The sequence below is a fragment of the Dendrobates tinctorius genome, unplaced genomic scaffold, assembly GCF_039654945.1.
Source record: "Dendrobates tinctorius isolate UK_male_01 unplaced genomic scaffold, ASM3965494v1 ptg000152l, whole genome shotgun sequence".
In the NCBI taxonomy this organism is placed as follows: Eukaryota; Metazoa; Chordata; class Amphibia; order Anura; family Dendrobatidae; genus Dendrobates; species Dendrobates tinctorius.
The window spans coordinates 4546682-4650694 of NW_027361819.1; the positions used below are offsets into that span (position 1 = coordinate 4546682).

At 54.1% G+C, this 104013-nt stretch overlaps 4 protein-coding genes across 6 annotated transcripts; 2 read left to right on the forward strand and 2 right to left on the reverse strand.

Moving 5' to 3' along the window:
• The first annotated feature begins 24565 nt into the window (after window positions 1-24565).
• Window positions 24566-31922, forward strand: CTF1 (cardiotrophin 1). The gene is made up of 3 exons (XM_073547451.1): window positions 24566-24712; window positions 29124-29242; window positions 30533-31922. Exons 1-3 carry the CDS (start codon window positions 24697-24699, stop codon window positions 30959-30961), a joined length of 564 nt encoding a protein of 187 aa, XP_073403552.1. The 5' UTR covers window positions 24566-24696; the 3' UTR covers window positions 30962-31922.
• A 15758-nt stretch (window positions 31923-47680) lies between these two features.
• On the reverse strand, window positions 47681-61896 carry ZNF646 (zinc finger protein 646). The gene is made up of 2 exons (XM_073547452.1): window positions 61682-61896; window positions 47681-54308 (listed from the first exon to the last, which is right to left on the reverse strand). The coding sequence occupies exon 2, from the start codon at window positions 54144-54146 to the stop codon at window positions 48255-48257; it is 5892 nt and encodes a 1963-aa protein (XP_073403553.1). The 5' UTR covers window positions 54147-54308; window positions 61682-61896; the 3' UTR covers window positions 47681-48254.
• A 124-nt stretch (window positions 61897-62020) lies between these two features.
• Window positions 62021-69666, forward strand: ZNF668 (zinc finger protein 668). 3 transcript variants are annotated; one of them, XM_073547455.1, is made up of 2 exons: window positions 62021-62167; window positions 67633-69666. In XM_073547455.1, the coding sequence occupies exon 2, from the start codon at window positions 67645-67647 to the stop codon at window positions 69313-69315; it is 1671 nt and encodes a 556-aa protein (XP_073403556.1). In that variant the 5' UTR covers window positions 62021-62167; window positions 67633-67644; the 3' UTR covers window positions 69316-69666. The 3 variants fall into 3 exon arrangements, with proteins under 3 accessions (XP_073403556.1, XP_073403557.1, XP_073403555.1); XM_073547456.1 differs by having other exon boundaries at window positions 62044-62162; XM_073547454.1 differs by lacking the exon at window positions 62021-62167 and adding an exon at window positions 62174-62416.
• Window positions 69667-73798: 4132 nt separating this feature from the next.
• Window positions 73799-91834, reverse strand: STX4 (syntaxin 4). Its single transcript, XM_073547457.1, has 10 exons — window positions 91566-91834; window positions 82312-82410; window positions 82119-82218; window positions 80633-80707; window positions 76813-76880; window positions 76616-76724; window positions 76428-76501; window positions 74953-75090; window positions 74735-74845; window positions 73799-74659 (listed from the first exon to the last, which is right to left on the reverse strand). The coding sequence occupies exons 1-10, from the start codon at window positions 91593-91595 to the stop codon at window positions 74579-74581; spliced, it is 885 nt and encodes a 294-aa protein (XP_073403558.1). The 5' UTR covers window positions 91596-91834; the 3' UTR covers window positions 73799-74578.
• Between the last annotated feature and the right edge of the window lie 12179 nt (window positions 91835-104013).

Below are 104013 nucleotides of genomic sequence, written 5' to 3' on the forward strand. Positions count from 1 at the left end.
TAAAGACCTACAGACCCATCACTCCTGCCACCAGAGACCTACAGACCCATCACTCCTGCCACCAGAGACCTAGAGACCCATCACCCCTGCCACCAGAGACCTAGAAATCCACAACTCATGCCACTAAAGACCTACAGACCCATCACTCCTGCCACCAGAGACCTACAGACCCATCACTCCTGCCACCAGAGACCTAAAGACCCATCACTCCTGCCGCCAGAGACCTAGAGACCCACAACTCCTGACAACCAACACCTAGAGACCCATTATCCCTGCCATCAAAGACCTAGAGACCATCACGCCTGCCACCAGAGACCTACACACCCATCACTCCTGCCACCAGAGACCTAGAGACCCATCACCCCTGCCACCAGAGACCTAGAAATCCACAACTCCTGCCACTAGAGACCTAGAGACCCATCACTCCTGTCACCAAAGACCTAAAGACCCATCACTCCTGCCGCCAGAGACCTAGAGACCCATAACTCCTGCCACCACAAACCTAAAGACCCACAACTCCTGCTGCCAGAGACCTAGAGACCCATCACTTCTGCCATCAGAGACCAATCACTACTTCCACCAAAGACCAGACCTACCACTCTCAGTGTCATAAGACGATCTCCCATCACTACAACTAGAGACTCCTTACGACTGACACCAGAGATTCATCGCTCCTGCTGCCATGTTTTTCTAATCCTGGACAATCCCTTTAAGAAAAAGACCCTACTAGCTGTAAGTGATTATCTCCATAAACTATCACTCCGCATCCTTCTCCACACTCTATATGTCGGTGGTTTCCTAGAACCTGGGACCACACGTCAGCCGTCATCTCCATCTGGAGACCTTCCCAGTTCCGGGAATGACTTTTTCCCTCAATCCTCCATATTTCTCAGTATTACTGACGAGCGGCCTCGGCTTTAAAGGGATTAACTGGAAACCGGATCTAAGTGAGACGTTTTCTGTCTGACCACAAGCAGACGCCGCCGACCGATAAGGGGCGCTGACTTCCTGCCACGTCGTGGTCTAGGAAACATGGCGGCTCCACCAGGACGTCACCGAGCAATGAGGTTATCAGAGGAATTCATCACTATCCACTTTCCAGCTCTGAGAGTGACCGCGGACGTCCCACCGACGGGGCAAAATTCCTAGAAAGGAGGCACGAGAACTGGCGCAAAATCTCGCTCCCGCCCCGATTCTTTCATTGTTGTCCGGGCAAGAAAATCTCACCGAAACTACAGAAGAATTGTCACGGTTTTGTGCTGCGGCTTTCGACTGCGCAGGAAAAATATGTAAAAAAAGTGTTCACCTGTTAAAAAACCATCAGAATAGTGCACGAAAAATCTCTCCCGAGGAGCAGGTTCACGAGACGCCATCACGCCACTTTGTTTTTCACAGTTTTCCTGACTTCACAGTAAAATTCTGCGCTGTTTTACCACAATTTTTGAAGTGTGACAAAATGATGCAAATTTGGCAAATCGTCAAAAAACACAAAGATGCCGAAGTGTCTCCTAATAATAATAATAATAATAATAATCTTTATTTATATAGCGCCAACATATTCCGCAGCGCTTTACAGTTGAACAGTTTCAAACACAACAGTCATAAGTAACAACGTTAACAATACAATAATTAAAGCGAAATAAGACGACCCTGCTCGTGGAGCTTACAATCTACAATGAGGTGGGGGGGATACAAAGCACAGGTTTGTATTTACAATGATGTATTTACAATGACGGTCCAGCCATCTTCAGGGGGTGGGGGTTAGATGGAGATAGTGAATGGGCTACACACACACAAACATGACTTTGATTACTGAATGTGATAGGCCGCTCTGAACAAATGTGTTTTGAGCGAGCGCCTAAAACTATGCAAATTGTGGATGGTCCTAATATTTTGGGGTAGAGCATTCCAGAGGATTGGCGCAGCACGGGAGAAGTCTTGGAGTCGGGAGTGGGAGGTACGGATTAGGGCAGAGGTTAGTCGAAAGTCATTTGCAGAGCGCAGCGGTCGGTTAGGCCGATAGACAGAAATGAGGGAGGAGATGTAAGGGGGTGCCGCACTGTGGAGAGCTTTGTGGGTGAGAACAAGTACTTTGAATTGTACCCTGTAATGAATTGGCAGCCAGTGTAACGACTGGCGAAGAGCGGACGCGTCTGAGAAACGATTAGCCAGATGGACAACCCTGGCTGCTGCATTAAGGATAGACTGGAGAGGGGAGAGTCGAGTGAGAGGGAGGCCAATTAATAGAGCATTACAGTAGTCTAGGCGGGAGTGGATCAGGGCGACAGTGAGAGTTTTTGTTGTTTCCATGGTGAGAAAAGGGCGGATTCTAGAGATGTTCTTTAGGTGTAAGCGGCATGAGCGGGCAAGAGATTGTATATGGGAGGTGAAGGAGAGATCGGAGTCGAACATAACACCCAGACAGCGCACCTGCTGTCGGGGTGTTATTATGGTGCCACCCACAGAGAGGGAAATGTCAGATTTAGGGAGGTTAGTAGATGGCGGGAGCAGAAGAAGTTCAGTTTTGGAGAGGTTGAGTTTCAGATAGAGAGCAGACATGATGTTGGAGACTGCAGACAGACAGTCAGTCTCCTAATGCGATTTCTGCGGCGTTTTTTTTTTAAAATGACGGCAAAAACCTAATGGGAGGAAATGACTAAGAATTCTGCATCACTTTCCGTTGCGTTCACACGTTACGACTGCAGTGCAGAATTAAGTAAAAAAAAGAGGGGAACGGTGGGGTGCAAAGCGCGGAGATCACCATACAAAGCACGGGGATCACCGTACAAAGCACGGGGATAACCATACAAAGCGCAGGGATCACCATACAAAGCGCAGGGATCACCATACAAAGCGTGGGTATCACCATACAAAGCGCGGGGATCACCATACAAAGTGCGGGGATCACCATACAATGCACGGGGATCACCATACAATGCACGGGGATCACCATACAATGCACAGGGATCACCATACAAAGCGCGGGGATCACCATACAAAGCGTGGTTATCACCATACAAAGCGTGGGGATCACCATACAATGCACGGGGATCACCATACAATGCACGGGGATCACCATACAATGCACAGGGATCACCATACAAAGCGCGGGGATCACCATACAAAGCGTGGTTATCACCATACAAAGCGTGGGGATCACCATACAAAGCGTGGGGATCACCATACAAAGTGCGGGGATCACCATACAAAGCGCAGGTATCACCATACAAAGCGCGGGATCACTATACAAAGCGCGGGGATCACCATACAAAGCGCGGGGATCATCATACAAAGCGCGGGGATCACCATACAAAGTGCGGGGATCACCATACAAAGCATGGGGATCACCATAGAAAGCGCGGGAATCACCATACAAAGCGCGGGTATCACCATACAAAGCGCGGGGATCACCATCCAAAGCGCGGGGATCACCATACAAAGCGCGGGGATCATCATACAAAGCGCGGGGATCACCATACAAAGTGCGGGGATCACCATACAAAGCGCGGGGATCACCATACAAAGTGCGGGGATCACCATACAAAGCGTGGTTATCACCATACAAAGAGCGGGGATCACCATACAAAGCGCGGGGATCATCATACAAAGCGCGGGGATCACCATACAAAGTGCGGGGATCACCATACAAAGCGCGGGGATCACCATACAAAGCGCGGGGATCACCATACAAAGTGCGGGGATCACCATACAAAGCGCGGGGATCACCATACAAAGCGCGGGGATCACCATACAAAGCCCGCACTGCAAAACACAATAGAGATAACTTTATTAATTTATGAAATATCAAAGGAACGCTAACAAACAAATCAATAAGTTGTAAAACAGATGATCCCACTGGAGCAACGTTTCCATACGCCACCGAAGTGGCCAGATAGAGTCGGCCCCAAATGATGCCGGTGTAACGATGCACCCCCCAGGATCAGAGGGAACCAAGCAGACAAGTAGCAGCGGCCACAGGTGGGTGATACATCAATATACCGCGTGGACAAAGGCCAAATACAACCCACACAGGAAGGTTCCTGTAAAAGCAATGAACGTTATGCTGCAAGTGAGCAAAGCGGAGGAGGCAACGGCGCAGGATGTGCCCAACGTGTGTCGCCAGATAAATCGGCTTCTTCAGGGGCAGTAACTGCAGTGTGGTGCACAGTGACATAAACACCTTGCAAATAGCGAGGTGGCCGGAGAACAGCTGTGGGAATGGTTCACTTTATTCAGCCCCAGTGATATAACCCAGCTACAATCTCCAAGACTGCTGGGACAATGACTGCGCATGCGCAAATGTGCACATGTGTGAGGAGGTGGCAGGTCCCCTCAGTTGCGCCCTCTCTTCCTCCCGTGTGACCTCCGTGCAGCTTATGAAAATACGTTATGTATGCCATGTACTCCGACTGTATTATGCTGTGTACCACCATATGTCTGCGTTGTTTATATCTTGTGCATTACTGTAATGACATGAGTACTGTTTCTGTATTATGATATGTACTAGAGTTAGGGAAAGGAACTAGTTAAAATGTGGGCTGGGCCAGCAGCAGAGAAAGAAGAGGAAGCTGCTGCTCCCAGTGGGTGTTCAGAAGCCAGGCGCGCTAGCACTGGGCAAAAGGGCTTTGCCAGACTCCCGGATGGGAGAGATCTGCTGCCCTGGACCAAAAGAAGGACTCAAGGATTTAAAAGGACTGAAAGATGACGACATGGGCTCCAGGACTCCGGAAGGGCCCCTGCTGAAAGGGTTTTAAGCTCCCAGATCCCAACGAGTGGACTTCTGTGAACTTCGGATATTGCGGCTGTTGTGGGTACGGCCGTAGCAAGTGTCAGGGAGAGATCAGGAAGCCATTGTTGAAATTGTCTTTTTTTGGTCTATCTTTCATCATCGTTCATTAAAGGGAATCTGTCACTCATTTTTTTAAATATCACATAATGATATCATTCAATTGTGTGTTACCTAAGTATTCTAGTTGTACTTTTGATCCCCCCTGTCCCCGCACCTTTGATGCATAAATACCTTTTTTATCACTCTTCCGATGTATGGAAATTGCTGTGGTCCGGTCCGATGGGCGTGGCTTATTCTCCCCACACCTTGGCTTGCTGGATGCAATTTCATCTGTAAATATCACAGATGCCGTTGTTTATTCGCGCCTGCGCATTGATAAGGCCGCTTGCGCAGTATGCTTTGCCCAACTGTGGGCAAAGCATATAATCACTACTGCGCATGCGCCGGTATTTTTCCCTGCTGCTCAGGCTTTCCTCAGGTATCCGGCGTCCAGGAAGATATGAAGACTTCCGGGTAATAGACGCAGGGAAAATTACTGGCGCATGCGCAGTGGTGATTATATGCTTTGCCCACAGTTGGGCAGAGCATACTGCGCAAGCTTGAGCAGCCTTATCAATGCGCAGGCGCGAATACACAACAGCATCTGTGGTACTCACAGATGAAATTGCGTCCAGCAAGCCAAGGTGGGGGGGTAGAATAAGCCACGCCCATCGGTCCGGACTGCGGCGATTTCCATACATCGGAAGAGTGATAAAAAAGGTATGCATCAAAGATGAGGGGACAGGGGGGGGGTCAAAAGTACAACTAGAATACTTAGGTAACACACAATTGAATGATATCTTTATATGATATCTCAAAAAATGGGTGACAGATTCCCTTTAAAAGTTATTTTCCCTGTTGGAAAATAGCTGCATTCTTGAACTCTCATTGCCTGGACTACGGTGACCAGAGGAAGAGAAGGTAATCCGTGGCAGAAAAGCTGTGTCAGTCCTGTATTGCATGTGCAAGGGGCCGGGGGGTCTTCAGACTGTGTTTTGTGGGTCGTTCTTGTTGCACATGCGCAGAGAATGTAATGAACCCTCCAGAGAGAGGAGGCATAGAAACATGGCCGCTGAAACAAAGTGTGCGCGCATGCGCAACAGGTGTGTTGAAAATAGAGGAGGCATACGAATATGGCTGCTGGAACCAAGTGTGCGCATGCGCAACAGGCATATTGAAGTCTCCAGTGAGGATGTCATAAGACCAGGAGTGGCGGTGCCAGAGCGGGAGTGATGCGTTAGCGCTCCATAGTGACAGTAACTATGAACGCAAAGTAAAGAGGGGCTGGTAAAAAAGGGGGTAGTGATAAGATATCAGCGCCATCCCAGTGTTCAGAAAATCAAAGCACAAAGCGCCCCATTACTAACCGTCATAAATACAATATCAAGGGGGGTGAGAAGGAATAGAAACTCCACGGAGTGGAGGCAGCTACGTGTCAGTGCTATATACAGATCGTATAGGGAACAAAGCCCATATATACCGAACAGGGGAACGGGAGACAAAGCGGCATCAACGTCACTACAAGACACGGATTCATCAGAGGGACAAAGAGTACGAGGACTCGGGTGTATGGACTGGAGGAAGAGCACGGGTCCGGCAGAGAGAAACCAGCTCATCTGTCTGTGTGTGATAGAGAAAAAGCAGAAAACAACAGAAAATATGGAGAAGGAGAAACGTCGGAGCCACAGGAGAAACGGCGAAGCAACGGGAGAAACGACAGAGCCACAGGCGAAACGGCGGAGCCCCAGGAGAGACGGCGGAGCCCCAGGAGAAACGGCGGAGCCCCAGGAGAAACGGCAGAGCCACAGGAGAAACGGCGGAGCCCCAGGAGAAACGGCGGAGCCACAGGAGAAACGGTGGAGCCACAGGAGAAACGGCAGAGGCACAGGCGAAACCGCAGAGCCACAGTAGAAACGGCGGAGCCCTGGGAGAAAGGGAGGAGCCACAGGAGAAACGGCGGAGCCCCGGGAGAAACGGCGGAGCCACAGGAGAAACGGCGGAGCCACAGGAGAAATGGCGAAGCCCTGGGAGAAACAGCAGAGCCACAGGAGAAATGGCGGAGCCACAGGAGAATCGGCGGAGCTGCAGGAGAAACGGCGGAGCCACAGGTGAAACAGCGGAGCCCCAGGAGAAACGGCGGAGCTACAGGAGAAACGGCGGAGCCACAGGAGAAACGGCAGAGCCCCAGGAGAAACAGCGGAGTCACAGGAGAAATGGCGGAGGCACAGGAGAAACGGCGGAGGCACAGGAGAAGCGGGGGAGCCACGGACGAAGCGGCGGAGCCACTGGAGAAACGATGGAGCCACAGGAGTAACGGCGGAGCCACAGGAGAAACGGCGGAGCCACAGGAGAAACGGCGGAGCCACAGGAGAGACGGCGGAGCCACAGGAGTAATGGCGGAGCCACAGGAAAAATGGCAGAGCCCCAGGAGAAACGGCGGAGCCACAGGAGAAATGGCGGAGCCACAGGAGAAACGGCGGAGTCACAGGAGAAACGACAGAGCCACAGGAGAAACGACGGAGCCCCAGGAGAAATGGCAGAGCCCCAGGAGAAACGGCGGAGCCACAGGAGAAACGGCGGAGCCACAGGAGAAACGGCGGAGCCACAGGAGAAACAGCGGAGCAACAGGAGAAACGACGGAGCCACAGGAGAAACGGCGGAGCCACAGTAGAAACGGCAGAGCCACAGGAGAAACAACGGAGCCACACGAGAAACGGCGGAGCCTCAGGAGAAATGGCGGAGGCACAGGAGAAAAGGCGGAGGCACAGGAGAAGCGGGGGAGCCACGGACGAAACGGCGGAGCCACAGGAGAAACGATGGAGCCACAGGAGTAACGGCGGAGCCACAGGAGAAATGGCAGAGCCACAGGAGAAACGGTGGAGAAATGGCGGAGCCACAGGAGAAACGGCGGAGCCACAGGAGAAATGGCAGAGCCACAGGAGAAACGTCGGAGCCACAGGAGAAACGACGGAGCCACATGAGTAACGGCGGAGCCACAGGAGAAACGATGGAGCCACAGGAGAAACGGCGGAGCCACAGGAGTAACGGCGGAGCCACAGGAGAAATGGCGGAGCCTCAGGAGAAACGGCGGAGCCACAGGAGTAATGGCGGAGCCACAGGAAAAATGGCAGAGCCCCAGGAGAAACGGCGGAGCCCCAGGAGAAATGGCGGAGCCACAGGAGAAACGGCGGAGCCACAGGAGAAACGGCGGAGCCACAGGAGAAACGACGGAGCCCCAGGAGAAATGGCAGAGCCCCAGAAGAAACGGCGGAGCCACAGGAGAAATGGCGGAGCCACAGGAGAAACGACGGAGCCACATGAGTAACGGCGGAGCCACAGGAGAAACGATGGAGCCACAGGAGAAACGGCGGAGCCACAGGAGAAACGGCGGAGCCACAGGAGTAACGGCGGAGCCACAGGAGAAATGGCGGAGCAACAGGAGAGACGGCGGAGCCACAGGAGAGACGGCGGAGCCACAGGAGTAATGGCGGAGCCACAGGAGTAATGGCGGAGCCACAGGAAAAATGGCAGAGCCCCAGGAGAAACGGCGGAGCCACAGGAGTAACGGCGGAGCCACAGGAGAAATGGCGGAGTCACAGGAGAAACAGCGGAGCAACAGGAGAAATGACGGAGCCACAGTAGAAACGGCGGAGCCACAGTAGAAACGGCAGAGCCACAGGAGAAACAACGGAGCCACACGAGAAATGGCGGAGCCACAGGAGAAATGGCGGAGGCACAGGAGAATCGGCGGAGGCACAGGAGAAGCGGGGGAGCCACGGACGAAACGGCGGAGCCACAGGAGAAACGATGGAGCCACAGGAGTAACGGCGGAGCCACAGGAGAAATGGCGGAGCCACAGGAGAAACGGTGGAGAAATGGCGGAGCCACAGGAGAAACGGCGGAGCCACAGGAGAAATGGCAGAGCCACAGGAGAAACGTCGGAGCCACAGGAGAAACGACGGAGCCACATGAGTAACGGCGAAGCCACAGGAGAAACGATGGAGCCACAGGAGAAACGGCGGAGCCACAGGAGAAACGGCGGAGCCACAGGAGTAACGGCGGAGCCACAGGAGAAATGGCGGAGCCTCAGGAGAAACGGCGGAGCCACAGGAGAGACGGCAGAGCCACAGGAGAAACAACGGAGCCACACGAGAAACGGCGGAGCCACAGGAGAAATGGCGGAGGCACAGGAGAATCGGCGGAGGCACAGGAGAAGCGGGGGAGCCACGGACGAAACGGCGGAGCCACAGGAGAAAAGATGGAGCCACAGGAGTAACGGCGGAGCCACAGGAGAAATGGCGGAGCCACAGGAGAAACGGTGGAGAAATGGCGGAGCCACAGGAGAAACGGCGGAGCCACAGGAGAAATGGCAGAGCCACAGGAGAAACGTCGGAGCCACAGGAGAAACGACGGAGCCACATGAGTAACGGCGGAGCCACAGGAGAAACGATGGAGCCACAGGAGAAACGGCGGAGCCACAGGAGAAATGGCGGAGCCTCAGGAGAAACGGCGGAGCCACAGGAGAGACGGCGGAGCCACAGGAGTAATGGCGGAGCCACAGGAAAAATGGCAGAGCCCCAGGAGAAACGGCGGAGCCACAGGAGAAATGGCGGAGCCACAGGAGAAACGACGGAGCCACAGGAGAAACGACGGAGCCCCAGGAGAAATGGCAGAGCCCCAGGAGAAACGGCGGAGCCACAGGATAAACAGCGGAGCCACAGGAGACACGGCGGAGCCACAGTAGAAACGGCAGAGCCACAGGAGAAACAACTGAGCCACATGAGAAACGGCGGAGCCACAGGAGAAACGGTGGAGCCACAGGAGAAACGGCGGAGCCACAGGAGTAACGGCGGAGCCACAGGAGTAACGGCGGAGCCACAGGAGAAACGGCAGAGTCACAGGAGTAACGGCGGAGCCACAGGAGTAACGGTGGAGCCACAGGAGTAACGGCGGAGCCACAGGAGAAACGGCAGAGTCACAGGAGTAACGGCAGAGCCACAGGAGAAACGGCGGAGCCACAGGAGAAAAGGAGGAGCCACAGGAGAAAAGGCGGAGCCACAGGAGTAATGGTTGAGCCACAGGAGTAATGGCGGAACCACAGGAGAAACGACGGAGCCACAGGAGAAACGACGGAGCCCCAGGAGAAATGGCAGAGCCCCAGGAGAAACGGCGGAGCCACAGGAGAAATGGCGGAGCCACAGGAGAAACGGCGGAGCCACAGGAGAAACGACAGAGCCACAGGAGAAACGCCGGAGCTACAGGAGAAACAGCGGAGCTACAGGAGAATCGGCAGAGCCACAGGAGAAACGGCGGAGCCACAGGAGAAATGGTGGAGCCACAGGAGTAACGGCGGAGCCACAGGAGAAACGGCGGAGCCACAGGTGTAACGGCAGAGCCACAGGAGTAACGGCAGAGCCACAGGAGTAACGGCGGAGCCACAGGAGAAACGGCGGAGCCACAGGAGTAACGGCAGAGCCACAGGAGTAACGGCGGAGCCACAGGAGAAACGGCGGAGCCACAGGAGAGACGGCGGAGCCACAGGAGAAACGGCGGAGCCACAGGAGAAACGGCGGAGCCACGGGAGAAACGGCGGAGCCCCGGGAGAAACGGCGGAGCCACGGGAGAAACGGCGGAGCCACAGGAGAAACGGCGGAGCTACAGGAGAAACAGCGGAGCCACAGGTGAAACGGCGGAGCCACAGGAGAAATGGCGGAGCCACAGGAGAAACGGCGGAGCCACAGGAGAAACGGCCAGACATGCATTACAAAAGCTGCAGGTGGCCAGAGCCTGCCGATGTTTACTGTGGGAATTACAAAGGTGGGGGGAGGGCGGACAAAAGGAGAATATCGTGTCCCCTCTGCCCAGAGGCGCAGCTACAGGCAGATACATTAGGGACATGCATCTCACATAGAACCTATTATACATACATAAAACTGCACAACATATTCTGGGTGCTGAGTGGTTCTGTAACACGTAACACGGCTTCCCTTTTCAGCGACGCGATCGGCATACACAGTCTGATCCTCAACGGATCGGTTTGTGGATGACCGAAGTTTATGGGGTTGGTACAAGTTCCGTTTGTCGACTTTGTCCATCGGCGTTACCATTTTGTTTGCCGGGTCTGTTGTGGATGGTGAAGTCCAGAGATTGTAGGGCTAAATTCCACCGCAGCAATCTGGCGTTGTCTCCGGAGACCCGATTAAGCCAGATTAGGGGATTATGGTCCGTTAGGAGGGAAAACTGTCGTCCATACAAATATGGTTGCAACTTCTTGAGTGCCCATACTACCGCCAGGCACTCCTTCTCCATGGCCGCATAGCTTACTTCACGGGGCAGGAGTTTCCGACTCAGGTAAGCCACCGGGTGTTCTTGGCCGTCTGGCCTGACTTGGCTCAGTACTGCCCCCAATCCAAACATAGAAGCGTCTGTGTGAACAAGGAAACGATTAGTTGGATCGGGTGCGGCCAATACAGGGTTATTGGTGAGGGCGTCCTTTAGTTGGCGGAAGGCTTCCTCACACTCTGAGGTCCAGGTTACCTGGCGGGGTTGGTTCTTACGGGTCAAATCAGTGAGGGGCTTGGCTACACTGCTGTAATTGGGAACGAATTTCCTGTAATACCCCGCTGTCCCTAGAAACGCCATGACCTGGGTTTTAGTGCGTGGAATGGGCCATTTGGCTATGGCCTCAATCTTGGCTGGTTATGGTCGCTGTTTCCCACTTCCCACCCAATGCCCTAAATACTGAACCTCTGCTTTGCCCACGTGACACTTGTTTGGGTTCAGGGTGATTCCGGCCTGGTGGATCCTGTCCAATACTGTTTCTAGGTGATTTAGATGCTCTTCCCATGTCGCACTGTAGATGGCGATGTCGTCCAGGTAGGCACAAGCATAGTCCTGGAGACCATCCAGAAGCCGGTCAGCCAGCCTTTGGAAGGTCGCCGGGGCATTCTTCATCCCGAATGGCATAACTCGAAACTGGAATAAGCCGAACGGGGTGACAAATGCCGACTTGGGAATAGCGTCAGGACTAAGGGGAATCTGCCAGTAGCCTTTGCATAGATCGATGGTCGTCAAACACTTTGCCCCCGCCAGCCGGTCTAACAACTCATCCACACGCGGCATGGGATATGCATCCGTCACTGTTTTCTCATTGAGCTTACGATAGTCTACACAAAACCGTGTAGTCCCATCCTTCTTGGGCACTAACACTACGGGGGATGCCCAGGGACTATCTGACTCTTCAATGACCCCTAAACGCAGCATCTCTTGTATCTCTTGTCGCATCCCCTCTCGTACAGACTCAGGGACGCGGAAGGGGTTTTGTCGCAAGGGGGTCTGATCCTGGGTCTCAACCTTGTGTTGTGCCAGGCCCGGTCTCTCTGAAAACATCCTCTGTCGCTGCCTCAACAACGCCTCCGCCTGCTGTTTCTCCCGGGGGCCTCGGTCTTCACCCAAGTGTACCTGGTCCCATGTTTTAGACTGAGTCCTTTACCCTAAGACATCCGGCAAGGGAAGTCCGGCTAAATCCTCTGCTTCAGGTGCTCAGATGGCCACTACCTCTTCAGGGCGCTCCCGGTAGGGCTTCAGCATATTCACGTGGAACATGCGGATAACCCTGGGGTCGTCACAATCGGCGACATTATAGGTTGTGTCGGCTATTTTCCCCACTACCTGGTAGGGCCCCTGCCATGCAGCTTGGAACTTATTCTGCTTAGTGGGCTCTAACACCAGGACCTGCTGTCCTATTTCCAAAGTGCGCTCTCTGGCCCTCTGATCGTACCATACGCGCTGGCGCCGCTGGGTCGCCTGTATGTTCTCTCGTGCAGCCTGAGTCAGCTCCTGTAGGCGGTCCCGGAATTCCAGCACATAGGGTACAATAGGTACCCCTTCTATGAGGCCCTCCCCTTCCCAGTGTTCCAGCACTAAGTCTAGGGGTCCCCTTATCCGTCTCCCGTATACCAGCTCGAACGGGGAGAACCCCGTGGATTGTTGGGGCACCTCCCGATAGGCAAACAGGAGGTGTGGCAAGAATTTCTTCCAGTCCCTGTAGGTCCTGGTAAAAGTCCCAATGAGCTGTTTTAATGTCCCGTTAAAGCGTTCACACAACCCATTGGTTTGCGGGTGGTACGGGGCGCTTCTAATGGACTTTACGCCGCACAGCTTCCACAGTTGGTTGGTCACCTCTGCGGTAAACTGGGTACCCTGGTCCGAGATAATCTCCCGGGGAAATCCAACCCGTGAGAAAACCTGGAGCAGGGCGGCCGCCACTGTCTCTGCCAGTATGTTAGGTAACGCAACCGCCTCTGGATACCGTGTGGCATAATCTACCACTGTCAATATATACTTTTTCCCTGACGGACTGGGTTTGGCTAACGGCCCTATCTGATCGACCGCTACTCGGCTAAATGGTTCCTCCACAATGGGGAGGGGGCGTAATTTGGCCTTGCATCGATCCCACCTCTTGCCAATGTGCTGACAACTGTCACAGGTCTGGCAGTACTGACGAACATCATAGGTTACCCCCGGCCAAAAGAAGTTTTGTGTCAGATGATGCCTGGTGCGACTGACGCCGAAGTGCCCGGCCAAGGGTATGTCATGAGAGATGCGCAGTAGCTCCTGCCTATACTTCTTGGGAACTACCAGCTGTTGTTTTATAGTGGGGCTCGTCCCTGTGTGGTGCTGCTCTGTGATCCGGTAGAGGAGTCCCTGCTTCCATACAAACTGTTCCCCTTCCAGTACTCCTCTCCCCTCCTGTGCCTTCCCACGATATCCCTCTAATGAAGGATCCTCAAGTAACTCCCTCTTAAATTCATCTGGGGTGGCCCAAGAAATGTGTCTGGCTATGAGAATACGTGTAGGGCTGGGATGTCTTACCTGGGCCTCCTCTGAGTGTGATTCCGCCTCCGCAGCTCGAGCTTGTCTCCGGGTGGTCACAGGATAGGTCTCAGCCAGAGGGGCCACCGACAATGCAGACAACATGGGCCCCAAGTCATTTCACAGCAAGACGTCTGCAGGCAAATCCTCCATCAAGCCGACCTCAACAAGGCCATCCCCGACTCCCCAGTTCAGGTGAATCCTGGCAGTGGGCAGTCAATGTATAGCTCCCCCTGCTACACGGACTGCCACTGTCCGGTCCGTCTTCTCTTGGTCCCGGACGAGATGAGGATTCAAAAGGGTCAAAGTTGCCCCGGAATCTCTTAGTCCCTGCATACGTTTCCCTTTAACCCACACGACCTGTCGATGCTGTTGTCGATTATCTGCCCGGGCTGCCTGCATGGGGTCTACTTCATGCAGCACTTTCTCTATCTCTTCCACCCCTTGGTTAGTCGTAGCCCCCAATGCCGGGTCAGCTTCGCCTTGGTAGCAGTGTACAGCAGCCCGGCTGAAGGTAGCTGTTCCCGCCTTTGGCCACTGGGTATGCTGAGTCCGGTTGGGACATTGTCTTTGCAGGTGGCCCAGCTGACGGCAGGTGTGGCATCGCGCCCCAGGGGGACTGTGGTAGGCCGGGTTTCTAGCTGGTCTCCCTACAATCTTCGGTGGTTTGGGGCCCTCCAGGTCCATGGGCAGGCCCCTAGTAACCATCTTTGATCCGGACAACTGAGGCCTCCTGACATCATAATGTTCATCGGCCAGACGAGCTGCTTCCTCAAGAGTCGTTGGCCGCCTGTCCCGAAGCCATTCCTGTGTCTCGGGGTTTAGTCCATTAAAGAATCGTTCTGACAGGAAGAGCTGGAGGACGTCCTCCTTAGTGGTTGCTTGGCTCCCTTGTACCCACTGTAGCAGTGACCGCCGTAATTTGCAGGCCCATTCAGCGTGGGTATCGGTTACGCGTTTTATAAGTCTGCGGAAATTTTGGCGGTAGACCTCTGGTGTCAGCGCATACCGGGCCAAGATCACTTCTTTGATCCGCTCATAGTCCATACAGTCCTCACCAGGTACTGTGCGATAGGCGTCCGCTGCCCGGCCTGTCAGCTTGCTGGCCAGAATCAGGACTCGTTCCTCCGGCTTCACTTGATGAAGGGCACACTGCCGCTCAAAGTCCTGCAGAAAGCCATCAATACCAAAAATTGTGGAAACCACAATAGAAAAATGCGACCATAGATCCATAGTAATAAAATTTCATCTCCTTATTAAATTATGAACAAGACAGGACAAAAAATGGGGAACTGTGCAAAGGACAATCAAAAAAGTGCAATAGTATAAATGCTCATACAAGCAGGACCTACCCCAGTCAGCCTGAACCATCATATACCGAGATAAATGCATATATTTCCTGTATTAAAACTCCATATAAGGAGCATTATATATCTTACATAAAGAGGGAAACAATGCCCATAATCTATCATACAGGATAAATCTATACATTATCCCCAAAGGAGGTAACTAAAGGGGTTAACAAGATAAATAATGCTACCCTCGGGCCATATAAAACACATCTTACATATATAGAAAGATGGAAGATGGTGTAGCAAACAATACCAGTGCTACACCGGCAGGCAAATCACCCGCCCTAAAAAGTAAAGACCCAAAACTGTTACCTTAATGAGGCTCCAGGATGACCGGGAGGACCGCTCGTTTCCCCGACGCGCGTTTCGGAGCAATAAGCTCCTTCCTCAGGGGGCATAAATATCGGCCCCAAATGCATCTTATTTAAATGCGCCTGCTGGAAATGCCGCAGCACGCGCCGTCCATCCCTCCCCCCTGCGGACACACCCCCCACCGGTGACGAGGCCGGAAACACGTGGGCCCACGTGATCCGGCACCCGACGTCGGCAGGATACGTCACACAAGGGGAGGAGAATGCGCGCATGCGCAGTATAATTGAAGCTCCGGCGGCCATATTGCAAAAGGGCCGATAGATGGATTTAAACCACAACAATACTTCAATGCAAAACCATATGAACAAAGAAAAAACGAACAAAGAAAAACAATATAACGTTATAAAATTATTATATATAAGGTCATACAACATACTGAGATCCAATCCTCGGTTATTTTTGGCAACCATTAATATGAACCATGAATATTAGAGAAAGAGGAGGACGGAGGGGGGAGGAAGAAAAAGGAGAAAGGAGGGAGGAGGGGAAAAGGGGGGAAATGGGACAAGGGAAAAGGGGGGAGAAAAAGGAGGGGCATGAGACAGTATACCAAACTATAAAAAAGTTATACCTGTCTAAATATTCCTTATTATTAAATATACTGTTACATCCAAAACAGGATTATCTATATTATATAGTATATCCCATATAACCCCACAAATACTTAAGAACCACAGTATTAAAGCCAAATGATCTCATATATATAATAATCATATTCCCAGATTCAATACCCAGACAAAAAAGCCCAACACTAACCCCCAATTGGCACAAAATGTCCCATATAGATGTATTACACTGCAAAATATCAAAATATAATATCTGCATACAAGTATGGGTAAAGCGGAACAGCAAAAGGCCATATAAAAAGTCCATTTTAATAGTTCCCAATCAAATGTCTCAATAGATGTGCCAAAATTCACATCACTACGATCATGAAAAAAGCTGTATACCACGACGTCCATGGTAAAGAAATCTGGATCTTCTCTATATGGTTCCATCAAAATTACCGGGCAGCCAAAATTCTGTTCTTCTTCACCGAGAAAAATATTTAGAGATATCCCCAGACCATCACCTTCAAACGACCTTAATAATAAATCAATAAAAACTGATGTTAAAACCAAATAAAATAAAAACAACAACTACTGCACCATTGTATGACCCCTCCCAGTCCCAAAACGAAGAACTGTCATCACAGGAAAGGGGCATAGGATAAACTTTCATTTAATCCCCTAGGATGCACCGTATTAAGCGTCCAGATCCAACGCGATTCTTTTTGAGCTAGTCGTTGGGAAATATCCCCCCCTCGAATACCCATATCCACTATATCTATGCCCTTAAATTTGAGGCCACTACTATCACAATTATGATACAGTTTAAAATGTTTTGGTAACGTTTTTAGTAGTTGCACCTCTTCCTCATTAGCTGCGGCCTGTATGCCCAGCACATGCTCCCTAACCCTAACTTTCAGCTGCCTAGTGGTAAGCCCTATATAGATCAGGGAGCATGGGCATGTGGCATAATAAACGACATTCCGGGACAAACAATTGATTTTTTTCTTAATTTTAAATTGTTTCTGTCCTGAGGAATCCGTAAATGTATCATCTGTAGTCATGTTGACACATGCCACACAATGTCCACACGCCGCACTACCGCCTTTCTTATCACGAATAAAATTGTCCAGAAAAGTTCTGGGAGGGTCTCCGACATAGTGGCTACGTACAAGATGATCACGTAGGTTCCTTGCTCTCCTAAAAGTGATTTGTGGTTTCTCCGGAATAATCTTACCCAAAATGGGATCAGTTTGCAGGATATTCCAAAATTTGTTTAAAATACCCCGCACCTGACCAGACCGGGCATTAAAATTCGTGATAAACCTAACTGTATCAGGTTTCATAGACTCATCCTTCTTTTTGTACAAGAGGGCATCCCTATTGTTATGTTTGGCTCGTATGTAGGCCCTTTTTATTGACCGATTGCTATATCCCCTTTCTGCAAAACGGCCCCTCATGTCCTTAGCCTGAATTTCAAATTCTTCCTCTGTAGAACATAAACGTCTAAGACGCAAGAATTGACCTATCGGTACAGCGCGTACCATGTGTCTCGGATGTGAGGAGGATGCGTGTAGGAGCATATTTGTGGCCGTAGGTTTCCTGAAGATCGTAGTTTTTATAATTCCTTCCTGACCCTTACTAATTTGGACATCCAAAAATTCAATCCTTTCCCTGTCATAATTGGCAGTAAGATGGACATTCAGACAATTGTCATTTAGTTCCAAAATGAATCCATCCAATTGATTCATATCCCCCTGCCAGAACAATAAAATGTCGTCTATGTAGCGCGTCCAAAGCGTCCAGGTGCGGGGTATTTTAAACAAATTTTGGAATATCCTGCAAACTGATCCCATTTTGGGTAAGATTATTCCGGAGAAACCACAAATCACTTTTAGGAGAGCAAGGAACCTACGTGATCATCTTGTACGTAGCCACTATGTCGGAGACCCTCCCAGAACTTTTCTGGACAATTTTATTTGTGATAAGAAAGGCGGTAGTGCGGCGTGTGGACATTGTGTGGCATGTGTCAACATGACTACAGATGATACATTTACGGATTCCTCAGGACAGAAACAATTTAAAATTAAGAAAAAAATCAATTGTTTGTCCCGGAATGTCGTTTATTATGCCACATGCCCATGCTCCCTGATCTACATAGGGCTTACCACTAGGCAGCTGAAAGTTAGGGTTAGGGAGCATGTGCTGGGCATACAGGCCGCAGCTAATGAGGAAGAGGGGCAACTACTAAAAACGTTACCAAAACATTTTAAACTGTATCATAATTGTGATAGTAGTGGCCTCACATTTAAGGGCATAGATATAGTGGATATGGGTATTCGAGGGGGGGATATTTCCCAACGACTAGCTCAAAAAGAATCGCGTTGGATCTGGACGCTTAATACGGTGCATCCTAGGGGATTAAATGAAAGTTTATCCTATGCCCCTTTCCTGTGATGACAGTTCTTCGTTTTGGGACTGGGAGGGGTCATACAATGGTGCAGTAGTTGTTGTTTTTATTTTATTTGGTTTTAACATCAGTTTTTATTGATTTATTATTAGGGTCGTTTGAAGGTGATGGTCTGGGGATATCTCTAAATATTTTTCTCGGTGAAGAAGAACAGAATCTTGGCTGCCCGGTAATTTTGATGGAACCATATAGAGAAGATCCAGATTTCTTTACCATGGACGTCGTGGAATACAGCTTTTTTCATGATCGTAGTGATGTGAATTTTGGCACATCTATTGAGACATTTGATTGGGAACTATTAAAATGGACTTTTTATATGGCCTTTTGCTGTTCCGCTTTACCCATACTTGTATGCAGATATTATATTTTGATATTTTGCAGTGTAATACATCTATATGGGACATTTTGTGCCAATTGGGGGTTAGTGTTGGGCTTTTTTGTCTGGGTATTGAATCTGGGAATATGATTATTATATATATGAGATCATTTGGCTTTAATACTGTGGTTCTTAAGTATTTGTGGGGTTATATGGGATATACTATATAATATAGATAATCCTGTTTTGGATGTAACAGTATATTTAATAATAAGGAATATTTAGACAGGTATAACTTTTTTATAGTTTGGTATACTGTCTCATGCCCCTCCTTTTTCTCCCCCCTTTTCCCTTGTCCCATTCCCCCCCATTCCCCCCTTTTCCCTTGTCCCATTCCCCCCTTTTCCCCTCCTCCCTCCTTTTTCCTTTTTCTTCCTCCCCCCTCTGTCCTCCTCTTTCTCTAATATTCATGGTTCATATTAATGGTTGCCAAAAATAACCGAGGATTGGATCTCAGTATGTTGTATGACCTTATATATAATAATTTTATAACGTTATATTGTTTTTCTTTGTTCGTTTTTTCTTTGTTCATATGGTTTTGCATTGAAGTATTGTTGTGGTTTAAATCCATCAATCGGCCCTTTTGCAATATGGCCGCCGGAGCTTCAATTATACTGCGCATGCGCGCATTCTCCTCCCCTTGTGTGACGTATCCTGCCGACGTCGGGTGCCGGATCACGTGGGCCCACGTGTTTCCGGCCTCGTCACCGGTGGGGGGTGTGTCCGCAGGGGGGAGGGATGGACGGCGCGTGCTGCGGCATTTCCGGCAGGCGCATTTAAATAAGATGCATTTGGGGCCGATATTTATGCCCCCTGAGGAAGGAGCTTATTGCTCCGAAACGCGCGTCGGGGAAACGAGCGGTCCTCCCGGTCATCCTGGAGCCTCATTAAGGTAACAGTTTTGGGTCTTTACTTTTTAGGGCGGGTGATTTGCCTGCCGGTGTAGCACTGGTATTGTTTGCTACACCATCTTCCGTCTTTCTATATATGTAAGATGTGTTTTATATGGCCCGAGGGTAGCATTATTTATCTTGTTAACCCCTTTAGTTACCTCCTTTGGGGATAATGTATAGATTTATCCTGTATGATAGATTATGGGCATTGTTTCCCTCTTTATGTAAGATATATAATGCTCCTTATATGGAGTTTTAATACAGGAAATATATGCATTTATCTCGGTATATGATGGTTCAGGCTGACTGGGGTAGGTCCTGCTTGTATGAGCATTTATACTATTGCACTTTTTTGATTGTCCTTTGCACAGTTCCCCATTTTTTGTCCTGTCTTGTTCATAATTTAATAAAGAGATGAAATTTTATTACTATGGATCTATGGTCGCATTTTTCTATTGTGGTTTCCACAATTTTTGGTGTACATATCAGCGATTGATTCTAGTTTGTCCAAACAGAGTGACACCTATAAGGAGTGATATACAGTGGGGAAAAAAAGTATTTAGTCAGTCAGCAATAGTGCAAGTTCCACCACTTAAAAAGATGAGAGGCGTCTGTAATTTACATCATAGGTAGACCTCAACTATGGGAGACAAACTGAGAAAAAAAAATCCAGAAAATCACATTGTCTGTTTTTTTTTCATTTTATTTGCATATTATGGTGGAAAATAAGTATTTGGTCAGAAACAAAATTTCATCTCAATACTTTGTGATATATCCTTTGTTGGCAATGACAGAGGTCAAACGTTTTCTGTAAGTCTTCACAAGGTTGCCACACACTGTTGTTGGTCTGTTGGCCCATTCCTCCATGCAGATCTCCTCTAGAGCAGTGATGTTTTTGGCTTTTCGCTTGGCAACACGGACTTTCAACTCCCTCCAAAGGTTTTCTATAGGGTTGAGATCTGGAGACTGGCTAGGCCACTCCAGGACCTTGAAATGCTTCTTACGAAGCCACTCCTTCGTTGCCCTGGCGGTGTGCTTTGGATCATTGTCATGTTGAAAGACCCAGCCACGTTTCATCATCAATGCCCTTGCTGATGGAAGGAGGTTTGCACTCAAAATCTCACGATACATGACCCCATTCATTCTTTCATGTACCCGGATCAGTCGTCCTGGCCCCTTTGCAGAGAAACAGCCCCAAAGCATGATGTTTCCACCACCATGCTTTACAGTAGGTATGGTGTTTGATGGATGCAACTCAGTATTCTTTTTCCTCCAAACACGACAAGTTGTGTTTCTACCAAACAGTTCCAGTTTGGTTTCATCAGACCATAGGACATTCTCCCAAAACTCCTCTGGATCATCCAAATGCTCTCTAGCAAACTTCAGACGGGCCCGGACATGTACAGGCTTAAGCAGTGGGACACGTCTGGCACTGCAGGATCTGAGTCCATGGTGGCGTAGTGTGTTACTTATGGTAGGCCTTGTTACATTGGTCCCAGCTCTCTGCAGTTCATTCACTAGGTCCCCCCGCGTGGTTCTGGGATTTTTGCTCACCATTCTTGTGATCATTCTGACCCCACGTGGTGGGATTTTGCGTGGAACACCAGATCGAGGGAGATTATCAGTGGTCTTGTATGTCTTCCATTTTCTAATTATTGCTCCCACAGTTGATTTCTTCACTCCAAGCTGGTTGGCTATTGCAGATTCAGTCTTCCCAGCCTGGTGCAGGGCTACAATTTTGTTTCTGGTGTCCTTTGACAGCTCTTTGGTCTTCACCATAGTGGAGTTTGGAGTCAGACTGTTTGAGGGTGTGCACAGGTGTCTTTTTATACTGATAACAAGTTTAAACAGGTGCCATTACTACAGGTAATGAGTGGAGGAAAGAGGAGACTCTTAAAGAAGAAGTTACAGGTCTGTGAGAGCCAGAAATCTTGATTGCTTGTTTCTGACCAAATACTTATTTTCCACCATAATATGCAAATAAAATGAAAAAAAAACAGACAATGTGATTTTCTGGATTTTTTTTTCTCAGTTTGTCTCCCATAGTTGAGGTCTACCTATGATGTAAATTACAGACGCCTCTCATCTTTTTAAGTGGTGGAACTTGCACTATTGCTGACTGACTAAATACTTTTTTTCCCCACTGTATAATATATTTAGGATGCGGCTCTGTACCGTTGCTATTATAGAAAGCCATCAATGTCTTCCTCTGCCTCCCCCAACTGTCGGAAGGCATTGTACTGGATCTTTTTGTGGCTTACTGTTGAAGGTACCTGGGCAGAGGTCAGAGCTCCCCCTGCTCGCTGACTCTCCTCTCTGCCATCTCCATCTTGGCTAGCTCTATCCTGGTCCGCTCGGCCATCTTTTCCTTCAGATCAGTACGCACATCAGCCATCACCTCTCGTATGAACTCTACCACAGGGTTTGGGCCACAGAACGCCAGTCTGTTCTTTACCTCTGTTACGGTTGTGCTATGGAGAGGTAAGGAGACTAGTACAACCCGGAGTGGACCCTCTGGGTCACGGCTCCAGAGCCCCTGCGGGCGAGCTGGCCAGGTGGAACCACCCCCTATACAGGGAGTGTTAGGGGCAGGCCCGCAAGGGATGAAACCGTGACAGCTGGAGCCAAAGGGACGGACTGGGTAGGCACCAGGGGGGCAGAGGCAGAGAATCCGAGATGCAACAACAGAGAGAGGTAACAGAGACTGCGGAACTAAGAGACAGGGAGTCCCCGGGCCAGGCGGAGACTGGAGGCTGCAAGAGAGGGAGTTATATGATAACATATAAGACACGGAGCTCAGGAAGAACAAACCAAGACTCTAATAAGCAAGAGACACACAGAGAGCCTACCCAAGATGGGAGCAGGGAGAGATACAAGAGCCGGAAAGACAGGGACACAGGGAGAGCAATGGGGGAGGACACAGAGGCTGCTAGCGGTAGAACCGGCAGAGAATACACAGGGCGCATGCGCGCAGGACCGACGTCTAGGAGGCCGGATGTCGGGAGCGCGGGCGCGCCGTGGAGTGGGAGCACGGCGGGAGGTGCGCCTGGGGCTGCGCAAGTAAGTGACGGCGCCGGTAGGGGGCGTGACAACCTCCCTCTGGAATTCGGTCTCCTCCACGTTCACATTGGGGGGCGCTGCACTGTCGTGTTCCATGATGGCTGCTATCAAATCCGCTTTTGTTTTGTTGCTGGCGATCAACCCTCGGGCTTCCACCAGATCTTTTAATGTAGTCCTCTTTAACTTCTGGTAGTTGTTTTCTATTCATTCCTTTCCTCCCGTAGAAGGGGTATCAAATCCCGCTGTCTGCCAACAGTGTAACGGGGTCTACCAAGCTGGGGTACCTCTTTCAGTACCACCCCGTGTTTTCGGAGGTCTGCTCTGCTTTAGCTGGAGTCTGAATGAAGGACGCTGGCTGGAATTCCTTGGTTACATGGGCGCATACAAAAGATCACTGCTTCTACATTTATTTCCAGTCTGACAACACTTTACTCATAGGACACAGAATATATCACACAGATACAGAGGGCCGGCCAATAGAAAGCAGCAGGTCAAACATGCATTACAAAAGCCGCAGGTGGCCGGAGCCTGCGTATGTTTACTGTGGGAATTACAAAGGTGGGGGGAGGGCGGACAAAAGGAGAATATCGTGTCCCCTCTGGCCAGGGGCACAGCCTGTGAACTGATGCATTAGGGACATGCATCTCACATAGAACCTATTATACATACATATAACTGCACAACATATTCTGGGTGCTGAGTGGTTCTGTAACATGTAACACCCAGGAGAAACGGCGGAGCCATAGAGTTCACAGAACCGAGTGAGCGGAGCCAGAATTATACTGGGGGTTTAAGATTGAAAATTGTGCAAAAAACCTAAGAAGCTGCACCTGCCTCTTGTATCTGGCGCCTGAATGACGTCCTGAGAGCAGCGTTCACACTGAGGGAATCTCACAGTTTTCTCTGGAGGATTTGGGAGAATTTTTGCCCCAAAATATCAACGTAAAAGCAGGGAACGTTCAGACTAAATATTCTGAGGAGTTTTTGGAGCAGAAATGAAGCGTCAATTGGAGGAAACCTCCGAGGACTTGTGCCGCCGCCGCCGCGGCCTCTTTATCAACGGGATTCCGCCTGGAATGTGATAAAAAGCTGCAAAACCGGAGGAGAAGCGCGGCCAGGTCAGAGGTCGCCGTTCACACGCTCAGGCTTCTCTTCTTTTCGCTGTTTCCGGCTTCAGAAACTGGAGGATTTCGGAGTTTTTGGAGCAGAAACCGATCGGAAACCTTCAAAACTCCTCAAAACTTCAAGTTCCGGTCCGAAAACTCGGCCCAAGTTGTCAGCGCGGCCGCGGAGTCACCGAGGAACATTCCCAGCTCCGGACCCTCCGTGCAGACCGCCGGGCGGATCGCGGTCTCCGGCTTCAGCTTCTATTTCCGCCTCCACTATAGGAAAACTGATGAGAAAAAGGAGACGCAGGCGAGATCCAGGGAGCGGATCCAGGGAGCGGATCCAGGGAGCGGATCCCAGAGGAATCTGCTCCGAAAGACGCCCGACCAATCAGAAAACACTGCTGGGAAGAGAAAAAACGCCCACACTCTCCGCCAGGGTCCTGTGCACACGGGAGACGCTCCGCATCCGACTCACAAGCTTTAGGAAGCTTTTTTTGGAGCAGAAACTTTCCAAATCTCAAAAACTTCTGTTCAGTTTCTGCTCTGAAAACTCAGCGAGAAAACCCTGCAGAACATCGGACATTTACTGAAAAAGTTGTCACTTCTGATAGTTTTGCGCTCATGTCCCCCATAATCAGTTCTCGCCCCCCAGCATCAGTGCCGTGCGGTGGGGGAGGGGCGGGCTGTGACGTCATCCCGGGGAGAACTTCCAGAGAAACTTGTGAGTGGGCGGAGCCTGGAGCCGGGATAAAGCCGGGAGATCGTCTGCAGCGGGGACACTCGGGAGCGACCGCTGCGGGAGTCTGCGGCCGGGATGGAGGTGATCACAGGTAGGACTACAACTCCCAGCAACCCGCACCGCTGCCGGCCACAGTGCGGGACACGTCCCCTGTCACCCCTCACTGAGGAAGGACTACAACTCCCAGCATGTCCGACTGTGGCCTCTATATACTGAGAGCAACAGCAGAGTGTATCTAAGCCTGTGGTATCACACAGGAGAGGATTAGATACACGGCTCAGCAGTCAGTATCACACAGGATAGGATTAGATACACGGCTCAGCAGTCAGTATCACACAGGAGAGGATTAGATACATGGCTCAGCAGTCAGTATCACACAGGATAGGATTAGATACACGGCTCAGCAGTCAGTATCACACAGGATAGGATTAGATACACGGCTCAGCAGTCAGTATCACACAGGAGAGGATTAGATACACGGCTCAGCAGTCAGTATCACACAGGAGAGGATTAGATACACGGCTCAGCAGTCAGTATCACACAGGAGAGGATTAGATACACGGCTCAGCAGTCAGTATCACACAGGAGAGGATTAGATACACGGCTCAGCAGTCAGTATCACACAGGAGAGGATTAGATACACGGCTCAGCAGTCAGTATCACACAGGAGAGGATTAGATACACGGCTCAGCAGTCAGTATCACACAGGAGAGGATTAGATACACGGCTCAGCAGTCAGTATCACACAGGAGAGGATTAGATACACGGCTCAGCAGTCAGTATCACACAGGAGAGGATTAGATACACGGCTCAGCAGTCAGTATCACACAGGAGAGGATTAGATACACGGCTCAGCAGTCAGTATCACACAGGAGAGGATTAGATACACGGCTCAGCAGACAGTATCACACAGGAGAGGATTAGATACACGGCTCAGCAGACAGTATCACACAGGAGAGGATTAGATACACGGCTCAGCAGTCAGTATCACACAGGAGAGGATTAGATACACGGCTCAGCAGTCAGTATCACACAGGAGAGGATTAGATACACGGCTCAGCAGTCAGTATCACACAGGAGAGGATTAGATACACGGCTCAGCAGTCAGTATCACACAGGAGAGGATTAAATACACGGCTCAGCAGTCAGTATCACACAGGAGAGGATTAGATACAGTATCACACAGGAGAGGATTAGATACACGGCTAAGCAGACAGTATCACACAGGAGAGGATTAGATACACGGCTCAGCAGTCAGTATCCCACAGGATAGGATTAGATACACGGCTCAGCAGTCAGTATCACACAGGAGAGGATTAGATACACGGCTCAGCAGTCAGTATCACACAGGAGAGGATTAGATACACGGCTCAGCAGTCAGTATCACACAGGAGAGGATTAGATACACGGCTCAGCAGTCAGTATCACACAGGAGAGGATTAGATACACGGCTCAGCAGTCAGTATCACACAGGAGAGGATTAGATACACGGCTCAGCAGTCAGTATCACACAGGAGAGGATTAGATACACGGCTCAGCAGTCAGTATCCCACAGGATAGGATTAGATACACGGCTCAGCAGTCAGTATCCCACAGGATAGGATTAGATACACGGCTCAGCAGTCAGTATCACACAGGAGAGGATTAGATACACGGCTCAGCAGTCAGTATCACACAGGAGAGGATTAGATACACGGCTCAGCAGTCAGTATCACACAGGAGAGGATTAGATACACGGCTCAGCAGTCAGTATCACACAGGATAGGATTAGATACACGGCTCAGCAGACAGTATCACACAGGAGAAGATTAGATACACGGCTCAGCAGACAGTATCACACAGGAGAGGATTAGATACACGGCTCAGCAGACAGTATCACACAGGAGAGGATTAGATACACGGCTCAGCAGTCAGTATCACACAGGAGAGGATTAGATACACGGCTCAGCAGTCAGTATCACACAGGAGAGGATTAGATACACGGCTCAGCAGTCAGTATCACACAGGAGAGGATTAGATACAAGGCTCAGCAGTCAGTATCACACAGGAGAGGATTAGATACACGGTTCAGCAGTCAGTATCACACAGGAGAGGATTAGATACACGGTTCAGCAGTCAGTATCACACAGGATAGGATTAGATACACGGCTCAGCTGTCAGTATCACACAGGAGAGGATTAGATACACGGCTCAGCAGACAGTATCACACAGGAGAGGATTAGATACACGGCACAGTAGTCAGTATCACACAGGAGAGGATTAGATACACGGCTCAGCAGTCAGTATCACACAGGAGAGGATTAGATACACGGCTCAGCAGTCAGTATCACACAGGAGAGGATTAGATACACGGCTCAGCAGTCAGTATCACACAGGAGAGGATTAGATACACGGCTCAGCAGTCAGTATCACACAGGATAGGATTAGATACACGGTTCAGCAGTCAGTATCACACAGGATAGGATTAGATACACGACTCAGCAGTCAGTATCACACAGGATAGGATTAGATACACGACTCAGCAGTCAGTATCACACAGGATAGGATTAGATACATGGCTCAGTAGTCAGTATCACACAGGATAGGATTAGATACACGGCTCAGCAGTCAGTATCACACAGGAGAGGATTAGATACACGGCTCAGCAGTCAGTATCACACAGGAGAGGATTAGATACACGGCTCAGCAGTCAGTATCACACAGGAGAGGATTAGATACACGGCTCTTAGATACACGGCTCATCAGTCGGTATCACACAGGATGGGATTAGATACACGGCTCAGCAGTCGGTATCACACAGGAGAGGATTAGATACACGGCTCAGCAGTCATTATCACACAGGATAGGATTAGATACACGGCTCAGCAGTCAGTATCACACAGGAGAGGATTAGATACACGGCTCAACAGTCAGTATCACACAGGAGAGGATTAGATACACGGCTCAGCAGTCGGTATCACACAGGACAGGATTAGATACACGGCTCTTGGGGTGGCATCTGTGGTTTGTGGGTGATACTTAATCCCAGGAATCCGGTAATAATGTGGCCATTGTTCTCCTGTCAGCGCCTTCAGATTTATGTCTTTCTTCCTTCATTCTCTGAGTCTCCGCTGTACAGGGAATTATTTTTTGGCTTCTTAAATTGCCCCTTCCCTCCCTCCTTCTGTAAGTTGTCAGGCCCCTTCCCTCCCTCCTTCTGTAAGTTGTCAGGCCCCTTCCCTCCCTCCTTCTGTAAGTTGTCAGGCCCCTTCCCTCCCTCCTTCTGTAAGTTGTCAGGCCCCTCCCCTCCCTCCTTCTGTAAGTTGTCAGGCCCCTTCCCTCCCTCCTTCTGTAAGTTGTCAGGCCCCTCCCCTTCCTCCTTCTGTAAGTTGTCAGGCCCCTCCCCTTCCTCCTTCTGTAAGTTGTCAGGCCCCTTCCCTTCCTCCTTCTGTAAGTTGTCAGGCCCCTTCCCTTCCTCCTTCTGTAAGTTGTCAGGCCCCTTCCCTTCCTCCTTCTGTAAGTTGTCAGGCCCCTTCCCTTCCTCCTTCTGTAAGTTGTCAGGCCCCTTCCCTCCCTCCTTCTGTAAGTTGTCAGGCCCCTTCCCTCCCTCCTTCTGTAAGTTGTCAGGCCCTTTCCCTCCCTCCCTCCTTCTGTAAGTTGTCAGGCCCTTTCCCTCCCTCCCTCCTTCTGTAAGTTGTCAGGCCCTTTCCCTCCCTCCCTCCTTCTGTAAGTTGTCAGGCCCTTTCCCTCCCTCCCTCCTTCTGTAAGTTGTCAGGCCCTTTCCCTCCCTCCCTCCTTCTGTAAGTTGTCAGGCCCTTTCCCTCCCTCCCTCCTTCTGTAAGTTGTCAGGCCCTTTCCCTCCCTCCCTCCTTCTGTAAGTTGTCAGGCCCTTTTCCTCCCTCCCTCCTTCTGTAAGTTGTCAGGCCCTTTCCCTCCCTCCCTCCTTCTGTAAGTTGTCAGGCCCTTTCCCTCCCTCCCTCCTTCTGTAAGTTGTCAGGCCCTTTCCCTCCCTCCCTCCTTCTGTAAGTTGTCAGACCCCTTCCCTCCCTCCCTCCTTCTGTAAGTTGTCAGACCCCTTCCCTCCCTCCCTCCTTCTGTAAGTTGTCAGGCCCCTTCCCTCCCTCCCGCCTTCTGTAAGTTGTCAGGCCCCCCCTCCCTCCTTCTGTAAGTTGTCAGGTCCCTTCCCCCCTCCCTCCTTCTGTAAGTTGTCAGGTCCCTTCCCCCCTCCCTCCTTCTGTAAGTTGTCAGGCCCCCCCTCCCTCCTTCTGTAAGTTGTCAGGCCCCCCCTCCCTCCTTCTGTAAGTTGTCAGGTCCCTTCCCCCCTCCCTCCTTCTGTAAGTTGTCAGGTCCCTTCCCCCCTCCCTCCTTCTGTAAGTTGTCAGGTCCCTTCCCCCCTCCCTCCTTCTGTAAGTTGTCAGGCCACCCCCCTCCCTCCTTCTGTAAGTTGTCAGGCCCCTTCCCTCCCTCCTTCTGTAAGTTGTCAGGTCCCCTCCCGGTCACTAATCTTCTCTCGTTGTTGGTAGAACACCTGGCGGGAATCCTGAGCCGCTCACAGGAGCAGGATGGGAAGGAGGCGAAACGGCAGGCGCTCCTGCTGGTCACCATGGCGAAGTCTCAGGCCGACACCCTGGTGGAGACGTATGTAAGTGGCATCTGGGGACGTGGGGGTGATGTGGACAAGGAACCCCCAAAACAAGGGGATGGGAAGGTTTTATAAGTCCGGGCCCAGTAACCTGAACAGATGCGATGTTCCTGTCTGGGGCATTATCCATGGTCATCAGACTGTCATTAAAGACTAGAGATCCTTTTCCTTTAATTTGTCGATCAGACTTTGTAATCGTATGAATATCAGAAAAAAAAAGTAAGCAAAAGGCAGTGGAGAAGATTGAAAGTTCAGCTTTAGCTGCCTCGTTCATGCTCCTTTACAAGATGCTTTGAACTGCTGCTCTAGGAAGAATCTTACGTCTGAGCCTGGAGGGAGAGGAGCCGGGGCGCTCATACAAGAAGAGGGTCTGTAATTGCTGTTTTGACTATGGATTCTTACTAGAACGGCAAAGCGACTTCTACAAGGGCATGAGTTAGGCAGATAAAACAGCACTTTCAGCATTGCTCTTGTCACAGATTCCATAGCCTTATCTTACTTTTTTTTCCGCTCGCTGTGCTGTTCTAGCTGCCTAGTTCAGGATTTGTTTTTCACTAGCTGCTTTGAGCTGCTGCTCTAGCTAAGCTCTGCACTCAAACGTGAAGACTCTCCCTGTATGAGCTTCTCTGCGCCCCCCACCCCGTGCTCGGTCACCGACAGTGTTTGTACATAGTGTTTGTGTAAGGATTTTTCCCACAGCAGCAGTTCAAAGCATCTTTTAAAAGAGCATGAACTAGGCAGATAAATCAGCATTTTCTGTTGTTTTGGAGAGCAGGATCCAAAATAAGGTAATAGAGTTAAAATATTCAAAACTTTAGAAAAACTGATCAATAAGTTAAAAAGAAATGTTCCTAGCGAAGATCCTCAAATGACAATGGGGTGGACCCTGAAGGAAAGGGTTCTCTATGTTCCATGGGGGTTGCATTGGGGACAACTATTAGACTCTTGATTTTTAGGAGTGTAGAGAATAGTAAAACCTTTTGAATATGAAGACTAGCAGAATTGTGAATGCAGCTCTGGAAGGGTCAGGTCTTCTGCACTTGCTGTGGCCATGTTGAGACGTCGCTGCGACGTGTGGATGAATCCTTAGACCTGATTTACTGCTCTCGTCTTCTGTCACCTTGTTCCAGTTGTCGGCCCTGTTGGTGTCACGCGGTATTTTTAGCTGTCTCCTCCGCTCCGATGCCTACCTACGTGTAATGTTTCCAGGCGGTTACTTCACTACCTTAAAATAATCTTTCTAATCTTCCGTGTCTGCTCCAGTAACTCGCATCTTTCATCTCCTCACAGCTCGGTCAACAAGGACCTCCGTTCTCTGACAATGGAAGTGCCGTCCCTCAATCAAAGATCAAAGACCTGCCGACCCTGGAGCGCAGCAGCCTCCCGTCCTCCCCGTGGAAGCGCCTGGCCCTGAGCCTCGACGCATTCTCCTCGCTCAGCGAGTGGTTGGCTTCAGTCCTTCTCTGGCAGAGATCCCTCAATCCTAAAGCATGGGAGCTTCTCAATCTTCTGGAAATCGCAGAAAATAATTCCCGAGCCGTCAGCTCTAATCTGACCACGATCCTGGGGCGGCAAGATATCTCTTCTCCATCTCTGACGACTCTTTCCACCACCATAAAAAAGAAGGTGGCCGGATACATGGTCTGTAAGAGCTTTTACGAGTGGCTCAGTCAGACCGAAAGGGACCTGGTGATCCTCCTGGCAGAAAGCTCAGTGTAGATCTCTTCAACCAGGAGAACTTATAGGACACTACCTTACTAACCAGACCCTTCCAGTTAGACATGTCTACCTCAATGAGGACAAGAGTTGTAGCATTGACTTTCTTTTGGACTGAGGCTTCAGAGGTAGACTGTGTGACCAAGCTCTTAAGGTCCAGCGGTGGAGAGGACTTCTCATTCCAACTGAAGGACACTTTTTGATGACATCTTGGGTAGAGTTGTTTCATGTTTCCAAGTTCACCTGGGATCCAAGTGGTGGCATCAAACGTCAAGGGAGAATAACTTGCCTAAAATTTGGACAAAGTCTCTTCTGCCCTGGAAGGTCTTCAGTCTTTGCCCCTCCTTGAAGGACTTTCTAAGGTTGTAGACCCTACTGGTTCTCATTGTGACCTTTCTTCTCTCAGCATCACAGCTCCAGTCTCTGACCTGGTGAGTGGAGTTGTCCCATGGACAAGTTATAATGGACGTTTGTCGAGTCCTGGAGAGTCTCATCGTTTTGATGTGGAGATTTAGGTCTTCTGATCTCCAGCACCGTATTGAGGTCCAGCTTCCTCGATTCTCTGCAGGCAAACTGGGACCAACTGGTTTCTCTGGTTCCTGCAGCTGGGAACAATGGACGGCACAGAAACGGGAAGATAATCTTGGAGCGTGTGACCTGTTCAGACGGAGTATTATTGTGCTCGGTCATTGCTGGTTCTTGGCTAGATTGTCCCTAAGCCCCCCAGAAATGAAGACTGGTGGACCCCAGACCATGGTGCCTGTAACAACCAGGCAGATTATATATTAATAGCTGTGAGATTTCTAAACCTGCTGTAACTTTTGCTTTTAGAATGTTCCATAGAATTTATTTAAATGTTTCTTCTGTCCTTAATAAAAGCCAAGTCCTATAAATTTGGGCACCCTTGATCGTAACACCTATTCGAGTTTAAAGGGGTTGTCCGCCTCTTGGGGAACTGGTTTTATTTTTTTGTTTTTTTATGTGCAGGCAAGTATTCACTTTCATTAAAATGTTGCTGTTTTGCCCTGCAGAATGAGTTTATTGAGTGTCAGTCAGTGAGCTCGGTTTGTCAGGAGCGTTTGTGTCTTTTTTGTGCTGTTTTATGACCACATGAAAGGTGAATTTGCAGGGAAATAAAATGCCTCGGTGCAAAATTTTTAAATGAAACGCAATTGCAAGAATATAAGTAAAATGTCCCCGTCAGGCGACGTTCCCGTTTACTCCGTTACACCCTCTGGTTGACTTGTCGGCTTTGGCCCTGTTGGTTTTGTAGTATTTACTGTGTGAGCTGTAGACAAACCATCATCTAAAAAGTTCTGGTGAAAGGGAGCAAGAAAGTGGCTGAAGACAAACTGTGAGGGTGGAGGGGAGACTAGAGGCGCCCTGCCCGTCTATAACCAGCCTTGTTTATTTGGAGAGCTTGTCATGGTGCCTGCTGATACTGGGTCACAGCACTAGGTGGAGTGTGCGTGTTGTTCCCAGTATGGACCGGTCACACTGGGTGGAGGGTGCACGTCGTTTGCAGTATGGACCGGCCACACCGGGTGGAGCGTGCACGTCGTTTGCAGTATGGACCGGGTGGAGCGTGCACGTCGTTTGCAGTATGGACCGGTCACACCAGGTGGAGCGTGCGTGTTGTTCGCAGTATGGACCGGTCACACCGGGTGGAGCGTGCACGTCGTTTGCAGTATGGACCGGCCACACCGGGTGGAGCGTGCACGTCGTTTGCAGTATGGACCGGTCACACTGGGTGGAGCGTGCGTGTTGTTCGCAGTATGGACCGGTCACACTGGGTGGAGCGTGCACGTCGTTTGCAGTATGGACCGGCCACACCGGGTGGAGCGTGCACGTCGTTTGCAGTATGGACCGGCCACACCGGGTGGAGCGTGCGTGTTGTTCGCAGTATGGACCGGTCACACCGGGTGCAGCGTGCACGTCGTTTGCAGTATGGACCGGTCACACCGGGTGCAGCGTGCACGTCGTTTGCAGTATGGACCGGTCACACCGGGTGCAGCGTGCACGTCGTTTGCAGTATGGACCGGTCACACCGGGTGCAGCGTGCACGTCGTTCCCAGTATGGACCGGGTGCAGCGTGCACGTCGTTTGCAGTATGGACCGGTCAATCTGGGTGGAGCGTGCATGTTGTTCGCAGTATGGACCGGGTGCAGCGTGCACGTCGTTTGCAGTATGGACCGGTCAATCTGGGTGGAGCGTGCGTGTTGTTCCCAGTATGGACTGGGTGCAGCGTGCACGTCGTTTGCAGTATTGACCGGTCACACCGGGTGCAGCGTGCACGCCGTTCTCAGTATCGACCGGTCACACCGGGTGCAGCGTGTATTGTTCGCATTATTACCCCGTCTCAGTCTGATCCCTGCAATGAGCGGGTTCTGGGCTTCGTTACAGTAAATCTTCTCGCCCCTCCATTGGATGGTTTACATATCTGGTCTCCTGTGTACATTGCAGGAATTCCTCCCTTCCGGGGCCTCCGCCTTTCCAGCAGTAATGTGCCTCTTGTACACGGGCCCCAGGTTGGCGGAGTCGATCACACATCACTCCGATCCTTCCTTGCACGCTGCAGCACACTCTCCTTCGTGCGTTGCGCAGACTGGCCCTTTGTGCGGCTCGATGTGATGTTTTTCCATTTCCTATCGGCTGCAGCTCGTCATTCACTAGAGGTCGCGGCCGGTGCCCTGGTGTGGCGGACATGATACTGACCGCGCCGCAGCAGAGCGGAGACTTTACCAAGACCAATGGCTGTAATATTTCCCATTCGGTGGAGAGAAACCTGTGAGTGATGAACAGAATATCTCCGATACAATGTAACCGGATATCACACCGCGACGACCGGCGCTGCGTGTGTAAGTCCTCGCCTGTGAGAGAGAGCGAGGTCCCGACGCGCCGGTCCGGCCTCGGCTGCTTCTCCAACATCGGAGCGGTCACTGACTGTGAGGGACTGAAGATAGCCGGTGCCGGCTCAGTCATGGCTGCCGCTCTCCTGCATCGTGGTGTCGTTACTATGCGAGATCTGCGCATCCTCTGACCTCAGTGGTATGTACCCCATACAGATATGGGGTCACCGGTGAAGCCAAAACCTGCAGCTCCGGTGAGGCCGCTCCGCCGGCGAGAGTTTAGTTTCATTCATCGAGAGTTTCAAGTTTCCGCAGTCCTACAAGGAAACAATGGAGGCTGTCATTGAAGGACAGCGGAGATCCGGAGCGCCGGGAGACAATGGACCTTTATCCGCTGCTGCAGTTGTAAATTCCTCTTCTCCGCTCCTTCCCCGAATTCTTTGGATCAGATAATTCCGCATTCTGGTTCCATTCTGGTAACTTTTCTCCTTCGCAGGAAACATTCGGAAGCGACCAGAAGTCTGAAAATCAAGAACTCGGTCACAGAATCGTTTCTCCGGCTCCGATGTTATTTCCCGCTATAGCAGAAAATTGTGGTAAAAATGACGCAGATTTTATAACATGTGAACGCAGCCTTGAGGGTCTTCACCCAGGTCTGTAATGGTCCGCACTGACCCATGCCTCCTGTACGCGCCCGTAATCATCGCAGGTAGCAACATTTGTCGACTGAGAGTCGTCGGGTGCTGCCGAAAAGCACAAAGGGTTTTGTGCGATGAATCTGCTCCGTCCTCGGTAGGTGTTCAAGGAAACCAAATTATCAGGCGGTGCAAAAAGATTGTTCTCAGGCAGAGCAGATGCTCGGTCAGGGGAGACGTATCCTTCACCTGCTCAGCTCTATTTCAGCGTAGTGAGCATGCTCTGTGCCATGTGCGGAGGTCATTATGCAGAGAGGGGTAAGACCTGATGTTTCCATTACCTATTGACACCCATGAGTGTAGTGAGCATGCTCTGTGCCATGTGCAGAGGACATTATGCAGAGAGGGGTAAGACCTGATGTTTCCATTACCTATTGACACCCATGAGTGTAGTGAGCATGCTCTGTGCCATGTGCAGAGGACATTATGCAGAGAGGGGTAAGACCTGATGTTTCCATTACCTATTGACACCCATGAGTGTAGTGAGCATGCTCTGTGCCATGTGCAGAGGACATTATGCAGAGAGGGGTAAGACCTGATGTTTCCATTACCTACTGACACCCATGAGAGTGTAGTGAGCATGCTCTGTGCCATGTGCAGAGGTCATTATGCAGAGAGGGGTAAGACCTGATGTTTCCATTACCTACTGACACCCATGAGAGTGTAGTGAGCATGCTCTGTGCCATGTGCGGAGGTCATTATGCAGAGGGGTAAGACCTGATGTTTCCATTACCTATTGACACTCATGAGTGTAGTGAGCATGCTCTGTGCCATGTGCAGAGGTCATTATGCAGAGAGGGGTAAGACCTGATGTTTCCATTACCTGCTGACACCCATAAGTGTAGTGAGCATGCCCTGTGCCATGTGCGGAGGTCATTATGCAGAGAGGGGTAAGACCTGATGTTTCCATTACCTATTGACACCCATGACTGTAGTGAGCATGCTCTGTGCCATGTGCGGAGGTCATTATGCAGAGAGGGGTAAGATCTGATGTTTCCATTACCTACTGACACCCATGAGTGTAGTGAGCATGCTCTGTGCCATGTGCGGAGGTCAATATGCAGAGGGGTAAGACCTGATGTTCCCATTACCTATTAACACCCATGAGTGTAGTGAGCATGCTCTGTGCCATGTGCGGAGGTCATTATGCAGAGAGGGGTAAGACCTGATGTTTCCATTACCTATTGACATCCATGAGTGTAGTGAGCATGCTATGTGCCATGTGCGGAGGTCATTATGCAGAGAGGGGTAAGACCTGATGTTTCCATTACCTATTGACACCCATGAGAGCATTGTGAGCATGCTCTGTGCCATGTGCAGAGGTCATTATGCAGAGAGGGGTAAGACCTGATGTTCCCATTACCTACTGACACCCATGAGAGCATAGTGAGCATGCTCTGTGCCATGTGCAGAGGTCATTATGCAGAGAGGGGTAAGACATGATGGTTGCATTACCGATTGACACCCATGAGAGCGTAGTGAGCATGCTCTGTGCCATGTGCAGAGGTCATTATGCAGAAGGGGGTAAGACTTGATGTTCCCATTACCTACTGACACCCATGAGCGTAGTGAGCATGCTCTGTGCCATGTGAGGAGGTCATTATGCAGAGAGGGGTAAGATCTGATATTTCCATTACCTACTGACACCCATGACTGTAGTGAGCATGCTCTGTGCCATGTGCGGAGGTCATTATGCAGAGAGGGGTAAGACCTGATGTTTCCATTACCTACTGACACCCATGAGAGCATAGTGAGCATGCTCTGTGCCATGTGCAGAGGTCATTATGCAGAGAGGGGTAAGACATGATGGTTGCATTACCGATTGACACCCATGAGAGCGTAGTGAGCATGCTCTGTGCCATGTGCAGAGGTCATTATGCAGAAGGGGGTAAGACTTGATGTTCCCATTACCTACTGACACCCATGAGCGTAGTGAGCATGCTCTGTGCCATGTGAGGAGGTCATTATGCAGAGAGGGGTAAGATCTGATATTTCCATTACCTACTGACACCCATGAGCGTAGTGAGCATGCCCTGTGCCATGTGCGGAGGTCATTATGCAGAGAGGGGTAAGACCTGATGTTTCCATTACCTACTGACACCCATGAGAGCGTAGTGAGCATGCTCTGTGCCATGTGCGGAGGTCATTATGCAGAGAGGGGTAAGACCTGATGTTTCCATTACCTATTGACACCCATGAGTGTAGTGAGCATGCTCTGTGCCATGTGCAGAGGACATTATGCAGAGAGGGGTAAGACCTGATGTTTCCATTACCTACTGACACCCATGAGAGTGTAGTGAGCATGCTCTGTGCCATGTGCAGAGGTCATTATGCAGAGAGGGGTAAGACCTGATGTTTCCATTACCTACTGACACCCATGAGAGTGTAGTGAGCATGCTCTGTGCCATGTGCGGAGGTCATTATGCAGAGAGGGGTAAGACCTGATGTTTCCATTACCTATTGACACTCATGAGTGTAGTGAGCATGCTCTGTGCCATGTGCAGAGGTCATTATACAGAGAGGGGTAAGATCTGATGTTTCCATTACCTACTGACACCCATCAGTGTAGTGAGCATGCCCTGTGCCATGTGCGGAGGTCATTATGCAGAGAGGGGTAAGACCTGATGTTTCCATTACTTACTGACACCCATGAGTGTAGTGAGCATGCTCTGTGCCATGTGCAGAGGACATTATGCAGAGAGGGGTAAGACCTGATGTTTCCATTACCTACTGACACCCATGAGAGTGTAGTGAGCATGCTCTGTGCCATGTGCAGAGGTCATTATGCAGAGAGGGGTAAGACCTGATGTTTCCATTACCTACTGACACCCATGAGAGTGTAGTGAGCATGCTCTGTGCCATGTGCGGAGGTCATTATGCAGAGAGGGGTAAGACCTGATGTTTCCATTACCTATTGACACTCATGAGTGTAGTGAGCATGCTCTGTGCCATGTGCAGAGGTCATTATACAGAGAGGGGTAAGATCTGATGTTTCCATTACCTACTGACACCCATCAGTGTAGTGAGCATGCTCTGTGCCATGTGCAGAGGTCATTATGCAGAGAGGGGTAAGACCTGATGTTTCCATTACCTATTGACACCCATGAGAGCATTGTGAGCATGCTCTGTGCCATGTGCGGAGGTCAATATGCAGAGAGGGGTAAGACCTGATGTTTCCATTACCTATTGACATCCATGAGTGTAGTGAGCATGCTATGTGCCATGTGCGGAGGTCATTATGCAGAGAGGGGTAAGACCTGATGTTTCCATTACCTATTGACACCCATGAGAGCATTGTGAGCATGCCCTGTGCCATGTGCGGAGGTCATTATGCAGAGAGGGGTAAGACCTGATGTTCCCATTACCTACTGACACCCATGAACGTAGTGAGCATGCTCTGTGCCATGTGCGGAGGTCATTATGCAGAGAGGGGTAAGACCTGATTTTTCCATTACCTACTGACACCCATGAGTGTAGTGAACATGCTCTGTGCCATGTGCAAAGGTCATTATGCAGAGAGGGGTAAGACCTGATGTTCCCATTACCTATTGACACCCATGACTGTAGTGAGCATGCTCTGTGCCATGTGCGGAGGTCATTATGCAGAGAGGGGTAAGACCTGATGTTTCCATTACCTACTGACACCCATGAGAGCATAGTGAGCATGCTCTGTGCCATGTGCGGAGGTCATTATGCAGATAGGGGTAAGACCTGATGTTTCCATTACCTACTGACACCCATGAGAGCGTAGTGAGCATGCTCTGTGCCATGTGCGGAGGTCATTATGCAGAAGGGGGTAAGACCTGATGTTCCCATTACCTACTGACACCCATGAGTGTAGTGAGCATGCTCTGTGCCATGTGCGGAGGTCATTATGCTGAGGGGTAAGACCTGATGTTTCCATTACCTACTGACACCCATGAGAGCGTAGTGAGCATGCTCTGTGCCATGTGCGGAGGTCATTATGCAGAGAGGGGTAAGACCTGATATTTCCATTACCTACTGACACCCATGAGAGCGTAGTGAGCATGCTCTGTGCGGAGGTCATTATGCAGAAGGGGGTAAGACCTGATGTTCCCATTACCTACTGACACCCATGAGTGTAGTGAGCATGCTCTGTGCCATGTGCGGAGGTCATTATGCAGAGGGGTAAGACCTGATGTTTCCATTACCTACTAACACCCATGAGAGCGTAGTGAGCATGCCCTGTGCCATGTGCGGAGGTCATTATGCAGAGGGGTAAGACCGGATGTTTCAATTACCTACTGACACCCATGAGAGCGTAGTGAGCATGCCCTGTGCCATGTGCGGAGGTCATTATGCAGAGAGGGATAAGACCTGATATTTCCATTACCTACTGACACCCATGAGAGCGTAGTGAGCATGCTCTGTGCCATGTGCGGAGGTCATTATGCAGAGAGGGGTAAAACCGGATGTTCCCATTACCTACTGACACCCATGAGAGCGTAGTGAGCATGCTCTGTGCCATGTGCGGAGGTCATTATGCAGAGAGGGGTAAGACCTGATGTTTCCATTACCTACTGACACCCATGAGAGCATAGTGAGCATGCTCTGTGCCATGTGCAGAGGTCATTATGCAGAGAGGGGTAAGACATGATGGTTGCATTACCGATTGACACCCATGAGAGCGTAGTGAGCATGCTCTGTGCCATGTGCAGAGGTCATTATGCAGAAGGGGGTAAGACTTGATGTTCCCATTACCTACTGACACCCATGAGCGTAGTGAGCATGCTCTGTGCCATGTGAGGAGGTCATTATGCAGAGAGGGGTAAGATCTGATATTTCCATTACCTACTGACACCCATGAGTGTAGTGAGCATGCCCTGTGCCATGTGCGGAGGTCATTATGCAGAGAGGGGTAAGACCTGATTTTTCCATTACCTACTGACACCCATGAGTGTAGTGAACATGCTCTGTGCCATGTGCAAAGGTCATTATGCAGAGAGGGGTAAGACCTGATGTTCCCATTACCTATTGACACCCATGACTGTAGTGAGCATGCTCTGTGCCATGTGCGGAGGTCATTATGCAGAGAGGGGTAAGACCTGATGTTTCCATTACCTACTGACACCCATGAGAGCATAGTGAGCATGCTCTGTGCCATGTGCGGAGGTCATTATGCAGATAGGGGTAAGACCTGATGTTTCCATTACCTACTGACACCCATGAGAGCGTAGTGAGCATGCTCTGTGCCATGTGCGGAGGTCATTATGCAGAAGGGGGTAAGACCTGATGTTCCCATTACCTACTGACACCCATGAGTGTAGTGAGCATGCTCTGTGCCATGTGCAGAGGTCATTATGCAGAGAGGGGTAAGACCTGATGTTTCCATTACCTACTGACACCCATGAGAGTGTAGTGAGCATGCTCTGTGCCATGTGCGGAGGTCATTATGCAGAGAGGGGTAAGACCTGATGTTCCCATTACCTATTGACACTCATGAGTGTAGTGAGCATGCTCTGTGCCATGTGCAGAGGTCATTATACAGAGAGGGGTAAGATCTGATGTTTCCATTACCTACTGACACCCATCAGTGTAGTGAGCATGCCCTGTGCCATGTGCGGAGGTCATTATGCAGAGAGGGGTAAGACCTGATGTTTCCATTAATTACTGACACCCATGAGTGTAGTGAGCATGCTCTGTGCCATGTGCAGAGGTCATTATGCAGAGAGGGGTAAGACCTGATGTTTCCATTACCTATTGACACCCATGAGAGCATTGTGAGCATGCTCTGTGCCATGTGCGGAGGTCAATATGCAGAGAGGGGTAAGACCTGATGTTTCCATTACCTATTGACACCCATGAGAGCATTGTGAGCATGCCCTGTGCCATGTGCGGAGGTCATTATGCAGAGAGGGGTAAGACCTGATGTTCCCATTACCTATTGACACCCATGACTGTAGTGAGCATGCTCTGTGCCATGTGCGGAGGTCATTATGCAGAGAGGGGTAAGACCTGATGTTTCCATTACCTACTGACACACATGAGAGCATTGTGAGCATGCTCTGTGCCATGTGCAGAGGTCATTATGCAGAGAGGGGTAAGACATGATGGTTGCATTACCGATTGACACCCATGAGAGCGTAGTGAGCATGCTCTGTGCCATGTGCAGAGGTCATTATGCAGAAGGGGGTAAGACTTGATGTTCCCATTACCTACTGACACCCATGAGCGTAGTGAGCATGCTCTGTGCCATGTGAGGAGGTCATTATGCAGAGAGGGGTAAGACCTGATGTTCCCATTACCTACTGACACCCATGAGTGTAGTGAACATGCTCTGTGCCATGTGCAAAGGTCATTATGCAGAGAGGGGTAAGACCTGATGTTCCCATTACCTATTGACACCCATGACTGTAGTGAGCATGCTCTGTGCCATGTGCAGAGGTCATTATGCAGAGAGGGGTAAGACATGATGGTTGCATTACCGATTGACACCCATGAGAGCGTAGTGAGCATGCTCTGTGCCATGTGCAGAGGTCATTATGCAGAAGGGGGTAAGACTTGATGTTCCCATTACCTACTGACACCCATGAACGTAGTGAGCATGCTCTGTGCCATGTGCGGAGGTCATTATGCAGAGAGGGGTAAGACCTGATTTTTCCATTACCTACTGACACCCATGAGTGTAGTGAACATGCTCTGTGCCATGTGCAAAGGTCATTATGCAGAGAGGGGTAAGACCTGATGTTCCCATTACCTATTGACACCCATGACTGTAGTGAGCATGCTCTGTGCCATGTGCGGAGGTCATTATGCAGAGAGGGGTAAGACCTGATGTTTCCATTACCTACTGACACCCATGAGAGCATAGTGAGCATGCTCTGTGCCATGTGCGGAGGTCATTATGCAGATAGGGGTAAGACCTGATGTTTCCATTACCTACTGACACCCATGAGAGCGTAGTGAGCATGCTCTGTGCCATGTGCGGAGGTCATTATGCAGAAGGGGGTAAGACCTGATGTTCCCATTACCTACTGACACCCATGAGTGTAGTGAGCATGCTCTGTGCCATGTGCGGAGGTCATTATGCTGAGGGGTAAGACCTGATGTTTCCATTACCTACTGACACCCATGAGAGCGTAGTGAGCATGCTCTGTGCCATGTGCGGAGGTCATTATGCAGAGAGGGGTAAGACCTGATATTTCCATTACCTACTGACACCCATGAGAGCGTAGTGAGCATGCTCTGTGCGGAGGTCATTATGCAGAAGGGGGTAAGACCTGATGTTCCCATTACCTACTGACACCCATGAGTGTAGTGAGCATGCTCTGTGCCATGTGCGGAGGTCATTATGCAGAGGGGTAAGACCTGATGTTTCCATTACCTACTAACACCCATGAGAGCGTAGTGAGCATGCCCTGTGCCATGTGCGTAGGTCATTATGCAGAGAGGGGTAAGACCTGATGTTTCCATTACCTATTGACACTCATGAGTGTAGTGAGCATGCCCTGTGCCATGTGCGGAGGTCATTATGCAGAGGGGTAAGACCGGATGTTTCAATTACCTACTGACACCCATGAGAGCGTAGTGAGCATGCCCTGTGCCATGTGCGGAGGTCATTATGCAGAGAGGGATAAGACCTGATATTTCCATTACCTACTGACACCCATGAGAGCGTAGTGAGCATGCTCTGTGCCATGTGCGGAGGTCATTATGCAGAGAGGGGTAAAACCGGATGTTCCCATTACCTACTGACACCCATGAGAGCGTAGTGAGCATGCTCTGTGCCATGTGCGGTGGTCATTATGCAGAGAGGGGTAAGACCTGATGTTCCCATTACCTACTGACACCCATGAGAGCGTTGTGAGCATGCTCTGTGCCATGTGCGGAGGTCATTATGCAGAAGGGGGTAAGACCTGATGTTTCCTTTGCCTACTGACACCCATGAGAGCGTAGTGAGCATGCTCTGAGAATAGAGGTCACTTTGCAGAAAGGGGAGATGCCACTGAGCCATCACTTAAGGTTATGCACACAGATTTTTCGAGTGGGTCCAATTAAAAACTATGCCCGAAATTGCTTAACCTCAAACTCATGCTATTCATTTCTATTATAAAACACTTTGCTGCCGCCACGTTCAGTGTTTTGAGCATTTTTACCACTTCAGGTTTTGAAAAACTGGTGGAAAAATAAAGTGTAGGTCGCTACATTGTAGCAGAAAACGCTCCAAGCAAAAGGCTGCAAAAAAAAAAAAAAAACTCTTCCAAAACATCACAAAAGGAGGAGCGTTACAAAATGGTAGCAAAACAATACAGTATATACAATCACATGAAACAAAAAGGGATAACGGAAGAAAAAATACTAAACCTGCGAGATGGAAAACTGACAGAACCCCCAGCGAGCTGCACCTTCCAGGACTGACAAAATACAAAACCACAAATTCTGATTAGATAAAGGTAACTCCATATACCTCCACTTGGTGAGCTTATATGGGGGCTAGTAATAGGATGTACTAGGTCAGGATATCCTTTCCCCTGGAGGTCCCAGGTGGTAGATATTGTCGGCATGTTTCCTATCACTATTAAACCTTTCTATAGCAATAAAACCTGACACGGATAGCATCATCCATAGGGTAGATATTATGTTGGAGGGGTTAGAATGGCCTTACAGTAATGTGAATGAATGCAGTCTGTCCCTTCGCTACAGCACCGAAAATATATCTCCCATAAATATCGGATTGATGCAAATCCCAATATTCATCACTGACCACTGGCTCCAAAAAGTCTGCGATTAGTGCTTTCAACAGAGGAGGTTCTTGCCCTGGAAGTGTTCTTCTCTGAGTAAACAAATGCGAGTCTTGGTGGCTGGTTCTCAAAGCAGGTATTTGCTGTAATCACCTGTTCACCGCAGGATGTCCCTCCTTCAATGGAGGTTGAAGAGTCAGCTCGCTCTCACTTCCCCAGTTATTAATCCCCTTAATGTGAGGGTGATCTGTTCCCTCTCTGGAAATATCTTTATGGGCTTTACTTTGTGTTTGACACATGGTAATACTTGATTTCCGCATTGTGCCGCCACCTCTCCTGGTAGTGTCTCATTTCTGGTCATACATCCACACTCCTCCTCTCTGGTATGACGTTCTTTCCTGTATTCTGGAGCTTCCATCGCTTGTGAATTTTCCGATAAAGGTCAGCGCACTGCGGAATCTCCACGACTCAGGCCACAGCCGTTACCGCGTATGCCGGGATTTTCACACCAGCGGCTGCCAACATTCCTCCTCGCGGGAGCCCCATGGTTGTCATGTGACCTCTACTGGCCACTGCTGGAATAGCAGAAAACATGATTCCGCAGAAAGACAACAGATGTGTTTTTGCAAGATGGAAAACCCAAAAACCCATAAAGTCCCTTCTCTTGGCTTTTGAGCCCGTCCGTGACCTCTTCTAAATGTCAAGTGTGCACCTCCTGGTGGCCGGCTACTGCAATATCAGCAACGTCTCCCAAGGGCCGGAGCGTCAAATATATATTGCTTCAATAAAATGGTCACAATTCTACTGACCAACCCGAGGGCTGAGTTTTCTGTATTTTGATGGACTCTCTAAAGCCAGAGCCGAGGAGCACTGAACTGTTTGGCTGTGTCATGATGTGCTTGGTTTGAACAGTCCTTCTGTGCTGACAGACACAAGGTCGTGTCCCTGCCTTTGGTTTGGGCTTGCACCCCCGAGCCCACATCTTTTCCCGCCTATGATGACTGATTTAATTAGTCATCATGTAGCCTTAAAGGGGTATTCCCATCTCCAGGATCCTATTACAATACATGGTAGGTGTAATAATAATAAAATTAGCAAATACCTCCAATTAGAAATGTAGTATAGTTCTTCTGATTCACTGTCTCTTTCCTCATGTGCAGGACCTTAGGTATCCATGGTTATGACCACTGATAAAGTGACAGCTTGCTGCTATTGGTTGTAACTATGGATACCTAAGGTCCTGGAATGCCTGCACATGAGGTAAGAGACATGGTGAATCAGAAAAACTATGCTACATTTCTAAATTGGAGGTATTTGCTAATATTCTTATTATTACACCTCCTACTACATATTGGGATAGGATATTGGAGATGAGAACACCCCTTTAACAGCCGCGGGTGGAGTGCTGCTGCTGCGCCTGCTGTTTTTGAAAGTTAAATACCGCTGTCAATATCGGATTCTGGAATTTACCACGCGCCGGCTGGAAGGGCGTCATTCATCCCGCCCATCGGCGTCCCCTTCACATGATCACTGGGCGCCGATGAGTTGCCATAATAGCCAGGGGTCTGCAGAAGACCCCGTATCGGTCATCACATTCCTCCTGTGAACGCCGGCCTGTGGCGGACGCTCCTGGTCCGTGCTGTCTGCTATACATAGCATTTCCAGTGAAAATGAACGGTGTCGTCCAGCAGTACAACACGTCCCGCAAAAAACAAGCCCTCATATGGCTACGAGGATGGAGGAAAAAAGGGGGGGGAAATACAAACGCAAAAAATTCAGTCATGAACGGGTTAAAAGGTTGTGTGGGGGAGAGGGGGGGGTATATTCTATAACATGTACCATAGTAAAGTGTGATCAAACAACGATCCGGATCCGGAGATCCTGCACAGAGGTTTGTAGATCCAACTATGGATCTATCGCGCGTGGAATAAGATGAAGAGCGTAGGCGTCTCTCCCCATCACACAGCCGCGCTCGAGCGTGGAGGCCACCGCTCCGCTTCCTGCTGGGGCGCCAGATGCCTCCAAGTCAACAGAGGTTTTTGCCCTTTTGGACAGATATTGAGGCCACGAGTCTTAGAAGAAGAAGAAGAAAAAAAAAAAAAAAAAAAAAAAAAAAAGCTCCTTTAGAATAAAAGGTTTCTCGAAGTTTTTGGCTGTGTGCGCACGTTGTAGATTTGGCTGCGGAGAATTCCGTGCAGATTTGCTGCGGTGCATGCGGAATCTGAAGCGTCTTTACACCTCTTCCATTATAGGAATCCGCAGGTAAAACGTAGGCCGTTTCACCTGTGGGTTCAGCCAAATCCGCAACGTGTGCACATCCCCTTATCGACCAGGTCTGTTCCCCCAAAAAAGGCTGCTTCTAATTCGGATCTCTGGTAACACCACTTTTTGGTTCACATATTCGGCGTTTTGAGAACAGCCCCCCCCATCTGACCCCAATTATGTGACCCCTGAACACAGGCATGCACATACTCTGCACTCCGCCTGTGTCCGTGTGGATGCGCACCCCTAGCCTGTGAGGCTGCCCCTCTCCATGATGCGACCGTCCCGTGTAACGCCCCGTCGCATTCAGAGCCCTTTCATTCTATGGAAACAGATTATAATCGATTTCTTGGGAAGGTTTCTGACATTTTTCATGCACCGGTCTCATCGATCCTCAGGATCGTTCCCGTTTGTCGTACAGCGGCGCCCGACGTCAACTCTACGCCCAGAGATCACCATTATCTATGGAAGGCTGCACCTATATATATAAAAAAGAGTGTATGTATATGTGTGTGTATCAAGCCCCACCCCTCATTATGATGTCATAATAGGTTGCCATGGCGAAGATGATGTCACAATGGTTGCTATGGTGACGATGATGACTTAATAGGTTGCAATGGTGACAGTTATGTCATAACGGTTGCCATGGTGATGATGTCATGATGGGTATATGGGCATGGGACTATGGGATGGAGGATATGTATGATGGGTATATGGGCATGGGACTATGGGATGGAGGACATGTATGATGGGTATATGGGCACGGGACTATGGGATGGAGGATATGTATGATGGGTATATGGGCACTGGACTATGGAATGGAGGATATGTATGATGGGTATATGGGCACGGGACTATGGGATGGAGGATGTGTGATGGGTATATGGGCATGGGACTATGGGATGGAGGATATGTATGATGGGTATATGGGCACGGGACTATGAGATGGTGGATATGTATGATGGGTATATGGGCACGGGACTATGGGATGGAGGATATGTATGATGGGTATATGGGCACGGGACTATGGGATGGAGGATATGTATGATGGGTATATGGGCACGGGACTATGGGATGAAGGATATGTATGATGGGTATATGGGCACGGGACTATGAGATGGTGGATATGTATGATGGGTATATGGGCACGGGACTATGGGATGGAGGATATGTATGATGGTTATATGGGCACGGGACTATGGGATGGAGGATATGTATGATGGGTATATGGGCACGGGACTATGGGATGGAGGATATGTATGATGGGTATATGGGCACGGGACTATGGGATGGTGGATATGTATGATGGGTATATGGGCACGGGACTATGAGATGGTGGATATGTATGATGGGTATATGGGCACGGGACTATGGGATGGAGGATATGTATGATGGGTATATGGGCACGGGACTATGGGATGGAGGATATGTATGATGGGTATATGGGCACGGGACTATGAGATGGTGGATATGTATGATGGGTATATGGGCACGGGACTATGGGATGGAGGATATGTATGATGGGTATATGGGCACGGGACTATGGGATGGAGGATATGTATGATGGGTATATGGGCACGGGACTATGGGATGGAGGATGTGTGATGGGTATATGGGCACGGGACTATGGGATGGAGGATATGTATGATGGGTATATGGGCACGGGACTATGGGATGAAGGATATGTATGATGGGTATATGGGCACGGGACTATGGGATGGTGGATATGTATGATGGGTATATGGGCACGGGACTATGGGATGGAGGATATGTATGATGGGTATATGGGCACGGGACTATGGGATGGAGGATATGTATGATGGGTATATGGGCACGGGACTATGGGATGGAGGATGTGTGATGGGTATATGGGCACGGGACTATGGGATGGAGGATATGTATGATGGGTATATGGGCACGGGACTATGGGATGAAGGATATGTATGATGGGTATATGGGCACGGGACTATGGAATGGTGGATATGTATGATAGGTATATGGGCACGGGACTATGGGATGGAGGATATGTATGATGGGTATATGGGCACTCGACTATGGGATGGTGGATATGTGTGATGGGTATATGGGCACGGGACTATGGGATGGAGGATAATTATAATTTGCTGTAACTAACCACAGTTAGTTACTATGCCTGGGCAGCGCCGGGCTCTTCAGCTAGTTTGTCATAAAACTACAAAAAAAAAAAACCAAACACCATTTCCAAATTCTTTTATCTGCATACTCCGCTTCCATCGGTCCGCCTGCAGGTGCGAGACCCCTGTACAATATAAATTACCAAGACCCATCTGGGCTCTGAGGAAACATTACAGCTCGGCAGACGTGTAAACCCCCGTCGTGGAGCCCACCCCGAACTGCTGGGATCATACTTCACAAACTCCCAAATCCTTCCCTGGAATGGTGCGGAGGAAGTAAACAGATAATCCAGCGTCAGGGAGCTGCCGTCACAGACCACCCCAGTGTCAAGTGTTTCGTTAAAGCACCATAATATTCCGTCAGAAGTGCATCTGTAAAGGGAAGGTCCACCTTTTATTGTCCTCCGTATAAAAGAAAAAAAAAGGCAATGTAACAGAAGGCAAGCCTCTCCCACGCCAGGTCTCTAGGCCGGTCCATTATTAAGTTATTATCTACACTTGGACAGTCTGGAGAGGGTTGATGGTACACTGCTGAGGTTACGAAAGAAAAAAAAAAAAAAGAGAATCTGTAAGTTCTCCGCATCTCGTGTAAACTCCGAGCTACATGTGGGCAACTGTGGCCACCATCATGACAGTCATGTTACTTCTACCATGAACTTGGATACTGCCTGAGGGTCTAAGATGTCGCCGTCCTGGTTATCGTGGATCCTCTGATGGTTTTTAAGACTGGACCGACACAGAAAATGTTTATTACAGAGAGAGCAGGTGAAGGATCCTTCTTGGTGCATCTCTGAATGTGCGACCAGGTCGCTGGAGTTTCGGAAGGCTTTTCCGCACTCCTTGCAGTTGTATCTGTGGATCCGGAGATGATTTTTAAAGGCGAGCAGGTTGAAGAATTCCTTGAGGCAGTTTGGGCACTTGTAGACCCCGATACTGTGAGTTTTCCGGTGGTTAAAGAGGCTACTAGCATGAAGGTAAGAACGGCCACATTGTTTGCATTTGTATTTTCGATCGCCTTGACTGGCTTGGTCGTTGTGATTTGGGGATTTCTCATCCGATGGCAACGTCTTATTTTCATTGTTAGGCCTCCGCGTTGATAAAAATAGTGAGGAAGACTGAGAAGACAGCTGCTCGTGAGTGCGTTGGTGATGTCTGAGGGTTTGTTCACAGCTGAAGCCGTGGTTACAGGTTGGACACTGGAAGGGATTTCCTTTAACATGGACTGTGTTGTGGATGATCAGTTCCTGGGAAGACTGAAACGTTTGCTCACAATTCACACCCCGACGGTGTTTTTCAGGGGAGTGAGTCTGCAGATGGGTGTTCATCGCGATGGGGTTGAGGAACTCGTTGGGACACACAGAGCACTTATATTTTTCACTTTCCCGTTTGCTCATATGACTGCATAAGCTGCCAGCATGGTGATCAATATGGCCACAGATATCACATCCATGAGGTTCTTCAGATTGCAAAGATTCTAAAGCCCCACTCTTTGCCGAGACATCACTACGGTTTTCCTCACATGAATGGCTCTTCATCTCATTTTCCCCATTGGAGACATCCTCCTTGAAGTTGGATGCTTCATGGCCGTTAGTGGAATTTTCCACCTGTTGGTCAGTTATGGCCTTTGCTTCTGTTCTCGAGGTTATCCGAGAGTCCGATTGTGATCCCTGTGGAACATGTACAATTTGATGCCTGAAAAGTTGTCTCCTCCACTTAAAGGTTTTCCCGCACTGAGAACAAGGGTGTCTTTTCGCTTCATAGTGAGTGCGCTGATGGTTTTTTAGGGCCATTAAGTTCCGGTAGGTTTTGTCACAGACTGAACAATGGTACTGACCCGTTTTGTGGCTTTTCTTATGGTTAAACAGGCTTCCAGCATGTCTGTAGGAACGTCCACACTCCTGACACTGGTAGGGCCGAGAGTCTGGATCCATTTTGCTTTTTAGCCGAGACGCAGATCTCATCTCAACAGTGCCAATTACTTTTTCTATAGAAGCTTCACTTGGACCTTGCATTATTGACTTTTTATGATGCCCTTGAGCAAATCTTCGGTATCGGCTTTTACGGTTGCGCCTTCCCGGCTTTTTGGCTGAGGCCCTTTGCCGGTGTATTCTTTGGTGAGTATCGAGTTGTTTCTGCAGCCGAAAAGCTTTACCGCAATCCAGGCATTTGTGTCTCTTTAACTCAAAATGGATGCGGTTGTGATTCTTCATTGCCATTAGATTGAAAAAGCGTTTCTGACAGATAGGACAGCGGAAGATCCCGGTTTTATGAGTCTGCTTATGGTTAATCAGACTCCCCGCATGCCTATAGCTCCTGCTACACACTTCACAATGAAATGGACGCTTCTGAAGTCCAGTCTCTTGTTCGATTTGTGACCGGGAGATGTCAGGCAAGACTGGAAGATCGTGAATTTCTTCTTTACATTCAACTAGAGTGTCGTGGAGCTTCGATAACGCTCTCACACAATTGTAAGAAAGATGTAGCGCCAGGTCTTTTACGTGAAACATCTTACCACATGACTTACAGGCCTGAACCTTACTGTCTTCTACACTATCGGCCCCACTCATAGAACCAGAAATCTGTTGGGTGATCTGATCTTCACTTATACTACCAATCTGGTGAGAAAACAGCCTCCTCAAATTCTTTTTATGTAGAGTTGTTTTTGAAGAAGGACTAACTGAAGTGGAATTATCACATTTATCTGGGCCATGTTGACTACGAGAATCACCAGGCAAATAAGGAGAAAATGGCAACGATCTATGATTCTCACTAAGGTATATATGGTCTTGTAGAGTGGAAGTTTGTAGATCATGCAGATTGTTCATAGCACTCGACTGCTTACACTTCGGGTGGTGCCGCAGGTGGGTTCTGTAAGCTGCCAGGTTAGGGTAATGTCTAGAACAAGCTACGCATTGAAAATTTCCAACCAAGTGAGTCTTTTTATGATTAACTAAACTTCCACCATGACGATAAGTCTTTCCACATTGCTTGCATGTGTAAGGTCGGCTCTCTGGGCTTTCTCCATTTTTTGGACTTGATTCAGAGCATTCAACTGTTGGCTTTGGACATGGTTGTTGGCGGTTCTCATCAGGTTTAGGCGGGATGTTTTCATTTGCAGAGGAGTCTTCATTTTGGTGAATAGAGCTGTGAGCCTTCAAGCTTTCTAGATCGTCATAGGTTTCCCCACAGAATCCACAAATGTGAGACAGCTGGGAGCCCCCGTCAAGGTTTTCACTACGCTCCGTTTCCTCAATCTCACTTTTGATTCTGTTTAATAGTTCTCTTTCTGAAGAATGCATGGAAAAGGAGAATTCTGGCTCTTGTACTTCTTGCATTTCCGGAACAGATTCAGCCATTCCTTGTTGTTTCTCGTGTGCAACCTGGTGTTGGTGGAAGTCGACTTCATTAGAAAAGATCAAACCGCAGTGACCACAGTCATAATGGTTATCTGCCGGGACCTGGTGGTCCACAAAATCATTCCCATCTGATCCACTTATGACTGTAGTTCTGAGAGTTTGAGGCTTGGTGTGGGTCTCAAAATGACTTCTCAGAGCAGAGAGGCTAGGGTACTCTTTGGGGCAAAATGAGCACTGGAATATACCCGCCTGATGGCTACGTTTATGGTAATTTAGATAATCTATGTGGTCGTACACTTCCCCGCATTCAACACATGTGTATTCAGGCTCTTGGTCTTCTGCTGCAGAGTCCAAATGTTCACCTTTAATAACCAGGTTATTGGAATGGTCCCATTCAGAGTCTCCTATAAAGTTTACATCTTTTTTAACCTCTGTTGAGCTGGACTTGAGGACCTGGTCATCCCATCGGTCTCCTTCTAGGGATGCATGCACCATTTGGTGTGCCAGCAAATCAGTTTCGGTATGAAACATCTCCCGACAGCTGACGCAGCCATATACGCCTTTAGCATCAGATGGATATGAAAGATGTGAATAGAGAAGCGCTTGGTCAGACATTTCTTTCGGTTCACTCTTTTTAATTTTGTGGTGAATTCGAATATGATTTTTTAAGGCAGCCATGTTCTGTACATGTTTGGCGCAGTAAGGGCACACATAGTCACCGGTTTGGTGAGTTCGTTTGTGGTTTATTAGGCTTCCTGAATGTCTATAGGACTTACTGCACAGATTACATTTATACACTCTCCTTCCCGGGTTCTCGGAGGTTCCTGTAACCTTTCCATGAGGTTTTTCTCCTTCCTTTACTTTGAAAAGATCATTTTCTGGACTTGTACCTTGAGCATTGGTGGGCGTTTTTGCAGGAGTTACAGATATTGCGCTCAGACAGCTCCGTCTAGAGGATTGAAAATTCTCAGAATGGTTAAATAACATTCCAAATGGTGAAAGAATTTGGGACTCGTTTAAGAGTTCTTTTCCTGCTCTTTGACTGGTAGTCGCTCTTTGGGGTATTCTCTCATTTAACTTTACAGAATTGGCAAGCGAGTGACTCTTGCTTTGCAAAAATCTGGGCCTGGTCCGAAAAAAATGGCGGCCCTGTCGGGATGATATATTTTTTCTTCCTGCATATGATCTACTGTGGAATCGAACATGATTTCTCAGAGCCATTACATTAGAATATTGCTTTGGACAGATTGAGCACTGATATACTCCAGTCTTGTGCGTCAGCTTATGGTTTATTAAACTACTTTTGTGCCGATATGTTCTGCCGCAAAGTTCACACTTATGTGGCCGATCATCTGGTGATTGGTGATGCTCTTCAAGGCCGGAAGATTCCTCTTCTTTAAAGGTAACTGGATCAGGTGGAGGTATTGCAACACTAGTGTCAGTATTTTGGAGATCATCATCATCATCATCTTTACGTTCGAGTTTAACATCAAATTCAGTAGCTAAGGAGTCTTGACTACATGGCTGAAAAACCAGGCTGTCCATTTCCATCTTTGCTTCTGGAGGAAGGGCAGGACCACTAGAATAAGCAGAGTCGTCACTGCTAGCTTGTGAAACTTGAGGAGTTTCTTGCCAAATGCCTGATTCAGGAACCTCCTCCACTGGTTTATCGATCAATATTTCACTTATTTCTTGCTTCTGGTGAAGAAAGTGATGTTTTAAAAAGTCATTCTCATTAGTAGAAGTGACAGAGTTTCCATACTCAAACGAATCTTCTTGGTTTTGACAGATATCTTCGGACAGGCTGGCAGAAGGAAAGTGAGCATCTTCTATTCTCTTCTCTGCCTTAGACTTGAAGTGAGCCCGGAGATGGTTCTTTAAGGCAGCCATGTTGAACATCTTTTTGGAACACAACGAACAGCTGTACACTCCGGTTTGGTGAGTTTTTTTGTGATTTATCAGGCTTCCTGCATGCCTGTAGCTCTTTCCACACTCCTGGCACGTAAACCGTCTATCTCCAGACTTTGAATCTTCGTCATTAGCATCATCATATTCTGTGAAATCAGTCGTCTTTTCCTTAGCGTCATCTTCATTTGTATCGATGATCGAGTCTGAACCGAAGGGTGTATCTGTCACATCATCATGGTTAGGCTTTGTAAAAGGACTTAAAGTTTCAGGGCCATCTTGACAGTGGCTTTCCAGAACAGGGACAGAGTCTGGATCTTCAGATTTAATTTGCTTGGATAAATCGGGTAAGCTAGGTGGATGATTTGCTTTTTCTACTGGCTCTAATACTTCATTCAAGTCTAAATGGACACCGGCATTTTTTCCAGAAGTTAGAGGCGATTTACAACTTCGACGTGCTCTAGAGTCTGAATGGAGACGACAATGGTTTTTCATCGCCATAAGGTTTGAGAACTCCTTAAAACAGACGGCACACTGGTATACTCCAATAACGTGACTCTGCTTGTGGTTGGCGAGACTTCCTGCGTGTTTATAAGCTTTTCCACACTGCGTACACTTATATCGATATTCCTCCGCGTTACTGTCATTTGGCTGATCCTTCTCGTCTGTAAATACTTCATATTCCACAGATTCCTCTTTTACGGGGGCCTCGTCTTCTGCCTTTTCATCAGGATATTTCAAGATGAGCTGAGGGAAATCCACAGGTAACATGGATTCAGCAATATAGTTCTCTAAGTTTGTCATTAGGTTGCTACTTTCCACTAATACTGGGGATTGCATTTCAAACTTGGTGTTTCTTGTGTTTTTTTCCACATTGGGAGTAGTATAGTAAGCATGCAAGGATTTCCGATGATTGTACAGCTGCTGGGACATCCGAAAAGCTTCTCCACACTGTTCACACTTGAATCGTTTCTCCTCCGAGTGGGTTCGCAGATGACTTTTCAGGCCCATGGGGTTGGAATATTCTTTCTGACAGATCAGACAAGTGTAGAGACCAACTTGATGAGTCTTCTTATGGTTGACCAAGCTTCCGGCATGACGATAACTTTTGTCACACTGGTTACACTTATAAGGTCGATCTTCTCTGTGGCTTCCATGGTGACTATCAAACTCTGTTAGACCAGAGGAAGACATGGGGCCCTGGTCGCAGTTCAGATTCTGATTTGGAGATCTGTCGGCTTGATTGGTTCCATCATCTATATTCATTCTGGAACGTATGAGGTTGTCCAAACATGGGATCTCCTCCGATCAGAAGGGGATCGAGCTACATCTTTAAATCATTTCTTAAACGTGGAGTCGTCTCAGGGTAGATGCATCTCTTGCATGTCGGATCCGAGTCTGGTCCCGTGAACTTCTTAAATATTCATCCTATAAAGACAAAAAAAGAAAAATAAATGTTGACGTGATTAATGTGACTTAACCTGGATCATAGCAGAAGAACAACAAAATGATTCAACCATGAAGTCTGCTCTAGTCTATCCGTGGGGTTCGTCCCAGAGACTACGTTATGTGTACGGCCACCACATACAGGTAGGGAATAATACTGAATCTATGCAAGAAAGATGATCTGGATAATCAGTTAAGGGGGCTGAAGTTCACTGTAAAAGGCTAAAATAAACACAACACAACTATTCTTGGCTTAAAAGCATTTTTTTTTTTGCAATAGGGTTTCATTAACAATTCTGGAGTGATCGTCACCGACATCCTCTACGTATCACAGTACATAGACTGCAGGAGGGGAGATCAGCGATTGTGATCGGCGTCACTTTTAATCTCTTCCACCGAAACACCATTTAAGCTGATTTATGACCACACGAAAGTGATATTGTGAACTTCTATCACAAATCAGCCTAGAAGAGGGTTCAGAAGAGAGAAAGATTACAGGCCATAATGAGAGCCCAACAATCACTCGTGACTATCCCTGCAGTCCGCCATGTACTGTCATACATAGAAGATGTAGAAGCTAAAAGCTGCAAACTAAACAGTATTGTAAGAATGGATTTTAATCAAAAGTAAAAAATAAAAACACCCCAAAGCAGTTTTATAGGATGCAAATATGGTCAGCTAAGAGATGATTTCATGGTCTAATATGTACAGAGGCCACCCAACCATCGTGGCAGTGCTGAGGTTCAACGCGTCCGATCCTTTCCTCCAACTAGGAGGGTCGGGCAGCGACTTGTTCCAATCACCTCATTAAATACATATATTCTGCTTAGTGCACGTTTATGAGTCGGGCGAAATCCCAGCAGAGGACTTGAGGGGGTTGTCCGGCACCGCTCGCTTTTGCATGCAAACTCAGATCCTGAAGGTAAAGCGTTACTTGATTCATCTGGATGTTGAGCTTATGACTGCAGTTTGCTTATCAGCGGGGGTGCGGGAATATTCTGTGTGGTCCTTCCTTTTTAACGGAAAGAATTGAGAAAGCATGGTGGACACAGGGCTATATGGAGGGGGGAGCTCTATAGGAGGTGGCACAGCTCCTCTATACATCCATGTGCTTTCCCATCCGCAGAGGCTTTCTGTAATCTCTGGATTAGTCCGGACCCCACATAACGTATACACCGCTAGTGGGAACATATCACCTCATGGAGGGAACTTCCCCACTGTGGAGTCCTAGTATGAAGCCGCCTGCATTCCTGCTGAGCGCACAGTCAGGTGCACCGTCTACACGAAGGCGGCAAGCAGGCGAACAGGGGCAGCAGGGAGCCAAGAAGAGGGCAGCAAGCAGGCAGATTGGCAGCAGAGCGCCAACACGGGGCAGCAAGCAGGCAGACGGGCAGCAGAGAGCCAACACGGGGCAGCAAGCAGGCAGACAGGGGTAGGAGGGAGCCAACACGGGGCAGCAAGCAGGCAGACAGGGGCAGCAGGGAGCCAAGATGGGGCAGCAAGCAGGCAAACAGGAGCAGCAGGGAGCCAAGACGGGGCAGCAAGCAGGCGAACAGGAGCAGCAGGGAGCCAAGACGGGGCAGCAAGCAGGCGAACAGGGGCAGCAGGGAGCCAAGACGGGGCAGCAAGCAGGCGAACAGGGGCAGCAGGGAGCCAACCCGAGGCAGCAAGCAGGTGTACAGGGGCAGCAGGGAGCCAACACGGGGCAACAAGCAGGCGAATGGGGGGCAGCAGGGAGCCAACACTGGGAAGCAAGCAGGCAGACAGGGGCAGCAGGGAGCCAACCCGGGGCACCAAGCAGGCAGACAGGGGCAGCAGGGAGCCAACCCGGGGCAGCAAGCAGGCAGACGGGCAGCAGAGAGCCAACACGGGGCAGCAAGCAGGCAGACAGGGGTAGGAGGGAGCCAACACGGGGCAGCAAGCAGGCAGACAGCGGCAGCAGGGAGCCAACCCGGGGCAGCAAGCAGGGGCAGCAGGGAGCCAAGATGGGGCAGCAAGCAGGTGGTGAACAGGGGCAGCAGGGAGCCAACATGGGGAAGCAAACAGGGGCAGCAGGGAACCAAGATGGGGCAGCAAGCAGGCGAACAGGGGCAGCAGGGAGCCAACCCGGGGCAGCAAGCAGGCGAACAGGGGCAGCAGGGAGACAGGGGCAGCAGGGAGCCAACACAGGGCAGCAAACAGGGGCAGCAGGGAGCCAAGATGGGGCAGCAAGCAGGCAAACAGGAGCAGCAGGGAGCCAAGACGGGGCAGCAAGCAGGCGAACAGGAGCAGCAGGGAGCCAAGACGGGGCAGCAAGCAGGCGAACAGGGGCAGCAGGGAGCCAAGACGGGGCAGCAAGCAGGCGAACAGGGGCAGCAGGGAGCCAAGACGGGGCAGCAAGCAGGCGAACAGGGGCAGCAGGGAGCCAACCCGAGGCAGCAAGCAGGTGTACAGGGGCAGCAGGGAGCCAACACGGGGCAACAAGCAGGCGAACAGGAGCAGCAGGGAGCCAACACGGGGCAACAAGCAGGCGAACGAGGGGCAGCAAGCAGGCGAACAGGGGCAGCAGGGAGCCAACACAGGGCAGCAAGCAGGCAGACAGGGGCAGCAGGGAGCCAACACAGGGCAGCAAACAGGGGCAGCAGGGAGCCAAGACGGGGCAGCAAGCAGGCGAACAGGAGCAGCAGGGAGCCAAGACGGGGCAGCAAGCAGGCGAACAGGAGCAGCAGGGAGCCAAGACGGGGCAGCAAGCAGGCGAACAGGAGCAGCAGGGAGCCAAGACGGGGCAGCAAGCAGGCGAACAGGAGCAGCAGGAAGCCAAGACGGGGCAGCAAGCAGGCGAACAGGGGCAGCAGGGAGCCAAGACGGGGCAGCAAGCAGGCGAACAGGGGCAGCAGGGAGCCAACCCGAGGCAGCAAGCAGGTGTACAGGGGCAGCAGGGAGCCAACACGGGGCAACAAGCAGGCGAACAGGAGCAGCAGGGAGCCAACACGGGGCAACAAGCAGGCGAACGAGGGGCATCAGGGAGCCAACACGGGGCAACAAGCAGGCAGACAGGGGCAGCAGGGAGCCAACCCGGGGCAGCAAGCAGGCGAACAGGGGCAGCAGGGAGCCAAGAAGAGGGCAGCAAGCAGGCAGACGGGCAGCAGAGAGCCAACACGGGGCAGCAAGCAGGTGTACAGGGGCAGCAGGGAGCCAACACGGGGCAACAAGCAGGCGAACAGGAGCAGCAGGGAACCGACACGGGGCAACAAGCAGGCGAACGGGGGCAGCAGGGAGCCAACCTGGGGCAGCAGGGAGCCAACCCGGGGGCAGCAAGCAGGCGAACAGGGGCAGCAGGGAGCCAACACGGGGCAGTAAGAAGGCAAACACGGGCAGCAGGGAGCCAACACAGGGCACTATCCTGGTGACTGCAGCAATACCCTTATTGCCCCTATGTATCTTGCATTCTCATAACTTGGGGTTTGTGCTTACATAGCCTCTCTAAAGTGAGCTGCACATGGCCTAATTCTCTGCCTAATCGGATGGTCGGTCCGAGGAGGGGAGGTGTACTGAGTGTATCTGACGACCATGGCTCGGGGCCACGGTATTCCTGGAATGGGCCGAGATGTCACAGTCTGATAAGCATCACTTGCCCTATACCTCCCGCTTTCACCGCTTGTGACCCAGGTGAGCACACGTAGCACTCAGCCATGAAGCCGCCCGTAATCTCAGTGCAAACAGATTCAGCAAGAACCAATTCTCAGCAATCAGTAAGTAAACAGCTCTTCACACTGAGCTAGACGAAGCGCAGATGTGGAGAGTCCTTGTGATCGCAGCAGGAGAGCCAATGACAGGGGGATGTGACCCCTCCGTGTGAGCCACAGTCTATAGATAAAACTGAAGAACGGCAGAGACTGGATACGGCCGGGAGCCACCACAGTCAAGTCATCAACCACGCAATCGTTCTTTTTGCCCACTTTTATGGGGGGGGGGGGGGGGAACCTTGGTTTTTAGGTATTTTTACTTTCATATCAATCATGACTTTTCCACCAGTTTTTCCGGTGTTCTCTGTGAGAGCCGCCATCAGATTTCTTGGATCGGTCTTTGTAAATCCAACTTGCTGCGCTGACTACAACGATGCCCAGGATTCGGGAAGTAACCAGTGACCCTAGAATTCGCTACTGTCCCCATCTTCGTTTTTAGGACAAATGACCACTAATGGTAGTTTTGTTTTTATACCGGGGGGTTTATCACACCCCATTGAAAAGGTCATTTCCACATGTAGAGAGACTGCCATTCCTGCCTGCAGCTCCAGGGATCGGTCAGATAACAGTAAGGAGAAGATTTCCACTTTGCGGTAAACTGGAGTTACTGGTGTTTGCTTTGGCCTCCTCTGGATTAACTGGGAATGTGAGAATAAAACATGAACTTCTGCCAATGACGTGATCCCGACGCTACGAGCAGAGTAAACAGTGTCAGCGGTGTAAGGAAAGGATCAACGCAGGCGAGGCCTCGGGGGCGATCACTCACAATGCACATTCCCGGCTGTGGGTGATCCTGCCCGAGGGCGATGGACAGGATCAGCCGCGAACTTCATCGCGGAAGTAGAATATTATGTAACAGGAGACCAGGAGCCGAAGGAGACGCAGGAAACGCCACCCGGCATTGCCAAATAATAAGCAACCGAGAAGATTCTCCGAGGAGCATCCGCCCGGCACCGCCATACATTAAGCCGAGGAACGCAAGGATTTCCTACACAGCTGAGATTGGATTTTTTGCTTTTCTTCAAGTCCTCAATAAACAAGTCAGTGATGAATTCCGGACGTCGGGGAGGAGCTGGAGAGCCAGGGATGTAGTCGCTGGTGGTCTGGGTCACTGGTGTCTGGTCCTCCCCCCGGTAGGAAGCAGGACGGTGACAGCACATCATTCTGCAGCAAACATGGGGACAGTCTCATTGCCACTCCAAAAGATGCCAGAAGTGGGTGCACCTCTGTCTTTTTACAAGGCTACTACAAAAGGCACAAATTGTGGCCCAAGTGTTTGTCTGCACCAAGGTGAGAAGTTGGCTTCTACACACCAGTCCTGACTGTGACAAGGGCTTATAGGTCAAGTGCACTCGACAAACCCAGTAAAGTCACGCTAGGGCTTATTTTCAGGGGAAATCTTTACACCACTGCTGTCAAATGACACCACTGCAGCAGCGCACAGGGCCAGCGACCACAGGGGGGGCGCAACAACCACAGGAAGGGGGGGGCAGCTCCCGAGGAAACTATTATATTCAAAAGATAGTTGGCAGTAACACTGTTTGCTTTTTTCCTTCTTTCTTTGGTCATCAAACTCCCCCCCAAATAAAAAAAAAATTATCTAAGTGAACAAAACGTAGTATTCACCCCTGCATGGTATCGGTACCAGACAGCTCGCCAAAATGAAGACAGCCACGGATAGAAAAAATGGCAACAACAAAACAAAATGTATTTTCTTAAAAATATAAAAAAGGATAAAATAAGAAAACAACAAGGTTGACGTCGCCATAATCGCACTGATCCGGAGAATCTTGTTGCATTTTATTTCTACATAATAAAAACTACAAGGACAATCGTGTTATTTTTTTTAGAATTTCACTGCACTTGGAATTTTTTCACTTTTTTCCCCAGGACATTATATGGTACCGTCCAAAACAACAACTCGTCCTGCAAAAAACAAGGCTCAAACGGTGACGGGAAACAAAGAAAAGAGTCATGTCCCCTGGAAGAAGCTGAAAGGAACGAAACCACAAACCCCACAAAAGCGGCCATACTCGTCATGTACGGAGCCGCTCGTCAGGGTGCGGAATCACATTGGGCCAGGGGGGTTTATCGTATCATACGGCGTGAGAGGGGATCATATCAGGCCAGAAGAGTGTGGGGGGGCCCATCATATCTGGGCAGAGGGGGGGGGGGAGATCATATCTGGGCAGAGGGGGGGGATCATATCTGGGCAGAGGGGGGGATCATATCTGGGCAGAGGGGGGGGATCATATCTGGGCAGAGGGGGGGGATCATATCTGGGCAGAGGGGGGGGGATCATATCTGGGCAGAGGGGGGGGGATCATATCTGGGCAGAGGGGGGGGGATCATATCTGGGCAGAGGGGGGGGGGATCATATCTGGGCAGAGGGGGGGGGATCATATCTGGGCAGAGGGGGGGGGGATCATATCTGGGCAGAGGGGGGGGGGGATCATATCTGGGCAGAGGGGGGGGGGATCATATCTGGGCAGAGGGGGGGGATCATATCTGGGCAGAGGGGGGGATCATATCTGGGCAGAGGGGGGGATCATATCTGGGCAGAGGGGGGGGATCATATCTGGGCAGAGGGGGGGGATCATATCTGGGCAGAGGGGGGGGATCATATCTGGGCAGAGGGGGGGGATCATATCTGGGCAGAGGGGGGGGATCATATCTGGGCAGAGGGGGGGGATCATATCTGGGCAGAGGGGGGGATCATATCTGGGCAGAGGGGGGGGGATCATATCTGGGCAGAGGGGGGGGATCATATCTGGGCAGAGGGGGGGGATCATATCTGGGCAGAGGGGGGGGATCATATCTGGGCAGAGGGGGGGGATCATATCTGGGCAGAGGGGGGGATCATATCTGGGCGGGGGGGGGGATCATATCTGGGCAGAGGGGGGGATCATATCTGGGCAGGGGGGGGGATCATATCTGGGCAGAGGGGGGGGATCATATCTGGGCAGAGGGGGGGGATCATATCTGGGCAGAGGGGGGGGATCATATCTGGGCAGAGGGGGGGGGATCATATCTGGGCAGAGGGGGGGGATCATATCTGGGCGGGGGGGGGATCATATCTGGGCAGAGGGGGGGGGGTCATATCTGGGCAGAGGGGGGGGGTCATATCTGGGCAGAGGGGGGGGGGGTCATATCTGGGCAGAGGGGGGGGGATCATATCTGGGCAGAGGGGGGGATCATATCTGGGCAGGGGGGGGGGATCATATCTGGGCAGAGGGGGGGGGATCATATCTGGGCAGAGGGGGGGGGATCATATCTGGGCAGGGGGGGGGGGATCATATCTGGGCAGAGGGGGGGGGATCATATCTGGGCAGAGGGGGGGGGATCATATCTGGGCAGAGGGGGGGGATCATATCTGGGCAGAGGGGGGGGGATCATATCTGGGCAGAGGGGGGGGATCATATCTGGGCAGAGGGGGGGGGGTCATATCTGGGCAGGGGGGGGGGGGTCATATCTGGGCAGAGGGGGGGGATCATATCTGGGCAGAGGGGATGGTATCAGGGCAGTCTGTTATATCATGCCTCCTGCCCGTTATTATGACGTCACCACACGATTATCTCCGACCCTACACAGCAGCTCAGGTGTAATGGGGACAATGGAGGACGCACTCACCATGGGTCCGGGTGCAGCAGTGTCAGCGCCAGGCTGTGCCGCCCTCCTTTGCCCCTCGGTGATGCCCCCGGAGCCGGCGGGTGAGGGGCCCGGCCCGAGCGATCAGCTCCACATCTCTTATACCATCTCTCTGCCCAACAAACACTTCCTTTTGTTGCTAGGAAACAGGAAGTGTGCACCGCACAATGTCTCCCTTCTCGTGATCACTACCTACTCCGGGAGTTCCTTTTCATTCCGGTGCCCGGATGTAATATGGCGGAGGAGAGGATTCCAGGTTTAAAAATGGAGGAGCAGTAGCCAATAGGAATGGAGCAGCTTGAAAGTTGTTTGGGTGCAGGTAGCGATAAGGGGAGAACCGACCAATCAGTGAAGGGGGAGATTTTCCGCCTCTCCCTGTGCGCACGTCTGAAGTCTTCTCTCTGGAAACATGAGATGAGAGAAAGAGTTCCGTCCGGCTGATAACCAGCTTTCTGCAGGCTGGGTGCGGTACGCGGCTGCTGGGCGGGGGGGTCGCTCTGGGCCGGCTTCTCACAGCTAGTGCTCTGTGTTTTTTTAGTCTCACTTTATGGATCGAACGGTGGAGGGAAGCTAATAGTGAAGCACCGAGAACTTCCGGCGTCGGCTCCTCCTCAACCCCCAGGGTCCTAGGTCCGGCCATGTTCAGCTTTGTCTGCTGCTGGAGCTCTGAGGCTGAGTGAGGGGAGCGGAGGGTGTAACGGCCGCCAGAAGCCCCAGGTGAGCGCCGTGCGGAGGGGAGGCGTCCGTATACGGAGCCTGGGCGCTCTGAGGTCCGTATATACAGAGCTGGGCTGTGCAGAAGGCTGAGGCAGGACGAGGGGATGCTGCAAAGCCGGAAAGGGAGAAGCTTCGTACATGGAAGGGTTAATAGTAATCAATGTGACCCCCCCCATCATCAGTATCTGGTGACCCCCCCATCATCAGTATCTGGTGACCTCCCCCATCATCAGTATCTGGTGACCCCCCATCATCAGTATCTGGTGACCCCCCCATCATCAGTATCTGGTGACCCCCCCATCATCAGTATCTGGTGACCCCCCCATCATCAGTATCTGGTGACCCCCCCATCATCAGTATCTGGTGACCCCCCCCATCATCAGTATCTGGTGACCTCCCCCATCATCAGTATCTGGTGACCCCCCCCATCATCAGTATCTGGTGACCCCCCCCATCATCAGTATCTGGTGCCCCCCCCATCATCAGTATCTGGTGACCCCCCCATCATCAGTATCTGGTGACCCCCCCTCATCAGTATCTGGTGACCCCCCCCTCATCAGTATCTGGTGACCCCCCCCCATCATCAGTATCTGGTGACCCCCCCATCATCAGTATCTGGTGACCCCCCCCATCATCAGTATCTGGTGACCTCCCCCATCATCAGTATCTGGTGACCCCCCCATCATCAGTATCTGGTGCCCCCACCATCATCAGTATCTGGTGACCCCCCCCTCATCAGTATCTGGTGACCCCCCCCTCATCAGTATCTGGTGACCCCCCCCTCATCAGTATCTGGTGCCCCCCCATCATCAGTATCTGGTGACCCCCCCCTCATCAGTATCTGGTGACCCCCCCCTCATCAGTATCTGGTGACCCCCCCTCATCAGTATCTGGTGACCTCCCCCATCATCAGTATCTGGTGCCCCCCCCATCATCAGTATCTGGTGCCCCCCCCCTCATCAGTATCTGGTGACCCCCCCTCATCAGTATCTGGTGACCCCCCCATCATCAGTATCTGGTGCCCCCCCATCATCAGTATCTGGTGAACCCCCCATCATCAGTATCTGGTGAACCCCCCATCATCAGTATCTGGTGCCCCCCCCCTCATCAGTATCTGGTGCCCCCCCCATCATCAGTATCTGGTGACCCCCCCATCATCAGTATCTGGTGACCCCCCCATCATCAGTATCTGGTGACCCCCCCATCATCAGTATCTGGTGACCCCCCCCCATCATCAGTATCTGGTGACCCCTCCATCATCAGTATCTGGTGACCCCCCCTCCATCATCAGTATCTGGTGACCCCCCCTCCATCATCAGTATCTGGTGACCCCCCCCATCATCAGTATCTGGTGACCCCCCCCATCATCAGTATCTGGTGACCCCCCCATCATCAGTATCTGGTGACCCCCCCATCATCAGTATCTGGTGACCCCCCCATCATCAGTATCTGGTGACCTCCCCCATCATCAGTATCTGGTGACCCCCCCATCATCAGTATCTGGTGCCCCCCCACCATCATCAGTATCTGGTGACCCCCCCATCATCAGTATCTGGTGACCCCCCCCATCATCAGTATCTGGTGACCTCCCCCATCATCAGTATCTGGTGACCCCCCCATCATCAGTATCTGGTGCCCCCACCATCATCAGTATCTGGTGACCCCCCCCTCATCAGTATCTGGTGACCCCCCCATCATCAGTATCTGGTGCCCCCCCATCATCAGTATCTGGTGAACCCCCCCATCATCAGTATCTGGTGACCCCCCCATCATCAGTATCTGGTGACCCCCCCATCATCAGTATCTGGTGACCCCCCCATCATCAGTATCTGGTGACCCCCCCATCATCAGTATCTGGTGACCCCCCTCCATCATCAGTATCTGGTGACCCCCCCTCCATCATCAGTATCTGGTGACCCCCCCTCCATCATCAGTATCTGGTGACCCCCCCTCCATCATCAGTATCTGGTGACCCCCCCTCCATCATCAGTATCTGGTGACCCCCCCTCCATCATCAGTATCTGGTGACCCCCCCCATCATCAGTATCTGGTGACCCCCCCATCATCGGTATCTGGTGACCCCCTCCCCCCATCATCAGTATCAGTATCAGCACGACGGAAGCAACGCCGCGGAGCACCACGGAAGCAACGCCGCGGAGCACCACGGAAGCAACGCCGCGGAGCCCGACGGAAGCAACGCCGCGGAGCACGACGGAAGCAACGCCGCAGAGCACCACGGAAGCAACGCTCTGTTGCTTCCGTGGTGCTCTGCGGCGTTGCTTCCGTGGTGCTCTGCGGCGTTGCTTCCGTCGGCCTCTGCGGCGTTGCTTCCGTCGGGCTCTGCGGCGTTGCTTCCTTCGGGCTCTGCGGCGTTGCTTCCGTCGGGCTCTGCGGCGTTGCTTCCGTCGTGCTCGGCGGCGTTGCTTCCGTCGGGCTCTGCGGCGTTGCTTCCGTCGTGCTCCGCGGCGTTGCTTCCGTCGGGCTCTGCGGCGTTGCTTCCGTCTGCCTATAGCTTTTGCCCAGTCCTCTGTATACAAACCATATGTTTCCATGTGAAGTTCCATTAGTCCGGCACTTCCTATTGTGTAACGCTGCGGCTTGTGGCATGTCATCCTGATAGTCCGGCACTTCCTATTGTATAGCGCTGCGGCTTGTGGCATGTCATTCTGATAGTCCGGCACTTCCTATTGTATAGCGCTGCGGCTTGTGGCATGTCATCCTGATAGTCCGGCACTTCCTATTGTATAGCGCTGCGGCTTGTGGCATGTCATCCTGATAGTCCGGCACTTCCTATTGTATAACGCTGCAGCTTGTGGCGTGTCATCCCGATAGTCCGGCACTTCCTATTATATAGCGCTGCGGCTTGTGGCATGTCATCCCGATAGTCCGGCACTTCCTATTGTATAGCGCTGCGGCTTGTGGCATGTCATCCTGATAGTCCGGCACTTCCTATTGTATAACGCTGCGGCTTGTGGCATGTCATCCTGATAGTCCGGCACTTCCTATTGTATAACGCTGCGGCTTGTGGCATGTCATCCTGATAGTCCGGCACTTCCTATTGTATAACGCTGCGGCTTGTGGCATGTCATCCTGATAGTCCGGCACTTCCTATTGTATAACGCTGCGGCTTGTGGCATGTCATCCTGATAGTCCGGCACGTTGTTCCAGCCGCCGTCATTTCTGTTTATTATTTTCTGCTGTTTTTGTTTATTGCAATGTGAATATCTGAGCGATTCTAACAAAGGTTTCTCTCTTCACAAGACGCTTCTTCTACCGACGGCTGCGGTCTCGGGATCATTCTCCTCTAGCGTCTCTAGGTCTTAGCAGAGCCCCTCCGGCTGTTGTGACCTGCTGCAGACCTGATCCATTCCCAGACTCCGGCGTCTGGCAGATTCCTGACGAGTCTTGGCCCGGTCCTTACTAATGGCCTCCAGGTCACTAATATTCTTGAGTGTGCTGCCGCCTTCACATCCAACCAAAGATTTTCTATGGAATTCAAGCCCGGTGACGGCCGCTCCGGAATCTTCCAGGACGTCTCCTGAAACCAAACTATGGTGGACTGTGCGGTGCAGGGTCAGTGTCCTCCTGAAAGGTCCAATGTGGCCCGAACTTCAGCTCCTCACAGAAGACATGAGGTTTTCTCCTAGAATTGTCTGATACGTGATTGGATTCATCTTGCCCTCCACCTGCTGCAGGTCTCCATCCGCAGGGATCGCCGAGCCCCCGCCACGCTACACCGCAGGGATCACCGAGCCCCCGCCGCGCTACACCACAGGGATCGCCGAGCCCCCGCCAGGCTACACCGCAGGGATCGCCGAGCCCCCGCCAGGCTACACCGCAGGGATCGCCGAGCCCCCGCCAGGCTACACCGCAGGGATCGCCGAGCCCCCGCCACACTTCACCATAGGGATCACCGAGCTCCCGCCACTCTTCACCTCAGGGATCACTGAGCCCCCGCCAAGCTTCACTGCAGGAATTGCTGAGGCCCGGCCAGGCTTCACCGCAGGGATCACCGAGCCCCCGCCACTCTTCACCTCAGGGCTCACCAAGCCCGCACCACGCTTCACCTCAGGGATCACCAAGCCCCCGCCACTCTTCACCTCAGGGATCACCAAGCCCTCGCCACGCTTCACCGCAGGGATCACCGAGCCCCCGCCACTCTTCACCTCAGGGATCACCGAGCCCCCGCCACTCTTCACCTCAGGGATCACCAAGCCCTCGCCACGCTTCACCTCAGGGATCACCAAGCCCCCGCCACTCTTCACCTCAGGGATCACCAAGCCCCCACCACGCTTCACCTCAGGGATCACCAAGCCCCCACCACGCTTCACCTCAGGGATCACCAAGCCCCCGCCACTCTTCACCTCAGGGATCACCGAGCCCTCACCACGCTTCACCGCAGGGATCACCGAGCCCCCGCCACTCTTCACCTCAGGGATCACCGAGCCCCCGCCACGCTTCACCGCAGGGATCACCGAGCCCCCGCCACGCTTCACAGCATGGATCGTCGAGTCCCCACCATGCTTCACCGCAGGGCTCACAAAGCCCCCGCCACTTTTACTGCAGGGCTCACCAAGCCCCCACCACATAGTGTTCTCCTTGTTTGTAAAGATTGTGAGCACTTTTTTTTTTTTTTTTTTTACTTTTTGGACCATTCTCTTGACAGCCGAAGGACATTAGTGATCTGGAGGCCACTACCCATGAGACCTGGGCTCAGCTTCCTCAGGATCACTGCCAGGAGCTTGAGTCTGCAGCCGGTTATAACAGCCAGAGAGGAATCAGGTCATAACAGCCAGAGGAGCTCTACCAAGTACTAAAGATATTTCATATGAAAGAGGTGAATAATTGTGATTAGAACCGTACATGATCCTGGAGATGTAGTGTAATCATAGTCACCTGCAGCATTTCTGGGTATCTCCCCGATAGTCTGGCGCATGGTGCCCCCGACAGGTAATGTTCATTATATCTCCTTGTATCTGGGATGTCGCTGTAATCCTCCAGAGCCGCACATTACGTGTCTTTGTGCAGAGAGACTCCATGTGGTTTGGAATTTCTGCCAATCAGCAGATCCGGGAGAATTACCAGCATTGATTGCATGGAGCCGTACTGATGTGACTGTTGTCTTTACATCTGTAGAATCTCTGTTGTGCTTAGTCCATACTGGGAGTAAATGGAGGTTGACTGAATTAATCCTGGGTCCCCGTCTTCTTTTCCAGGCCTCCCCCACAATGTCTTCGGAGCAGCAGCAATCTTCAGGAGAGATTGAGGTGGCCATCGAGCAGGATCCTGAGGAGTCTCCCAGATTTGTTCAGAGTGGACGTCGCTTTCGCTGTTTGTCCTGCCGCAAAACCTTCCCAAACCAGCCCCGTGCCAAGCGCCACTGTCGGGTGCACCTCTCAGCTGATGACTCTCAGCCTCCGACCCCCAAGACTCAAGGGCCAAAAAGCGAGCAACGCCACCAGTGCGTACACTGCAACAAGTCCTACAAAACCGCCTCCCTGCTGAAGAGCCATGAGCGAAGCCACACAGGGGAGAAGCCGTTCGTGTGTAAAGAGTGCGGGCGCTCCTTCATGCAGCCCATATGCCTGCGGGTACACATGGCCACACACAACGGGCAGCTCCCTTTCCAGTGCAGCCAGTGTGGAAAAGCTTACGCCACGCCGTCAAAGCTGCGGATCCACGAGCGGCTGCACACTGGGGAGCGCCCGTTCTCATGCCCTGATTGTGGGAAGGGGTTTGCCGACCCGTCTGTTTTTCGGAAGCACAGGCGGAGTCATGCCGGGCTGCGGCCTTATCAGTGCCAGCTGTGCCAGAAGTCATATAGCGAGCTGAAGGACCTAAAGAACCATGAACGGAGCCACACGGGGGAGAAGCCTTTCCTGTGTGCAGATTGCGGTAAGGCGTTCTCCCGCGCGTCTTCTCTAACGTGTCACCAGCGCATTCATGCTGCCGAGAAACCGTACAAGTGCCCTATATGTAACAAAGACTTTACCCAACTGTCCTCCTACCAGAGCCACCAACGCACACACTCCGGGGAGAAGCCTTACCTGTGCCCTCAGTGCGGCCGCATGTTCTCCGACCCATCTAGCTTCCGGCGGCACCAGCGGGCTCACCAGGGCGTGAAGCCGTACCGATGCGACAAGTGTGGCAAACCATTCCGGCAGCCGGCTGATTTGGCCATGCACCAGAGAATCCACACGGGTGAGAGGCCCTTCAAATGCCCGGACTGTGACAAGAGCTTTGTGGCCTCTTGGGACTTGAAGCGGCACCGGCTTTCGCACAGCACGGAGCGTCCCTTCCAGTGCATGGAATGTGGTAAAGGTTTCGCCGAGCGCTCCGGACTCAGCAAACACCAACGTTCCCACAGCGGAGAGAGACCCTACAAGTGCGAGGAGTGCAACAAGACGTTCATCGTCTCGTCAAGTCTGCGGAAGCACGAACGGACCCACGTGAAGCCCGAAGTGCAGGCCAACAAGAAGAAGGAAGAGTCCACCACCTGCGATTCGTGCGCAGTGACCTTCCTGAGCGTGATGGACCTGAAGAACCATCAGAGAAACCATCCGGAGCTCAGGCCTTTCCGCTGTGACCAGTGTGACAAGGGCTTTGTGGACAAGGCCGGCCTGAAGAAGCACCAACGGATTCACAGCGACGTGCGCCCCCACATCTGCCAACAGTGCGGCAAGGGCTTCCACGTCCCCTCCGACCTTCGTAAGCACCAGAAGACACATGACAAGGAGGTGAAGGGCAAAGAAGAGGAGGAGGAAGAGGAGATCACCACTTTGACCCTCCATCCGGCCTACGTAGAACCTCCGCCGCTCTTTGATCCTCTGGTCTCCTTCTTAGAGAAAGTGACCGAAGGAAACATGGAGGTGATAGAACAGTCGCCCACGTCGAGCTGAACTTGCTCTTGTACAAAGAACTGTACAGGACTACACAGACCCTACGTCTCCTGCGTGTAGGCGGCCATCTTGTCGGTGCAGAACATCCCACTCACCCCCATTACACAAACAATCATGGGAAGACTAAGCAGCGTGAAATGAATAATTACCGCCATTACCCAGTCTGAGGGACGATGGCCATTTTATAATGGGTATCTGCCACCCGCGGGGTGTACAGGACCGGGCCCCGGGACTGATGGGGCAGTGGAGATTTGCACACGTGTATATCCTGTAATACGTCGAGGTCATGTGACCGGAGTATGAAATTCAGTATTTTTTCCTTGCAAAAATAAAAGCTTCTGCCTTCATTTCCCCCCGCGAGGCAGCCATGTTTGTATAAAGAATAGTGCCTGTAAGCTGAGAAACTGCGGGATGGAGAGGTCGCGTCTGTCTCACACACAGCCCGTCCACGGGGGCGGAGGAGGGCGTCCACGGGGGCGGAGGAGGGCGTCCACGGGGGCGGAGGAGGGCGTCCACGGGGGCGGAGGAGGGCGTCCACGGGGGCGGAGGAGGGCGTCCACGGGGGCGGAGGAGGGCGTCCTCGGGGGCGGAGGGCGTCCTCGGGGGCGGAGGGCGTCCTCGGGGGCGGAGGAGGGCGTCGAGGGGGGAGGGCGTCCTCGGGGGTGGAGGAGGGCGTCCTCGCGGGCGGAGGAGGGCGTCCACGGGGGTGGAGGAGGGCGTCCACGGGGCAGGACGACGTTCTGGTAACCACAATGACTGCTCGCACAAATGTTCTGGCTTAGGCCCAGCAATATGGCCGCCATATCAGCTCCTGATCACCAAATGACGGGGCTGATTTATCATTCCATGGCCTGAAGAAGCTGAATGACGCCTCCTGGTGGCCATTTATGTTATCACCCAGCTTTTCCAGGCTCCTGAATGAGTGAACATAATAAAATGTATAAGGCTGAGAGATCGTCCTTTCTGGCATCTGTCAGGTGCCCGGGTGTCATGGAGTGCTGGTGTGGATCACGATCGCCATGAATACCCACGCCCTGTGGAATAATATCTCCATGACCACATGGCGCCGGTGATAATCTGAGGACACCATGATGCCGGACTCTCGGTAGTGACGCCCCGGCTTTATTTCGCCCCTCGGAGCGGAGGCCATGTTAGATCTGCCGTTATCTCTCCTCATCACTGGTTGTGTCTCCTACCGATCACGCAGGTTTATGACTGGTCGTAATGGGGGTGCACGGTCCCCCGTTCTCATTGATGGCCCCTCTAGATGCTCAGTCTCTATGATCGGCCCCGGCGATCGCACGATGAACAAACAAGCAGCTCCTTAGTCCGGTGAGATGATTTTACGGCGGCACAGTGTCCCGCGTAAACCGATGATGTGACACCATGATATCCAATGCGCACAGAGCGATTGTATTTAAAGGGATTATTTCCACCTTCATAAATGAAGCCCTTTTGCAGTTTACTGCTTGTTAAAATATGCAACTGTTCTCAAGATATTAACATTTTTCTTTTGTATGTATCTCGTTGCCTAGGAGACCGACCACTTCTACGGTTTAGCTTTTAAGCACTGCGTTAAAGCTGGCGGGACTAAGTGGTAACAACACGCTGCAGCGATCACGGACAGCTTCAAAACAGCGCTTAAAAGCTCAATAAAAGACGGCTTGTAAGCACTGTGCACGTTGTGCCATCTAGCAGTGGTGGTCGGTCTCCTAGGCGACGATCTGTAAGGAAAATAAATCGGTTCATATCTCAGGAACGGTATAAAATTTTAATAATTGGTAAATTGCAAAGTTGCTTGTATTTACATGCTGTATCCAACAATACTCACTTATGGAGCGGTGGAATTACCCTTTAAGAATTCTGTGCACCTACAAATGTTGGCCGTGTAAACCCGTTCCGATTGGCCTTTATTGGGGCCATTAAAGACCTGCTAGTCTTCCAGAGTCCTTAGATTGTGCAGCAGCATAAGGGGACGTAAAGTCTATCCATGGCCTGAAATGGCTGATAACAGAGAGCAATCGACGGCTGTTCAGATCTGTGAGTAGTAATTGATCCGTCCACCTGTAGGTCCCATTAACTCTCTCTTGCCTGTTGTGGTGCATTGTGGGAGAGGGCCGAGCTGATTGCAGCTTTGGATGTGACTGGAGCAGAAGACGTGTGGCAATCAGTGCCAGGGAAGCAGAAGTCGCTCCACAATGTAGGGAGATTTCTCCTGTAAATGGTGATCACAGCCGAGTTTTTTTTTTTCCTTCAACTCTTTTCCCCTGTAACTTGGGTCATTTCAATAAACTTCTCCATTTTATCTCCAGAGCACAAAATAGTAAAATAATAAATCACTTTATTTATGGAAAATGTTGTCTTCCTCCTGTAGAAATGTCACTCAGTGTCCCCTCCTCTGTAACGTCCGATTCACTGACTGTTGTCAGGAGAAATCCATCGGTGGTTACAGAGAAGCCGAGCTCGATCACAGATGGGGCAGGACTTCTTCTGCACCCAGAGGAGGTTGGGAGGTCTTCATACGCAGCCTCTCCTGTCCTCCCCCGATAACTGCACTATCCATGACCTTCACGCCACACACACACTAATCAGTGACATCCCGATTCGCCACCTCTTCCGTTTCTCCAGGCAGCGGTAAGCTACTGTCAGACGTATCGCTGTGTACCGGCTCATTCACAAGGAAACACAGACGGGATTGTAACGTGAAACAGTAATAACGACTCCTGCTGCTGTCACCCAGGCTAAATCCCTCTGTATGCTGTCATCTCTGGCTGTCCCCTCAGTCTCCTCTCTGCCTGTCACCTCCATCCCATCTATGTCTGTCATCGTGCTGCTGTCACTTCCATCTCTCTGCTGTCCCCTCCATCGCCTCCTTGGCTGTCATCTCAGTCTCCTCTCTGCCTGTCACTGTGCTGCAGTCACCTCCGTCTGCTCTTTGCCTGTCACTGTGCAGCTGTCACCTCCATCGCCTCTCTGCCTGTCACTGTGCTGCCGTCAGCCCCGTCTCCTTTCAGCCTGTCGCTGTACAGCTGTCACCGCCGTATCCTCTCTGCCTGTCACTGTGCTGCCGTCAGCCCCGTCTCCTCTCTGCCTGTCGCTGTGCAGTTGTCACCTCCATCTCCTCTCTGCCTGTCGCTGTGCAGCTGTCACCTCCATCTCCTCTCTGCCTGTCGCTGTGCTGCAGTCAGCCCAGTCTCCTTTCTGCCTGTCGCTGTGCTGCTGTCACTTCCGTCTCTTTTCTGCCTGTCGCTGTGCTGCTGTCACCTCCATCTCCTCTCTGCCTGTCACTGCAGCTGTCATCTCCATCTCCTCTCTGCCTGTCTCTGTGCTGCTGTCACCTCCGTATGTCACTGTGCTGCCGTCAGCCCCATCTCTCTGCCTGTCGCTGTACAGCTGTCACTTCCGTCTCCTTTCTGCCCGTCGCTGTGCTGCTGTCACTTCCGTCTCCTTTCTGCCCGGCGCTGTGCTGCTGTCACTTCCTTCTCCTTTCTGCCCGTCGCTGTGCTGCTGTCATTTCCGTCTCCTCTCTGCCTGTCGCTGTGCTGCTGTCACCTCCGTATGTCGCTATGCTGCTGTCACTGTCACCTTTCTGCCTGTTGCTGTGCTGCTGTCATCACCATCTCCTCTCTGCCTGTCGCTGTGCTGCTGTCATCTCCGTCTCCTCTGTCGCTATGCTGCTGTCATCTCCATCTCCTCTCTGCCTGTCGCTGTGCAGCTGTCACCTCCGTCTCCTCTCTGCCTGTCGCTGTGCAGCTGTCACCTCCGTCTCCTCTCTGCCTGTTGCTGTGCAGCTGTCACTTCCGTCTCTTCTGCCTGTCACTGTACAGCTGTCACTTCCGTCTCCTCTCTGCCTGTCGCTGTACAACTGTCACCTCCGTCTCCTCTCTGCCTGTCGCTGTACAGCTGTCGCCTCCGTCTCCTCTCTGCCTGTCGCTGTACAGCTGTCGCCTCCGTCTCCTCTCTGCCTGTCGCTGTGCAGCTGTCACTTCCGTCTCCTCTCTGCCTGTCACTGTACAGCTGTCACCTCCGTCTCCTCTCTGCCTGTCGCTGTGCAGCTGTCACCTCCATCTCCTCTCTGCCTGTCACCATCTCTTCCTTGGCTCTCTGCAGCATGTACACTCCTGGCATACCGCGCACGATCAGTGACCTCCCCCTGAGAGCGGATGGTCATACCTGCAGCAGGTCAGGGGTTCTCTCCATGTCACAGGATACCGGTCTGTGCTCCGATACGAGTCAGGACGTAAGACGCAGGAGCACCACGACCTGTGCCTCATATAATGGCAGGTACAAGTCCCTGGTGGGCTGGAGTAATTCCACTGTTGGGCGGTCCGCGGGGGCCCAGGTTTCCACCTACTCTAGGCCTTGGTGCTTATTCTCAGCCAGTGAAGGACATTAAACAATATCAGGCGAGTGAGGTTTCACTTTCAGTCGTCACAAGCACTGACTGACTGTTCCTCCTGGTAATTCACAGCAGACACCGGGATATTACATAATAGTTTATTTAATACAAGATCTTTATATAAAAAAGAAACACTAAATGGAGCGGTCAGTGCGAGCTCCACGGACACGAGAAACCTCCAGCATTACAGGAGCCGGGACAGTCCATGAGCATGCAGCAGCAGAATGCACGCTCACCTCGCCAAAGTGCAAGCTCCTCCCAAGTGACTGCTCCGGACACAGCCAGAGCTGCATTCACAATTCTGCCGCAGTGCGAGATGTAGGGTTTGATCCAGTAATGAGACTTGGAACACTACATTTCCCAGAGGGCCGTGCATCCTGGCATCTCAGGGGTGTAGACGGTGCTGACAGAGCCAGCCAAGTGGCGGCTGGAGCTGCGGCAGTGACCGACCGCTACACGATTTACACTGTAAAATACCGTATAAAAGTGAAGCCGCTCGTTACATAAATTGCGCTAACAATTAAAAAGAAGAAAATGCAGCGACTGAGCGACCCCTCATCCCCCACACAATGTCATGGACGCCCATGCACCAGCAGGGGGCAGTGTATGGACCTGAGCGCACACGCCACGGCCGGGCTGTGTACAGGGATGGAGGCAGCGCCGCTCGCAGACTGACATCTATAATGGTAAAGTATAAGGCACACTTGGAAATCGCACACAGTGTCGGTGGTCAGTCACCACGCGAGGTCCGTTACCCTCCCCGAGCCCCAGCGGGGACCACCGGTCCTGTCCTCAGGAGCTACGCTGAGCGGGGAGCAGGATACAGAGATGTATGGGGTCGGGGGCACAGGGGTCCTCGTCCTCTCAGGTCGTCAGAGACACCGTGATGATGAGGACGACAACAATGATGAGAATGGCCACGCAGATGGCGATGTAGACTTTCTTCTGCAGAGAGAAGAGACGGATGTGTAAAACGCGCCGGGCACAGGGAAAACACCACGAGTCATCTCCGGGTCTCACCTTCCGCGCCTTCTGCCTGTTGTCCACCGCCTGGTCCAGCTGCTTCTTGGCTTTTTCCACATAATCCGTAGAATGTAAAATATTCTTCTCGATGCTGTCTATCGTCTCCCCCTGAGATGGGAAAAGAGTCAGGACAAGGTATGAGGACATGGGCAGGAGAGCCAGGCAGGGATCAACCATTCACAACCACCAGCCCCGTACATGGACCCAGGCATCACCTGCGCCTCCACCTCCATGGCGAGGTACATGAACATATCGTGAAGTTCCACGATGCTCTTCTCCAGCTTCAGGATCTCCTCGTGCCGAGCTTCTATTTCATTCAGGGCCTGTTTAGTGACCTGCGTGTCCTTCAGGATCTGTAAAAGGAAACCCACCGGTCAGACAGTGTGTCCTACTACCAACATCCCAAACAGCCTCCAGTGCGCAGGCATCACAACACTCGCCCTCTTACATACATGCAACATCCTGCACCAGTCCCCGACACTTCCTCCAATGGCCTCCTCCTCCACCAATTTCCAATGCTTTCTCCGATGGCGACAACCTTCACCAATCCTCAACGCTTCTTCTAGCGTCCGCATGTCCCTCATCCTCCACCAATCCCCAACGCTCACTCCTGCAGCCTCAATCACCACCAAAGCTCCCTCATCCTCCATCAAACCCCGACGCTGCCTCCCGCATACTTCGCAAATCCCCGACGCTGCCTCCCGCATACTTCGCAAGTCCCCGACGCTGCCTCCCGCATACTTCGCAAGTCCCCGACGCTGCCTCCCGCATACTTCGCAAGTCCCCGACGCTGCCTCCCGCATACTTCGCAAGTCCCCGACGCTGCCTCCCGCATACTTCGCAAGTCCCCGACGCTGCCTCCCGCATACTTCGCAAGTCCCCGACGCTGCCTCCCGCATACTTCGCAAGTCCCCGACGCTGCCTCCCGCATACTTCGCAAGTCCCCGACGCTGCCTCCCGCATACTTCGCAAGTCCCCGACGTTGCCTCCCGCATACTTCGCCAGTCCCCGACGCTGCCTCCCGCATACTTCGCAAATCCCCGACGCTGCCTCCCGCATACTTCGCAAGTCCCCGACGCTGCCTCCCGCATACTTCGCAAGTCCCCGACGCTGCCTCCCGCATACTTCGCAAGTCCCCGACGCTGCCTCCCGCATACTTCGCAAGTCCCCGACGCTGCCTCCCGCATACTTCGCAAGTCCCCGACGCTGCCTCCCGCATACTTCGCAAGTCCCCGACGCTGCCTCCCGCATACTTCGCAAGTCCCCGACGCTGCCTCCCGCATACTTCGCAAGTCCCCGACGCTGCCTCCCGCATACTTCGCAAGTCCCCGACGCTGCCTCCCGCATACTTCGCCAATCCCCGACGCTGCCTCCCGCATACTTCGCAAGTCCCCGACGCTGCCTCCCGCATACTTCGCCAATCCCCGACGCTGCCTCCCGCGTCCGTATCCTCCACCAATCCTCAAAGCTCTCTCCAGCAAGAGCATCCTCAACCAACCCCCAACGCTCCCTCATCCTCCACCAACCTTAACACTCACTCCAAACACTTCCCCCATTACTCACCAACACCCCCTTCAGCTCCCAAATCCTTCATCAATCACTATCACTCTGTGAAAGACTGACACCAACCACAGCCTCTCCCACCATCCTCGCAGTTCTGATGATTGCTCACACTCGCACCACCTCTTACATTGCAGGTGAACACGTCCGTCTGTCCAGTCTCCAGCATCTCCTCAAACTGCTCGTCAGTGACACTGTGGCCGGCTGTGAAAGAACGGGAAAGTTAATGGCGTCTTCCACCCGTCACACTATAGGCCCATGGCATGAATGTTCAGTCACGACCACTACCCCCACCGCACAGCAGGTGTGGGAACATACTGATCTGGAGCTGCCGCTTGATCCTGTTCACGTTGTTGTCTCTGTACTGCGTCTGCACCATGTTACACTGGTTTAGGATTTCGAAGAATTGCTGAGAGAGGATGGAGTGCTGCAAGATGAGAGAGGATAAAAGAACCTGAGCCCAGGGATGAAGCCCCCACAAGCCTCCGCTCCATGAAGGGTCAATAGGACTATACCTGAGTCTTTTTCATCCGCAGGTGCACAGACTGCCTCACCTCCTCCTCATCGTCCTTTATCTCAATGACTGTAATGATGGAGGAACCAAGGTGAGACGGCGACAGACACGGGTGAAGGAATCCCACCCACCATCTTCCACAGGTACTAGGATCTAACAACCAGCCCAAATCCCCCACAAAACACCTGGACCCTCACATCCTGTCCTGACAACAGGCACAAAGTGATCACCCCCTTACCTGGCCCCAATTACCGCCCTAACCATCTTACCACCAGGACTCATGCTGTCCAATTCTTCAGCTATAACCCTCAAGTGCAGCCCCAACTCCTCCACCCCAAGACCCCACCATGCACCAGCCCCAACTACTTCATCCCAGGACCCCACCATGCACCAGCCCCAACTACTTCATCCCAGGACCCCACCATGCACCAGCCCCAACTCCTCCACCCCAGGACCCCACCATGCACCAGCCCCAACTCCTCCACCCCAGGACCCCACCATGCACCAGCCCCAACTCCTCCACCCCAGGACCCCACCATGCACCAGCCCCAACTACTTCACCCCGGGCCCCCACCATGCACCAGCCCCAACTCCTCCACCCCAGGACCCCACCATGCACCAGCCCCAACTCCTCCACCCCAGGACCTCACCATGCACCAGCCCCAACTCCTCCACCCCAGGACCCCACCATGCACCAGCCCCAACTACTTCACCCCGGGCCCCCACCATGCACCAGCCCCAACTCCTCCACCCCGGGACCCCACCATGCACCAGCCCCAACTCCTCCACCCCGGGACCCCACCATGCACCAGCCCCAACTACTTCACCCCAGGACCCCACCATGCACCAGCCCCAACTCCTCCACCCCAGGACCCCACCATGCACCAGCCCCAACTACTTCACCCCAGGACCCCACCATGCACCAGCCCCAACTCCTCCACTGGATAAGAATGAAGTGATTAAACAGAGTCAGCATGGGTTTCTAACTAATAAGTCATGTCAGACTAACTTAATTTCCTTCTATGACGGTATCACTGATTGGGTGGATCAAGGAAATGCTGTAGATATAGTATATCTTGACTTCAGCAAAGCATTTGACAAAGTCTCTCATACAATCCTTATTGAAAAAATGACTAAGTATGGAATGGACAAGGCAACTGTTAGGTGGATTCATAACTGGCTTAGTGATCGGACCCAAAGAGTGGTCGTAAATGGCTGCACATCCAGTTGGAAGAATGTCTCAAGTGGGGTACCACAGGGCTCTGTCCTGGGCCCTGTATTGTTCAACATCTTTATCAACGATTTAGATGAAGGAATTGAGGGTAAACTGATTAAATTTGCTGAAGACCCAAAGCTAGGAGGGATAGCTAATACTAGAGAAGAGAGAGAGAGGATTCAAAAAGATTTAAATAAACTGGAGAAGTGGGCAGCAACTAACAGAATGGTTTTTAACAGGGAGAAATGCAAAGTACTACATCTGGGCAAGAAAAATGAAAAAAACATATATAGAATGGGAGGAATAGGGCTAAGTGACAGCACATGTGAAAAAGACTTGGGTATACTAATAGATCACAGACTGAATATGAGTCAACAGTGTGATGCAGCAGCAAAAAAGGCAAATGCAATTCTAGGATGTATTAACAGAAGCATACAGTCTAGATCACGTGAAGTCATTATTTCCCTCTACTCCTCTTTGGTCAGACCTCATCTGGAATATTGTGTCCAGTTTTGGGCACCACATTTTAAAAAAGACATCAACAAACTGGAGCAAGTTCAGAAAAGAGCGACCAGAATGGTGACCGGTCTGCAAACCCTGTCTTATGAGGAAAGGTTGCAGGATTTGGGAATGTTTAGTTTGCAAAAGAGAAGACTGAGAGGAGACTTAATAGCTGTCTACAAATATCTAAAGGGCTGTCACATTGTAGAAGGATCAACTTTATTCTCATTTGCACAAGGAAAGACTAGAAGCAATGGGATGAAACTGAATGGGAAGAGACACAGATTAGATATTAGAAAAAACTTTTTGACAGTTAGAGTGATCAATGAGTGGAACAGGCTGCCACGAGAAGTGGTGAGTTCTCCTTCAATGGAAGTCTTCAAACAGAGGCTGGACAGACATCTGACTGGGATGATTTAGCGAATCCTGCTTTGAGCAGGGGGTTGGACCAGATGGCCCAGGAGGTCCCTTCCAACTCTATGATTCTATGATTCTACCCCAGGACCCCACCATGCACCAGCCCCAACTACTTCACCCCGGGCCCCCACCATGCACCAGCCCCAACTCCTCCACCCCGGGACCCCACCATGCACCAGCCCCAACTCCTCCACCCCGGGACCCCACCATGCACCAGCCCCAACTCCTTCACCCCGGGACCCCACCATGCACCAGCCCCAACTCCTTCACCCCGGGACCCCACCATGCACCAGCCCCAACTCCTTCACCCCGGGACCCCACCATGCACCAGCCCCAACTCCTTCACCCCGGGACCCCACCATGCACCAGCCCCAACTCCTTCACCCCAGGACCCCACCATGCACCAGCCCCAACTCCTTCACCCCAGGACCCCACCATGCACCAGCCCCAACTCCTTCACCCCAGGACCCCACCATGCACCAGCCCCAACTCCTTCACCCCAGGACCCCACCATGCACCAGCCCCAACTCCTTCACCCCAGGACCCCACCATGCACCAGCCCCAACTCCTTCACCCCAGGACCCCACCATGCACCAGCCCCAACTCCTTCACCCCAGGACCCCACCATGCACCAGCCCCAACTCCTCCACCTCAGGACCCCACCATGCACCAGCCCCAACTCCTCCACCCCAGGACCCCACCATGCACCAGCCCCAACTCCTCCACCCCAGGACCCCACCATGCACCAGCCCCAACTCCTTCACCCCAGGACCCCACCATGCACCAGCCCCAACTCCTTCACCCCAGGACCCCACCATGCACCAGCCCCAACTCCTCCACCTCAGGACCCCACCATGCACCAGCCCCAACTCCTCCACCCCAGGACCCCACCATGCACCAGCCCCAACTCCTCCACCCCAGGACCCCACCATGCACCAGCCCCAACTCCTCCACCCCAGGACCCCACCATGCACCAGCCCCAACTCCTTCACCCCAGGACCCCACCATGCACCAGCCCCAACTCCTCCACCCCAGGACCCCACACAAGCGCCAGCCCCTCCACCACAGACCCCACACAAGCGCCAGCCCCTCCACCACAGGCCCCACACAAGCGCCAGCCCCTCCACCACAGGCCCCACACCAAGCGCCAGCCCCTCCACCACAGGCCCCACACCAAGCGCCAGCCCCTCCACCACAGGCCCCACACCAAGCGCCAGCCCCTCCACCACAGGCCCCACACCAAGCGCCAGCCCCTCCACCACAGGCCCCACACCAAGCGCCAGCCCCTCCACCACAGGCCCCACACCAAGCACCAGCCCCTCCACCACAGGCCCCACACAAGCGCCAGCCCCTCCACCACAGGCCCCACACAAGCGCCAGCCCCTCCACCACAGGCCCCACACCAAGCGCCAGCCCCTCCACCACAGGCCCCACACAAGCGCCAGCCCCTCCACCACAGGCCCCACACAAGCGCCAGCCCCTCCACCACAGGCCCCACACAAGCGCCAGCCCCTCCACCACAGGCCCCAAGCAATAAATTCAGGAGGGCTGTAATCCCAATCTTCCACAGGCCCACCAAGTACCAGGCATTACCTCCCTCCCACCAAGGCACCAACACCAAGCCCTTGCCCAGTGGCCTTCCCTACCCCCATAAGCTCTGACTGACCTACTTTCCCAATGCACTTACGCTGTAGTTTACTCCGGATTTCCTTTGCGATGTGTTTTATCTCTTCCCGCAGAGATTGTAAATCTTTCTTCATATCTGAGACCAGAAACAAGCACTGAGATTAATGTCCACCCGAGCAGCTGACACCCCGACCACCCGAGCCGCTGACACCCCTAACCACCGACCACCCGAGCCGCTGACACCCCGAACCACCGACACCCCGACCACCCGAGCCGCTGACACCCCGAACCACCGACCACCCGAGCCGCTAACACCCCGAACCACCCGAGCCGCTGACACCCCAAACCACCGACCACCCGAGCCGCTGACACCCCGAACCACCCGAGCCGCTGACACCCCTAACCACCGACACCCCGACCACCCAAGCCGCTGACACCCCGAACCACCGACCACCCGAGCCGCTAACACCCCGAACCACCCGAGCCGCTGACACCCCAAACCACCGACCACCCGAGCCGCTGACACCCCGAACCACCCGAGCCGCTGACACCCCGAACCACCCGAGCCGCTGACACCCCGAACCACCCGAGCCGCTGACACCCCGAACCACCCGAGCCGCTGACACCCCGAACCACCCGAGCCGCTGACACCCCGAACCACCCGAGCCGCTGACACCCCGAACCACCGACACCCCGAACCACCCGAGCCGCTGACACCCCGAACCACCGACCACCCGAGCCGCTGACACCCCGAACCACCGACCACCCGAGCCGCTGACACCCCGAACCACCGACCACCCGAGCCGCTGACACCCAGAACCACCCGAGCCGCTGACACCCAGAACCACCGACCACCCGAGCCGCTGACACCCAGAACCACCGACCACCCGAGCCGCTGACACCCAGAACCACCGACCACCCGAGCCGCTGACACCCAGAACCACCGACCACCCGAGCCGCTGACACACCGACCACCCACCACCCGAGCCGCTGACACCCCGAACCGACCACCCGAGCCGCTGACACCCCGAACCACCGACCACCTGAGCCGCTGGCACCCCGAACCACCGACCACCCGAACCACCGACCACCTGAGCCGCTGACACCCCGAACCACCGACCACCCGAACCACCGACCACCTGAGCCGCTGACACCCCGAACCGACCACCCGAGCCGCTGACACCCCGAACCACCGACCACCTGAGCCGCTGGCACCCCGAACCACCGACCACCCGAACCACCGACCACCTGAGCCGCTGACACCCCGAACCACCCGAGCCGCTGACACCCCGAAACCACCAACCACACGAGCCACTGATGGATGTAAGAACTACCAACAGTGAATACGACCAGTACACAGAGTCACAGGTGCTGAAGGACCGCGGTGTCCGTGTAGACCGGTCATTACTGAAATATGGAGAGGGGGCAGAGAATGTGATGAGCGCCAGCTGCTGTGCAGCACTCAGGGCCACCACAGGGGGTGCAGGAGGTGGTCACCGTCGCTGATGGTCATTACATGGCGATAACATGCCGGCCGCGCCACTTACTCTCATCCGGGAGCGCCTTGCTCAGGATCTTCACCTGACTGGACTCCAGCTCGGACACTTTGCTGCTCAGGACGCCCACCAAGTCCCGGATCTCACGAGTCTAAGGAAAGACACAAAGACACAATATGGGTGAGGAGAGGCGCCCCCTGCTGGTTATTATGCACATGACATCAGTCAGCAATGTCGCCGGTACCATCCTGAAGAACTGGTGGTCCGTCTCGGATTCGTCTCTGCCGCCATTCGACATCGAGATGAAAACTTTCTGCTCATCGGGCTCAGAGTCGCTGTCACCCTGAAACAAAATGGTGGGTGAAGAATAAGTGACCAGAAACGGGAAAACCACCGAACACCAGGACAACGTGCAGCCCGGCAGAGGCGGGGCGCGCTGGGACGTGTAGTTCTGCAGAGGCGGGGCGCGCAGGGACGTGCAGTTCGTTCTGCGGGGAGCGCTGGGACGTGCAGTTCGTTCTGCGGGGAGCGCTGGGACGTGCAGTTCGTTCTGCGGGGAGCGCTGGGACGTGCAGTTCGTTCTGCGGGGAGCGCTGGGACGTGCAGTTCGTTCTGCGGGGAGCGCTGGGACGTGCAGTTCGTTCTGCTGGGACGTGCAGTGCTGCGGGGGGCGCTGGGACGTGCAGTGCTGCGGGGGGCGCTGGGACGTGCAGTGCTGCGGGGGGCGCTGGGACGTGCAGTGCTGCGGGGGGCGCTGGGACGTGCAGTGCTGCGGGGGGCGCTGGGACGTGCAGTGCTGCGGGGGGCGCTGGGACGTGCAGTGCTGCTGGGACGTGCAGTGCTGCTGGGACGTGTAGTGCTGCGGGGGGTGCTGGGACGTGCAGTGCTGCTGGGACGTGCAGTGCTGCTGGGACGTGCGGGGGGCGCTGGGACGTGCAGTGCTGCGGGGGGCGCTGGGACGTGCAGTGCTGCGGGGGGCGCTGGGACGTGCAGTGCTGCGGGGGGCGCTGGGACGTGCAGTGCTGCGGGGGGCGCTGGGACGTGCAGTGCTGCGGGGGGCGCTGGGACGTGCAGTGCTGCGGGGGGCGCTGGGACGTGCAGTGCTGCGGGGGGCGCTGGGACGTGCAGTGCTGCGGGGGGCGCTGGGACGTGCAGTGCTGCGGGGGGCGCTGGGACGTGCAGTGCTGCGGGGGGCGCTGGGACGTGCAGTGCTGCGGGGGGCGCTGGGACGTGCAGTGCTGCGGGGGGCGCTGGGACGTGCAGTGCTGCGGGGGGCGCTGGGACGTGCAGTGCTGCGGGGGGCGCTGGGACGTGCAGTGCTGCGGGGGGCGCTGGGACGTGCAGTGCTGCTGGGACGTGTAGTGCTGCGGGGGGCGCTGGGACGTGTAGTGCTGCGGGGAGCGCTGGGACGTGTAGTGCTGCGGGGAGCGCTGGGACGTGTAGTGCTGCGGGGAGCGCTGGGACGTGTAGTGCTGCGGGGAGCGCTGGGACGTGTAGTGCTGCGGGGAGCGCTGGGACGTGCAGTGCTGCGGGGAGCGCTGGGACGTGCAGTGCTGCGGGGAGCGCTGGGACGTGTAGTGCTGCGGGGAGCGCTGGGACGTGTAGTTCCGCCGGGACGTGTAGTGCTGCGGGGGGCGCCGGGACGTGTAGTGCTGCGGGGGGCGCCGGGACGTGTAGTGCTGCGGGGGGAGCCGGGACGTGTAGTGCTGCGGGGGGCGCCGGGACGTGTAGTGCTGCTGGGACGTGTAGTGCTGCGGGGGGCGCTGGGACGTGTAGTCCTGCGGGGGGCGCTGGGACGTGTAGTCCTGCGGGGAGCGCTGGGACGTGTAGTCCTGCGGGGAGCGCTGGGACGTGTAGTCCTGCGGGGAGCGCTGGGACGTGTAGTCCTGCGGGGAGCGCTGGGACGTGTAGTGCTGCGGGGAGCGCTGGGACGTGTAGTGCTGCGGGGAGCGCTGGGACGTGTAGTGCTGCGGGGAGCGCTGGGACGTGTAGTGCTGCTGGGACGTGTAGTGCTGCGGGGAGCGCTGGGACTTGTAGTGCTGCGGGGGGCGCCGGGACGTGTAGTTCCGCTGGGACGTGTAGTGTTGCGGGGGGCGCCGGGACGTGTAGTTCCGCTGGGACGTGTAGTGCTGCGGGGGGCGCCGGGACGTGTAGTGCTGCGGGGGGCGCCGGGACGTGTAGTGCTGCGGGGGGCGCCGGGACGTGTAGTGCTGCGGGGGGCGCCGGGACGTGTAGTGCTGCGGGGGGCGCCGGGACGTGTAGTGCTGCGGGGGGCGCCGGGACGTGTAGTGCTGCGGGGGGCGCCGGGACGTGTAGTGCTGCGGGGGGCGCCGGGACGTGTAGTGCTGCTGGGACGTGTAGTGCTGCGGGGGGCGCTGGGACGTGTAGTGCTGCTGGGACGTGTAGTGCTGCGGGGGGCGCTGGGACGTGTAGTGCCGCTGGGACGTGTAGTGCTGCGGGGGGCGCCGGGACGTGTAGTGCCGCTGGGACGTGTAGTGCTGCGGGGGGCGCCGGGACGTGTAGTGCTGCGGGGGGCGCCGGGACGTGTAGTGCTGCGGGGGGCGCCGGGACGTGTAGTGCTGCGGGGGGCGCCGGGACGTGTAGTGCTGCGGGGGGCGCCGGGACGTGTAGTGCTGCGGGGGGCGCCGGGACGTGTAGTGCTGCGGGGGGCGCCGGGACGTGTAGTGCTGCGGGGGGCGCCGGGACGTGTAGTGCTGCTGGGACGTGTAGTGCTGCGGGGGGCGCTGGGACGTGTAGTGCTGCTGGGACGTGTAGTGCTGCGGGGGGCGCTGGGACGTGTAGTGCTGCTGGGACGTGTAGTGCTGCGGGGGGCGCTGGGACGTGTAGTGCTGCTGGGACGTGTAGTGCTGCGGGGGGCGCCGGGACGTGTAGTGCTGCTGGGACGTGTAGTGCTGCGGGGGGCGCCGGGACGTGTAGTGCTGCGGGGGGCGCCGGGACGTGTAGTGCTGCGGGGGGCGCCGGGACGTGTAGTGCTGCGGGGGGCGCCGGGACGTGTAGTGCTGCGGGGGGCGCCGGGACGTGTAGTGCTGCGGGGGGCGCCGGGACGTGTAGTGCTGCGGGGGGCGCCGGGACGTGTAGTGCTGCGGGGGGCGCCGGGACGTGTAGTGCTGCGGGGGGCGCCGGGACGTGTAGTGCTGCGGGGGGCGCCGGGACGTGTAGTGCTGCGGGGGGCGCCGGGACGTGTAGTGCTGCGGGGGGCGCCGGGACGTGTAGTGCTGCGGGGGGCGCCGGGACGTGTAGTGCTGCGGGGGGCGCCGGGACGTGTAGTCCTGCGGGGGGCGCCGGGACGTGTAGTCCTGCGGGGGGCGCCGGGACGTGTAGTCCTGCGGGGGGCGCCGGGACGTGTAGTGCTGCGGGGGGCGCCGGGACGTGTAGTGCTGCGGGGGGCGCCGGGACGTGTAGTGCTGCGGGGGGCGCCGGGACGTGTAGTGCTGCGGGGGGCGCCGGGACGTGTAGTCCTGCGGGGGGCGCCGGGACGTGTAGTGCTGCGGGGGGCGCCGGGACGTGTAGTGCTGCGGGGGGCGCCGGGACGTGTAGTGCTGCGGGGGGCGCCGGGACGTGTAGTGCTGCGGGGGGCGCCGGGACGTGTAGTGCTGCGGGGGGCGCCGGGACGTGTAGTGCTGCGGGGGGCGCCGGGACGTGTAGTGCTGCGGGGGGCGCCGGGACGTGTAGTGCTGCGGGGACGTGTAGTGCTGCGGGGGGCGCCGGGACGTGTAGTGCTGCTGGGACGTGTAGTGCTGCGGGGGGCGCTGGGACGTGTAGTGCTGCTGGGACGTGTAGTGCTGCGGGGGGCGCTGGGACGTGTAGTGCTGCTGGGACGTGTAGTGCTGCTGGGACGTGTAGTGCTGCGGGGGGCGCCGGGACGTGTAGTGCTGCTGGGACGTGTAGTGCTGCGGGGGGCGCCGGGACGTGTAGTGCTGCGGGGGGCGCCGGGACGTGTAGTGCTGCGGGGACGTGTAGTGCTGCGGGGGGCGCCGGGACGTGTAGTGCTGCGGGGGGCGCCGGGACGTGTAGTGCTGCGGGGGGCGCCGGGACGTGTAGTGCTGCGGGGGGCGCCGGGACGTGTAGTCCTGCGGGGGGCGCCGGGACGTGTAGTCCTGCGGGGGGCGCCGGGACGTGTAGTGCTGCGGGGGGCGCCGGGACGTGTAGTGCTGCGGGGGGCGCCGGGACGTGTAGTGCTGCGGGGGGCGCCGGGACGTGTAGTGCTGCGGGGGGCGCCGGGACGTGTAGTCCTGCGGGGGGCGCCGGGACGTGTAGTCCTGCGGGGGGCGCCGGGACGTGTAGTGCTGCGGGGGGCGCCGGGACGTGTAGTTCTGCGGGGGGCGCCGGGACGTGTAGTGCTGCGGGGGGCGCCGGGACGTGTAGTCCTGCGGGGGGCGCCGGGACGTGTAGTCCTGCGGGGGGCGCCGGGACGTGTAGTCCTGCGGGGGGCGCCGGGACGTGTAGTGCTGCGGGGGGCGCCGGGACGTGTAGTGCTGCGGGGGGCGCCGGGACGTGTAGTGCTGCGGGGGGCGCCGGGACGTGTAGTGCTGCGGGGGGCGCCGGGACGTGTAGTGCTGCGGGGGGCGCCGGGACGTGTAGTGCTGCGGGGGGCGCCGGGACGTGTAGTGCTGCGGGGGGCGCCGGGACGTGTAGTGCTGCGGGGGGCGCCGGGACGTGTAGTCCTGCGGGGGGCGCCGGGACGTGTAGTGCTGCGGGGGGCGCCGGGACGTGTAGTGCTGCGGGGGGCGCCGGGACGTGTAGTGCTGCGGGGGGCGCCGGGACGTGTAGTGCTGCGGGGGGCGCCGGGACGTGTAGTGCTGCGGGGGGCGCCGGGACGTGTAGTGCTGCGGGGGGCGCCGGGACGTGTAGTGCTGCGGGGGGCGCCGGGACGTGTAGTCCTGCGGGGGGCGCCGGGACGTGTAGTGCTGCGGGGGGCGCCGGGACGTGTAGTGCTGCGGGGGGCGCCGGGACGTGTAGTGCTGCGGGGGGCGCCGGGACGTGTAGTCCTGCGGGGGGCGCCGGGACGTGTAGTCCTGCGGGGGGCGCCGGGACGTGTAGTCCTGCGGGGGGCGCCGGGACGTGTAGTCCTGCGGGGGGCGCCGGGACGTGCAGTGCTGCGGGGGGCGCCGGGACGTGCAGTGCTGCGGGGGGCGCCGGGACGTGCAGTGCTGCGGGGGGCGCCGGGACGTGCAGTCCTGCGGGGGGCGCCGGGACGTGCAGTGCTGCGGGGGGCGCCGGGACGTGCAGTGCTGCGGGGGGCGCCGGGACGTGCAGTGCTGCGGGGGGCGCTGGGACGTGCAGTGCTGCGGGGGGCGCTGGGACGTGCAGTGCTGCTGGGACGTGCAGTGCTGCTGGGACGTGTAGTGCTGCGGGGGGTGCTGGGACGTGCAGTGCTGCTGGGACGTGCAGTGCTGCTGGGACGTGCGGGGGGCGCTGGGACGTGCAGTGCTGCGGGGGGCGCTGGGACGTGCAGTGCTGCGGGGGGCGCTGGGACGTGCAGTGCTGCGGGGGGCGCTGGGACGTGCAGTGCTGCGGGGGGCGCTGGGACGTGCAGTGCTGCGGGGGGCGCTGGGACGTGCAGTGCTGCGGGGGGCGCTGGGACGTGCAGTGCTGCGGGGGGCGCTGGGACGTGCAGTGCTGCGGGGGGCGCTGGGACGTGCAGTGCTGCGGGGGGCGCTGGGACGTGCAGTGCTGCGGGGGGCGCTGGGACGTGCAGTGCTGCGGGGGGCGCTGGGACGTGCAGTGCTGCTGGGACGTGTAGTGCTGCGGGGGGCGCTGGGACGTGTAGTGCTGCGGGGAGCGCTGGGACGTGTAGTGCTGCGGGGAGCGCTGGGACGTGTAGTGCTGCGGGGAGCGCTGGGACGTGTAGTGCTGCGGGGAGCGCTGGGACGTGTAGTGCTGCGGGGAGCGCTGGGACGTGCAGTGCTGCGGGGAGCGCTGGGACGTGCAGTGCTGCGGGGAGCGCTGGGACGTGTAGTGCTGCGGGGAGCGCTGGGACGTGTAGTTCCGCCGGGACGTGTAGTGCTGCGGGGGGCGCCGGGACGTGTAGTGCTGCGGGGGGCGCCGGGACGTGTAGTGCTGCGGGGGGCGCCGGGACGTGTAGTGCTGCGGGGGGAGCCGGGACGTGTAGTGCTGCGGGGGGAGCCGGGACGTGTAGTGCTGCTGGGACGTGTAGTGCTGCGGGGGGCGCTGGGACGTGTAGTCCTGCGGGGGGCGCTGGGACGTGTAGTCCTGCGGGGAGCGCTGGGACGTGTAGTCCTGCGGGGAGCGCTGGGACGTGTAGTCCTGCGGGGAGCGCTGGGACGTGTAGTGCTGCGGGGAGCGCTGGGACGTGTAGTGCTGCGGGGAGCGCTGGGACGTGTAGTGCTGCGGGGAGCGCTGGGACGTGTAGTGCTGCGGGGAGCGCTGGGACGTGTAGTGCTGCTGGGACGTGTAGTGCTGCGGGGAGCGCTGGGACTTGTAGTGCTGCGGGGGGCGCCGGGACGTGTAGTTCCGCTGGGACGTGTAGTGTTGCGGGGGGCGCCGGGACGTGTAGTTCCGCTGGGACGTGTAGTGCTGCGGGGGGCGCCGGGACGTGTAGTGCTGCGGGGGGCGCCGGGACGTTTAGTGCTGCGGGGGGCGCCGGGACGTGTAGTGCTGCGGGGGGCGCCGGGACGTGTAGTGCTGCGGGGGGCGCCGGGACGTGTAGTGCTGCGGGGGGCGCCGGGACGTGTAGTGCTGCGGGGGGCGCCGGGACGTGTAGTGCTGCGGGGGGCGCCGGGACGTGTAGTGCTGCGGGGGGCGCCGGGACGTGTAGTGCTGCGGGGGGCGCCGGGACGTGTAGTGCTGCTGGGACGTGTAGTGCTGCGGGGGGCGCTGGGACGTGTAGTGCTGCTGGGACGTGTAGTGCTGCGGGGGGCGCTGGGACGTGTAGTGCCGCTGGGACGTGTAGTGCTGCGGGGGGCGCCGGGACGTGTAGTGCCGCTGGGACGTGTAGTGCTGCGGGGGGCGCCGGGACGTGTAGTGCCGCTGGGACGTGTAGTGCTGCGGGGGGCGCCGGGACGTGTAGTGCTGCGGGGGGCGCCGGGACGTGTAGTGCTGCGGGGGGCGCCGGGACGTGTAGTGCTGCGGGGGGCGCCGGGACGTGTAGTGCTGCGGGGGGCGCCGGGACGTGTAGTGCTGCGGGGGGCGCCGGGACGTGTAGTGCTGCGGGGGGCGCCGGGACGTGTAGTGCTGCGGGGGGCGCCGGGACGTGTAGTGCTGCGGGGGGCGCCGGGACGTGTAGTGCTGCGGGGGGCGCCGGGACGTGTAGTGCTGCGGGGGGCGCCGGGACGTGTAGTGCTGCGGGGGGCGCCGGGACGTGTAGTCCTGCGGGGGGCGCCGGGACGTGTAGTCCTGCGGGGGGCGCCGGGACGTGTAGTCCTGCGGGGGGCGCCGGGACGTGTAGTCCTGCGGGGGGCGCCGGGACGTGTAGTCCTGCGGGGGGCGCCGGGACGTGTAGTCCTGCGGGGGGCGCCGGGACGTGTAGTCCTGCGGGGGGCGCCGGGACGTGTAGTGCTGCGGGGGGCGCCGGGACGTGTAGTGCTGCGGGGGGCGCCGGGACGTGTAGTGCTGCGGGGGGCGCCGGGACGTGTAGTCCTGCGGGGGGCGCCGGGACGTGTAGTGCTGCGGGGGGCGCCGGGACGTGTAGTGCTGCGGGGGGCGCCGGGACGTGTAGTGCTGCGGGGGGCGCCGGGACGTGTAGTGCTGCGGGGGGCGCCGGGACGTGTAGTGCTGCGGGGGGCGCCGGGACGTGTAGTGCTGCGGGGGGCGCCGGGACGTGTAGTGCTGCGGGGGGCGCCGGGACGTGTAGTGCTGCGGGGACGTGTAGTGCTGCGGGGGGCGCTGGGACGTGTAGTGCTGCTGGGACGTGTAGTGCTGCGGGGGGCGCTGGGACGTGTAGTGCTGCTGGGACGTGTAGTGCTGCGGGGGGCGCTGGGACGTGTAGTGCTGCTGGGACGTGTAGTGCTGCTGGGACGTGTAGTGCTGCGGGGGGCGCCGGGACGTGTAGTGCTGCTGGGACGTGTAGTGCTGCGGGGGGCGCCGGGACGTGTAGTGCTGCGGGGGGCGCCGGGACGTGTAGTGCTGCGGGGGGCGCCGGGACGTGTAGTGCTGCGGGGGGCGCCGGGACGTGTAGTGCTGCGGGGGGCGCCGGGACGTGTAGTGCTGCGGGGGGCGCCGGGACGTGTAGTGCTGCGGGGGGCGCCGGGACGTGTAGTGCTGCGGGGGGCGCCGGGACGTGTAGTGCTGCGGGGGGCGCCGGGACGTGTAGTGCTGCGGGGGGCGCCGGGACGTGTAGTGCTGCGGGGGGCGCCGGGACGTGTAGTGCTGCGGGGGGCGCCGGGACGTGTAGTCCTGCGGGGGGCGCCGGGACGTGTAGTCCTGCGGGGGGCGCCGGGACGTGTAGTCCTGCGGGGGGCGCCGGGACGTGTAGTGCTGCGGGGGGCGCCGGGACGTGTAGTCCTGCGGGGGGCGCCGGGACGTGTAGTCCTGCGGGGGGCGCCGGGACGTGTAGTGCTGCGGGGGGCGCCGGGACGTGTAGTTCTGCGGGGGGCGCCGGGACGTGTAGTGCTGCGGGGGGCGCCGGGACGTGTAGTGCTGCGGGGGGCGCCGGGACGTGTAGTGCTGCGGGGGGCGCCGGGACGTGTAGTGCTGCGGGGGGCGCCGGGACGTGTAGTGCTGCGGGGGGCGCTGGGACGTGTAGTGCTGCGGGGAGCGCTGGGACGTGTAGTCCTGCGGGGGGTGCTGGGACGTGTAGTGCTGCTGGGACGTGTAGTGCTGCGGGGGGCGCTGGGACGTGTAGTCCTGCGGGGGGCGCTGGGACGTGTAGTGCTGCGGGGAGCGCTGGGACGTGTAGTCCTGCGGGGGGTGCTGGGACGTGTAGTGCTGCTGGGACGTGTAGTGCTGCGGGGGGCGCTGGGACGTGTAGTCCTGCGGGGGGCGCTGGGACGTGTAGTGCTGCGGGGGGCGCTGGGACGTGTAGTCCTGCGGGGGGCGCTGGGACGTGTAGTGCTGCGGGGGGCGCTGGGACGTGTAGTGCTGCGGGGGGCGCTGGGACGTGTAGTCCTGCGGGGGGCGCTGGGACGTGTAGTGCTGCGGGGGGCGCTGGGACGTGTAGTGCTGCGGGGGGCGCTGGGACGTGTAGTCCTGCGGGGGGCGCTGGGACGTGTAGTGCTGCGGGGGGCGCTGGGACGTGTAGTGCTGCGGGGGGCGCTGGGACGTGTAGTGCTGCGGGGGGCGCTGGGACGTGTAGTGCTGCGGGGGGGGCGCTGGGACGTGTAGTGCTGCGGGGGGCGCTGGGACGTGTAGTCCTGCGGGGGGCGCTGGGACGTGTAGTCCTGCGGGGGGCGCTGGGACGTGTAGTGCTGCGGGGGGCGCTGGGACGTGTAGTTCTGCGGGGGGCGCTGGGACGTGTAGTCCTCCTCCCGGGTGGTCGGTCCGGCCGCTGTCCCCCATCGCCCCCTGCCGGCCGCTCACCTGGGTCAGCTCCTTGGTCCGGTCCCTCATTCTGCCTCCGGATTCTGCGTCCCCCCCCACTCTTGATCACTTCTCACAACTTTTACTTCCACCGCTACTGCGCATGCTCGGCCCCGGCCACGCCCACTGCACCCTTCCTGCGGCTGAAGAGCCATAGAGGCGAGCGGGAGCCAGCGCGGAGGATGCTGGGATACTGGAGGACCGGAGCGGCCCGGTTTCACGGAGCGGGGTAATGGCGGGAGCGCGGGCCGAGGACAAGCAATGGTTTATAATAAACATGTCCGGGCTCTCATTTATAATGTTTTTATAGTACAAAATAATGATGACGTCATCTGACCGCTGACGGCTGTGATTGGCTGCGTAGGTCAGGTGACTTCTCCAAGTCACATGGTCTGAGCAGAGGCTGTAGTGGTCAGGTGACTGAGGAACAAGACGTCATGGCTAAGGCTATGTGCACACACTGCGGAATCACCTGCGGGTTTTTCCCCGCGGAACCGCAGGTAAAGTGACCTTCAGTTTTCCCCTGTGGTTTCACATCTCTACTATGTTAAAGGTGTGAAACCGCAGCGGAATCCGCAGAAACAATTGACATGCTGCGGTTTAAAAACCGTGCGGAAAAAACACAGCGTGAGCCCTGCAGTTTTGAAAACCCATAGGGTTACACGGTGCTGTACCTTGTCAGCGGAACTGCTGCGGTTCCACAGGGCCAAAACCGCAGAGTAACCGCAGCAAAAACCGCAGCGTGTGCACACAGCCTTACTGTGCTCTGGAGCCCTCCGGAGCGGCCATTACTGGGGCCGAGAGCCGCCAGTGTTCTCCTGTGATAGATGACCCCTTTAAGGCCATTGCTTCAATAATGCCTGAGTCTTATGTTGTGGAGACGCCGATGAGAAAACGCCAGAAAACCCCCCAGGACGAGGCGCAGTGACGGAGGGTCTCCAGTATCGCCTCACAGGAGCCTCCGCAGCAGTGACCAGCACACAGGGGGTTACACGACATTGATGACCCACCGGTCGCCACAGCCCCCTGTACTGGCCGCTCCCAGCTACTGCACAATAGAACGGCCACTTCATGGCGCTGTGCTGATCACGGGGGCCGGGACTCTCCTAAGGACAGGTCGTCAGAATCACATAACTGGAGAACCCTTCTAATACACCCTGTCCATTGTCCTGTGCTCACAGTCATGGCTGACCCGTATGTGACGTCATCACCCATCAGTGACTCCTCTGTCCTCTCCACACCCCATGTACCCCCACTCAGACTCCTGAGACCACTCTGCTCCCATCCTGACTCCCCTGTCCTCTCCACACCCCATGTACCCCCACTCAGACTCCTGAGACCACTCTGCTCCCATCCTGACTCCCCTGTCCTCTCCACACCCCATGTACCCCCACTCAGACTCCTGAGAGCCCTCTGCTCCCATCCTGACTCCTCTGTCCTCTCCACACCCCATGTACCCCCACTCAGACTCCTGAGACCCCTCTGCTCCCATCCTGACTCCTCTGTCCTCTCCACACCCCATGTACCCCCACTCAGACTCCTGAGACCCCTCTGCTCCCATCCTGACTCCTCTGTCCTCTGCACCCCCCCATGTACCCCCATTCAGACTCTTGAGACCCCTCTGCTCCCATCCTGACTCTTCTGTCCTCTCCACACCCCATGTACCCCCACTCAGACTCCTGAGACCCCTCTGCTCCCATCCTGACTCCTCTGTCCTCTCCACACCCCATGTACCCCCACTCAGATACCTGAGACTCCTCTGCTCCCATCCTGACTCCTCTATCCTCTCCACACCCCATGTACCCCTATCCAGACTCCTGAGACCCCTCTGCTCCCATCCTGACTCCTCTGTCCTCTCTACACCCCTATGTACACCCATTCAGATTCCTGAGACCCCTCTGCTCCCATCCTGACTCCTCTGTCCTCTCCACACCCCGTGTACCCCCATTCAGACTCCTGAGACCCCTCTGCTCCCATCCTGACTCCTCTGTCCTCTCCACCCCCCCATGTACCCCCATTCAGACTCCTGAGACCCCTCTGCTCCCATCCTGACTCTTCTGTCCTCTCCACCCCCCATGTAGCCCCCACTCAGACTCCTGAGACCCCTCTGCTCCCATCCTGACTCCTATCCTTTCCACACCCCATGTACCCCCACTCAGACTCCTGAGACCCCTCTGCTCCCATCCTGACTCTTCTGTCCTCTCCACACCCCATGTACCCCCACTCAGACTCCTGAGACCCCTCTGCTCCCATCCTGACTCCTCTGTCCTCTCCACCCCTCCATGTACCCCCATTCAGACTCCTGAGAGCCCTCTGCTCCCATCCTGACTCCTCTGTCCTCTCCACACCCCATGTACCCCCACTCAGATACCTGAGACTCCTCTGCTCCCATCCTGACTCCTCTATCCTCTCCACACCCCATGTACCCCCACTCAGACTCCTGAGACCACTCTGCTCCCATCCTGACTCCCCTGTCCTCTCCACACCCCATGTACCCCCACTCAGACTCCTGAGACCACTCTGCTCCCATCCTGACTCCCCTGTCCTCTCCACACCCCATGTACCCCCACTCAGACTCCTGGGACCACTCTGCTCCCATCCTGACTCCTCTGTCCTCTCCACACCCCATGTACCCCCACTCAGACTCCTGAGACCCCTCTGCTCCCATCCTGACTCCTCTGTCCTCTCCACCCCTCCATGTACCCCCATTCAGACTCCTGAGACCCCTCTGCTCCCATCCTGACTCCTCTGTCCTCTCCACACCCCTATGTACACCCATTCAGATTCCTGAGACCCCTCTGCTCCCATCCTGACTCCCCTGTCCTCTCCACACCCCATGTACCCCCACTCAGACTCCTGAGACCACTCTGCTCCCATCCTGACTCCTCTGTCCTCTCCACACCCCATGTACCCCCATTCAGATTCCTGAGACCCCTCTGCTCCCATCCTGACTCCTCTGTCCTCTCCACACCCCATGTACCCCCATTCAGACTCCTGAGATCCCTCTGCTCCCATCCTGACTCCTCTGTCCTCTCCACCCCCCCATGTACCCCCATTCTGACTCCTGAGACCCCTCTGCTTCCATCCTGACTCTTCTGTCCTCTCCACCCCCCATGTAGCCCCCACTCAGACTCCTGAGACCCCTCTGCTCCCATCCTGACTCCTCTATCCTCTCCACACCCCATGTACCCCCACTCAGACTCCTGAGACCACTCTGCTCCCATCCTGACTCCTCTGTCCTCTCCACACCCCATGTACCCCCACTCAGACTCCTGAGACCCCTCTGCTCCCATCCTGACTCCTCTGTCCTCTCCACCCCTCCATGTACCCCCATTCAGACTCCTGAGACCCCTCTGCTCCCATCCTGACTCCTCTGTCCTCTCCACACCCCTATGTACACCCATTCAGATTCCTGAGACCCCTCTGATCCCATCCTGACTCCCCTGTCCTCTCCACACCCCATGTACCCCCAATCAGACTCCTGAGACCCCTCTGCTCCCATCCTGACTCTTCTATCCTCTCCACCCCCCACGTAGCCCCCATTCAGACTCCTGAGACCTCTCTGCTCCCATCCTGACTCCTCTACTCTGTCCTCTCCACACCCCATGTACCCCCACTCAGACTCCTGAGACCCCTCTGCTCCCATCCTGACTCCTCTGTCCTCTCCACACCCCATGTACCCCCACTCAGACTCCTGAAACCCCTCTGCTCCCATCCTGACTCCTCTGTCCTCTCCACACCCCATGTACCCCCACTCAGACTCCTGAGACCCCTCTGCTCCCATCCTGACTCCTCTGTCCTCTCCACACCCCATGTACCCCCACTCAGACTCCTGAGACCCCTCTGCTCCCATCCTGACTCCTCTGTCCTCTCCACCCCCCATGTACCCCCACTCAGACTCCTGAGACCCCTCTGCTCCCATCCTGACTCCTCTGTCCTCTCCACCCCCCACGTAGCCCCCATTCAGACTCCTGAGACCTCTCTGCTCCCATCCTGACTCCTCTGTCCTCTCCACACCCCATGTACCCCCATTCAGACTCCTGAGATCCCTCTGCTCCCATCCTGACTCCTCTGTCCTCTCCACCCCCCATGTACCCCCATTCTGACTCCTGAGACCCCTCTGCTCCCATCCTGACTCTTCTGTCCTCTCCACCCCCCATGTAGCCCCCACTCAGACTCCTGAGACCCCTCTGCTCCCATCCTGACTCCTCTATCCTCTCCACACCCCATGTACCCCCACTCAGACTCCTGAGACCACTCTGCTCCCATCCTGACTCCTCTGTCCTCTCCACACCCCATGTACCCCCACTCAGACTCCTGAGACCCCTCTGCTCCCATCCTGACTCCTCTGTCCTCTCCACCCCTCCATGTACCCCCATTCAGACTCCTGAGACCCCTCTGCTCCCATCCTGACTCCTCTGTCCTCTCCACACCCCTATGTACACCCATTCAGATTCCTGAGACCCCTCTGATCCCATCCTGACTCCCCTGTCCTCTCCACACCCCATGTACCCCCAATCAGACTCCTGAGACCCCTCTGCTCCCATCCTGACTCTTCTATCCTCTCCACCCCCCACGTAGCCCCCATTCAGACTCCTGAGACCTCTCTGCTCCCATCCTGACTCCTCTACTCTATCCTCTCCACACCCCATGTACCCCCACTCAGACTCCTGAGACCCCTCTGCTCCCATCCTGACTCCTCTGTCCTCTCCACACCCCATGTACCCCCACTCAGACTCCTGAGACCCCTCTGCTCCCATCCTGACTCCTCTGTCCTCTCCACACCCCATGTACCCCCACTCAGACTCCTGAGACCCCTCTGCTCCCATCCTGACTCCTCTGTCCTCTCCACACCCCATGTACCCCCACTCAGACTCCTGAGACCCCTCTGCTCCCATCCTGACTCCTCTGTCCTCTCCACACCCCTATATAGATTCAAAGAAGCTTTATTGGCAGGACTAAATACACATTAGTTTTGCCAAAGTAAGTGTACAAAAGGGAGTAGGGATAGGGACTGTAGGGATGTTGGGTAGGGGCAGATCCAGGGTGGGGGCCATAGAAGTCCATGGCATAGGGAAGGTGGATGGGGGGATGGGGCATATCCAGGGTGGGGGCCATAGAAGTCCATGGCATAGGGAAGGTGGATGGGGGGTTGGGGCATATCCAGGGTAGGGGCCATAGAAGTCCATGGCATATCAGAGTTCTCTTTCTCGCAGTCTATGGCATTCGTTCACATATTGCGCTGCTATCTCCACTGCTCTCTCTTCTTCCCCCAGCAGGATGTATGTTTTCTCTTCCTCCTTCATGGTGATGAAATCCGGGAAGAGATGTGAGAGTCTCCTGAAGCGAGTGTCCCTCACTGCTGAGTACTTGGAGCAGTGTAGCAGGAAGTGGGTCTCATCCTCCAGGGCCTCCTGGTCACAGTGTTGGCACAGTCTTTCCTCCCTGGACTTGTAGCTCTGCCTGTGTCGGCTGGATTCGATGGCCAGACTGTGGGCACTGAGTCTATACCGGCTCAGGATCTTGTGGTCTCTGGGGTCCGGGAGTTTCTCCAGGTATGGAGCCAGTCTGTAGTCTCTCTGTAGACTCCGGTACATGGTCAGTTTCTGTGAGCTGATGATGTCGTTCTTCCAGTCACTTACGTACCTCTCCTGGCCTTCGTCTACTATCTTCCTGATTCCGGCTTTTGTCAGGTTGCTGTGATTGGTTTTCTGGTCAGGTTGGGTTTGGGTGAGCTGTTCCGAGGGTCCTGGTTTTTCTGTTTCACCTACATGTGTCAGGGCTTTATGGTGATGGGAGCTTGGATTGCTCCTATGTAGGTGAGCCCGGAATGACAGTGCCCTCTTTAGAACCGTTAGGTGTAGAGGGAATCTGCCCAGCTCGGCCCGGCAAGCACTGTTGGAGGTGCTCCGATGGACTTGGAGAAGGTGCTTGCAGAATTCCAGGTGGAATATTTCTGTTGGGCTTGAATCCCACCTTGACCAGTCTGGGTAGGTGTGAGGGCCCCAGACTTCGCTGCCATACAGGATGATTGGGGCGATGATAGAGTCGAAGATTTTTAACCAGACCCTCACTGGTGGCTTTAGATGGTAGAGTTTCCTTCGGATGGCATAGAAGGTTTTGCATGCCTTGTCTTTCAGGGTCTCTATGGCTTGTTTGAAGCTCCCTTATCGGTGAATCTCTAGGCCCAGATAGGTATATTTGTCCTTTCCTGTAAGGGCGCAGTTGTTGAGGATAAATGAAGGGTGCTGGTCTGATTTTCTCTTTCTCTTCTGGAACACCATGATGTTGGTTTTCTTTAGGTTGACCGGTAGAGCCCAGGTGGAGCTGAATTTCTCTAAGATTTTCAGGTTGTCTTGGAGGCCTTTCTCGGTTGGTGACAGAAGCAGCAAGTCATCTGCGTACAGCAGGAATTTCACCTGCGCGTCATGGAGGGTGAGACCTGGTGCTGTGGAAGATCTCAGAGCGGTAGCCAGCTTGTTGATGTAAATGTTGAAGAGCGTTGGGCTTAGGCTGCAGCCTTGTCTGACTCCCCGGCTCTGCTGGAAATAGGCCGTTCTTCTACTGTTCACACTCACACTGCAGAGGTTCTCGGTGTAGGAGCTATCATAGGTCTTTCCTCCTATTCCGCTCTCCAGCAGTTTCAGGAATAAGCCTGGGTGCCACACCGAATCACAGGCCTTTTTAAAGTCCACGACACAGGCGTATATCTTCCCGTTCTTTGTATTGTGGCTCTGAATGAGGCTGTGCAGGGTGTAGATGTGGTCGGTAGTGCGGTGGTTTGGCATGGACCCTGCTTGGCTCTTGCTGAGGACGTTGTGCTCGGTGAGGAAACTGAGGATCCTCTTGTTCAGGATGCTGTTGAACAGTTTTCCCAGGTTGCTGCTGGCACATATTCCTCTGTAGTTGGCTGGGTCGTACCTGTCCCCATTCTTATTAGATCAGAAGAAAGACCAGTGCAAAGACGTCCTAATATTTTAAAATCACAAATCTTTATTAGGGACACAGATAAAATTGGCAATATAGTGAATATAAAAGTGACACAGAAAAACAGGCAGCATATGGAGGAGCAGTGCACCTCACTAGAATGGTACACAACCCGGTTGTGTAAAAATATATAGGCGTAAAGGCCAAGAGTTAATGCATGAAATGGATAGCCAGTACAAGTGCAAAGTAAGGGGAAAAATCCCAGACTGGTTACCATACAGATTACATCTATAGAGAGAACTCCAAAAACCTAATAGGCCAAGCAGTTATTAATGATAGTAACACATACCAGGGAGAGGGACACGGACCACCTCAGGAAGGATTATATCTGAAACGCGCGTTGGGGTTTGTCAGCGTGTGGTGGTCTGTGTCCCTCTCCCTAGGCCTTGATTCTAGGTACGAGGGAAGTAGCCGGCACTTAGCACAATATTGAAGAGTTTAACCATTGCGGCCTGTATTTCTGGTGGGCTGTACTTTAGCATTTCTGGTGGGATTCCATCCAGGCCTCCAGCTTGTCTACATCTTATGGAAGAGATTCTCTCTGCTACTTCCTGTAATGTAATAGGTGCATCCACGGGGTTTTGGAAATTTTTTACTTTTTCCTCCATTGCTTTTAGTTTTGCCATTATGCTTTCCTGTTCTTGGCTTAGTTCTTCCTTTGGAATGTCTTTATAGAGGTCTCTGAAGTACTGGAGCCAGATGTTGCCATTTTGGATATGGATGTTGTTTTTCTTGTCTTTTGTGCCCATGTGGTTCCATAGTTCCCAGAAGGAGTTGTCTTGGAGGGCATCTTGGAGTTGGATAAGCTTGGTAGAGATGTAACTCTGCTTCTTCCTCCTGAGGATGGTTTTGTACTGCCTCTGTATGGTGTCATAGGCTTCCCTCAGACCCGGGTGGTTGGGGTCTCTGTGTTTCTTGTTTGAGGCTGTTCTCAGGGTCTTCCGTACGGCTTTACATTCTCTGTCAAACCATCCATTGATCTGTTTTTCTTTTGGTCTCTTGTAGTTGACTTTTTTAAGGTCGGACAGTCTGGCCATTGCATAGAATATATTGTTGAGGTCTTTGGCAGCTTGACTCACTCCCTTTGGGTTAGGCTGGTACTCGTAGTTGTAGAAGTGGTGGAGCATCCGCTGTATTTCAGGTCTGCTGGGAGCCTCTTTATACTTTAATGCCGACATTTTGTGCCATTTATAGGATGGAGGCCGGGTGAAGAGGCCGCTCTGCTGAGGCTTTTGAGTGGATGGTTTCTCTGTAGATTTCAGGTACAGAAGAAGTTGGTTGTGGTCTGACAGGTGCGTTTGTGGGGAGACTATGAAGGCGCTGATATTTGCCAGGTTCATATCTGTAATGGCATAATCTACGACACTCCTCCCTACATGGGAGTTTAGTGTGCACCTCCCTAAGGTGTCTCCTTTGGTTCGTCCGTTAAGAATATGAAGTCCTAAACTTCTGCATACGTTCAGGAGCTTTTTACCACTTTTGTTGACTGTACTGTCATAGCTGTTTCTCTCTGTGACTACTGAGTCTTGGCCATTATTCTCTGCTCCAAATATGTAGATGTTCCCATCCGTGGTCAGGAAGTCGTTTTCTCTCCCTGTTCTTGCATTGAGGTCTCCAAAGATGAGAACTTTGCCCAGGCCCTGATAGTGGGCGGCTTCTCTTTGTAAGATCTCGAAGCAGTCTGGATTGAAGTAGGGTGACTCTGGCGGTGGTATATAGGTGGCGCAGAGGTGGACATCAGACTGAGAGGTGAGGATGGAGCTGCTGATCCTGATCCATATGTGGCTGCCTCCTCTCTTCACCGGTTTGATGTACTGGTGGAGCTCCTCTTTATGCCAGATCAGTATTCCTCCTGAGCTCCGGCCCTGTTTGATGTTTTTATTTTTCAGGGCAGGGACAGAGATTTCCCTGTATCCGATGGGCACCAGAGATTCGTCTTCGGCTCTCGTCCATGTTTCCAGGAGGATCTGAATGTCTATATTTCTCAGTCTTTCTATAAAGTCAGGGTCATTTGTTTTACATCCAAAGGCCGAGGTGTTGAGACCCTGAATATTCCAGCTGCTGATTGTAAGTGAGGTCATTTTTCTATATATCTTGGGTGTATATACCTTGTAATGAGTATGGCTGTGTAGGACACACCGGATCTCTGTTTTGTTGATGTGCTTGGTTCCGTCCAGTCACATTAGTTTCCTGCATAGTGCACTGAGCAGGTTTGTTATCTCATCCATATCTCTGCATGTATCTGTGTGTGGTCGGTGGACTCCTCCGTGGAGGTCTCCTCCTCTGATGGTCTGATTTTGGGTGAAGAGCTTTGTTTCCAGCTTCTGGAGACAGGATTGGGGTTTTCGGCCTTTTTATTGTTCGGGGTCTTTCAGTGTGATTCTGGTCACTGTTGAGTCCAGGCCTCGGTCCTCTGTTCAGTACAATGTCAGCTCTTTGGCCAGGAGGCTGACCCCTTGTTTGTTGAGGTGCTTATTATCATACAGGTGATGGTGGGTTATGGAAAGGTGTGGTGCCAGGGTCACGTTTGGAACAGTCTTGACCCTTTCTGTCAGTTCCATATTGATGCTTTGGGTGGTTTGCCTGGATATGTCCTTTGTTGGGAGCAGAGATGACAGAATGATTTTGCTGTCTGGGAATTTTAGTTTTGCCGTCTTTGCTAATTGGATAAGTTGTCCTGCGATCTGCTGGTGCTGGTCTGGCAGATTGTACCCGTGTGTATGGTGATATGGTTTGGGTTGGTAAACCGTGGATTACTGATGACCTCTGTCACCTGTTCAATAGTTGCACAGCGAACTTTTGGGGCCCGTTTTCGGAGAATAGCCGTTGTGTATTTAGGTACTTCCCATTTGAGTCCATTATTAGGACAATATCAGGACTTTGTGGTGTCTGGGGTGGGCTGAGTGGCTGCTGATGGGGGTCTGTGATGCTGGCTTTGCTGGTGGTTGGTTCTCTTCTCTCTTCCATCTCTCTGGTTTCTGGTTCACTTTTATTGGTTTCAGGATTGGTCGTATTGGTTATTGTTGTGCTGTTATTTGGCATCTCCACATTCTGGTCGGTGGAGGCCATGTTGTCTGCTCTCAGGTTTGTTTCCATTGCCCCCTGCTGGGTCAGATGTCCAGGGGTCTGTGTTTTTAGTTCTGCAATCTCCTTTCTGAGTCTTTCATTGTCATTTTGCAATTCACGCATTTCTTCTCATTTTCTGTAGAGCTGACTTGTACTCGCATTTCAGTTTATTGATCTCTATATCCCCCATCCAGACTCCTGAGACCGCTCTGCTCCCATCCTGACTCCTCTGTCCTCTCCACCCCCCCATGTACCCCCATCTAGACTCCTGAGACTCCTCTGCTCCCATCCTGACTCCTCTGTCCTCTCCCCCCCCATGTACCCCCATTCAGACTCCTGAAACTCCTCTGCTCCCATCCTGACTCCTCCATCCTCTCCACCCCCCATGTACCCTTCCATCCAGACTCCTGAGACCCCTCTGCTCCCATCCTGACTCCTCTGTCCTCTCCACTCCCCATGTACCCCTCATTCAGACTACTGAGACCCCTCTGTTCCCATCCTGACTCCTCCATCCTCTCCACCCCCCATGTACCCTTCCATCCAGACTCCTGAGACCCCTCTGCTCCCATCCTGACTCCTCTGTCCTCTCCACACCCCATGTATCCCCCATCCAGACTCCTGAGACTCCTCTGCTCCCATCCTGACTCCCCATCCTCTCCACCCCCCATGTACCCTTCCATCCAGACTCCTGAGACCCCTCTGCTCCCATCCTGACTCCTCTGTCCTCTCCACACCCCATGTACCCCCCATTCAGACTCCTGAGACCGCTCTGCTCCCATCAATGACTCCTCTGTCCTCTCCACACCCCATGTACCCCCCATTCGGACTCCTGAGACCCCTCTGCTCCCATCCTCACTCCTCTGTCCTCTCCACTCCCCATGTACCCCTCATTCAGACTCCTGAGACCCCTCTGTTCCCATCCTGACTCCTCTGTCCTCTCCACCCCCCATGTACCCCCATCCAGACTCCTGGCACCCCTCTGCTCACATCCTGACTCCTCTGTCCTCTCCACCCCCCATGTACCCCCATCCAGACTCCTGAGACCCCTCTGCTCCCATCCTGACTCCTCTGTCCTCTCCACCCCCATGTACCCCCACTCAGACTCCTGAGACCCCTCTGTTCCCATCCTGGCTCCTCTGTCCTCTCCACCCCCCATGTACTCCCACCCAGACTCATGAGACCCCTCTGCTCCCATCCTGACTCCTCTGTCCTCTCCACCCCCCATGTACCCCCCATCCAGACTCCTGAGACCCCTCTGCTCCCATCCTGACTCCTCTGTCCTCTCCACCCCCCATGTACCCCCACTCAGACTCCTGAGAACCCTCTGTTCCCATCCTGGCTCCTCTGTCCTCTCCACCCCCCATGTACTCCCACCCAGACTCATGAGACCCCTCTGCTCCCATCCTGACTCCTCTGTCCTCTCCACCCCCCATGTACCCCCCACCCAGACTCCTGAGACCCCTCTGTTCCCATCCTGACTCCTCTGTCCTCTCCCACCCATGTACCCCCCACCCAGACTCCTGAGACCCCTCTGCTCCCATCTTGACTCTTCTGTCCTCTCCCCCCATGTACCCCCCCATCCAGACTCCTGAGACCCCTCTGCTCACATCCTGACTCCTCTGTCCTCTCCACCCTCATATACCCCCACCCAGACTCCTGAGACCCTTCTGCTCCCATCTTGAGTCCTCTGTCCTCTCCCCCCCATATACCCCCTCCCAGACTCCTGAGACCCCTCTGCTCCCATCCTGACTCCTCTGTCCTCTCCACCCCCCATGTACCCCCACTCAGACTCCTGAGACCCCTCTGTTCCCATCCTGGCTCCTCAGTCCTCTCCACCCCCCATGTACTCCACCCCAGACTCATGAGACCCCTCTGCTCCCATCCTGACTCCTCTGTCCTCTCCACCCCCCATGTACCCCCATCCAGACTCCTGAGACCCCTCTGCTCCTATCCTGACTCCTCTGTCCTCTCCACCCCCATGTACCCCCACTCAGACTCCTGAGAACCCCCTGTTCCCATCCTGGCTCCTCTGTCCTCTCCACCCCCCATGTACTCTCACCCAGACTCCTGAGACCCCTCTGCTCCCATCCTGACTCCTCTGCCCTCTCCACCCCCATGTACCCCCCACCCAGACTCCTGAGACCCCTCTGCGCCCATCCTGACTCCTCTGTCCTCTCCCACCCATGTACCCCTCCTCCAGACTCCTGAGACCCCTCTGTTCCCATCCTGACTCCTCTGTCCTCTCCACCCCCATGTACCCCCATCCAGACTCCTGAGACCCCTCTGATCCCATCCTGACTCTTCTGTCCTCTCCCCCCCATGTACCCCCCATCCAGACTCCTGAGACCCCTCTGCTCACATCCTGACTCCTCTGTCCTCTCCACCCCCATGTACC

Bases quoted from the DNA above. Each gene is read 5' to 3' on its own strand.
- CTF1 (XM_073547451.1), top strand. The intron at 29,243-30,532 runs GTAAGTGGCATC...ATCTCCTCACAG, and splicing joins ACACCCTGGTGGAGACGTAT to CTCGGTCAACAAGGACCTCC.
- ZNF646 (XM_073547452.1), bottom strand. From the start codon at position 54,146: ATGAATATAGATGATGGAACCAATCAAGCCGACAGATCTCCAAATCAG.
- ZNF668 (XM_073547455.1), top strand. From the start codon at position 67,645: ATGTCTTCGGAGCAGCAGCAATCTTCAGGAGAGATTGAGGTGGCCATC.
- STX4 (XM_073547457.1), bottom strand. From the start codon at position 91,595: ATGAGGGACCGGACCAAGGAGCTGACCCAG. The intron at 82,411-91,565 runs GTGAGCGGCCGG...ATTTTGTTTCAG, and splicing joins GGACCAAGGAGCTGACCCAG to GGTGACAGCGACTCTGAGCC. The intron at 75,091-76,427 runs GTAAGAGGTGGT...TTCCTTTTACAG, and splicing joins CGGACGTGTTCACCTGCAAT to ATCCTGAAGGACACGCAGGT.